The sequence below is a fragment of the Rhinolophus ferrumequinum genome, chromosome 8, assembly GCF_004115265.2.
Source record: "Rhinolophus ferrumequinum isolate MPI-CBG mRhiFer1 chromosome 8, mRhiFer1_v1.p, whole genome shotgun sequence".
NCBI classification, from domain to species: domain Eukaryota; kingdom Metazoa; phylum Chordata; class Mammalia; order Chiroptera; family Rhinolophidae; genus Rhinolophus; species Rhinolophus ferrumequinum.
Genome location: NC_046291.1, coordinates 40,716,647 through 40,860,825, shown reverse-complemented (window position 1 = coordinate 40,860,825; position 144,179 = coordinate 40,716,647). Strand labels below are relative to the sequence as shown.

General features: G+C 33.0%; 1 protein-coding gene across 2 annotated transcripts; it reads right to left on the bottom strand.

Annotated features, from left to right (window-relative positions):
• Nucleotides 1–48,284: 48,284 nt before the first annotated feature.
• On the bottom strand, nucleotides 48,285–139,608 carry CALCRL (calcitonin receptor like receptor). 2 transcript variants are annotated; one of them, XM_033112979.1, is made up of 16 exons: nucleotides 139,324–139,608; nucleotides 122,081–122,148; nucleotides 86,536–86,626; nucleotides 86,271–86,360; nucleotides 84,984–85,076; nucleotides 82,579–82,714; nucleotides 80,301–80,411; nucleotides 80,089–80,201; nucleotides 78,814–78,905; nucleotides 65,777–65,903; nucleotides 62,833–62,986; nucleotides 61,505–61,565; nucleotides 61,358–61,424; nucleotides 56,678–56,896; nucleotides 56,474–56,515; nucleotides 48,285–51,391 (listed from the first exon to the last, which is right to left on the bottom strand). In XM_033112979.1, exons 5-16 carry the CDS (start codon nucleotides 85,035–85,037, stop codon nucleotides 51,161–51,163), a joined length of 1,407 nt encoding a protein of 468 aa, XP_032968870.1. In that variant the 5' UTR covers nucleotides 85,038–85,076; nucleotides 86,271–86,360; nucleotides 86,536–86,626; nucleotides 122,081–122,148; nucleotides 139,324–139,608; the 3' UTR covers nucleotides 48,285–51,160. The 2 variants fall into 2 exon arrangements, with proteins under 2 accessions (XP_032968870.1, XP_032968871.1); XM_033112980.1 differs by lacking the exon at nucleotides 122,081–122,148.
• Between the last annotated feature and the right edge of the window lie 4,571 nt (nucleotides 139,609–144,179).

The window sequence follows — 144,179 nt, the reverse complement described above, 5'->3', positions numbered from 1 at the left end:
ATAATATGTTTAGTGCTTGGCAATACAAGAGAATAAGTACTGTGAAGACAGTGTATGAGTATGCTTGTGCTGTGGAAGCTCAGATATGGTAACATATCTCAGCCTGGTGAGAAAAGAGTTACTGAAGCGTTTCCATATGAAATGATTTTTTAAATCATTTATTGAGGTATAATTTGCATACAATAAAATGCATGCATTATTTAATATAACAAGTTGATGACTTCGGACTAGCGTATACCACTGTGTAACTTCCATCCCAATTAAGATCTAGAACTTTCAACATTCAGCCAAATTCTCTTGACCCTTTGTAATCTTTCCTTGTGGACCCCTCTCCATCAGCACTCCTAGAATGAGTAATTTTTTAAATGAGTTTTAACATATCTGTGAATAATTAACTCTGTAAGGAGGAGAAGGAAAGCCCCTGATTGAAAGTAGGGCTTCTATGAGACAGTATAGGAAGATAAGGGTAGAGAAGTTCGTACAATTATATTACAGTACAGAAAACCCTGGAAGCTATTTTAAGGTTTCTGATTTTAATCCTGATGGTAATGGATAGTCTTTAAACAGCGTAAAGCTTCAGTGAGTCGTAATAATAGCAACAAAGTTAATGATAATAATAACCATAATAATAATAATAACATTATTATTGCTTACAAGGGATGGATACTTACATGCATGAACAATCTGACTTTGTAAGGAGGATACGTTTCTTCACCATTAAAGATATGAGATGATAGAACCTCAGAAATAATTAATGAACTGTAGATTCACAATTAGTAAGAACTCCTGACAGAATTTTACACAAAAGCCCATGTCATTTCACCTTTGACATCAAGTTTTTTTAAAAAAATGTTAACGGTATATTGACAGGTAAATCGAAATCAGTTAGGCTGGTAGCAGAGGTATAATATGGATGAGAAATAATGAGGTGTATAAAATGGAGGAGAGTGAGTGTTCAGTTTGAGAGATAATTAGAAAATAGAATCTACAGGGCTTAAAAATAAACCGTTGGAGGAAGGGAAAAATAAAAATAAATCGTTGGAGGGTCATTCCCAACTTAGGTGATTAGATGATGTAATTACATAAAATAGTGAGCCTAGCAAGAGAAGTGTTCATTGAGATGACCAGTTCACTGTTGGCCAGGCTGAATTTAAGCACCAATGTGACTTTCAAGTCTTATTAAAGTCTACTGGGGAGTTGGAAACATGGGTCTGAATTTCTGAAAAGATTTATGAATAGTTGAGAAAGATAAAATTGTTAGTAGATAGGTCTTTGTTAAAGCCAGTGAAAAGTAAGTAGCAGAAGAGGGATAAAGGTAAAATAGGGAAAGGTGAGTCTTTAAGGAATGCTGGGGGAAAACAAAAGAGGTATACCTAGCAGCAAAACAGGAGAATGTGTAATAGAGAACAGTATCCTGGAAATCAGGGGCTGGTCGTTCCATAATGATGTTGTCAGTGGATAACATAGAAAAGTGAAAGGAGTGAAGGGATCCAAGGAGTGTGTTCATTGCATTTTGAATCCACGTGGTCACTGGCAATTTGAGAGACAGTAATTTATTTGATAGGGGAAGAAGTCAGACTTAAATGCAGACATGTGATTGGGGAAAAGGAAACACAGGCAATGTATATAGGAAATTCAAGAAGCTTGACTATGAGGGAAGAAAACTGATGGGACTATAGTTATAGAAAATCGTATAACCGAGGGAGCTTTTTAAAACTTGATGGGAAATAAGCAATGAGTTCCATGCAAAGGAAATATAGACAGTGAACAAAAATACAAAAGAAAGAATAGTGAAAAATAAGAGATACTTCTTTGAGGGAGGGAGAGAGCGAGAGGGGGGGGGGAGGAGGAGGAGGAGGAGGAGGAGGAGGAGGAGGAGGAGAGGAGGAGGAGGAGGAGGAGAGAGGAGGAGGAGGAGGAGGAGGAGGAGGAGGAGGAGGAGGAGGAGGAGGAGGAGGAGGAGGAGGAGGAGGAGGAGGAGGAGGAGGAGGAGGAGGAGGAGGAGGAGGAGGAGGAGGAGGAGGAGGAGGAGGAGGAGGAGGAGGAGGAGGAGGAGGAGGAGGAGGAGGAGGAGGAGAGGAGGAGGAGGAGGAGGAGGAGGAGGAGGAGGAGGAGGAGAGGAGGAGGAGGAGGAGGAGGAGGAGGAGGAGGAGGAGGGAGGAGGAGGAGGAGGAGGAGGAGGAGGAGGAGGAGGAGGAGGAGGAGGAGGAGGAGGAGGAGGAGGAGGAGGAGGAGGAGGAGGAGGAGGAGGAGGAGGAGGAGGAGGAGAGGAGGAGGAGGAGGAGGAGGAGGAACATTCTTAGGTGACCATGCCCCCACTCCCCTGCCATGAAGTGATGCCCCTCAGCTTTAGGCTACATAACCTCCCCCGCAAAAAGAGAACTCTTTCGCACTGTTCCAACAAAGTATTTCGTGTTGTGTGTCATTGACCTGAGGGTTACATGTCCATACTTGTGAAGTCAGTATAGTTCATGCTCCTAGCCACAGTGGTTTTACCCACTGCCCAGGGCGGGGCATTGGGGTGGTCCCAGCAGAGCTGCACAGAGTGCAGTAAGGGTGATTCCTTCAAGAGTCATCAATGCACTATCACTGGAAGAAAAGCAGATGGAATTCTGGATCAGCAATTAATAGATGCCAAGAAGAGAAACTTAATAGAGCAAGATCCCTGAGGACAAAGGAGGGGATGCTATTTCAGCACAGACGGAGGGATAAGACAATGAGGGCCATGCAGTCCAGACATTGGATCGACTGACTGAATGTAGGCTGAAGACCAGGCACTTGAAGTTGAAGCAGTTTTCCCAGCCCTGAGTTTATGCAATATCATTGTGACTAACCTTCTTTGTTAGCAGTGGGTGGGAAGATACAAGGAAAACTGCACTCTGGGGTTCACTTAAAGCAAGTGTTGTGGGCAGCACGTCCTAATGAGGTACATATTTAGATGCAATATTTATGATGGAATTAGCATTGTAGAAGGCATAGTAAAAATTTTTGAGAGAAATTTTAACAAATACTTCTGTTTTAAGTTTTATTCTATGAAGCATCATTTCCAAGTTCAGAAACCTAGGTGGCCTCTGTTATTAATTACCTCTCAAAAGCTGTGCCCGCTTCCTCCTATTAAGTGTATGTTTTTCTTCTGCTTTTCTGTTTCTTAGATGTTTTTCTGTGGTTTTCTATTGCTTTCTCATTGAATTTTATTATCTTTTTGCCATTTGTTTCCTTGTGATAGAGTAAGGCTCAGTCTTAGTTCTTTCAGTAGCTAGCTACATTATACTTCTTTTACTGAAAGCATTCTTTTACGTTTTTAGTTGGGTGGGTGGGACTAAGAAAAAGTATGAAATTCTTTTTAGAGAGAGGGGGAATAAGAGGGAATAGTGAGTGAAGGTTATATCACTAGACCTTTATCTTCTGTCACTTTCTTTCTTGTAATTTCAGTGATGACATTTCGCACAACATTGGCAAGAATTTAATAGACCTGTTTTTTCCTGATTTTTAATACATACTTCAGTAAATTACTGGTTCAAGTTATACTATAAGTTCAAGAAGTTAAAGAAGAGGACATAATTCCCTAGTAAAGCTTGAGAAAATCTGAGACTTTAATTTCAATGTCAGATAGAAATACTTTGTGTGAAACAGGCAAGAGTTATTCTGTGACATGGAGAATGAAATATATAAGCATGACAATAGGTTTTATAATAGCATAACAATAGATTTTATATAAGCATGACAATAGATTTTATAATAGCATAAACTTTATAAAATAAGAAATAGAGTACAGAAATATCCTGTGAGATAGGTCAATGCCAGTTGGAAATCATGAAGGAAGTTAACTTATCCATGTAGAAACTACTACTTTAGAAGATTCAGCTAAGTTATTTAATTTTAATTACAGTCTTCCCAGAGCAGAATGGGCGTTTTGCTTTTGAGCATAAGCAAGATTTTATTACAGTGTGTGTCACAGGATGTAGTACAAGCTTTTGTTTACTTTACAAAAATAGGCAATTTTTTAATAGTTTATATATTTGCATGAAAGTATCTGTAATTATAAGAGTGATTATATTCCATAGTCACATAATATGTCTATAGAAAACAATTGAGAAAGACAAAAAAATAATAATCTTCACCCTTCTTATTACTTCTACTGAAATCCCTCACAAGATTTTTGTTTTTTAAAAGAATAGTACTCTGATTTATTTATTTATCCTCAATAATCAGTGCAGTACCTATGAGGTAATAAATTTTCAACAAATGTTTGTTGAATAAATGAATGAAATTGAAACAAACTGTTCTAATTCAATTTGCCAGTTTCTAGATAGAATTTTTAGAGATGAATGAGACTTGAGTCTTGGAAAAAAACTAAACTAAACTAAAACACTCTCAGTTTACAAGTTTTATTTGAAAATACTAATTACATAAATAGTTTCTGATCAATGCAAAAAACTGCCAATTTTACTAAACAATGGTTCCTTATTTAAAGAGGTTACTATACTACTTCCTTTAGAGTGAAAATCTTCACTGAGCTGTTATAACTCTCTTCTTATGAACAATGCTATCACAGTTATTGTGTATATACATATATATGGATAGATACAGATGGTGCCAAAAAAATGTATACACATTTTAAGAAAGGAAAAAACTGTATTAAAATTACGCGGATGGTAACCACTTTGAGTACCTCTTTTAATTGCAAAAGTCAAATGTGACTTGTACTCATCGTTTGTTATTGGTATATATTGAGTATTACAATTTTAATATTTTTTTTTCCTTTCTTAAAACGTGTATACATTTTTTTGGCTCACTCTGTATTTTTTTGGCCCCCTCTGTTTCCTAAAGATACATTCCTAGAAAGAAACTTCCTAGGAAGAAGAGTGTCACAGATTAATGTTTTTGATGCACATGTGGTTTGCAAGTTCACTTTCTTTGCCTTTTCAGCCAGCAGGTGAGGGAGGAAAGAACCTAGAAAAAGTTTATTGCTGTCTTTAGGTTCTTAGCTACGAAGTGGCACCCATCAATTCTGTTCTGAGCTTCTGCTAAATTCTACGGTAAAAACTTGGTCATACGGATATATGACCATTTCTGTTTGCATGTTTCTCATAAACCTAATCTGTTCCCTTTTCTACGGTAACTAATGAAACAAAACAGGGATGCAATTAGGCAGTGGATTTGTTAATCCATCTCTACCATCCTCACTCATGTTGCATATCCAGAAAATATACTGTCCGTGCTGGCTGTATGAGAATCCGTTGCTGTTCAGTGAAAGTTTTATGAAACGGAGCACTATGTCACTTCGTCTTCCCAGGAAAAAATAGCAAATACAGTAAAAGTATCAACCCTCTATGAAAGAGAGGAAATTTCGATGATAAAAACAATCTTCTGTATTTGCATTTCCAAATTAGGTTTAGGGTAGCAATAGACATGGCATACCATAAAAAGTTTAGAAACTTTAGAAAAATACATTATTTGAAATGTTTAAGTCCCAAATTGTGGATTACATGAGCACCGAGAAAGAATAGATCTCTGATAGAGATGTTATCCATTAATCGATCCTAAAATTTATTTAGGGTTCACATGTTCCTTTAATTTATTTCTTAAATAGAAACTATCAGAGTGCATTTCACATGGAAAATCCAGAAATATTTTGTTTCAGACATATATCATGGGTCATAATGTAAAATATATTTCGATACTGAGTTTAAAAAATTAGAAAACAATTCACTTGAGAATTTGTTTGATTTTTTGCACATAACTATCTCAAATGTTAAAATAGCTAGTGTGTACCATTAATATCTTTTGTGAGGATCAAGCCACTGAATTATTAGGTATGCACAGAAAAGGTGGTGATTGGTTGTGGAAATCCATTTGTTTTGAATTCTAGTTTTATCCCTCAACATGGAATGTTATACTGAGAGGAAAGGAAAAAGAGATTTGAGACAATTACCTTCAGTATTATAGAAGATAAATTTCTCATTTTTCTTATAAGGTAATATTTTGGTCCCTGAAAATGTGTATTTACATAACGGTGAAAAGATAGTTTCGTATACAACAAAGAGTGACAAAAATGAAGTGTTTTTCAGAAACTGTTATCAGAGTTACTATTGATAACATAATGCACATACTTACAACTTCAGGTTATTAGGTGGGGCACAGAAAAAGGCCACAAAGAAAAACACATTTTAAAAAGACTTGGCTTTGGAGAAGATTACAGTACATTATTTTTTTATTATTTTTTAAATTATTATTCTAGAGAAAAGAAAGTACATTAAAATTTTAAAGATTTAATATATTGAGACTTAGTAATAAAAGAGTAAAGATGAAATGTAATATGAGGTCTGACAATTAGGTTTGCAAACTTGCCACCATGTGCTTACATTGACAGCACTGTACAAACAGCTCGGTTAGGTTTCATAACTTTGGTGTATGAGGGTCTCACCGCTGTGTTCGTGTCCACATGTGGTGGTGTCTTGCTGAGTGACATTCATTATTGTTGTGTTTTTGTGTGCCGTCGCGAGAATGTCTGAGGTTGAATTAGAACAACGAACAAACATTCAATTTCTGGTTAAACTTGGCAAGAGTGGAAGTGAAATCAGGGACATGTTAGTCCAAGTTTATGGGGATAATGCCATGAAGAAAACGGCAGTGTACAAATGGATTAAACGTTTTTCTGAGGGGGGAGAACACATCACTGCTGAAGAGAGGTCACTGCGTCCAGTAACAAGCAGAACTGACAAAAACATTGCAAAAATTAATCGAATTATACATCAAAATTGTTAGCTGACTGTGAGAAGCATAGCAAACCAAATAAACATTGACAGAGAAACAGGAAAATCTTAACTGAAAATCCTGTCATGAGAAAAGTGTGTGCAAAAATGGTCCCAAAGGAGTTCACCGATAAACAAAAGCAAAGGAGAGTCGAAGTTTGCCAAGATCTTTTGGAGAGGCAAGAGGATGCTTTGGGCCATGTTATCACTGGTGATGAAACATGAGTGTACCAATATGACCCTGAAACAAAGCATCAAAGTGCACAATGGAAGTCAGCCAACTCTCCATGACCAAAAATTTCCGTCAGTCCAAACCAAGAGTCAAAACGATGTTGCTAACCTTTTTTGAAATCAGAGGGAGTATTCCTTATGAATTTGTACCAACTGGTCAAACAATTAACCAAGTTTACTGTTTGGAAGTGCTGAAAAGATTGTGTGAATAAGTTAGATGAAAATGACCTGAACTTATAGCCAGCAATTCATGGCTCTTGCATCATGACAATGAACCAGCTCACATGGCACTGTCTTTGAGGGAGTTTTTAGCCAGTAAACAAATAACTATATTGGAACACCTGCCCTCCTCACATGATCTGGCCCCCAATGACTTCTTTCTTTACCTGAAGATAAAGGAAATACTGAAAGGAAGACCTTTTGATGACATTCAGGACATTAAGGGTAATATGATGAAAGCTCTGATAGCCATTCCAGAAAGAGTTCCAAAATTGTTTTGAAGGGTGGACTAGGCACTGGCGTTGGTGCATAGCTTCCCAAGGGAAGTACTTCAAAAGTGACTGTAGTGCTATTCAGCAGTGAGGTAGGTAGCTGAGTTTGAGGTGTCTAGGATGAGTTTGCGAACTTAATTGTCAGACCTTGTATTCTTGTGAAAAGGAAAATGTTTGGCAAACTCCCATTCCTTAGTTTCTATCATTTTCTCTTTATTAAACAGAGAAGCACACCTTACAGAAGGGGCTCACTCTTTTGAAACTGTTAACTTCCAGGCTCTTACATTTCTTTTTTTATAAAATACATTATTGTCACCTAAATTTGAAGCAATTAGAAAAAAAATTATACTGGCAATATTTTTAAAGATAAATTTGTAATATGAAAGCTATTTGAAACTGAGGTATATCTTGTGATTTTAGACTTTCAAGGACTCCACTTGAAATAGCTTTAATCCCAGAAAATAATGTCTTTCATACACAGGATATTAGTGACCTTACATTTACGATGTTAGTGGTAATGATAATATTGTTTTTCATATTTTTAGCTACAAAATGCAGTTCTTCAAAATGCTATATGACAGTAAATTTCTCCATCATCAGTTTCCAGTGAAGTAGATAATTTTAGCTAGAATACAAATAATATCAATTACTATTCTTGAGAAATGAAAAAAAAAAAGGAATAGAAATCCACTTTCTCAGTGAGTCATTAGCAGTGCTTGAAATTGTACCATATTGGTGATATTTCCTAATATTTTATGAGTAATTTCTATTGTCCTTTACACAGGCCCATGATAACAGAAATATTTATTTATTAATTCTGTACCCAAAATATAAGCAATAAACACCACTTAAAAATTAATATTAGGTACATGAATTTGTTTTCTTTCAAGATAAAATCATGATAATTATGTATGAAATTAACCAAAAAATAAAGAACAGCTTTGTATTTTCAAAAAAAAAGGTGTGTTAAGTTGCAAAGGTATAGCATTTTAATTTATAATTTAAAATCAAGTAAATAATGATAGCTAAAATTCAAAATGAGGTGAAACAGAACATTATCATATAAGATTTTAATCAAACCAGAAGACTAGTTGGACCCATCCCTCAAATCTTAGACAGTAGCTTCTGACTTCTCAAAGAGCAAACACAATTTTTAATGTTCTCAGTTGGAGGAAGAGGCATCCCTATTTAGTTTTATTATCACCATGGAAATTGCATTAGAGATTAAAATTGGCATAGCAAGCCAGCTATTTTTCTTTGTCATGTGTTACAAACAATTGGGTAGAATTAATACTGAACTTAGAATCACAAAAGTAAGTTCAGCTGTCCAATCATGCTTTATTACGTGCATGATCTTAACACAAGCCACTTTTAAGTTCCAGTTTCGTTAGCTACAAATTGATGATAATGGTGCCTACCTCACTGTAATGCAACTAAGATTTAATTGTGAGAAACTTTCAAAATGAATACTTGGCAGAAATAAATTTTATTCTATAAATCTCTGAGTTAATGTAAATGTATCTTCTGCATGAGACAAATTGGATCTTGTAAATCATAAAATCACATTGCTTACACATGATGTACGGAGAAAATAAATGTTGCACAAAGCTATTAAAGCATAGAAAATTTGAAAAATGGGACTATTAAGAATAATGCAATGTTATTTGTTTACAGTGTGAGAAGTTTAAGTCTGCTTTATTATCATCTTTAATCAATTTGCTTCTATTACAGCAAGGGACACTGGGATTTATTTAACCTGAAGAATAATGTGAAAACACTGGCTCAGAATATCTTTTCCCCTTCTTAACTTTTTAGGTGGTAGAAACAGTATCTAAGCAGAATTTGTATAATATGTATGAGTTAATGCTTTGCTTATTAGAACTTATTCGATCAATAGAGATGATCCAAACCTTTCTATTTCAATAATTCCTCTAATAAAGGCAAAATAAATATGACAGTATATATAAAAGACATTTGATTCATAATATTTGATCATATTAACACATCTATAAGTTAAAACTCTTTTTATTAAGCATGTAACTCCCTAAGGAAGGAGCTGTCTATTATTTCCTTAAATATTACCCTGTCTTTTTAATTCTTCTCTTAATCTGTCTTAAAGAAAAATTGCTAATCTAATCTTTTGATTTTGACTAATCTTTTGATTAATTTCTTTAATTCTACTTTCTTCTGAATTCATTAGATGAGTTATAAGTGTCTTCGACTTCTCATTCTCCAGCTCTGTCTTCTAAGACTAAAAATGTTTTTGAGGATTCTCATCCTATAAAAAACAGTTTTTGTTTTTCATAAAATTTTTTAAAATACCATTTTATGTAAACTTTTATTCTTAGCTAAGCCTCATAATAGTCTATAGTCACTTGTTTCTACTTCCTACTCATACATGTCTTGAATTTGGCTTTTACTACCACTTCTCTACTAAACCTAGTCCTGAAGGTTTAACATGCTTTACCTTCAATTTTCATCCCGTTTGAATTCTAACAACATCCATTGCTACTAGCTGTTTGATATAAGTGTGGTTTGATGGTACTCGATAGTATGTAACTAGATACCTGACATGCATGAATCCTGCTTTGCCAGTTGCTTCTCAGTATCATTTTCTAAATGAGTGAAGCCCAAGGAATAATAGTGAATGGAAACAAATTATTACTTTATTTTTAGCTAAACCAGGGCCAATAACTCCTATTTCTAAACACTTGTAGAAGTACATCATTATATATCCCAACTCAAAAGCCTATAATTACCTCTTCTTACCACTCCAAACTCACTGAAAAAAATGAAAAAATCTCAAATATCACACAGAAATATTAAAGTTCTCAAAATGAAACTTTTTTTCTTTGGATAAAGTAAAGTTCCAAAGTAACTGAAATGCATTGCTCTCCTCTCTCTTATTGTCTTATTTTGTTCATTTCGGAAAGATTTTCACTCAGATGTCTGGGTGGTCTGAATTCTTTCTGCAGCATTTGCAACATGGGCCACATTCACTGGAATGGGTGTAACCATTTCAGTGCATCCAAATTTGATCCATTCAATTCAATGTGTTCCACTTTTCCAAAATTTCAAGAATAACCAGGTTTATAAAAATATTCCCACACCCAATAAAATTAGAATGCACCAAAGATAATATAGCAATGTATTGTTTAAACACTAATTCCATTATATCAATAAAAATTAATGTATCCAGAGCTCAGTGACCATTGCATTTGGATTCCTTCTAGCTTTAGTTAGTTATCTGGAAAGAAGAAAGAACAGGACATGCAGACAACGTATAACACAAAAACAAACAGACAAACCAACACACACACACCAAAAATTCCCTAACGTTTTTTTGGCTTCTGCCTCTTTGGAATACTAGTCAGTCTGTGTCATAATTTGTGCACAAGCCATAATTTGTGGATTTGAATTACACTGGGTGAAGTCTCCTTTTATAAAGCTGATTATCTTATTATAAAAGTCATAGGCTCACTCAGCTTCATAGTGAATTCCATAGGGATATCGTAAACCTAGAGACTCAGAAGAAAGATCAATGAGAAATAACATTACAGCCTTTCAAATCTTTCTCTTTTTCAGAGTTTTAATTGCCTGGGTCCTGATTAATTTTCATTATGACCATCATTTTCCATCATCTATTTTTTTTTCTTCAGTAGCAGGGCCTCATTTTCTAAGAGAAAAATACCATTCCTTCAGTCATATACAAATACAGAAGGAAATAAAAAGCAAGAAATCATCTAAAGCAAGCCAATTTTGGAGCATCCAATATTGTGTCTCTTATCAGTTCACATTACTATAAATATACCTACCCACACCTCATGAACTAGACTTCTGCTAAAGATTACTTCTTTACTTTTTGTGGACAGCAGTGTTTTATATTGTTGAAAATACATTCATGTACTAAAGATAAGTATATTTTAAGGTGATCCTTCCTTTCCCTAGCAAGGTCTTTACTTCTCCACAAAGGGCTACAGAGTCCTGAAGCTTCCTTGAATCCTCAGGCAACTAGGCTTTATCAGTTCTCTTTAACTACAAATACTAGCTGTAAGGACCCTGATGATACTGGTTATAACCCAGAGCTACTGAACACCTTTGAGCTTTAACTATACCCATGTAGTACCAGTACCCAGATAGTAGTTTCTGAATTTGACATTAGTGAGACTATTTAGGTATATTACAAATAACGGTGAGATTTTGATGCAATTCAAGCTAAGGATCTAATAATTTACTCTGCATGCTTAAGAGTGCCTTTTGTCTCTGATGTACATCATTATCCATATATACTCTCTTCTTTATCACTGGGTCTAGAAGACTGAAAACAAATTCACCATTCCTTAGCTTTCTGTTATGTTACGCGGGTACTAGGTGGTATACTGATAGAAAATTGGCAGAAGGTAGGAAGAGCCATTTCCTTTCATTTGTTTATAAAATGGAAAGCTCTTATGTTCTTCTAAGAGATGAGAAAATAATAGTTCTCCAGCAACTCAGCCCCACACCTGATAACAGCTTCTTGAGCTCTGTGGGAAAGCCCTTTCTCCCTTTTGCTCTTCCAGTACCGTTTATACCATTTGGTCTTTCAGGACTACCAAAAGCTCTGTAACCAATTTCAGGACTTAAATCATCACTGTTTACTGAATTTCCAGAATTATTATTTTTCCCCATACTGAACGTGGAGTAATAGAGTTCTTGGTATCAGTAATGGGGTCAGAAAACATATTCACAAATATAGGTATCTAGGATTTGGGATTTGATCTAACTGGATTTAAATACAGAGATGACCTCATTGCTAGTGAAAAATTGGAGGCTGGTAGTTAAAATTATGCTGTGGAAAAATTGTCATTCAGATTACTTTCTGTAATTGTTTTATCTGAAGTGTATAATACAGACAGAATTTTGGGAAACCAATCAGAATGTCAGAATGATTTTTTAGACCTGGCTAATTGTTGAATTTCTAAAATTGAAAGATGGGCCACCTTCTAAAATATTATTGATGTATATTAATAAAACAACTCTAGACCACACTTACATCATCAAAAAAGACACTATTTAACTTTAAGAACCTAGCCATTTTCTGAGTACATACATTTCCAGAACATAGACCCTAAACCTCTTAATTGAAGGTGAGACCAGTCACCTTGAAAACGGACATGACACAGGTATGTACTGTAAATTTGCCTCTGTGTTTTTCCCAAAGGTGGCCAATGGCCATTTGTCAGAATTATCATGCATTGGAAAATACCCAAAACTTAAGGGGATTATTAGAACAATAGTTTTGAAATGGCTTTAATAACTGGAGATCTGAACCAACATTATGGTCCACTGATCAGAGAGGGGAGTTATTGATGAAAGGTAATAACCATTGATTAGAACTAAGTCTATCTCATAGTGGACCCAGTGGGTCTATGGATACAACCTGTGGTTATTTTTTCGGTCTGTAATTAGTTGTTGGAAGGCACATGTTTAGCAACTGGCACAACACTCATGTGATGTCCTGATCTGTGAAAAGTATTTAAAAAAAGAAAGATCATGTGAAAAACTTTGAAATGACTTTTCTTACCTAAACAGTAAACAAAAAAACAATAGTCTCTCCCTGGTGGAATTGCAGAAATCAATGCCATCACTGAAAACTTGAAAGATACATATATGATTGATTACATTCGCATTTCAATTTTGCTCAATTATTTAGCCTACAAAATAATTACCTACAAAATAAATACATGCAAAACGCAGGCAAGTCTTGAAAACTGACATCTAATTATCAAAAAATTAATCAAACTGAAGATTCTAAATATGATCTCTTTACTAGACATATCGACACTGTCTTGTTGCTATGCATTATTTTTCTTATTTACATGATTCTATCTTCTACATTTTTTAATAGAAGTATCAGAAGCTCATTTTGCTAAGATATGTCTCTGGATAGTCTAGCTGAAGCTATTTCTTTTATTTCTCTCTTTCTTTGAGCTTTATTACTATTTTATTGACTTCCTTGAATTTGTATAATACTTAAGAGTTTGCAAAGTGTTCTCTCATATAATTTGTCTTTAAAACACAAAAGGTATTTTCATTTTACCAATGAGGCAAATAATATTTTATATATATATATATATATATATATATATATATATATATATATATATATATATAAAATGTCCCTTATAGTGTTCCCATATTTAATAGTGTTCCCATATTTAATAACTTTCCCAAGGGCAAAAGGGTATCTAGCAAAGAAGAGGGACTTCAATCCAAATTTTCTTAAGTGAATCCCAGACTATGCGAGTTCACTGAGGAAAGATCAAAGGGCAGGTGAGGGGTTCACTGATGCCTGCTCCCTGCCTTCAATAGAAATATATCTTTCTATGGAATTATAAATTGTGAAGAAACAGGATGACTTCAGGATTCAACCCACTCATTTTAGAGACAAAGAAACTGTTATGAACAGTTTGAAAATCATTACAAATATACACAAAGGGGACAAAAACTTATTTTCCTAATTTAGTACATAAAACTCTCATAAGAGAAAACAAATTGTTCATTATTCAGTCATTCTGGTATATGTTTTTTCCATTTTACAACTATAGTATATTTCTAATAATATGTCATATCTGAAATGTTTCTTAAACTTTAGTTATTATTATAATGATTATTATTTTAGCTGATATTTCTAACCCTTTGGGAATAAAAGAATACAAGTGGCACTAAATAAATCAAAATAAAGCAAATGCAATTAATTATTGTAATTTAATATGTCAGCATGTCAGTGATGAATTCAAAACCCTTTCCTTCTTGCCTTGCAAGAAGCTAAAGCAAACAAATAGGAATTAAATGTCGTATGGAGTCAAGACAGCTGGTATTTGTTAACAGTATTCATGGGTCATATTAAAGTCAGTGGGAAGAAGTGATGGGTGGGGAAATTTCTTTTTTTCCAGATGACTTCTGTAGCTTAGCCTGTCAGAATTAAAGCCTGCTGATGAAATATGAGTGTGTATATTGAGGCCTAGCCTTACAAAAGCTTTGAGTGGACAGGAAGATATTTTTAATACCTTGGATGATTTTTTTTATATCATTTATCTAAGGAAGTATTATAACATTTTGGAATGAACACAGAAATTAGCATTAAAATACTTTAGTTCCACTCCTGTGTGTGTTTTAACTACTTTAGGCTAAGCATCTTAATCCATAAAATAAGGGGAAAATAAAACTAATAGAAACATTACATGCCCAAGATTAGACAGTGGTTATAAAATGTAAAAACTATTAATCATTCTCTGAATTTAAATTTAATAAATGCTACACCTACATGTATATGTGTGGGTGAAAACCAAGGATTAAGTTTTTTCTGATCATTTCAGATCTAGAATGGAAACTTCTGCTTCCAAAAATACTTGCATAGCTGGTTGAAGTGGTAGCCCACTTATATTGACTTAAAAGCTAAACTAAATATATAAATAACTTTACAGATTTTGAACAAAAATAAAATGCAAAATTATAAGACTTAAGATAAAGGAAGCGAATGAGATAAACTCCCAGTAGACAGTTTTTTTTCCTGAAGTCACTTTCTGGATGTCAGCACAGAGAGGGGTAGTCAAATAAGAGCGGGGCAATCATACTGAGCTGACAGAGGCTGGTCGTTTACAGCTACTGAAATGACTGCAATTGGTGGGATGCCAGAGGAAAGAAAAATCTGCAGAGAAATAACAGATGAACTGAGAGTAGGGAGTATTCGACCGTTGATTCGCTAACTTATTCCAAGTATTTAAATCAATAATGTACCATAGTGGGGAAAATCTGTTTGAATAATTTTCTATTTGGGCATCATTGAAGTATTTCAGAACACCTAATCTTCTGATTCCTTCTGGATTTGGAATATCTCAATCTCATTCTTTTCTCTCCTACATTGACCTGTGAGAAAATCTCAAACCACTGTTCTAAAAATAGATACACAGGGTGAAAAAAATACCCTAAGACTCTGGGTTAAAAGGATGGCTGAATCAATATATTGAAAGTCATAATTCAGACATTACTTTTCTTCATGTCTCTTAAAGATACACTTTTGTGAAACAGTACCTAAGTTATGTTATAAGAATGATGATTTATTATAAATGTCTCTTACTAATCTTCTGTATATCACAAATCATAACACATGTTGCTAGAGCTTCTATGTAAACATTAAAAAGCGGATTTTTTTTTGCTCAATTAACATTTATATTTTGATTTTCCTGTTTTTGTGTTTGTTAAAAAATGTGAACTACTTCAAGCACACAGAAAAGTGAAAGAAAGAACAAAATACAACATTATGTAATATGGTGATTAAGAACATGGCCTCAAGAGACAAAATGCATGGGTTCAAACCCAGTTCAACCTTTATTTGCTATGCAGTTTTGGTTACTTAACTTCCCTGCCTCAATTTTTATTCTATAAAATGGAAATAATATGATACTATTCTTATAGGTTATGATATAATAGATGTAAAGGACTTAATGGTATTCATTATAATTTAATAAATGTTTTATTATACATAATATTCACTTTTGTCAGATCTTTATATTTGGCCATATTGACTTTAGATCTCTGTCTCATTTTTTAAGAATTAAAATATGATATGTAGTTCACAGTCCCTCAAGTTTTTCCCTTTTTTCTTTCCCCAGAGGTGACAAATGAATTTGGCTTTTATCATTCCCATGCCTGTTATTATAATTTTTAATATATTTGTGAAACTATAATTCATACATATATTGTTTTATATGCTAAGTTAAATTTTCCACACAGTGCCAAGGTTTAATAAATAAGGATGCTAATTTCTTAAAATGTGTGTTGAATCACTTTTTAAAAAAGAATTGTATAGTTGTATCTTCTGTTGAACAAAAGATTATACTCTAAATACAAGGGTATTGCAAATAACACTTTAGTGACTTAAAACTGTAAGATGTTTGTGAATAATCTTGGACTAATACAGTCGATTACTATCAAGCTGAAAGATGGGCTTGGGTTTGGGGGTGTACATGAGGAACTGATGAGAAATCGGATATTGCTATCTGAAAAAAAGATAAGTAAAATACTACAGTACTCTTAAGGAATAGGTGAAAAGTGGTGGTGGAGGTGGGGAGAAAGGGAGAGGGAGAGGGAGAAGAGGGAGAAGAGAAGTAGCTTCAGCGAGACTACCCAGAGACATATCTTAGCAAAATGAGCTTCTGTTGCTAGTGCTGTTCAAGAATGCAAGAGAGAGGTATCATGGGAATAACAAAAACAGTGCCTGCATGGTGCATCAGTTTGATTTGATGGACCCCTAGGGCTTTCTGTTCTTGTATGAGAATGTTCTTCTGTGTTTATTCATCAAAGATAGCTATAGGATTTCATCAAAACAGAAACATCATATTTTCAAATCAGCTGTCATGAAATTGTTATAAGTTGTTTTTTCATAAGACACATATGGTTTCATGTTTCTGTTTCTGAGGTGTTTTTATGTAACTCACCTTGAATTTCATTTACTCTACATAGCCATAATCATATAATATATGGAATTTTAATGGCCAGAAAATTGTCTAGTGAAGTCCTATGCATCAAAAGCAGGAAACCTTACAGCCAACGAAGACATTTATTTTCTCAATTAATCTCATTATTAAAGTAATCCTTACAGCTAACAGATATTTATTTTTAATTAATACCAATATTAAGTGGTTGTTCAGAATTCTTTTAAAATTAAGACCTGTGCTAGGAAATGAAAAAAGTAAGTTATATGAACCATGTATTCAAGTACACTTTAATCTAAGGATAGCGGGTTTAGAGAAGCACAAGAAGAACTGTATATACAGCCTAAAGAGGATAAGAATCTTACCTGAGAATAAACAAACTAGTATGAGAGCACTGAGAAGGGATAGAGCATATGCAGCAATAACTGAAAGATTAATAAAGACGTAAAGTTAAAATAGTTTAGAAAAAATTGATAGAAATTCAATTAATGGAGAGGGAAGAGAAATAAAAACATGCATAGCGATTTCAGGGAGAAAATGAAATTCACTTTGGCTGACAAAATATGTGAGGAAAAGTAGTAAGAGAGTAAAATAAATGCAGATCAAGGGGTATCCTGAACACCCAAAGTCTGAATTTCAGTAGGGAATGGGGAATATATGAAGAATTTGAGTAGCTGACTGTCATGCTATTAGATGAGCTTTAGGAAAATCTTCTGATTTGAAAACATTTGAAGTTTTCTTTGTGTCTTTGAAATTTAGAAAATTACATAGATATCTGTTTCTTTAGAATGTTTTCATGAGGTCTGTGTCTTCTTTTCATTATTTTGTTATGAATTTTTAGTTTTATTGCATTGTGGTTGAAATATGCAATTCTGGTCTCTCACCTTGTTTTGGATTCTCCGTTGTCTCATTTAAGATTCGATTCAATATCTTTCTAAATAAGTCTCGATTGTTCTGCCTTTTGCACCACTATTCTAATTATCACTATTATATCATATCAATATCATATCTAATGACCACTTCAGTGGGTCAGCCAACCAGTTTGAGATTTAGTTCCAAAATGCTATTTTTGTCTACATTTCTCCTCCAACAATCGTCTAATGACTGCCCATCATCTAATGACTGTAAGCTTAGCTGCTTACAGTTTTAAATCAAGGTCTTTTTACCAAGAATTCAAGTACCTTAATAATCTGACTCATGCCTTTCTTTTGTCTTACTTCCCTGTCTCTCAGAAGTTTTTTCCTATGTAATAGTAACGAAGAACTAATTTCTTTCAATTGCATACCTTTATGTATTCAAATTTGGCTTTGTTTCTGCTCAAAATGTTTTTATCCTGTTTTTTTTTTTTTTTTTTTTTTTTATCTTCTGTTCTTTCTTGATAATGCACTACAGGTATCCAGGGAGGATTTTTTCTTTGACTTCTGTAGGTATAATTACTTAACCCTCCTCTATAATTTGTTTCATATAACTCTTATCATTTTCCTCTTTGAAATGCAACTACTTGAGGTCAGATGTATCTGTTTCACTAGACTATACATTGTTTGTCAGTGCCTTCCCTGCTATATGATAGTAACAGGCATATAGCAAACAAATTTCTGTTGATTGGATAAATGAATAAATTATCCTTTCTACAGAATGGTAGTGGGTACATAATAAAAAGGAGTATCTGTTGAGTGGATGAGTAGATAAATATTCATGGCATATTAGGATTTTTTTGAATACTCCAAAATAAGAAACTTACATGCGTTTATTATAATTATTACATGCTCATGTATGCTTTTTCCTTGAATTGTCATTTAGTTATAGATCATTTCTGAAATTTGGCACAGTTGAAATGATCATGGAAATTGTATAACTTTTATTTCTACCATTAATTTAAATGTAGGCAACAACAGTGCTTCATCCTATAATTGTATATATTCACCCTGCTTAATATAATAGAGATGGCAATTATTACTATAGGTAGGGATATAAAAGATGGCAACAGTAAAAATGAAGAGAGTTAATTCTGGAGAAACCCAAAAATGGATTGTTTTTGCCAGATCAAAACCATGATGACTGTAGGTCAGGAGAGGGCAGCAAAGTGCAGCCTGGGTCAGAAATCTGGACTTGACAAAATGGCTGGAGACTACCTGAAGAGTATGCCTGAAAGAACTTTGGAGGGTGGTGCAGCATTTAGCGATGGAGAAATGTACGTAGGAGACCAATGAAACTTATCAACCATTATTTGTACCCAGGGGCAGTAGCCAATATAATAGATAAAAATAAATATAAAACAATATTGTTTTTACCCTCATCACACACTTTACTCTTTGCAACAATTCTCTGTGGTGTGCATATCTAGATAATGCCTGCGGGAAATAACAACCACAGTGGGAACTACAACCGTGTTTCCTCAAAAATAAGAGCTAGCTGGACAATCAGCTCTAATGCGTCTTTTGGAGCAAAAATTAATATAAGACCCAGTATTACATTATATTATATTATATTATATTATATTATATTATATTATATTATATTATATTATATTATATTATATTATATTATAGTATATTATTTACCAGGTCTTATTTTACTATAAGTAAAATTTTACTTATAGTAAAATAAGACCCGGTCTTATATTAATTTTTGTTCCAAAAGACGCATTAGAGCTTGATTGTCTGGGTAGCTCTTATTTTTGGGGAAACACAGTAGGAAAGAATAGAGTCAGGACTTCACTCAAATAACCCAGCCAACATGAACATGAGAAACTCAGATTGACAAGAGGCAAAGCCAGTAACACTTCAACTTTAAAAAGCAAAGTCAGGACCCAAGAATCAGAAACAAAAGGAGAGTAGCAGAGGCCAGAATTAGGAGACAGATTGAGAGTCTCCATGCATGATAGCTTTTTAAAGAATTGGTGGGAATGGATTCTAAAGCCTTCAATAGCATTTCTCCTGGTTAAAGATGCTTTGTTATACCCAGAATTAGTGTGAGACTTACAGCGGTACCAGACCTGTTTAGTTGGAACTCAAATCTTTTGACATGTCTTCATTGTCCAAAGTTGTAGCATGGCATATAAAGTTGAGCATGATGTCTTCATAATTTAGTCATCCCTAGTTGCATTGCCTTCCTCCTACTTAGTGCACCTACAATATTTTATACAATTAAAAACATTGTATTAAATTTTTGCTGAACGTCTCGTTTCTTTTCTCCCTATCCCCTACCAAGTTTGAACTGTTTGAGGATAGAGAGAAGGTAGTATAACAGGCACTCAAGCAATTTTTGTTAAATGAATGTACTTTTAGTACTCATCGCAATACAGATGAAAATTTATAGCACTGTCATTAGCATAAATTTGTACAATTGAATTGTAGTTCACTCTCTACTAGTAACAGAGGTGACCATTACTGCCAAAATCAACCCAATTTTTTTCCTTTTGCAATGACAGAAGGGTTCTCTGAATTAGAGCTTTGTTTTAAAAGTAAGTGCCAGGAGGCCACATCTACCCTACAAGCTGGTCAGAGAACTGCCAATGCAGAGAATTTCAAAATTTTCTGCCATTATAGTCACATTTGCACAAGGGCACAATGAAAAGGCCACTCTTAAAAACACACATTTACCCATCTTCCTTCCCCCTCTCCCATTTCTCTCCTACTTTCTCTCTTTATTTTTTTGAGGCCCTATAGGCAGAAGAGAAAATTTCTTGTACCATATGAAGTTGTGGTCATTTCCTATTTACTCATAAGTGTTTTTTCCCTTGGCCTACATACAATATAAATATTTACTTATTATTTGAGTCACATTCCATGCTTTGTAATTATTATTATGTTTGCTTATATTTTTCCGTCTTAAATTTAATCAGTGTGTATTGTACCCAGTAAAGCAGCATGTCTGAATCTTTCTGATCAAAGATCAAAAATCAGGCTTGCTCAATTAGAATCACTAATTACTAAAGACAAGCTTTATCCAGTCCATTATTCATTTTAATTGACCTAACAGAAAGTTCATATATGAATATCATGGTTGAAAAGTGTTTCTGAAAGCTATTATTTTAACCACTTTAATACCAAAAACAAACCTTCTAAGGCCATTGTCTAATTTCATATCTATATTTTAAAAACATATCATAATACAGTATGGATTGACCAGTTCCTCTGATTTTGTTTTATTTTTAATTGCTGTAATGTAAGATTCTGAGATTACTAAAAAGTAATCATTATAGTATATAACAAAATTTCTTTCTACTAATTTAATTTTAACTAAGTCTGTATTTTTTTAGTGATTATCTAATGGCCATATAATTAAGATTTTCAAATGACAAAACCCAAATTTGCATGTTATTAATAAAAATATATTATAATGTATGTTTAAGCATGAAGTGTTCAAGCATTATATCTTTACAATTTAGTTGGCAAAATTAAGGATATACCCTGTTTCCCCAAAAATAAGACCTAGCCGGACAATCAGCTCTAATGTGTCTTTTGGAGCAAAAATTAATAGAAGATCTGGTATTATATTATATTATATTATATCCGGTTTTATAGTAAACAAAAATATATATATATATACACACACACACACATATATATTTATTTATATATATTTATTTATATACACGTGTGTGTGTATATATATATATATATATATATATACACACACACATACAGAGAGAGAGAGAGACAGAGAGACAGAGAGAGACAGAGAGAGATCTGGAAATACTTCTTATAATTTCCACTTCTAGTTATATAAACATTGACAAAAATGTTTCCAATTGGAATTAAAATATTTTATACTTGATTCCTAAGTTTTCTATAGAGCATCATATAGTAAAGTCATATTTTCTAGTTTTAGAAGTATATATTTAACTGGAAATTATATATTAATGGAAAAAATAAATTTAAATGACAGTTAAAAATTGACCTGAGGAAAAAAATATTCTCCTTAAGCTTTTTTTCATTCACATCTTTCATAATCATTTTTAATTTTTTCTGTTAGGAAAAAATGGATAAATATTACAGATGTCATGTTGATATTAGAAACAGATACCCATTCACTACAAATGTGTATTATTTTTTGAGCTTTGATTTGGCAGGACTTCTTTGTATTTTTTTAAAAGAAAAAATCATTTAGAATATGCATCTGGACAACAACAGCTCCATTTAGAGAAAACACAACAAGTGACCATCGAAGAGTGCTTTTCTGTGTGTACTAACTTTGCATGGCAAAAGTTCAAAAGCAGCAGGACTCTCCCATCTGTTTGCAAGCTGCCCTGGACCACTTGATTCATAGAATTCCATTTTCCTTTGGTAAAAGGCACACTTCTCTAAAATTTGAATTGAAGTTTCAGTGGTGCTCAGAAGGAGAAATAGGAACCTAGTAACGCTTTATTTAATAATAAAATAATATAATAATAATAATAATAATAATAATTTTATTTTGGAAACAAAATACAACCACTAATAACGTTGTTATTTATTGAAGAACTCAGAAGCAGCAAATAAAAATGAATACTATGGAATCATTTGGAAGCACGGTCCGTAGTTATATGATAAAATGGATTATAAAATATATAGAGGATTCAATCAACCATTGACAACCTTTTGAACACACACACACACACGCACACACACACACACTCACACACACACTTCCTTTTCACAGTGGAAATATTGCCCTTGTGTTTAGTACCCAGTTTTATCCTATTGTTTTTGAAGACCAGGATGTGATTCATTCTAAAAATAGTTTTCTCCTGTATAAAGTGTCTGAATAAAAATAGATTGTTGTTGTAGTATTCAGGAAAGTCTAAAGAACTTGTGTGTGTGTGTGTGTGTGTGTGTGTGTGTGTGTGTGTGTGTGTGTGTGTTAACATTAAGCAGCCTCATAATATTGCCAAAGAATCACCAGGTAGAGTAAAATACCTAGAGGAATCATTCATTGGCTTGAGATGTTAAGAACAAAAGTAATATATTGGTTCTTAGATATAATGGTTATCTAGTTTAAAATGTCTTTTCTATTAACAACTAAACATAGTTTGCTTAATTTTACGTCATACCTTTTAATAATAATAACCTGGTCAGATTTTAAATAAACTTTCAAAATTTCATATTTTACCGTTTAATGCATACTACATTTTGTATGTTTTAAGTGAACCAACATTCCACTAGGGAATGTTTATGTATTTAATGTTTCTTATTATTTTTTGTTGTCCAATTTTGTAATGATTCTTTACTTTCAGCCATTTTAAATATAAGAGGAAAAAAGACTAGCAATAAAAACAAGATAAAATGAGAAATTACTTATGTTTGTGAGCACTTGTTTTTGTGTTGTTTTACTTTCTTGTTTCATTTTAAATGAGGTTGTACTTAATTTTACATTGCAGCAATGGGGTTTTTTTTGAGCTTCTCTGAATTTAACAATACTGTTAACCCAAAGTCTAAACAATGTTAGATACAATATTCATGTAGTGGGATTTTTAATCAAGCTTCTCATCTCATAGCAGTAATTATAAGTTATCTGAAAAAGACTTTACTCCACAAAGAAAATAAAAATTGTAATGTCATTAAGCTCTGAAGGTGTGGAGAGTGAAGCCCATCTTATTTAGACTATACTATTCTAGCAGTTTTTTTTTTTTCTCTTGAGGTCCAGTATGACCCTTCCATTCATCTACTTCAGAATTCATTAAAGTGATTTCAAAATGAATACTTACTAATATAAATGCAGTAAATTGGATTAGTAAGTGACAACACAATTCCAGAGGAAACGGAATGTTATTGGACAGTAAAATTTTTTGGGATTAAACTTCTTCAATTCTATTTATAATTAAACCAGTTCATATCTTTCCAACCCTTTTTCTCCCCACCCCCCTTCATGGGGAGTTTTCTTTCATTAATTCCCTACTAGTGTAATTCAGTGTTCAAAAACAGGAAGCAATCATTAGGAGTGGGCCAAGCTCTGTTATATAGTAAAAGAACTGAGAGTTTTCCTTGTCATTCTATCTTTGCCATTGGTGATTAATATTCATTAAGCCTGGGGAAAGACTGGACGGCTGCAAGTCTTCGTGAGGTGCCCGTGTAGTTTAAGCCAAAAGGAGAACAAAAATTATAAAGCTTCTATTTATGTGTATCATAAAGGATAAAGAAAATAAGCTAGCAAGAGTATTCTGTGGGGGGGAGGGGAGATGTACTACCTCACACATTTTAGAGGAATATGTGCACTTCTTTTTTTCAAAACTGTGATTTGTAGAAAATTTTCAAGATCATCTTAAACTGACAAAATGGGAAGGATATCTCATAATTATACTAATCCTTAATTTTAGTTGCCTTCTGCTGTATATAGAGCTCTAGGTAAAGGCTAAGGCTTTTGTTTTTCTTTTTTCTTTTTAAACAAGATGTGAGACTATTTGAAGTAGCCAATACCTGATGTTATATTTAGTCAATATAGATGGGATCAGGGCGCTTCTGTCATAAGAATCATAACTTCCTTATAAAAATTTGTGTTAAAATTTTGGATATTAAAATATTTGAATTAATTCTGTGGGGCTTTTGTGTGTTGAAATGTTAACCTCATTTAAACTGAAAAAAAAACATGCTAACATGTTAGAAAAATGTTACCTGTATTTACTGAATCATAGTGTATTTTCAGATTTTATATTTCTTTAGATAAGAATGATCCCACATTTTAATGCATTAGCCTAAAATGCCAAATTTGAAAATTTTACCTTCACTTTTCTCCATACTTCAGAGTAAGAGTTAATAATATTTTAAAATCTATGTTAATTTATATTAAATGAGCATGTATTTGTTCACTTTAAGTCATAATTAGGAATAGTAAAACTGTTATTTTGTTCTCAAAATAGTTAATGTTTTTATTGAAAGTCTTTCTTTTTGGACAGGGAGCAAAAAAAACTTTCCCAAAAAGCCGGTATTAGCTTACTGATTGCTTGGAATCATTTGATTATGAAAAGAGAAGTAGATTCAAAGGGAAAGAAATGACCCTTTAAATTACCTCAGGCCATTGTCCTTTTTTGGCAATTTGGTTAAGGCACTTGCATAAAATGGGCAGTATCTATCTTCCTAAACCATTGCTGTCCAACTGGTTATTCTTAATAAACTGCTCCATCTTTTACAAAAATCATTGAGATATAATTGACATATATCATTTTAAGTTTAAGGTATACACAGATTGATTGAATACATTGATATACTGCAATATGATTTCCACCATAGTGTTAGCTATCAACTCTGTTGTCACATCACATAATTTTCATTTTCTTGTGTGTGTGTGTGTGTGTGTGTGTGTGTGTGCGGTGGGGACAGTTAATATCTAGTCTTTTACCAACTTTGTTTATAATATGATAGTGTTGTCTATACTCACAATGCTGTGCATTAGATCTCCAGGACTTACTTATATACTGGTTGCAAGTTTGTACCCATAGACAACATATCCCCAGTTCCCATCGCACAGCTGCTGGTAACCAGCATTGTACTCTTGGTTTTAATGAGTTTGGCTTTAATAAACTGCTCGGTATTAGTGAAGTTTCTCTGACTGCCTATAATTTTGTGGGAATTCCAGGTGTCAATAACCTCCTTTTGTAAGAATGAAAAATAGATTCATTTCTGAAAAGAGTGAAGACCTCCTGTCCATAAATGTATGCTGGATATTTTTAAATGATATCATTAGATGATCCTTTGGCTATAAAGTCATCCTAGTATGATTAGGTCAAAAGAGCTCTTAAGTCATTTTTATAAACATTGTTACTTTTATAAGATAATTGGACCATACCGCTGATAAATTGTTTTAGTTCTCTGAATATACTTGTGTCTATAAATAAATGTTTAAAGAAAACATCTTAATGCAGTATCTTATATGTAAAGTAGGTTTCGAATTTAACTAAGTTTCCAAATCTGGATCATTCTTCTTGGAACAATCAATCTACTGCCTCTCACCTGCTAGTTTAGCTGCTTTAGAGCTCACTCTAAATGTGACTTCCTTAGGGAGGCCTGGCTGATCTGCATTCTTCTTTTCCTGGGCTAGGTGAGATACTGCTTATATTTCTTTTTTTTATAACGCAATGTACAATATCACTTATTTTGTTGGTAGGTATATTCTACCCCTCCCACAGCAAAATTGTATGTTTCATTATGGTACACACTCTGTTTCTATCCATCTTATTCATACTGTATCCTCATTACCTAGCAAGCTGACTGACATGAAGTACTCAATAGAGATTTGTTAAGTCAATGAATAAATGCATTCGGCTTTTAATCTTACCATTGGAATAACTCAATATGTTATATTTTTAGTTTCATGCTTATACGAGTACACATGTTACCTAGCTGGTACATTTTTACAAGTTGCCTCCAATAATTGGTGAAACTGAAAATAATAATAATGGTTATGGCAAATTAGAATAGCTTCAGATACCTAAAATAAACAAATATTCCATATCATCATCACCAATCATTAGTATTTTCATTAATTCAGTTATTTGTTCAAACACTAGTTATTGAGCATCTATCTCTAGGCACTGGGAAGATAACAGTCAGCAAGACAGAAACCCCTGATCTTACGGATCCTACATTTTAACAGAAGCAAGTGACCATTAATATAGGTATAATCAAATAAATGAAAACATAAAAATAATAAAAGAAAATAGACCAAACTGGCTAATAGAATGAAGAGTAACTAGATGGGAAGAGAATGGGAGCGTACATTAGAGAGGGTATTGGAGACGGCTGCTCTGAGAAATTAACATTTGCCCTAATTCATGAGGATTCAGTCAATAAATTGTTATATTAGAAAAATCTTACTTTTTCTCTAAGATCGTTAATAGAATTATTAACTGCATAAAGCACACCTAAAGGACATACTTTGATCATTCATTTATTTAGGCCACAAATTATGGATTTCGAATAGGCACTTCAGAGTAATAAATTACAAGTTTAAAAGTAAAAATTAAAAGTAAAAATTAATTCATAAATTAGGTGAAAAATGATTTCTTTTTTTTTTTTTTTCGGAAACTTAGAATATGAGAGGTCTTCTTGGCATCAGTTTCAAAATTTGGTGCCGACACAGTGTAAGATCTGTAAAACCGTAGTAAATTTTAAGAGACAGAAATGGGTAGTTATATAGATAAATATTGATTCAAATTTCCTTTGACATAAAGCAAAGATACTATTATCAGCTATTTGACTGATTTTTTTTTTAGTATTTCTTTGACAGCCACATTATTATCATCCATAGGAAAATATTTTTCCTTACGTACAGATAGTTGAGAATAACAATGTTATCATATAGAAAATTTGCTTTGTATAGTGGTCATACGCAAAGGATAGGAGATGGAAGAATAATTTGGTTCAGTAGTAACTGCTAGAAGTAAGATAGCTTTAATATGGAATTAATGGTATCAAAAGAACTCCTCACAATGTCTAACTCAGAGAAGAATTGAATAGTAATGTGTACAATATTGTTTTGTCTGATATTTGTTTCGACCCTAAGTGTTAATTATAAATAAAAACCCAAATGTTAGCTAGCATGTTTCAATTGTTAGTCCATCTATAGCAGAAAATGTTTTTAAATATTTTTATCACTTTTTAATGTTCTTAGTTATACCTACATAAAATTGTGACATTTTTATAGCATTATTGCAATCCAAGTATAAAGCATCGGTTGATAAAGAAGTGTAAAGTTAAGCATAAAACCACATCCCTTTGCCTTCAGAATGTTAAAAAAAAAAAAATCCTGGAAAAGATTTTCTCTGGCTATTTATAGCTATTAATTTCGTTGATATTTGTAGTTTCAAGAACTACGCTTCTCCAGACTGCGTCAGGGAACAAAAGGACATCTCCCTCTTTTTCTGTTCCATTTGTCTAAATATTTAGGTATAGTCCTACCCGTTGAATGTCTAAAATTAGACATTCTCACTATCTTTCCTGGCATTTCAATATAAGACATGAAAATATCAACAGGAGTTATCTGTGTTCTTAATTTAACTGCTCTTTGTTTTGATACTTGCAAAATCTCTTCCCATATACATAAAAATTCATAAAATACAAGTATAAACATGAATATATGTAGGTTGTCTCTGTGTTATGTTATGTTGTGTTGTGTTGTGATGTGATGTTATGTTATGTTACATATGCTACATATAGTTATATATCCACATATGTCCCTATATGTGGATAGGGACTGGGTTGCAACCAGCAACGTGGTTCCTTATCCTTTTTCTATTTTGTTTCTTTAAAGAGCGAACATTTTCCTCTACTCCAGACCTCTGAAGCTTATAGAACCATGGTTGGGAGCACTAAGTGTCTTTTGTTAACTTGTCCAAAGTCAGTACAACGTATTAACAAATAGCACAGGCTCCAGATGTAGAGGACCTCTGTTCAAATCCTGGATCTATTGCCTCTTTATCTCTGGAAACTACTTAACTACTCTGTATCTTCATTCACTCATTAATAAAATGAGGATCATAATACTGTACTCACTTTGCAATGCCCTTGTGAGGACTGACTGAATTAATGTATGTAAAACACTCGGAATAGCCCTGGTATACAGATGCACTACACAAAATGTTGGCTGCTATTGTTATTCTCAGTTCCCTCCATCTGAGGGAAGGGAAATATGTAGACCATGTATCCTACTTCTGATGTTGAGTACTTGGGTAATGTGAGAATAAGTTAGGGAATGGAATTGTAATATCAAAAAATTGTGAAGATTATGTTGTAAAGTACTTAGAAGAGTACCTTGTATATAGAACACACTAAATGCATATATTCATCTAACTTTATCTTTTCCTTAGTTCATAGAATTTATAAATCATTTTTATTGAAGTATAATTGAAATATAACATATTAGCTTGTGGCATACAATGTAATGGTTTCTTGTTTGTATATATTGTGAAATGATCACCACAGTAAGTCTAGTTAATATCTGTTACCAAACGTAGTTATAATTTTTTTTATAACTACAACTATGTTTGTATTATTTTGATACGTTTACTTCTTAACTAGATGAGCACTTGCTGAGTGGTAAAATGAGTGGCCAAGAATTTGGTTTTTGTTACTATTTCAGAAAGTTCCCTCAGCTTTTATTGATCTAGGATTTAAAAAAAACGTGTTACATATTTCTAGCCAGTCATGTCTAGGATGAATACTAGCTCTGCTGTTTCCTAACTAGTGATCTTGGGTAAGATCTGTGAATCTCAGTTTCTTCATCTGCAAAATGGAGACGTAATAACTGTCTGAAAACTGTATTGTGAAGAATAAAAAAATAGGTTTAGAAAACTTAGCATCATGTCAAACACATAGGGTAGCACTAAACAAATGGTATCAGCTGTTTTCTAATTTTTTCCTAATAGTCCAAATTATAATGTACTGTTTGGTTGACCTCAGCTTTTCTTCTTGCTCTTACATGGTCATTCCTCTTCCCTATCAAGTCAAATGAGGTAACACGCACATGGAAATGTTGGTGACACAGAAGTCACTATACATGTTATAGTTTTAAAATTAGAATTAATAATTTCTCTACTATGACTATTATCATGCTTGACCTTAGACCATCTGTTTTCCTTTAAATGTTCTCTCACTATTCCTTCTCTTGTATGACTTCAACAATCATCTTTCCAGACCCTAGGGCATGAAATTTCAATCTTCCCCATCTCCTTCTCTCACTGTTTTCATAATTAAAATCTTGCAAAATATTCCTCCTCTTCTGAGAAAATTTTTATTTCATTTGTACCCTTTTATCTATTCTAGTAGGATAATCCCTGGTGAAAGTTTTAGTCACATCATGCATTTTTCTTTCAAATAAATACTCCTTTGTTTTTGGTAAAAATCCTCTACCTAACCTGTAGATTCTCTTATTCTTGAACTTTCAAGTTCTTTACTGAAGACCTCAGAGTCCTGAGATTCCTCCTTAGCTATATGACTTTTCTCTTTCTCTCTACTTTAGCACATACCACCCATTTTCCTTTAATTATTTTTAGCTGAATAATTTTAAGATTCATTGGGATAAATGACCATTTTGAACAGTAACAAATGGTATAAATATTTTGTTTTATTAAACTACTATTGTTTTGAAAATTGAGTAATATAAAGACCAAAAATTTTTTGTTCGTTCAAATCTAGTAAATTCTAATGAGACATAATCATTGTAACACCATTTTAAAATGTCGTAGAAACTGTTAAATAGTATAAATGTACATAGATATATTTATAATGATGTAATAGCCATAGTTTTAAGCAAAAGGATTATATTACTTTAATACACATAAAAAGCCACATATATAAAAGGAAAGATGTTTCCTGGCTACATATGTGTTTGTTTAACTCACTGGACAAACAGTGGCTGGGAAAGTACAATACAATCTGTGATTCCTTTAAAATTGGGAGTGATTCCAACTTGATGAAACAAGAAAAGGGAGTGGGGGGAAACAAAAGGTTTAAAAACATTATTCCAGTGACATTTGTCTTCTTTGCTAATCTTAATTTTTGTTATAACAAATCCATAAACTTATGACATGCTGAGTTGGATTGAATTCAGCTGTTTAGAGGAAAGTAATTATAATTATTGTCTTCAAGCCAAGATAACAACACACCAATTGTGACTAGCCAAGAAGCCTGGAATTCAGAAACCGCCTTATATTTATTTATTTCTTCATGTTGGCTGTTTATCAGGAAGTGACTTCAGTAAAGAAGAGTTGTAACTTATTTATTAAGTAAACTCTCAAATCTCTGAAAAAGATGGCGCATATGCTATATTCAAAAATACTTTTTCAAAATATGTATATGTAGACGTTCACTGCATTTAATCTAACTAACACTTTTTTCATCATTTGGAAAAACAAGGTCAGGATAACATGGGGGAATTTGAATTTTAATCTCAGTTTTTGTTTCTGAAACATCTTATTGATCTCGCTATATAATACGTAAGAGCAAAGGATAACAGTAAATCTTATGATAATATAGAATGCAAATTACAATTTCAGGAATCTTTAAAAGCAGAATTCAATGTGAGGTTTATATGAATAAACTGAAGGCAAGTCTTGATTGAGATGATTTTGGTAATTGTAGATCTAAAAACACTTTCCCACAAGTTGTAGCCAATGTTAGGACATCGAAATGACAGAGAAAATTTCTCTGTTTTAATTGCTCCTTTATTCCAAATACTAAAGAAAATAGCAATATTTTTGAAAGCTAATTATTTTGTAAAAATCCATTTTATTTTAGAATCTATCAGCTTTTTAAAAAATCTGTGCTCCCCACCCCCACCCCTCAAAATCCCCTAATTATTACATTGGGGTTATTTCATTTCGATTGCATTCTCTCTGTCTCTGTCTGTTTCTCTCCCCCTCCCACACACTTTTTATTTTCTTAAATTTTGGGGTAATTCGAGAATATAATGAATGTTATTGACTCATTCTCCAAAAATATATATATATATATTTTTTTCCCTTCCATATCCTAAAGCTCATCATGGTGCCAACATTAAGAACCCTTGTTTCTTCATCTTACTCTTCTTTCTCATCTGTATACCTGAGTGCATATTAATATATAAAAGCCACACAGTGACGGGACATGACAAACATGTTCATTGGAATTGACTTGAAAACTATGATTTGCTTAAGGACTTCTGTTTTACAGTTTTGAGGTATGTTTTACATGTATATTCATACTGTCATTGAATACATCATTTGGGGAAAGGAATAAAAAGGAAAAAGTCCATTTCCTTTTCTTAATTGCTGATATATGTTTATTGTATTTGTGAAATTTGCGCTTTCTTCAAGATAGACAATGTGGTAGTATAATTGCATAAATAATGTTTTTCCCATCTCTTCCTGTACATCCTTTTAAACTTTCCCACTCCACTTATTTATTAGCTATTTTAGCTACTAAATTCCCTACCTTCTTTCTTTTTCATAGTATATAGTACACTGACTTCTCTTTTCATTCAAAATCTAATTTGTTATTGATAATTACAAGAATTTGTGTTGTGTTTTTTAGTAACTCAATGCTTTGCCAATAGTGACCTAATGGAAGACTGCAAAGGCCATGAGGGCAGGCACACAGTTTTTATTCACCACTGATTACATTTTTGCACAGTATAGGAACTGAATAAATATCTGTTGAATAAATGAGTAATTAAAAATAACACGATTACTAAGTAATCAGGCTGGATATCACAATTGCTATTGAGTAGAAGTCAACCGCAGCAGTCCCTAGTAAACTTCAGTGTTCCTGACTACAACCCTTTACACTTACCAGGAAGTAGAACAGATAATTAAGATACCCACAATATCTTTCCCAAAATTTTATCACAAAAGCCATAGATTTTATTCTCTAAGATAGGTCAGCAGAGTCTTCCTTAAGGGATATTTAGTTTTTATAACACAATGAAGACTTAGAGTCTTCAAGCCAAATCACATATAAACAATTATACATGAATAGACTATAATTTGTAGACTTAGCAATAGTAAGAGGAACCATACTTAGTAACCTATCATGAAGGGTTTCGGCACTAAGACTAAGAAGCAGATCTAGAGTAAGAAATGGCATTCATGTCGATGAATCGATGCATGCCTAGAAGGTGGCATGCAAGTTATATTAGTGATCATCATTTTTAAAATGACAAAATATTTAAATTATGTTAAACAAAGTTACATTAAGGTTTACCTAAATTTTGAACTAGTATAAATCATTATTACACTGACCACTGGCACATTAAGCTGAAAGGAGCATGAAATATTATTAAATGATATTTGAATAAAGTTTTGGCACATAAATATTCATTTATGCATGCATAAATGCAAATTATTGTACATTGATTATATTATGGATGGAGGGAGGCACAGATGAATAAAACAATATAGTGGAGAAGACATAATCCCCGTCTGTCTCCTAACCTCTTTTTAATGAATCAAAGACATGGACTAAATAGAGATTTCTATTAAAATGGTTACTAAATATTTAGTCACTTGAAATGACATTTCTGTGGAGAATTCTTCCACTCTTCCCTACCACACATTCATTGTCATCAGCCACACATCATTACCTAAAATACCTAGATAAAATGGGAGCTCTAAGTGAAGTTTTTTATTTATCAATTAGAAACACAAATGCTCCCTGCATATTTTAACTATTAATCTTTAAAAGCAAATTACACATTCAATTATAAACAGTATAAAAGTCTGGGCCCAGATGTTATCCCTCACTTTCTCACTTACGGCCACATGACTCTTAGACAAATGACTTCTCTTCAATTCCATAGTAGGTGAACTAGGAATTACAATACCTCCTTTGCAGAGTTATGAATTAAGAAGAAATGAATCAATATAAAAGAAATAGCTAAGAAAGAATCTGACACATGGAATTTTCATAAATAATAATTATTGGTATACCATAATATCATTGATACACCATAATTGATCATTATTGATATGTCTAGCAAAATACATAATACATAGTAGCTGTTAGCAAGCCTAATCCTAAAATTGTGTTCATTAAAATGAAATCCTCCATTTCTTAGTATCCCATGAGATATTATAATTATCTTAACTGATTTAATTCATACAAAGGCTTAGTTGTTGTTATTTTTGCCTCCTTGCTGAGGAGCAAAAGAAACAACACACAATAAGTTAGGTGACTTTGCTAAGGTAGGAAATGACAGAACTAGGATTTGCATACTGCCCTTTATAACTCAGAATCCTGTGCAACTAACATTCCATGACCCAGCCTGTTTTTTCTCCTCACCACTTCCTCCATTACCTGATTTAATTTCTTTTCTTACATTTTGTATTTCTCATAAATTGTAATCAGCCATCTGGAAAAGCAATTGATTTTCTGAAACTCCTTTACTATGTGCTTGTCCTCAAGATCGGTTACTTGGGAAGCCTCAGCTTACAGTTTCAAATAGGATAGTGTTTTATAAAGTCCCTCTAGGGGTATCAATAATTTTTATTAGATTTATTAAGATTTTATACATCTAAGAGTTACAAATATTTTCAATAAGAGTAAGATCTGCTCCCTTTTTGACAGACACACTGAGTTATCTCTTTATTTAATTGAAAACAATCTCTCGAACATGAAAATGGGAAAAACGTGAAATTATAATTAAAGCAGTAGTTAGTAAAGTAAGTTTCAGAGCTACATTATCTTTTTCTTACTTTTCACATGAAAGAACAATATCAAATTAATCAGTGATTAGCTATTATCATTTACTACTTAATAAGTGTTCACCCTCTCTTGAACACTTGAAAAGATTAGAGAGAATAATGGTTCTACTAATACTTTCCAAGCTGCTTACTCTCTGAACCAGAATAAATCTTGGAATGTCTTCGAGATCTTGAATGCTAATGAAAGCTTTCATTTATTTTGATAAGAAAAGAAACTAAAAAATCATTTTCTTTTATAGTTTGGCATCTGTATTTTAATCATTCGCCCTGCTGCTTTTCTTTGTCAGTAAAAAAATAATATGTAACAGAGAAATCTAAATGGCTTTTTCTTTGGGATTCTCAAATTTGAAGTGCTTGCAGTCAAATCTGGCAGAGATTATTTAAATTTACTAAACCTACTTGATTGCTGATTTCCCCACATATTTAGTGATATAGCTCCACTCTGTGTGCTGGCAGCTGCCCACCATCCTGGGAATGTTGCTTGAGTATACACATTTCTTTTTACCTAACACACATTAATGCTGGTCTGCATACTTTTCCTCGCTCTGACTCCCACTATGCTCAGTCAAATATTACCTATTCTGTTAACATACACGCTAAGCTTGAATGGAATGGTTGTATAGGCAAAGAACTTGCGTACACTGGGTCCAGGAGAGTGGAATGATGATAGAATTCAGAACTGGGCATCAGTTCTAGAACACAGTGTATAGAAAATACCATGTGTGTTGCTTCAGGGTCACCCCATCCGTTTTTCTTTCAACTCTGGTCTGTGGGTCTGTTCTTTCTGTCAGAAGCGTTGCTGAATATGTAATCTAATCTATTAACAATCACATATGTAACTCAGGAACTAATGTTAACATCCACTGTCACAAGGAGGAGAGGCTGTGAAACAAAAGAGTTTATATTACCGTACTTTTTTCTTTTTTTTTAACTTTTGCCTGAGAAGAAATAAACATTCTCAGGAGGAAATTAAAGACTGCAGAGGCAGCTAATCTAATTTGGAGCAAGACCAACTCTCAATTTCAAATACAAAATAAACCTTCAGTATTTAAATCAATTATAGATATAAAAATCCCTTCACTATTCATCATATCATATGAAGATCTACATAATTGGATTTTCAAAATTCCCGTGTTGGACAGGTTTCTGAAAAGGGACCTGGGTAGGAATAAGAGGAATAGACTCAGTTTTTTATCATCACAATGGATCATTCATCACTCAGATATGAGGCTTCACATGCATGGTACACTTAGGGACATTGAGTTTTGAGGGATGTATATTTGAAAATACCAAAACTAGACACATTTGCTCTGGTTTGCTTCTTGAATACAGCATCCGGACTACTTACAGATTTCTTTCCTTAATCAAGGTAAAAATGAGTTCGTCTTTGATAATGGTATTGCTGTTTTATTGGTTTGTATTGTTACCATTATGAGAGGAGACTAGTTGTTTAAGATATAAACCTTCATACAGTGAATTTGCTATGCTAGGCTATGTGTGTATATATATGTGTGTGTGTGTGTGTATATATATATATGCACATACATATGTGTATATATATATATATATATATATAGAGAGAGAGAGAGAGAGAGAGAGAGAGAGAGAGAGCATTTTTTTAATCTTCACGTTCTTCTGAACTCTTACTTGCTAACATCCATATATTTTAAAACAATTTTAGGCTTTGATTTTAAGAGCTGGCCCATTCTTTCTCCCAAGCAATGCTGTTGTAGTCATTTACAAAGTGTAGTCCCTGGACCAGTTGCATTAGAGTCATGTGGGAACGTTTATAAAATGCAAGTTCTCAGATCTCCCCAGACTGGCTGAATCAGGAACTCTGGGGATGGGGCACAGTAATCGGTGTTTTAACAAGCTCTCCAGGGGATTCTGATGCATACTCAATTTTGAGAACCACTGCTCTTCTAAACTATGGCTTTTCATCAGTTTGTGTATCTTTTACCCCTTTAGTGGTAGGGTCAAGTCTATAGATCTCTTGTCAGAATAATGTTTTTAAATATTCAAAATGAAATACATAGATTACCAAAGAAATAGGTGAAATTGAAATTCAGTTATTCAAATATTAAAAACAAATTTGTGAAACAGTAATACATGTGCTTCTTTATAACCCATTTAACTAACAAGATTCATGGGGGATTCTAATAACTATCATAGTTATAAAATATTGGTGATCAAAAAAGTTATTTCCAGATATCTGCGATAATCACAATGTTATATGAGTGTAACTGTGATTTATATTGGTGACAAAGTCACAGATATTACTAATGCTCTTATGGTTTACGCCTACATTCATAATTGAAGGAGATATTGAATTTCAGCCAGCAGTTAATTAAAATAAAATTATGAGCTTCCTTTGTTTCTGAATTCATGGATCCCCTGAATTCTATCCATAAACTCCTAGGGAAAAGATGGGTGATTTTCAGCTCATCTAAAAATTCCTTATTTTCTAATCTGATGCATTGTAAAGCAATGTAGGAGACGGGATCTGAACCAAATGTGTTCTGGGAGCCATAGACTAAATTGTTCTCCCCTGTGGTCTAACACCTGTGGTGGTTAAAGCATAGCTGATCTAATAGTTTACTGGGAATTACCAACAGTGTTACATCTTTTCCTGTTTAATCCTACAATAGCTTCATACTTGTGATATTTTAAAATTTATTTCTACATGCTTTGCAAATCTTTACTTATCACTTTCTACAGTAATTGACACCTCGCAATTCTTCAGATCCTCTTAGAAACAGCAAATTTTCAGTTCTTCATGTTGTCAGTGCTAGCCCCATTTGAGGAAATGGATATTCAAAGATCACATAAACAAGTCAAAGTCCTGAGCACAGGTCAGGGCTACGACCCCAGTCCGGTCTACATTTCTGGCTCTGTGTGTTGGCCTTGCTGGCCATGCTGCAGAGAGGCAGGGCGCCAATCAGACCGGGCTTGGCCATTATTTGAGATAGCAGAGTGGCGGTAACAGTTGAATTAAAAGAACAAAACAAAAAAGGAGTCTTTCTATTTCAGTCACTGATGACAAGCTACTCAAACAGGAAATAATCAGAGTGTAAAAGCATGAATCTACTTTCATCATGAGACAGAAGAGACAATAGACTGTCAGAAAAGAAACACATCCCTATTGTATAGATGGGACACTGTACAATAGGTAGTTTTGCCATTTCTTTGTTTTGGAAGCCATTATTTTAAAGATATGTCTTTGCCTTTTAGCTCTTTTTATTTGTCAGATTCTTCTCTCAAACTCTGACTATCAAAAGGCAGTAAAAGATCTTCGAAAGGGCTGCCTTATAAAATATTTTATGTTGTCTCTTGTTGATAGGAATGCTTTAATCCTGTTTCTACTGTCAAATACGGCCAAAATTTCTAGTCTTAACTTTATAATTTGGAAACTGTGACATTGACAAATTTTCAAAGGCTCAATTTTATTAACCAGTTGAGGATTGTGTTTGCCCAACTGATTCAAATACATTTTTTAATAGATGATGGAATAGGAATGAATATTTATTGAGTGCCTAATATGTGCCAAGCTCTCATAATATTGAGGAAGCAGTATAACACAGGAAAGAAGGTAACACATCCAGCTGAGCAGGCAGAGTAGAGGAAAAGAAAGTGAGTCTGTCTCTGCAGGTGTTACAGCTATTCAGGGAGCCAGGGGCTGGCGGTAACACAGAGACTGCTGTGCAGGAAGAACTGTTTGCATCTTAATGGAGTGTAAGTGTCTGCAAAAGATCAGTAGTAGCAGGAATCGACCAAAGTATTTGGTTATGCAGAGCACTGAGTTTTCTCCTTTAGCTCTTGCTAGGGCTGTATTAATGTCTGCAAGCAGCTGCAGATGGAAAATTCAAGAAAGATGAGAAAAGACAAATCTGTCTAATGTGAAACAGAACTGACTACATTTTTACAGGCGAAAGAGGAGGGGAAGTAGTGTTTTCTGTTAGTTTCTATTTATCGTACATATATCTACATTTGGAGAGTTGAACAAAAGCAGAGAGAGGAAAAACTTAGAGCTCTATGCAGGAGGGAGAGGTAGGATCCTTTGAGCCAAGGACTTCTTCATGAGGACCAGTGTCACAGAGAAGGAACAACCGCCCCACAAACTCTGATGCTTCATGCAGTGTTTAGGAATGCAAAGATATTGTTATCATGTTATGGTCAGGAAATAAAAAATTTTAAATGATCTTTAGAAGAACAGGGAAGCTGATTTTAAAAATGTGTCAGTGGAAGAAGCTTATGAGTTTTAGAGGAAACCTATTGCAATTCCACTTAGCAAGTAAAGATAAAGATTGTTAGTTACTTTCAGGAGTGGCTAATGCTTCACAGGATCATAGAAGTATAATATTTGATTGATAGAATTATTAGAATCACATTAGTGAAACTAGTGTTTTCATGGTTATTGCTAAGATTATTAAGATGTGACTGAAAGTAGAAGGTAAATATGGGGATTAGTATGCATAATAAAAGCATGAAATAGATCTATTGGGAAAAAAGAAAAGAAAGAATTAAAACCATTTAATATGTACTTTTTTATTGGGGTCAGGGATGTTTTAGAGTAGAAGTAAATAATGGAATATTATTTCATAATTCATTTCAATGTAATTCATCATTGAAACCAAGAAATAATTAGGAAAATTGTTCAGGCTCCCCTCTAAAATCTGGGGAGCACAAGGCAAGGGTACAAATTGAAACCCATACATTTTACATATTTCAAGTATATATAGGAAGCCACAAAACTATTAAGTAACTTTCTATTTTTGTTTTCACAAATAAGTAATTCAAAACACTCAAGAAGGGGGGCCGGCCCGGTGGCTCAGGCTCCATGCTCCTAACTCCGAAGGCTGCCGGTTTGATTCCCACATGGGCCGGTAGGCACTCAACCACTAGGTTGCCAGTTCAATTCCTTGATTCCCGCAAGGGATGGTGGGCTGTGCCCCCTGCAACTAGAAATGGCAGCTGGACCTGGAGCTGAGCTGCGCCCTCCACAACTAAGACTGAAAGGACAACAACTTGACTTGGAAAAAGGGCCTGGAAGTACACACTGTTCCCCAATAAAGTCCTGTTCCCTTCCCCCCCCCCCCCCCCGAAGAAAAAAACCTCAAGAAGACGAATTTCAGGGGCGGCTGGATGGCTCAGTTGGTTACAGCACGAACTCTGAACAACAGGGTTGCTGGTTCGATTCCCACATGGGTCAGTGAGCTGCGCCCTCCACAACTATATTAAAGACAGCAAGTTTCCCAAGGGGCAGCCGGATGGCTCAGTTGGTTAGAGTGCTAGCTCTCAACAACAAGGATGCCGGTTCAATTCCCATAAGGGATGGTGGGCTGCGCCCCCTGCAACTAAACATTGAAAACGGCAACTGGACTTGGAGCTGAGCTGTGCCCTCCACAACTAAATTGAAGGATAATGACTTGGAGGTGATGGGCCCTGGAAAAACTGTTCCCCAATATTCCCCAATAAAATTAAAAAAAAAAGATTAATTTCAAATTCAGATTTGTCAGAATTATCAGAATCCTTGGAGTTTTGTACAGGAACCTGCTAGTAATGGATGAGCTGACCCCCGGCCCCCAGAAGACCTTCTTTTTATGTCCATCTCCAACTCTTCCTTTCACTGTGAGGGCCTGTCATGTGGATATAAGTGCACGTTTCAGCTTATACATCTGAGTTCTGTCTACTTTTCAGTGTAAACAACCATCCTGGGGCCACTCCCTGAGACTAGGCGTGGGCATACAAGACTCATGGTCCATCATTAGAAAGGGTAATCTAGCCAAAAGTCTCATGCAGTTCCTGGATATGAGCATCAGTCATTTGAGCTGGAAGCTCTGGGGTCCCAACGTGCCCAGGATATGGTTAGAAGGGGAGGGTTTATATCTAGGCGGACCTCTTTCTTTGGCTTAGGTCACTACTCATCACATAGAAAGAGGTCCAGCTAGAGCACGGACAGAGTTGGAGTCTGAAATGCTAGGAAAGGAACTTTGCTCTTTTTTCATGGCTCTGAGGCCACTACTGCAAATGCTAAGCTGGAACTGATGCCAGGACAGCAAACAAATCTAGACTCTTGAGCAAACTGCAATGTACAGTTACCCTAAATTATGGAGTACACACACTGGAGTGTAAACTGCAATCTGGAAAAGTGTCCTGGGTGTGGAGACCTGAATCAAATAGGTTTTTTGTAAAAAGAGCTCCTGGTATATCCTTGGAGATGAAGAGCATTCTTTTACAAACTTTGTATGAGTAAGTAACAGTAAAAACAAGAGACAAATACAGCTGGGCAACCATTCTAGACACAGAATCAAAGGGGGGAAAATGACTATGGATGAATTTGCTATGTAAAAAAGAAGAAATAAAAGTGACCAAAATGAACTTTGAAGAGGGAGAATTTTGGAGCTTGCGAGGGAATTGGATGTCCTATGACAAAAGATCAAGAAGAAAGCCATCAGCAACTTCTGGAAATAGACATAAGCAATACGATATAATAATTTTTGCTAAACTTATTTCAGAAAAGGAAACACTATCTGCTTTATAAATTTTAGTTTTCTTGTTATGTTTTGTTTGCTTTGTTATGAGATAATGGGTAGTACACAGAGAACTTGTAATGAAATAATGAGTGTTGTAGATTGAATGTTTGTGTTCCCCCAAAAGTCATACGTTGAAGCCCTAAGTGTGATTATATTTGGAGTGTGGCCTCTAATGAAGAAATCAAGGTTAAATGAGATCACAAAAGTGGGGCCCTGATCTGATAAGATTAGTGTCTCTATCAGAAGAGATACCAGATGGCTCACTCACTCTCCACATACCCAATAAAGAAGGGTCATGTGAGCACACAGCAAGATGACACCTGTCTATGAACTAAAAGAGGCCTCAGAATGAAACCTTGATCTTGGCACCTTGCTGGACCTTGGACTTTCAAGCACCAGGAACTGTGAGAAATAAATTTCTGTGGATTAACTCACCCAGTCTATGTTATTTTTGTCATGGAGCCTGAGAAGACATGGTGTAAACATTAACAGATAGGGGGTTAAATATGTAAATGTGTTTCCAGAAAAATTAAAATAGTAATGGGATGGAATATAATACATAGCCTGAGGTAAGATAAAAAGAAAGAGGTCAAAGGAAACTTAAAAGGAAATTGTGAAGGACAAATCAAAATAGCAAAAATATTTAAGGCACACCTCAGAACAAAATTATAAGATGAAAACATCTGGGCTTTCAGTAGGACAGAAAAATGCCTTCTAGCTGGGGTCTGAGAAAAGAGAATGTAGGTAGAAATTTGAAACAACAGAATATCCATTAAGTTTGCTAAAAATGTAGAATACGGAGTTTTACTTGGGGTTTAAGTACTCGTACATCTTCCACAGGTATGGTTTGGCATCCATTAAATCACTGAAATTGTATGGAAAAATGTATATGCTTATAATTGTAACTTGAAAAAAAAAACAAGGGAGTAGCATCTCCACTCCTTTCCCAGGTAAAAATTAATGAGGAATACGGTTGTCTTCCATAGACTTCTGTACTTTACAGGTGATAGTGTCAATGCATTTGACCTTTTAAAGACGAGAGTAACCATTATGTTATGTGGCTTGTTAATAATCCCATTTCTTACACCTAGTATTCCAGAGGTGGCACTTTTTTTTTTTTAAAGGAAGGCACAGCTCACAGTGGTCTATGTGGGGATCGACCCAGCAACCTTGGTGTTAATTAGTACCATGCTCTACCAACTGAGCTAACTGGCCACCTCATATGGCAAATTTTTAAAGAAGAGAAAGTGAGAAAGGAAAAGAATGAATGATTCTCTGGATGATATGGGTGATAATGTCATTTCACTCCCTGTTCCTACCATTTCCACTTCATTTACAACAAAATACTTTTAAAAAGTGGTCTACATACACACTTCCTCTCCCCTTGTTCTCTGTGTCCTTCTAGTCATGTGCCATTATGGGGTTACATAATATCTGTCTGGGCTTGTCTCCCACGTTCCTTGTTTATAGACTTTATGACTATTTTTATTACTATGTATGAAATTTAGAATCAGCATGTCTGAGTTCAAAATAATTGCCTACTGTTATTTTTATTTGGAGCATATATACTTTATCATTTATTTAGGAGCAATTAACATCTTTATGGTGATCTTTGTATCTATGAACATGGTGTGTCTTTCCATGAATTTGTCCTCTGTTGTGACGGCTAGTGTTTACAATGTATTTAGTTCATTTCTCGTTTAATTTGTTCCTATATATTTTATCTACTTTTGAGGGTATTAAATTTGTTCCTTTTTCCCCACTGCATCTTATACCTGTTTGTTATATGTACATTGATTTGTGTACATTTACTTTGCATGATACTACATTTCTGAATTCTCCTATGCTTAGATTAGCACTCCAGGTATGCCCATTCAATTATCAGAAAATCTTGATAGTTTTCTCCTACTTTGCATCTTATATACTTCTATTTTGTTTAATTGGATATTGAATAACAGTAGTGATATATAAGCACTCACATCTTGGTCCTAACTCTAGGGACAAAATTCTAGTATTTTTCTACTGACATAATGTTGACTTTGGGACTGAGGTATGTTTTATCATGTCAATGGAGTGTCTGTAAATTTTTTACTTATTTTTATTTTTGAAAATTAAATATGTAACTTTGTCAAGTGTTTCTCCACTATCTTGGGAGGTAACTTGATTTTTTTTCAAATTAATGTGTAGTTGACATATATTAATTAGTTTCAGGTACACAACATAGTAGGACATTTTTATACCCTATGACGTGGTCACTATGACAAGTCTGATAATCTGTCACCCTATAAAGTTAAGATATTATTGACTATATTCCATATGTTGTACATTACATCACCATGGCTCATTTATTTTATAAGTGGAAGTTTGTGCCTCTTATTCACTTTCACCATTTTTACCCATTCCTTCCGCTCATCCCCTCTCTCCTTTGGCTACCATCAGTGTATTCTCTGTATTTATGACGTTCTTCTCCTTAATCCTATTAATGTGATATATTAAGTAATAGATTTTCTAAATATTGATTAATTCTTGCATTCCTGAAATATATTTTACTTGTTCATGAAATATCTTGTAATATGCATTGAATTCTATTTGCCAGTATTGTACTTTAGTTTTTTTATCTATATCTATTCATAAGATATTAATTTTACTCTTCTTGATGCAATGTTAGATTGTGAATTTGATGATATTCTTACTTCGTAAAAATAAGTTGGAAAGTTAGCTTTTCTAAATATGTTAATTATGTCTTTTGTTTCTTTTCTGACATTTTTATCCACTTTGTAATCGTTGAGAAAGATAGTCTCCTACTACTTTTGTGTTTTTGCCTAGTTATCCTTATGTCTCCTGTAATTTCTGCTATATATATTCATAACTGCACAGATATTCATAAGTGTTATGCTTTTTTGGGGACTTGCACCCTTTAGTATTACAAAGAGACCTTCTTTTTCTCACTTTGAATCAGGGCCCGGTTGAGACCCCCAGAAAAGAGGACTTGCAATGTCGCTGGCCTTGCCTCTCCCTGCCCTCAACCTTAACAATTGAAAAGCCCCTTCCTTGCGGTTTGAGCTTGAAATGTCCCCTGTCCAGTTCCTTGCTTTAGATAATTACCCTGAAACTTGTGCTTGCTTATGATCACAATAATCCTTGCTTATGATCACAATACCCCTTGCTTACTGATCATAATCTCTATGGCCTAGCATTCTTTTGAGTTTACTGTCATCAATGATCCTGGTTGATGACCACATTAGAGAGCCACGTCGCCTGAGGGAAGACTCCATGCGGACCCCTGGAACACCATGTGGCCTATGGAGGAATGCCCAGATTTTCCCTTGTATATCCCCGGCTGGTGTGAAAATGTTAAGGCAGTTTTTGGAGGTGTTAACCTGCTGCCTTCTCAGACCATAAACGCTGCTCTGATAATAAACGCTTACTCTATGACCCAATTCCTATGTTGGTCTATTGGCTGGAGCAGTGCAGGCAGCACGAGACCCGGACTCGTTTGGCCTCCGGTTTGAACTTGGTACCTTTTTAGAAAACCTAAATTCCGTCGTGCCTAATATTAAAATCGGAACCATTGTTTTTTCATTTGTTTGTTTGGATTTGCCTGGTATCCTAACCCTTGCTCATCTTTGTATTTTCAAAGTTGCTGAATCACATATTTAGGTTTGCCTTTTGTCTACCTCACAAAGATGGTTTTTCTTATGCTATACCCTACATCCCCATGACTTCTGTGTAACAACCAATTTGTACTTCTTAATCCCTGCCCTTTTTCACCCATCCTCCTCCCATCTGACCATCAAAATGTTCTCTGTATCTATGAGTTTGTTTCTGTTTCGTTTGTAACTATGCATAGTGCCAGGTGGTACTAGTCAGGGGGATCACTGCGTAAATTATATAAATGTCTAACCACTATGCTCTACATTTGAAGCTATAATAAAATAATATTGAATGTCAATTCTAATTGAAAACTTTAAAAAGTAGGGGAGGTCAATTATATTGTGATCGTGTGGTACAGTGTCAGATGGTTGCTGGACTTATCATGGTGATCACTTGTTTAGCATAGGGAATATAATCAATATGTGGTAATAACTATATGTAGTGCTAGGTGGGTACATTTGAATATCTATTATGTACACCAGAAATTAATATAATATTGTATGTTAGCTATATTTTAATGAAAATCTTTAAATAAAAAAAGGTGGTTTTTCTTGTGATCCAATTTGAAAATCTGTTAATAAGTTAAACCCTATGCTTATATATAATAGATGCCTTGGATTTAATTCTGCCATATTATTTTTACGTCATTTAAAAAAAAAATTATGGTTGTTCAAAAAAGTATTTTAAGATAATAAAATGGATTCCCTGGAACCCACTCTAAGGATGTGTCTCAATAACCCCACTGAAACTGGCTTTGTCAATGTCACTGATAATCCTCACGTTGCCAAAAACATGAATGACATTCTTAGCTTCATTTTGGGTGCAGCCCCAACAGCATGTGACAAGGCTAGCTACTCTGTCTTTTTTGGAAACAGTATTTTTTTTTCAATTAGCTTCTGAGATAACACACTCATCTGATGCTCTTCCTACCATACTGAATGCTCTGCCTTATTCTTCTTTACTGGCTCTCTGCCTCATTCTCCCTCCTTAACATTAGGGAAAAGGACCCTGGAACTCAGGCCCTGAATTTCCTTTCTCCTGTACTTACTTTTATTTCCTGAGCAAACTCATCCAGTTTTAGTATTTCCAGTGCCTTTGACAGGTTGACAACTCCCAGGTTAATACATCAAACCCACACCTTTCTCCTGGTCTGCAGCCCCATGGACTGAGCAGCCTATTCTGTGTCTCTACTTGGATGCCTAATAGAATCCCAATCTTATCATGGCTGACACTGACCTCTTGATTTCTCCAACCAACGGACCCTCTCTTATTCCTTCCTCTTTGAGTAAACAGGGAGTGTGACTCCATTCTCCTCAATGCTGGAGGTAACAAAACAACAACAAATAATAATAAAACACAATAAAGCCATCTTTGACTCTTAAATTTATACCCAATCCAAAAGCATGTTTCCTTAGCTCCAGTTCTGTGTATATCCGGAATCCTTTGACTTCCCAGGACCTCTGCTGACATGCTATTTTAAGCTGCCAGCGTCATCTCTTGCCTGGACAGCTGCAATGGTCTCCTAAGTCTCCCTGATTCTACCCTGTTTCCACACTGCTTTCGCCCTTGCTACTGTACAGTTTATTCTCCGTTCATCAGTCCCAGTGAACTTTTAAAAATGTATGTCAGATTATTTCACTATTCTTTTTCTCAAACCCTCCTGCCCTTCTAGAGAATAAAATTAAAAATCCACACCTTGGTTTTCAAGGCTGTACATGATATGGTTAATACGGACTCGCTGGTCTTGTCTCTTTTCATTTCCAGTGTGCCTCCACTCACATCTTGGTGAAGTTTCTCAAACTCTTAAGCACAATCCTGTCATAGAACCTGTGTACTTCTTGTCACCATGCCAGTAATGCCTCCCATCCCCCCAAACCGCATAGCTCTCTCATGTCTCGGCTCCTGATCTAAAATAATACTTCACCTATATAATAAATATAATAAATAAATATAAATACATAAATAGAATGGGTTCCTAGGTTGAGCTGGGGTTCAGGCAAAGTTTTTATCTATTTTTCCATGATACTTTTAAAAACAAGAATAAACATGAAAGAAAAAACATAAAGACTATTTCCCGGTGTTTAAGTTGAAATAAGTTGCTTGTTTGCTGGGTGTATCCCGCTTTTGTGTAAAGTGGATAGGCAGCCAGAAACGCAGTTTGTGAAACCCTGCAAAGTCGACAGAGATATAGTTCCGCTGTTAATTCTGTAGAGTTCTGGCCACACACAGGCATGGGGATGAGATGAGGTAGAGGTGTCTTTCTGTCATTCTATCTATCCTATTGGCACATCCTTTGGGCCTTGCACGCTGTAAGCTGTGGTAAATGTTTCACACTATTTAGCATAATGCTTTCCGTATTTTTGGAATAAAGCATGGGGAATTTTGATCCAAGAGAGGAGTTGTCTCTGGGTCAAAGCCTGGGAATTTTTGATATAGCCTCCAATTGAAATTTACAAAAAAATATTTTGCACTTGGGAGCAATAATACCAGATTTAATTCAACGCTTTTTAATTCTTCATTTGCTCCTGTGAACTATGTTGTAAAATTATTTGAGTGGCCTGAATTGTAGCTTTCATAGATTCAAAACAAAGATTATGCACAGCAAAGTAGTACAGAACTGTCTCTTTGAAAGTAACGTGAAACACATTAGATTGTAAAATATCATTTAAATTGTAAAATCTCTATGGAGGAACTCCATTTTATACTGCAATGTTCGTAGTATTGTACTTTGTAAATAGTAGATGCTCAATACACTTTGTTCAGTTAAATTTGCTTAATAATATTATCTCTGTTTTAAGATAATACTAGCCCAATATTGTGAATTCAATGGCATTTATTAATGTATATCCCACTTGCTGATTTTTCACCAAATGACATACCTTCAGAGCTGATAGTTAGTGAATACACAGAATGGGTAGCATCTGTTCTGGTACCTCAAACTTATAAATGTAAACTAGATCTCACAGGAATATGATTTTCTTATCTGAAGGTGGTATGTTAGATTTATTTAAACCCTAAGATTTAAAAGCATTTCTGTATATATATCACCAATAATTACATGAAAGTCGATGGGTAAACCAGGGAGAATAGAACTAAAATTCCAACTGAGGAAGGTATATTGCATGTTGCAAACAAACCCCATCATAATGCAAATGTCTGGAGAAAAAGAGAATATTAATTGTTTGGAGTTTTTAAAATATAGTTGTTTAACAAATTTTCTCCCTTACTATATACATTTGGCCTTCATATCCCCACACGGTTCCTCTTTCACTCCACTTATATTTCTGTGAGTAAAAATTGAAAGACTTTAAAATGGTTAAAAATTTTGGAAAGATTATAACACTTCTAGTGCCACCTTCCAGGTTACCTTTGTTTTATTTTTTAACTATTCTATAACTATGTAAGTTGTAAAAACAGATAATGTAAATAACTCCTTCCATAGAAATATAAATCCCTTATATCCGTTGAAATGAAATTGATTATTGCCCTTGGAAAGAGCTGTTTTTCAGCTCCTGTGAATTCGTTTCTGCATTTCTTATTTGTATATATGTGATATTTCTCACTGGTTCCCTCATCAGTGAATGAATTGAACAAAATCTTTGATATTTCTTCATTTCATATTTGTGTGAGTCACAAATGTGCCCTCTTTTAAAAATTATCTTTCAATGTTTTTTCTTCTTCTTGTTTCCCCCTGCTATTCAATAAAAAAATTACACAATGGAATATAATGGAGAAAGGAGAAAAATCCCTGTACATTTTCCTCTTTCTCGAAGGAATTTGCATACATTGTAGTTTATGTGAAATTTTCTAGCTTAATAAGCAAATCCCTAACATTTTAAAATATGGTTTAGGAAATGGTTTATGGGTATATTGACTCAAATGGGATAATAGAGATATAACCATTGGTTTTAAGAAGAATGCCACTGATTGCTACAAAGAGTTATGTTGGATTATTCAGCACTCCAGGAAATATAACTGAAAATCACCTTTAACTCATAACTTTAATATTTTCATACAATCAAAAAACAGAGATATACATTATATAGGCATAAAATGAGTTATTATAACTGATCAGGATATCTTTGGTATGTTTTACAGATAAAAGAAATGGTGGTTTCTATTAGCAGATTAAAACCAAGAGAAAATTAAAATAAGTTCACATTTTTGAAAAAATTATTAAGCAATAAATACGGCACTACAGCTACCACTAATTCTATGTACATTGGATTACATTTGAACAAACACTTAAATTCCAGAATGGATATTTTATGAATAAATGCATTGGAAAATAACTATAAAATTAAAAAATGACAGATTAGAATTTTTAAAAAAATAAAATGTGACTTGCACAAGTGCTTGAAGAAAAATAGCAGAGCTACATTTTAAAAAGTTAAAAATTCCCAAAATCAGTTTTTAGATACCAAAGAAGTTTACTTTTAAAATATTGATATTACTTTTTCTTCATGAGTAAGATACAAAAGAGATTTTAATTAGGACTTCAGCTTTAGAGAAGTCTAAAATTTAAAAATATTACACCTAAAAAAATATGGGTACAAAACAAACAGAGATTAATCACTGCCTAAAGCTGAAGACTGTACAATAGATAAATCCTGGCCATAAAGGAATTCTGATCTAAAGTTAATATGATAAAAACACAATAAAAAATCTTGAAAATTGCAGTATAATTTTAATAGAGTGCTAGCTGTTAATTTGGCATTTTCTACTGTCATTTATGGTTGAGACTTACCAGTTTGTCTGGAAGAATGGTGAAATATGTAAACAGTAACAGCAAAGGATTTGAATCTATGTCTTTGAATAATAAATAGGTAAAAATTGAATTTATTTAAAGGATTCCTTTGTATAATTTAGGCAGTAGAACGTCCAGAACAGCATATACCCCTTTTTCTGCGACCTTTCTATGAAATCCACAAATTTGACAAAACCTTTACATGTATATAGATAAATATAAATGTATTGGCTAGGCCATTTAATATGTTAATTCTTACTAAGTCAGATGATTTTCCTGGACAATTTCAACTGACTTCTGAACTCATCATCTATTGATGACTTAAGAAGCAACCTTTAATAACTAAGTGAATCATTTAATCCATTTGATGCAGGTTGATACACTGTAAAAACATATACCTATAATGACTTCTCCTCCCAAAATTGACTTTTACTCATCGATCGCATTTTTGTTTTTCAGATATTTCAGTGGAAAATAATTTTAGATGGCTTTCTTCCATCTTAATTTAAATGTTCCATAAACATGCTGACAAAAATTCTTCCTCACTGCTATATTCAAATCTTTCACTGATTTGTATTATAATATATAGTAGCTCTATTAAAATATTAAAACACTGTATATGACATATAGTGTATTTTTATAGTTTTTTTTTTTAAATAACCTGGAACATTTCTAAAGCCGTATATCTTTAGATAGTAAAAGTCAGAAAATTAATATTTTAAAGGGGTAAAAACCATAACAGTAGTGGATTAGCATTTATTACAGTAGGAGTCACTTAAATTTTCTGGATTAGACTGCAAGTTCATCGTCAAAATAAAAAGACAAATATGTCAAACATACCTATTATTAAGGTATGAAACACCAAAGCTAAGTTCAATAAAAAACGGCTTTGAGTTTGTTTTCAATAAATATTTTATATGTTATCATAGCTATTTTGTTAATTCTAAACTTCTGATACTGACATCTGGTTGTCTTTAAAATATTTACCAAATATAGAATTCCAGACTCTATTTTATTATAAAATCAGCCCAGACACAGTATCAGATATCAACATTCATATATTGTCACATTATGTATTTGTTTTTAAAAATGTTACCTAGATTGTATGTATTTGAGTTGAGGCTATAAAATAGAATAACTGAGTATTTACAAGCTCACTTTTCACAATTTTTTTTTTTTTTTTTTTTTTTTTTTTTTTTACAAACTGCCAAGGAAATAAGAAACTCTTCATTGATTTTCTTCATGTGAAGTATTTGCTAAGTTGTCTACACAGTAGAAATGGAAGGGGCAAAGTTTCTGTTTAAAGATACAGGGACACTGATTCCCTCTTATCTTATGTAATAAGATGGGAAAGTAGCTGAGAAGGTGTTTTGTAGTATTCAACCGAGCTGCTGTCTCCCTAATGATATCAAAGTAGGATTGCACATCATACATACTATTCATCAAGTCTCAAAAACAAATATGACACAGAGTGTAACTGTGATGCATCAGCAAATCAGTAGCCGGTAGCAACTCAGCTCAGTTACTTTTCTTGGGAAGAAGGTAAGCTTTACAGGAGCAATTATCTGTTCTGTTTGAAAGGGTAAATACAAAAAGGGCTAAAATACTCTGGGGGGGGGGGGATAAAAAGTCAACTGCACCAATGAATATGGGATAAAGATTTTAAAAATAAGTGAAAAGCTAATTTTCTCTCCAAGTCTATAGACCTTAGCTAGGTCTCTTTAGGCAACAAGAGTAGATTCATGCCCAAGGTGTATATGAACTTTTAGAGCCGCATTCGTTTGTGATTTCATGCCGTAGTGTGCTAGAACTGGCCAGCCACAAGAGTTGATTTTAGTCATCTTTTCCTAATTCCACATTCAGTGTTGTCAAGTTTGTAGATTGGAAATCAGCAATGGTAGGACCACCATAAAAACTGGCAAACATTACAAGTCAGGTCTTTCTTTCCCTTCCACAGAGCTAGCTGTTAAATATTTATCAACACCCTACTGAATTCACGTGAGGGCTATCTTTGTGGCAATCAAGAAATTCATTTAACATTGAAGTCTTCCGATTATAAAGTCATGGATCCAAATCCTTAAGTTAGGAGTGGCATAACATAGCTAAGTAATACTGCCTCTATTATATAATATAATCGTTCAACTTTTCTGTTTTTAAGACAATATTTTCAATATCATGGTAGTTTTTGCCATTTAAGTGTTCACTTGGACAGTCATGACTATAACCTGTGCCATCACTGGTTATACTGGTTGACACAGTGTAAGATGCACTACGAAGAGCATCTGAGTGGGAAAAGCCATTTCCAAATTGTATTTTATATTGGTTCCAGTTTCTTCTCAGAATTGCTTGAACCTATCAATCAAAAAGAAACAGAAAAGACAAGAGCAATCCATTATTTGAAATGAAGATATTGTATTTATGAGTACAATAAAATAAGTTATGTAGAAAAGCTTTTTTTTTTAAAAAAAAAAGCATTAATGTTAATTAATGAACAATATTTCTCTTTTTTACTTTATTTAAAAAACTAAATTGAGTGAACCATCTTTACATTAGGAAATTTACTGCAATTACTCTGTACGTTTATATTCCATTAATATTTTCCTTTCCATGCCTTATCTTTGAGCTTTAATAATGCATATGAATGTATTGTTATAAAACAGTTAATCCATATCTGCCACTTACAAATTTGCATGTATAGCACTGAGTTTTATATCAATATCTTTATTAATAGAATGAGAAGATGAGTGAGAATATTCAAGAAGAGGGTAAGAGATTAAAGAAAAAGAAGCAGGGGTACAGGAAATATAAATCATCATCATCACCATCAACAATAGCAGCAGCAACAACCTTTTATTGCCTGATTATCATATGCCAGGTATTGTGCTGCATTCTTGGCAGTGGGGAGGAAATCAGTGTTTTATGTCCTCATGGAGCTTACTACCCAGAGAGACGAAAGTGTTGAACAGATAATTACAATGAGATGAGTATTGTGAAAAACTAGATAGGTCATATATAGTGACTTTGGTTGTAACTGAACATAAGGCACTAGGGTAATTTTCTTCATATTGAGTCTGTGAGGGCAAATAAGAATATTCAAATACATCTGTAACTCAATAAGCTGGACATTTCCAGGTGTCTGATGAGTGAAAAGACTGGCTTGGGGGCCCTCTGTTTCTAGGTTACAAATGTATTGGCCACATTCCTGTGACCTGATCTGTCTTTCCAATGCATATGCAGCCAAGCTTTCTACTCAAGCTTTCTACTGCTCTTTGACACTTTGATTGCTTCCTCAAAGGGAATCAGAGCATCTAAACAGCAAATTTCCAGAAATTCATGTACTACAAACATACTCAAGCAATAATTGTTTAACTTCGTACTAATTATATATAATTCCTCAAATTTTTACTCATTATATTCATGTGTACAGTCAATATTAAACTTTAAAATGGGGCTAGCTTATTTGAGTCTTTTCATTTTCTTGTCTAAGAGATCAAGAAAACAATTCTAGTTACAAACACTCTCTAGGCAATAAGTGTTCCCAGGGTATCTGCAGCTCCTTGGGAATCTTCAAAGTCCTCTTAGTCTCTTATATTCTATCACTTGAAATCTCATTTTATGTTTTAGCATGTAGAAAAATGCAAGAAACAAAAAGTTAATGAGTTTCATAAGAAATATGGTACTACCAGTTTCTATTAGAATTACAGATAGCTTTTTTTTTACTGTATAATTCAAAAATTATGTAATGAGAAATGCAATAAATTGGTTTTGAAATTTATATTATTATGAAATTTGGAACTTCAGGACTTTCAAGCTTATTTCTTTATGTATGCTAACTATATCTGAAGGAGTGATTTATAGTCACATAAATAGGGAAATAAAAGCATTTATAGGACAACAAATATATTTTGAAAAAAGTTATACTTTGTTTCCCTGATGGATTAGTAATGTATTTCTAAATTCTCCAAATAACATATTTATATTAAGGTAACTTAAAAATAATATCTGTATATGTAATATCGTCAAGAATATAAGTGACAAGTGAATTGACTTTAGAGTGTGACTTTTAAATAAATATTCAGAGATTTAAAACAAAAGTGACTCTTGGCCAATTATCCAGATATTACTGACAGGAACTGTTTTTGATCCTGATTTTTATGCTTAATTCATTTCCCCTCACTTTGTGACTAAATGCTGGACTGATTGAATACATACACTATATATAGTCTCTGGTTGAAAGGAAGTAGAATGTAGCTTTGTACAAAATATTCTACATAAATGTTGTGGAGAAGCTGAGAGGAAGTAATATCTTAGAAGTGAATGTAGGACTTATAGTCTTAAAAAGGAAAGCTTAAATTAATTCTAAAAGTCAAAATGGTTTTTGAAATATCTGACTCTTTGTTCTTGAAATATCTGCTTTGATTGAGATTATCACCTTATTTCTTCCTTGCAGCTAAATCAGAAAACCATGGAAAGCAATTTCCTTAACAATGGGGACTTATTTAGGGAACTTAAAAATGAGCCTAATTAAAGACCCATAGACTTTACAGACATCTGTTTCTCTCTATGAGGATTTTTATATTACTCTCTACAGGGATTTTTTTTTTCTTCATCTGCTTCTTCTAATCTAATATCACACCTGTTCAACAGAACATTAAAATGGCCACTTTTAATAACATTTTAATGAGAAAAATTTAATAGGGAACGATTACAAGGAAAATTGCCATTGGAAAGGAAAATAATCTGACATTGTTAAAGATATGAAAATGTTTTTTATTGTTTTACATGAGTTTTATATAAATAGTGAGGCCAACTGTTTGAAACATAACATTACAACTTTATATGTCTCTTAGCACATGATAAGGAACCAATTCTATACTCCTTAACTTAAATCAATTAAAATATATTTAACAGAGCTACATATAAAAATTCTACCTAGTTCTCCTTACAGAATGTGGGTTTGGTTATTCTCAACAAATTTTTTTGTTCACTTTATAAAAATATCTACTCTCAAGTGTTGTTAAATACATTCATTAGACTGGGGAGGGCACTTCTGATGACAAGAGTCCCTATTTATGCAAGCAGTGCACATTTTTCTCTCAGTTGACTAGAGATGAGACGAATGTGGCCTCCGTACTTACCAAGCCACAGTTATTTAACTAGTGAGAAATGCAAATAGAAGTATTTTGCCAAAAATACAAAAAAAAAATAAATGTGAGAGTACAACAAAAAGAGAGACGTTAAACTAAAGCAAGCTATGTGACTGAATGTGAACAGCAAGAAGGAAGCCTGAGCAAATGATTTTAAGAAACAAAAACAAAAACTAAGAGGCAGAGACAATAAAGGAGGGATTATAGTATTTCTTAAAATGAGAAATGAATCATACACAAACAGGGATTATATCTTGAAAGGTGAAGAAAAGGGGACAGATATTGGAGATGTTGTAAAGAACTAAAAGATTTGGCAGCAACTTGCTCAAAGATTTTGTATTATTGTAATTTTCTACGGCCAAAATTTTCTCCATTTTAGGGCATGGCAGAAGATTAAGGTCCGTATCTCTTTTGCTTACACAGATAGAGTGCAACATGAGTGTTAGGTATTAGTTTAGATACTTGCTGGGCACTTCTTCTAAATTAAAGGGCCAATTTGGTATTTGATTCCAATATGATTAATATTCCCTTTTATACGTGTATTTTTGAAAAGTGATTTGACAAATCTAATAAGGAACCTATAATGTACTGAGTATCTATTCAGGGTGGAACATTATGCTAAAAACTTTACATTCCTAGTTTACATTAATCCTTGTGTAATTATGTAAGGGACTTGTGTAAGAAATGTACTTTTATCTCTCTTTAATAAAAGTAGACCCTGAGACTCCAGGAGGTTCAGAGTTTTGCCCAAGACACCACAGCCAGGAACAAAGTGGAATCTTTAGGGTTTAAATGCATTGCCACATTAGTGCCCTTCGTATATACTGCTTTCCATCACAAAATATTTTACTAGTGATTATGTTTTGTACACTTACAATTTACCCTTTATAAAAATCAAATCTGTTTCTGCCAGTGCAAAGGTATATCTTTCATGTTTCACACATGTTCTTTGGCATGTTGTCCATTTCTCTCATCTATATTTAACTGTAAATTCCCATATAAGCAGTACATAGAATTATCTAATTCAGTTTACACAGTAATAGTTTATAGGGGTATGTAACAATTGCTATTTGGGTTTTATTATCAAAACAAATGACTTATTTATTCTTCCTAATTGCATTCTTTGTCTCCCCTTCTCACTGACTTCAGAAAAATAGGCATTCTTGTCCTCTGCGTAGTAAAAGAATCATAGCAGCACCATTTAAATATGTTAAACCGTCCAGTATGTTTTTCAGTTCTATACCCCATTGTAAATAAATATATGAAATACATACCTATAATTAAATATTAAAATATATTTTAATTTTAATGAAAAATTAAACATGAAATTTTGCTATATGCTATGAGAGAGAAGTAAAATATTACTTAAGTAAAGGTTTACTTTAGTAGTTTTTTTATAGATACATGATTTCCAATGTTGATTTGTTTTATAGGAGTTGTCCTTATAAAGTTATGCCAGCTAATTCCATGTGTTTTCCATCTGAAGCTTCGTGATAAGCTTCAGTTACCAAGTGTCTCAGTTGCTGTCTGAATTTCTAAACTCTGTTGAATTTTGCCAAACTTCTCCAACAGATTAAAATTTGTCAAGTAGATTAAAGACATGTAGTGATAAGTCAAATAGCTCTAACTAAGCTATAACACCACATGGGAAATATGGTACTACCAGTTTCTAAAATGCCTGAAACTTTTCAATTAGGAAAGCCTTGGATAAAAATATTGAAATATCCAAGACTACATTGACATGTTGTTGCAAATTAGAGCATTCACTTCTCGTAAATTTCCTAAACCACTGTGTCTCCTCCATATATAACTGAGAGTTTAAGTTCTTTAAATCCTTTTCTACCTACTATAAAACTGTTGCCAAAGACCATATTGTGGGTTAGGCAAAGAAACAAAGAATGGGGGAAAATGAACAGGAGCCAATTCTTTTTCCTATCAGAGTATATGTACATTCTATGAGGTTAACTATTGCCTAGCACCATACATAGGTCAAAGTCCAGGCTTAATAGGATTGGTTCAAAAGGTAGGTCAAAAGACTAAATGAATAAAAGTCACTGATGGGAGTATTTTAAAGTGTGGCTGTATTTGCCTAGTTTTGAACGCCAATATGACCTGAGCTTTTGGGAGGGAGAGTTGCGTCTATGAAAAGAGGTTCTGTGGTTCTCTTTCCTAATAGAAACAAAATCTGAAATAGTTGTTCCTAAGGAATTCATAATTATGTCTCATTTATTAAGAAAAAATATATTGCTAATATAAAATAATTGAAGAACAAAATCAATCACCGTACCTCTCCATTAAAGAAGCAGAAAATTGTAGAGACCAAAAGACCCTGTAAAAGAAAAATTGAATAATCTGATTTCAAATGAAAAAGATACAGAGTACACTATTTGTAACCAATTTACTGCATATGTAGTCAAAAATAAAACCAAAGCTATATATATATTTAATACCCAATTTCTCAAGCCTCCTTCGGGATGTAGGAACAGCATACCTGATAGTGCATAAGAATGTGCATGATGTAGTCGTATACCTCCTCTGCAATCCTTCCTTCAGGTCGCCATGGAATCAGCACAAATTCAATCCCAAGTAATGGCACCAGGATCAGTGTAGCTCTCACGGCTTTCATGTAGAGATTGGATTCTGCTTGGTGAGTAACTTTTAACTTGGTGATGAGAACGCGTACAATATTTAACAGGAAAAAAAGATTCACCTAAAAGAAAAGAAAATGGCAAATGAAATTAATTTCATATTTAATATTAAGAAGCATTACTGAAGAATCTTTGATTTTATAAATCTTAGAATTTTAAATGTACAAGAATATGTTCTAAAGAGCATATTTGCCTATGATACAATTTGCATTTCTGGAATTGTGAGTTGTTAATTTAACAAGTACATTGATGTTAATGGAACTAGGTTTTAGATAAATAAAATTATGGTGGAACTATTGTGGAACATATTTAGTTAAGAAATATCTGAGTGTCTTTCTCAGCTTATTTTTCTTATTCAGTGTTTTTTTTTTTTTAATTTTTCGATGGTTCAAAATCTAAAGTTTTTAAATACTTTGACCTTAAACAAAGGAAAGAGTTGTTTACAACAAATTCTAATTTTTAAATGTCTCCTCTGTGTCGGTATCTATATTAGGTACTTTCCAAATACATATTGTACCGTAACAACTTTTTTCATCTTTTTAGTTTTTCCTTTCCCTGTTTCTTTTCATAACAATAATCCTCATAACTCCCCCAAAATAGTGCTATAATCCTCTCTATCCTTATGAGTAAGCTGGGTCACACACTTGAACTAGTTTATATTCACTCTACCTTATTCTATAGATAAAAAAATTTTGGCACCCCACAGGGCCTTCTGTTTTGTTAATTACCTTCTGTAATTTCATATTTACTATGTGTTAATAACTTTCCCCAAGAGAAAATATTCTCTTTGAAAGGGAGACATAACATTTCAAAAATATAGTGTGGATAACTAAGTTACTCAGAAAAAGGACAGAGTTGTGCTTACTCCCTCTCTCTATCTCTATCTCTATCTCTGTTTCTGTCTCTGTCTCTGTCTCTACCTCTACCTCTACCTCTGTCTCTCTCCTATCTTGATCCAAGTCAGTATCTTTTACTTTTGTCTGTGTCCTCTATGCCCATTCTTATGCCTTCCGTAGGCTTATGGACATTAATTCCAGAAGTTTCTTAGGGTGCTTATGCTATTATCCTCTTCTCTTTCTCTTTTTCTGACCCTGACTTGTAGCATCTGTGCTTTTTTAATAATCCCAACATTTCAAATTACATACCAAAGTGTAATTTATATCTGTATACTTTAACAAATTGGAAAAATAATGGTAGCATCTCATTTAATTAGAAAACAATGAACAAAAAAACAGACATTTGCTGATTTAAGCCATATGTTATGAAAATAACTGGGCATACAAATATTCCACTATTATTCTTAGATAATTCAATGGAGCATATGCTTCAAAAAATAGAGCTCACTAAAAGCCTGATGGAAACACATCTATGAAAAGTAACATGGCTACAGACACAGGAATGTGTCTACTAAAGACAGAAGCAGAATAACTCATTTCAACAGCTGTAAGAATGACGCGGCAGATAACACATCAGCTGTTACTCCACCCATCCTACTATAGTCCCTTGCTAAGCATTCATTTGCTATTTTAAAGTTTTCACTAAATGGGCATTACTACCATCCCATAGAAGAAAAGATAATAATGCTCATTTTTCTGCTTATAAATTTAGAATATAGAATATTATACACCTTCATCTGCAAAAATCATAAATTATAAAAATTAGTAGAAATGTTGCAATGTAGATGCCCATCATCTGAAAATTTTTAAAGGCAAAGTACCTCTCCAACATGGCGATTCTGGTTTAAAATGTGAAACTAGAAACTAGAAAGCAGAAAAAATATTTTCTGCAAATATTTCCATTTATTTTAAATAAAAATAGAATAAGAATTTTACATTTCAGATGAACTGTATCTGAATCTCATCTATCTTAGAGCAACACTAGTTTAGGAAAGGAGAAGAAACCTGGTTTACTCCAATCCCATAAAGTTCACATAGCTAAGAGTCACCATAGGGCATTTTCATATCACGATATCACCCTAGGGTCCTGACAGGAAGCAGGGTGACTCAGTACAGTGGCGGCAGGAGGATTCCTGGAAGATATTCCTGTAGAACAGCGAGCAATCACTGAACAATGCACTGAAGAGACCTAAATCTCTCTCACTAAACCCAAAGTACATGTATGCCCTCAAATTTCCCCTGAGCAGGATCTCAAAAATACTGTAGCCACTCCAATACCACCCTGCTCAAGAGGAAACGGGCTAGAGGAAGTCTGAGTGGAAAAAAATGATTGTGGTTGAAATATCTTATTTATAAAAATTGTACAAAAACATGTGACCATATAAACAATTGCTAAAGCCCCTCCCTCTACCTTGAAATTAGCCAGGAACAGTGAGAGGTACCCAAAGCTTAAACAAGAACAGGACAATTTATCCTGGTAGAAAAATAGGCTCCTAATCTTTCTTTAGGCAAAGAAGATGCAAGTTTTACACAAATTATGCAGATTTTTCATTTCCTTTTCACGCTGCAACTCAGGTATGTATGATATTTTACCCTCATGGCACCGTCTACTCTTCCCTCACAAAGTTGACGTAGACAAGCTTTCCCAAGGACTGTATTAGTTGCTGTTACATTTTTCGTTTGCTAGGTGCTTTTACTTCTTCCTGGATCTCTCTGATTTAGGCTTTGAAACACATTCCACTCTGCAAACTCAGTACTCTTACAAGAAAATTTTGCCCTGTGTTTTCTTTGTTTGTTTGTTTGGTTGGTTTTTTTTTTTGGTAGACTCCTGGGTGGCCCAAACAATGTATCTTTGTGCTCTCCTCAGAACAGAATCATGGCATCATATAGAAATTACAAATCAAGAAACTTTTTAAAGCATTTTGAGAGTTTATTATAGTCTAGTCACAGTGTTCATTGCTGAATAGGATATATCCCATTTAATCATTGCAACATCCCATGAGGTATTTATTCTTATTATTTCATAATCGCAGATGAGAAAACAAAGTCACAGAGAGGTTAAAATCAAAACAAAACAGAACTTGCCCTGAGATCTACAGCCAGCAGTGGTAAAACGAGGTTTCAGTGATGGCCCTTTGAGTACAAAGAATACAAAGCGAGGCTGTCTCAAGGTACCCCTTAAACACAGTGTGTCACACAGGCCTCTAGTATATGCAGGGAGCAAGAAAAGAAATGCTCCTGCCTCTAAAATTTTCACTAGTCTACATGAAGATATAATTCCCATGAGATATAATAAATTCCACGTATTGATTTTTGAACTGGCTGTCTGTGTGGCTAGACACAAACGAGAAATTTGACAATTGCTATGTGCTTTATACATGCCAGGCTAAGCACTTTTTATGTGTTAACTCATTTAATTCCTTGTTAAAAAATTAAAAGTCAGTATTATTACATTCTCTCTTTTACAAAAGAGGTACTTGAGGCACACAGTGATTCAATTGCCTAAGATCACAAAAATAAGAGGTAGGAGAAGAATTTAAACCCAGGTAATCAGCCTTCAGAATTTAATTAACCCTCTTAGTTATGACATGCTTTTTGAGAATGGCTTAACAATGACACTTTTGACAATGGCTTGAACTGTGTTCAAACATAACCATATACTAAATTGCAGCTAGCAAATATAGTAAAATAATAGAAGAATATTTGTCTTAAAAAAAAAGAATTTGAAAAGAGTTAGGTCACTTTGAATTTTGGCTGAGGAACAACCATCTTTGTCTTTTTATATATAACCAAATGTCAGATGTAATTACAGTCTCTAAGACTATAATTACATTCTGTTCTTTAATACGCTATGAGAGAAAGTGTGTTAATTTGGATTAATTCATTTCCCCATTGAAATAATGTAATGAAAACATTAGATGTGACTTCTGTTTCCTTGCAACCACACTTAATGTGCTGTATACTTGTATTAAGTGATGATCATTATAATAATTAAATTACAGTTTAAACAATACCCTCTTTTCCCTAATTAAAGTCTTTTCTTTATTAGAATATTACTCTTATTATTGACATAGCTGTGTAGGTCTTTCTTGTTTGCCATCCCCACTTACTGGATCCATCTTCTGTTCTTCTGTGTTCTGCTCTGTAGCCCAGGAGGCTCTGAGAACTGTGTCATGGCCCAGGCTTTCTTGCCCTCAAACATTTGCTGCTTTTGGCCAATGGGAGGAACCCAGAGAACAGAGCACGGGAAGAGAGAGAAGTTTGAGTATTTCTTCCTCCTTCTTTTCCCCTCCTACGCTGTGGTTTTGGCAGTGGCTGTGTTCCTCTACCCAAGGCCAGGGCTTCTCACTCAGTAGCAGTAACTCTATTCTGTCTCCTCTTTGGGTCTAGCCGTGGTCACAACTTCCCACTGTTTGTCTCTGGTACCTCACCATCCCTCACGAATTAGTTCTTTTACTCTTCCTGCCAACACTTCAAATGTGACACCTTCCTCAAACCCTTTTCAATGAAGTACTGTGAGCACATCATCTGTGTCCACTGGGATCCTAAAGAATAGCATAGGCCAGATGTTTCAGGAAACGAAGTTGAAATATGAACAATAACGGAAAAAGAACTTTAATTACATACCAGTAAAGCAGCACAAATTGGGCCATGGATAATGTAGAGGAGATGGGTATCAGAACTGATCCAGCAGCTGGTGGGAAAAACAGAAAAGGTGTTGAAGATTTTTGTTTTACTTAGTCTAATAGAAATGAGAACGAGACATTATCTTACTTATCATTGTAGTATAAACTTCTGGCTATGGCATGTATACAAGCAGGAATCAATGGAAATCCTGTAAATATCAAGGAAAAAGAAGATAAATAGGCAACTTTCTCTATAAATGGAAGTCCTAAAGTACGTCATGACATGTGAAACTCAGAGATACTCTAGGAGCAAAAATAACTGTCATTATAAGTTTATTGAGTAAATATTATCTGCATAGTCAAACATTACATATGGTAAAGCATTAGCAATTTATATTTTCAGATGTGTGTGTGTGTGTGTGTGTGTGTGTGTGTGTGTACGTTTTCTTCTAATAGAAGTCATTTTGAATCGGAGGACTGGAGAGCCTAAGTCCATAAATGTGCTCCTAAGCCCCAAGGCTTAGAAGAAATCCAGCGTTCATATATTTTCTGTAAGATGGAGTTGGCCAATATTTGCTAGATGATCACATGTGGAAAAAGTTGAGACTGACTATGTAAAGAAAAAGAGAAAGAAGAGAGAAGTATTTTATGTATCAGAAATTTTCATGTTTTGAGCATTCTAAAGCAGGTCTTCCAAACACGAAATAAAGAAATGTTTTACAAAAGTAACCTGAATGCACTAAAGATTGTGTTGTATACATAAATGGATATATATGTATTATTTGACTGGATAAATAAATGATAGATAGATAGATAGATAGATAGATAGATAGATAGATGATAAATAGATCGAGTATAATTTCAGTTATGTTTCTGGAAACTAATCCTATTGAATTTATTTTCAGCATTTTATGTTTTGCATTATTCCTGTTACTTTTTAAAACATGCTAGATGTGTATCATTGTTTGCTTTGTTAGAATAATACCATGTCAGGAGATTGTGTGGAAAATAGTTCTTTTGCATGCCCTTATTCAACAACTTATCTGTCTACTCTTAGATAAAATGACAATGTTTTCTTTTTTAAACAAACATTTTTAAAATAGAACTTCAAAGCTGATTAAGCCCAATGCCCTCATTTTGCACATGAGGAAAAAGGAGATTCAGAGCAGTACAGAGACAAGATCCTTAATTCACGATTCTAATTCTGTTGTTTTAGTCACTGCATATTTAGCCAAGGTACACATTAGATTATTAAATAGAAAAAAAGCATTGTATTAATAACTGACCGATGAGTACTGACAAGGAATCAATGGTATTTTATTGAAATATTTCCATTTACAGCAGTAAGGAAAGGTTAATCACCTGAATTGTTTTAAAATGATTAATAATAAGTATGTTTTTATTACAAAGGAACTCTGCATCCTCTAAAAGCTTTCTTAATAAGGTGAATCAGCAGATATATGCAATGGCACTTACCCCAGCCAAGAAAATAATACCACATTAAGCGTTGCTTCTCTGCAAACACGGCCACCACAATGAGTGTGTGTAGGTAAACGCCTTCACAAAGCATCCAAAAGTAGTTACAGCCCATCAGGTAAAGATGAATGAACTGGAACACTTTACAACTGACCTGTGAGTAAAAAAGGAAAGCAATCAATATTTAATTGCTTATGAATTCACATGTAAGTCAATAGTCTAGTTTAGCTGTTAATAGAAACATGGAATTTTCCCTCCTCTGTACAAACTCTTACACACTAATGATTCAGACTTGTAAAATGCAGTCTTCATCCTCGTCTAATGGTGCCTCTGAAGTTTTCAGCCATTGACTTCAAAGATTTATAATAGTACACTTCCAAGGAAATGTGTGCATTCCAAATTTACATTTAATGGATGTGTGCTTTAGTTATTATGTAATTTTAAGTGCAAAAGTTTCACACATGAATGACTTTACACCTGTCTACATTTACTTTAATTATGTCATCATGAACCCCTTGATTGTTGCATTCTGTTAGAAAAGTCTTCATCATTATCTTAATAATTATAAGAGCAGTTCATGAAGAGTGCCAAATGCTTCGAAAATCTTGCATATTACATGCTAACAGTGCAAATACTTATTAAATAATAATCTAATGAGTCCATACTTTATCTTATCCAAATATAGGGTTTGAGGGTTTCATGTAGGTAAAAAGAAGAAAAAGTTATGTTTTTCCTTCCTTTTGTCCTGAGGTCTCCACTTTATCTTCTCCACTTTTAAAAGAAACAGGAAGAGGGAGGTTCAAATACAGGGTAAAGAAAACATGTAGAAGTAAGAGATATAGTTTACTCTGTTAACAAGGGAAATAAATTAAAAGCTCTCCGAGAACTGCATGGCTAATTATTCCCTTCAGCTCCAATTTCCAATCTGGAACTCAATAAATAGTGGCAATTATAGTCATTTTTGAAATAATTTTTTTTTCACTGAAAAGAAAATTAGAAATGAAATGCACTGGAAAATAAACATTGGGTTATAAAATAGTAATAATAAACTTGCATATGAGTTAGCTTAAAACATTGCAATATAATTGTTTTATTTAATCCTTAAAATAATTCTGAGGTATGAATGATTATTAGTCACATATTTTATAGCTAAAACTGCACTAAAGAAGTTAAATGATTTGCTAATATTGATACATCAATAAAAGCTACATTTTGAACACAAGTCCTTTAATTCCAGTTTTGTTTTCATGACTATGCACAATGCCTTATGCCTGAAGGACATTTATAAAACCTATTCTTTCATTAAATATATATTCAGATTGCATGACATTAAAATTTAAATAATATACCTTGATGTCAAATGTAACATTTTATTAGCTAACTCCTCTTGAAGGTAAAAATGAGTTATTCCACTATATTATATAGAAATTATGGACTTCAGCATCAAATTTTAATCTATATAGATTTTAGATGTAACTATCTAATGGAGCTTCTAATTCTTTATTAATTGAGCTTTTAATTTCTTTACTAATTGAGCTTTTAATTTCATTCTTTATTAATTGAGCTTATAAGCTCTTTATTAATTGAGCTTTTAATTTCATTAAAAAATTTATAAACATGATAAAAATAGCTTAAAGCATGCTTCAGAAAAATATATTTATGCTGGGCAATAATGATAAAAGCAGACAATAAATTTTCCAATAATATATTAAAGTTAATTATATACGGTTTGCAATTTGTGTGTTAAACACAATGTACTTATATAGAAATATAAGATTTTAAATCTCTTGCTCTGCAACTTCATGACAGAATACTGAATCTCCTTGCTCTAGAGAAATTCACTCTAAAATGGCTGGACCTTGGTCAGTTTTTTATATTGCTAATTATACCCCAGTGTGTTTCGTCACCCAGTGACTTTAGAGTGGAACATATACAAAATTAAGCAATCCAGATGCACATGTGCAAACAATACAGGGAATTTTAGAACTTTGGAAATTACCCTAAAAACACACATAAAGCACATACAAGTGTATTGTTTATTGACCCATTGAGTGAAAATCCCTTCCCTCCTCTGATTTCAGTAACTACATAACTTAATCTCTAACAAAACACTTTATATATACATATATACACACCCCTCCACAAATCTATATCCAAAACCGTAGTATAGATATTACAAAAATTATGAAAGCAGATGATTTAAAAAACGTGAATACATTTGTTGTTTATACAAATATTTTAATTTAAATGTAGCTTACATATACTTACAGATTACATAAAATATGTAAATTTGTATAAGTAAGTTTTAGCTTATGTTTTAGCTTTATGTTATGACAGTCTCTGTGCTTATTTTGTGTATCTTTTGGTACTCATCCTAAACATTGTGATTCCAAAAGGATTGTAAGGAAACATTTTATAAACATTTACTGAGACAGGAGGACTTGGTATAGCCGTTTAAAAATTTTATGTTAATAAAGTTGAATATTATATAGGGTGTGTATAATTCATTTTTCTCTGGTTTTATTAAATTTTTAAAGTCAACCTGATACCAAAAATATAGTTTCCATTTTCCAGTACTGTTTTTTCTAACTACACAGTTATTTTGATTTTTCATTTCGATTGAGTAAATTTTATGTAGTCATAAACACTTATGTCCTACCAGCAGCAGGACTCCAGACATAAAATGAGGTGAAGATAAATGTAACATATATAAATAATTGAAGCAAACTAAGTATTCCTCCTTTTAATATTCAATCATTATAACTTGAGGAATATTGAGATATATTTACTTTTCTAAATTGGAATACTCTCTATATGTCAGACCTTAAAAAACACACATATGAGTACTTAATTATACACCTAATACATATATCAGGATCTCTCACCACTCCCATATCTTCCCTGCTAACCCTTTGAACTTAAGGACACGTCTAGTTTTACTTACAGGATTTGTGGCCACTAAGGCCTGGTTATTGGCCACTGCAGTGAGATGAATGATTGTTACAACAGAGTTACAAATAAAGGAGAAGAACAGATTTTTGTGCAACGTAATCCTTTGGCAGCTTAGGCTCCTAAAAAGCAAGAGAAAAAGTGTGATGACATCTTAAAATGTTTCCATCTTTTTAATCATTAAAATAAGATACATTCACAATTCATAGCATCTACATCAAATTTGGAAGAGTTACTTTTTCTCCCCAAGATTTACTCAAAATAAAATATCAATTAGGGAAAATTTATAATTCCTTAAAACACAGAGACAAATGAGTTACTTCAGTACAGTCACACACAAAAAATGTGTCCTAATTCTCTTACTATGTGATTAAAGGATATACTGCATTTCCCTCTTTTAAGTAAAAACAATGCCATATTGTGGGCAAAATTTTGAAATGATGGAATAAAATCCTATCATAAATGAAATATTTAATATCAAAACCAAATACCTAAGAGCTCGTATGAAATCATTTCAATACAGAGATACAAAGCTTATTATGATTATTTTGCAAAATTATCCAAATGATATAGTCAACATAAATAATTCACTCTATATAACTTAAACCAAATACTTCTGTTTTGGAAACCTTGATATCCAGTTTAGTTGTCCATAATGTTGTAATAAACTGGACCATTGTCAAATCATTTTACTTTTTGCTGTGTAAATATATCCTATTATCTACAAAATTAGCCTACTGCTATTCCTTTAGTTTCTTCCATTTTTCCCCCCCAGTGTTGTGTAACTTAAATTTAGACAGGTAGTCTCTGACATATGCTTTCCATCAATGTCTAGTGGTAAAAATGGCTCAGATTTTTCAGTGATGCACATTGTTTTCTTCTAAATATATTCGTTAACACATATAACTACATTAGTACAAATAAAATCAACTTGTAAATGAAAACTAAAACATGTACTTGAAAAACACACTGAAATGAAACTAAAAATGTTCAAGTATGTTTTTCAAATGTTAACCTACAACTAATTTCACCTACTCTAAATTTTTAAATGGGCTTATTTTACTCAAAATATTTAAAAAAGTATTCATAAGCTTTTACAAAAACAAAACAAAAAAAACCCCTCTCTACATTCTTTAAATGTGACAACGTCTCTTTCTAACCTAGCATGACTACAGAATAGAAAATGTGGTTTGTGGGTCTGAATTGTTTCCATTTTGTATTCTGTACGCATAATTATTTTAGAACATTATTTCCATATGTAATTTTAACAATCAGAGTTATAGAGGTAGTCGATGTGTCAACAAAACCATTACACTTCATGTGTAATGTAACTATGTCTTTCAATTCTATTTTGGAACAATTAGGAGCAGGTAGTATCATTTAGTACATGTAGCTCAGAGTGGGTTTTGAAACCTGACATGAGAGTGAATCTGGACTGTGCCACCTATGGACAGTATGACTTTGGGCAAGATATTTAAAATCTCTAATCCTCAGTTTTCTCATCTGTAATATAGGGAGAACAATAGTACTTCATAGGATTGGCTGGGAGAGTAAATGAAAAAAACCATGTCTAGTGTATAGATATATTAGTGTATAGTATAGTGTATAGTATAGTGTCTAACACATCGGTGGACACTCAGCTATTATTTTTAACACAGTTATTACATGGCTGATTTTAATTAAGTTCTCCAATTTTTTTCTCACAAATAATAAAATATCATCAAACTTCACCTCAGTAATGTAAAACTGTCCATGCTTTAAGCAATACAATGAAACAGTGAATTGTCATTATTGTTATGAAACACAAGAATTTAACATTAGAAAGACAGTTTCCATATGATGAAGGGTAATAGCAACCTAAATTATCTTGCCAAGGAATTTCATTTTCCCCAGAGTTGTCTTCAAATCACCACTTCCATTATCACGCTGACCTCAAGTATTATTCTGCTCTATATTCAAAGTTCTGTCACAGTATGGATAAAATACTTGGCCTTTGTTTCCCATTTGGCTTGACATGAGTTAGAAATTTCCAACCTACTTTCCTCAAAATTACTCCAGAGGAAAACTAGCTGAAGGAGGAAATACAAGCAGTATAAAAATAGTCCAGTTTGCGAAGTACTGCTTTCTTATGCTAATTTACCTAATTTAATTTCCAAATGCTCAGATCATTTCCCAAGAGAACATTATCCATGTATCCGAGAGGAAAGCTCATGTCAATCTGAACACTGCCAAAAACAATAGGCAGAAAGCTATAAATGTATTAAAAGAAACAAGTACTATGGCTATCTTTTGTTTACTGAATGGCACCTTGAGTTGATGGCACCACCTGGTTATGTATGATACAAAGTAGACATAACCTACATCAGTAATTCCCTGGTGAAGGCTGTGGGTGATCCATCTGGCCAGATTAGAAAGAGTACAACAGTGTTTCTACCAAGATGCTCAATGGAGGTGCCTCTGAGAGGAGGAAGTGGTTGCTCTTGTTCTGTCTTGTTCCTTCCTCCCCTGCCCCTGCCCTTCAGGGACGCTCATTTAATATAACAGAAGAGGATGGGCTGCATAAGGAACAGACATCTCCTTTTGTGTGGCCAATTGGTCTGCTGTCTTGTGTGAACTCCTCCCGTGCAAATCACTTTCTCATCTCCCAATGGGCAGGAAACCAAGAGAAGATACAGTCAGGCTTTCTGAATGTTGGTGATTTTTACACTCCAAAAAAATGCCCTTTTAAGATAAAATTCATTATAAAAGTAAAATTTACCATTTATTGTGTCCTTAGAATATCTCAGGCACAGAGATAAAATTTTATATTCATTATCTCATTTAATAACCCCTTTGAAGTATCATTATCCTTTAATAAAACTGAGTTCAGCTGTTCAAAGTCACAATCTTATGAAGTGATCTGCTGAATTTGAATGTTGAAGTTTTTAAGACAGTAATAAGGCTTCTGTATCTTGTAACATTCATTTAGTCACTTGCAACTCTTTATTGATGAATAAGTAATACATTATACTCTGTTTCTAGATCCTGGGGAAATAGTTGTAAGTAATACAGAGCAAGACCCTGATTTCATGTTACTCGTGTGACAGTGCAGGGTAAATAGACATATCAATTACATAATGTAATTCCAGATAGTGTTATATGCTTTTTAGAAATTAAAATAGGATTGAGAAACAGATAAAGGCTGTGCCAGAATGAGAGGAAGACTCAAGATAGAACTGAAACAGAGAAGATAGAGGAGAAAAAGCATTCCAAGCAGATAAGGTACCCCGAGTCAGTTTTATTTTTTAAGTTAAAGTGAAAGCTTCAAGTTTTTAGGGGCAAGAAAAGACAATTTGAATAGAGCATAAAGGAAAACTCCACATTGTTTTTTCCATTCTAAGATGAAAAAAATTAAATTTGAAGAGCATAGTTTACAGAATGACTTCTTGATTCTGAAGCTCATAATCTTTTGTGTTGCATTGCAGTGTTCCATCAGCAAATGTTAGCAGCATACTATCCAGTCATTCTTGGTTTTTGTTTTTCCTAATTACTAAAAAGATGCTATAGTTTGCAGGGCTTACTTTGACTTTCTCCTCTTGGATAAGGTCTAGAAAAATAAACTGTGTCTACGAGAGTGGAAAACCAGATTGCAATATATATTATGACTTTGGGAAGAAAAAAAAATGTTGCATTATTTATGTTCTCTATTTCACAAAATTCTAATCCATTCAAATGACTATAGTTTTTATACCAAGCAACAGATAATTAGCTGTCTTAAAATTGTTTGTTGTTTTAGTCCCATGAAAATTTAGTTATGCTTAAATAGCACTTTTCAACTTGCTTAAGCAAAACAGATAAAATACACTTATAAAGAAGTTTCATATTTTTCAAAAATATCAACAGACATATGTGATCTCTAACATTGTTAAGCTTTTAATAATAAATGTACTGTTTAAAATAAGGCCACATTCATTAATTCAGTTATTTATATTTCCATACTTGGGATTCTTCTCCAGAAACCAGTAATTGGAATTACATTATAGCAGAACTGGTTTATGTTCAACTAAATCCATTACTTCTTGCACCACTCTCATTATTTACATCTGATACTCTAATGTGGAAATGCAGTGTTTTCATTATATAATTGTAGTGGACATATATATAAAGCTTTCCATTCAAGCCTCGCATTACTGAATAGGAATGTTTTCAGTTTTCACCGTGTTCGGTTTGAAGCAAATGGATTTTTCAGCATATTGATTAAAATTCATTAATTTGGAAATTGACCCAGTGAGTATAGTCAAATAAAACATTGTATGAAAAACTATAGGTAATTAAACAATATCCACTGTTAAGATGGAGGAAGCCTGGTATGCACACAACAGAATAGGCTATATCTCAGAATCATAGTGTCTAACAAACTTACGATGAATGAATTTATCACAAGACTTGAGAAAGCAAGAATGATCCTGGCTAGACACTGAGAGGTATGTTATTCAGGGACTACTAGATGACTGTTTCTGAACTCAGCCATTATTACACCTGACAGAGCAGATTTGCCAGATTAAAAAAAAAAAAAGAAACTTAAGTTAAAGTTCTGATTTGCCAAAACAGGTTCATCAGGGTATGACTTACAGAGTAAAACTCTTTGTTCTCTATGTTTTAATGTAGAATTTCTTTAAATAGTTAGCTTTGTTTAAAATGGACTTAAAGATTCAATCATGAACAGTTTTTAGGAGAAAAATTATCGCTTAGAGAAGAAAACTATAATTGTTCTAATTCAAGAGATATGTGAAGAAACTGGAAATAATGAGATAAAAATTCATGATATTGATTGAATATAATTCAGATATTACCTAAGAAAAAAAGTGAAAATTTGGGTCACTTGTCCTGAAATGCAAAAATATAAGCATTACAGATTATTTGATTAAGTTGAGAAAGCTTTAGCCTATCAACGGGATAGATTTTTTTTTTTTAATTAGGACCTTATCCCAACTACCTAGAAATGATATCATTGTCTATAGAGTTGTAAATATGCAACTTTCCTTTAAAATTGTTTGGAATCAGTCTCTGAAATGTCAGCAAAATTAAGATATTAAAAAAAAAGAACCACTTTTTCCTCATACAAGTCAGATGTTATATGTGCTCTTTTATGTGCAAGAAGACGGAGCCCTTTGTCTGGGTTGAAAGTAAGAACAACATTTGCTGTGCTCTCAGATTTTATCCAGTGATTAAAATATAATTTATAACTAATTCCAGTAAAGTTTATTTTTTTTTTTTATCTAAAGGGTTCTGCTTTGTTTTTCCAAGGATAATTATGAGCAAGTCATTGCCTCTCAGGACTTGGCAAATCCCAAATTTCTGTCTCTTTCTCTTCCCCTCCCTTTCTGTTCCCTTTCTTTTTATCTCCCACCCTGACTCTTCCCTTTAATTGGGTCTAATAGAAAACTGAAGTATATCTGGTAAATAGTGTTTCATGTTCTCTGTTTCTAATTTAAAGCATGGAGAAGTAGTAGACATTTTTCTCTCTCTAAACAAAAAATAACCAACTGTATCCTAAATCAACTTTTTGTACGGTTCTTGGTTTTTATTAGGATGAATCAGTAAGCCTCAACAAATGGGGAAAAAAGTTACCTCTACCAAAGACTAAACAAGAATGACTGCAGTATGAGGAACTGGGTTCAGAAGCAGAAAGGAGGTGTTGACAGATTTTTTTTAATATATACACACAATGATTTTATGTGAAACATCAGCACCTCTAGGAATTAGTTGGTAGAAAGCTAAAGTTTCTATTGCTCTTGACTATATGAACATGCTTCATTAACATTTCAATTCAGCATTATCTGATGTGGCCTAGGTCTTCCTTCAGTTGAGCTGGAGAGTCTCTGGTATTGTTTTACACAGATGCTTCAAGATGCTTCAAGATGGTATTGTTTTGCACAGATGCTTCAAGATGTTTTCACAGATGCACAGATTAGAATTTTAGGAGTCTCAGTCTGATGATGGAGACAACAAATGCCAGACAAACACAAGGGACTTGCCCAAGGTCATGATAAGTCATGGGAAACTCAAAGTCAGTCTTAGAAATAAGCTTCTAAGTCAGTTTATGTCTTCATTCCTTAAGAATTTATTAAATGCCCACTATGTACAAAGTCTTCAGCTAAGTCCTGGGAGGTGTAAAGAAACAAAGTGGAAATAATTCTTGCTCTCATGAAGCTAACTTTGGGACATCCTTTACATCCTGTTTTAGTGGATAGTTGTTTTTAATAGGTAGCAGCTTTTGCTATTTCAATAAATGATTCTGCTGAGTATATATTAGAAGAGTCTTAAAAGCAAAGACTACAAATTCTTTAATATAATTCAAGCAATGAGTAAGCTACATGGTATCTCATGGGCATAAAAATAGTTTTATTATTTTTGACTAACTTACTTAGCCAGAAGGTTTTCTGATACAATTATACTACTAAATTGGTTTATACATTTTTCATTCATTGTTTACTTGTTTTTCCATATGAACAGTATAACACTTTCTTTATAAATGTTGTGCATATAAAACTAGAAATTGTGTTCTTTAATTTTGTTTTGAAAGAGTCTACTGGTATAATATGCCTATCAGGGCTAAATATTTATATAATAATATTTAATGGACTAATAAGAAAGAGTGGTAACTATGCCAATAATAGACAATGTTTTCCAAACTAGACACTCATCTTAACATTGTACATATATTATCTCAGCCCTCATATCAAAGTTATGGTACAGATACTAATAGTATCATTTTTTTAAAGATGAGAACTTGAGGATTAAGAAATGAAAGAATTTGTTCCATGCATTGCAGCAAGTGACAAAGATAGGATCTGAGAGCAGATATGTCTACGAACAGAGCATATTCTTAACCACTCTCGGGTAATGAAGGATGTCTAGACATATAAAAGAAGTACGTAATGCTATACCTGAGTCTGACTTGTAGAGTGTTTTTCATGTTTTACCTAAAGCCCAAGAATGTATAATAAGAAAGAAAAATTAATTTGTAGCTTTGCTTCTTTCTGTTCAAATTCTCCATTTTTAAAAGACAAACACCAATAAAATTACTAAGTCAAACAGAGAGGACACAGATCAGGAGAAACACTGGACAATTTAGTTAACTAGTTAGAACATACATAAAATTAAGGTGTTGGGCTAGATAATCTCTTCATTTCTTATAGTTTACAATATCTACCTGTTGATGTTCTATCCATAGTTTAACACTTATTTCAAAGAGATTGTCACCTCAGGAATCTTCTGGTTCTATTACCTCTGTCTTTCCATAGCTTTGTAGGTCTATGATAACTTGTTTTGTTTTGTTTTGTTTTATTTACTTTGCATTATGATTACACTGGGGTAGTGTTAGATGGCTACATAAGGGTAGACTGTGTACCTAATTGGTTTGTATAGTCTGATGACAAACTCATAACTCTTACCATTTATTGAGATATTCCTACGTGACTGGTACTATGCAAGTCTATTTTACCCAGTATTTTAAAACAACATCATTACCCATTATAAAAAAACTGAAGTTTACGGAAAAGCAGAATCAGGCTAAGTCCATTCTATTAGTAAGTGACAATGGCAAGATTTGAATATATCCCGTGCTTTTAATCACTGAATTATACTATCCATTAAAATTAACTTGTGCCTGAAATCACGTACACACTGGTCATGCTAACTCACCATTAAAGATTCTTTTTGATTCACTAGAGAATGAATAGTTAATTGTAGATTCAGTGTAAACTTTAAGTATAAGCCATGTAATTCATTGAAAATTTTATTTATTTATTTTTTTGTGTAGAGGCCAAAAACCAAATTCCTTATATTGGCAAGATACTCATTTGCTTTAACAGGTTTTGCCTATGTAGAGTGCTACACATCTCTTTTTAAAGCATGGGATTTAGCAAACAGATACATGCATTTATTGTATACAATGCTCTTAATTTTTTTAAAAAAATTGCTATTTTTCTGAAAAAACAGGCCTATTTCTATGTGAAGCATGGAGACAATACTTGGAGAAACATAAAATTTTTAGTCTCTCTTTTAAAATGAGATGAGTCTGCAGATTGTATCTTTAAAGCTAAAGTACTAAGCATATATATGTATATATAATGTCAATTTTTTTTAAAGTATTTTTCCATAGAGAAAATAAATTAATTCTGAAGTTTTAAATTTTAAGGCTTCAATTAAAAATTGTACTTTCTTGTGAGTATTGGTTAAGTAGTTTTAAATATTTGTAAATATAGATGTAAAATTATTGAACCAGATTATCTTTCAAACCCTAATCAATAATAAATGTAGTTTATCTGTAGAGACTGCTATTAGCTTGCAAGATACTTTCAGAAATGCTAACTTCCCTGATATTGAAATTGTGTATTTTGGCTTTAAAAAATTAACTCTTCCACTCTATATGGGTGCCCAAAAAATGCATACACATTTTAAGAAAGGAAAACCCTATTAAAAATATAATAATATATACTGATAACAAAAGATGAATACAAGTCACATTTGACTTCTGGAATAACATGAGGTATTCAAAGTGATTACCATCAGCATCCAGACACATCTGACTGCAGTGAACTACTACTTGGGCAACGTTGACCAAAGTGCCCACTTGCATACGTTTTTTTGGGGCACCCCCGGTATTTGTCTTTATTAAATTACTGGTCATTCATAGACTTGGACTTAGAAATAGTATTATAGATCATTAGGTCCATCTGTGGACCTAGTATAAGGATCACCCATTACAAATTCGTGATTGAATGACATCTAATTTCTGTCTGAAAATCTTAAGTGATAGGAAGGTCAATTAGGTCAATTGGTGGTTCATTCTATTTTCTTTAACTATTAAGAGTTCTTTTATTTTTTAAATTAAGCCAAATATTTTTTTTTCTTTTTATGTTATTATACAAAATCTATTCCCAATATAGTCATTTAAATTCTTGAAGTCATCTGTTGTGCCCCCTATAGTTCATGGTTTGTTTGTTTGTTTTTTGGCTTAACATTCTTAGTATCTTAACTCCCTGTTCAGCGAACATTATTTTCTTTAATTTCTTCTCTGTCCTGATAAGCCAATTTTTATGATATCCTCTTTTCCTCTTACAAAGTCAGTCCATAGTGAACACGGTGAATGCCTGGTCTGATTAGAAATTTGGAATTGGATACTTTATATTTATTGGTATAATATGGTTTGTAGCATTGTTTTCGTTCGGCAGTCCCGCTATTGCCTCAGTTCACAGCAAGTATTTGTTCAATGAAACCATAGACTCTTTCATGAGGAAGCTTTGCTAATTTTGCATTTGACATTATGGAATTAGTTCAGGACTGTATTTATATCCTTGCTAAATTCAAACTTGTTTGGTGCCATAGGGCTTGGAATTCTAGGAGACTGTTTGTTCTCTCTTTGACTACTGATATTGGCATGTGATAAAATTTCTATACTTCATGTTCTTCAGAAATTAATTGTGCTTGAATATAATTATTACATACAAAATAACTGATTGTTTTCTCTGAAGGGTCTCAGCTGCATTGGTTTTAAATTTGCAGAGATGGTGGTCTAACTCCATGTCCCCTGTAACTAATAGTTGCAATTTCAGAAATACTGCAATAAGGAATTCAGGAAGAATTCACTGAGAAAACGATGCTAAAGTTTAGATCTGAGGTGGATGCATTTAACTAGCTTGAGAAGTGGGAGAGAATAGGCAGAATATTCACTTATAGGTTATGCTGATGGTTTTGATTTTAAATAAATTACAATAGGAAGTCTAAAATTTTTAAAGCAAAGAATGACAAAATCAGATCCATATTTGATCTAAATCTTTGAAAATATTTTGGCTGCATTGTTTAGAGTAGAATGAAGGTGATAAAAGTAGACTTGTTGAGGCTACATAAGGTAAGGGTGGTGGTGGTAGCAGTAGAGGTGAAGAAAATTGGATAGATTGGAGAAATGTTAGAAGGTTAAATCCACAGGCTATGAGGAAACAATAACAGGGAGGAAAAATGAGAAGTTGTCACCGATTAGTCCTAAATTTTGAGCTAATGCAATTAGATTGCTGGTGGTATTATTTGTAAGATGGGTCTCTCTGGAAGAAAATCTGGTTTGGGTTAGGAAGAGGTGGATGTTATGAATTTGTTATGAACATATTGATTTTGAAATACTTTTGAGATGATGCATGAGTATTTCAAGAGCTATAAAAAGATATATACACTTTGACCAAGATGTCCCATGTCTCTGGGAATGTAGCCTAAAAAAATAGCGCAAAATATGGGAAAGGTTATTTCTGAGAATGTCCATTTCAGTTTTATATTAATAGGAAACATTGGGAGTGATGTTGGGGCTCAAAAATAGAGGAATGATTTAATAACCTGTCAACTTACAAAATGCAATATCATTTAGTCAATTAAGTAGCTGTTTTAAAAACTCTTTAGTGACATGGAAAGTATTAATTACATAATGCTAACTTATAGAAATAGTTACAATATTAGGTATATTACAGTTAAAACTGTGTAAAAACAGATACATATGAAATAGAACTGGAAAAATAGAAGTAATTGTTCAATAGGATATTAGAATTACAGGTATATGTATTTATTTTCCTTACTTAAAAGTTAGTATAATAACATACTAAAAGTGTTTTAAATTTTTTTAAATATATATTTTAAATTTAAGTGCAAGTCTTGTTTCTCAAAATTATAGTTTGTTTTTAATTAAGGGTTGCATTTTTTTTCTGAATTTAGAAATATTTAAAACTTTTTGTTTTTCCTAAGAAATTTATAAAACAGTCTTAAATAACTCTTAGGATTTGTTTTTTATGCCTTTAGGTTTGGGGCTTATCTACTTTAAATATGAACAGTCATAGTTATAAGAGTCTTCATGGTGAAAAAAGAAAAAAAATCTTAGCTAATATTAGTTACATTTAAATTAATTTTCTCTGTGTTTATTTTTATGTGTGTTCCATACGTAATTTTCATGAACTAAAAATCTGAGTTCCAGAGTTCTAGAGCACTGCCTAGGTTTTAGGGCAATTAGTTGCATCATTTAGTTCCAAGAGCCAAGAGAGTCATATTTTCAAATTTAGATCCTTTACATTTTTAAATGGTAAAGGTTTTATTTTCAGGAATAAAGAAAAAAATGAACTATATTTGATTTTGTGTCTTTAAATTTACTAAATTAAATATTAACCCAGTTTTATTTTCTTATTTTACCAGTAAGTGTTTTAGCATCAGCAATTTCACTTTGTCAATTAGTATAAATAATATATCACTGTGGACCTGAGGACTTCATTAAAAAATTGTCACTTTGGAAAATGTTTTCTTTCCCATTTTTTTACAACAGATATTTTTAATCTATTAGACAATCATAATAAAGTATTCCCTACTCCAAAGATAGTATTCACTTCAAAAATCTTGTATAAGCCAAGAGTATATTCAGAAGTAAAGACATGACATTTTAATAAAATGTATAGGAACAACTGATATGACATAACTATAATTATAAAGACTGAGAACTGGCAGTTTGTTTTGAACAAGAACCTTTTGGTAACTTGTAAAATATAGTATAGAAAATTTAGCTTTAAGAAATGTTTTCCATATTTTAGGATAAAGGTTTTGAACTTATTTTGCTACCTTTGACACAATTGACTTAACAAAAATATGTTGCATTTAAAAATGTACATTAATATTTAATTAGCTTTATTCAGAATGGAGTTTTTTTAGTAAATTTCTAATGGTGCCTAGATAATGTCATGCATCAAAAGTGCCATTAAAACGTTTCCATGTAGAGTCCCCAAAGTAACTAATGTTGAAGATTCTTAAGAAGGTGAAGGTTTCCAAAAGTGGCAATTCTAATGTAATCTCTAAATTGCATTCTAATGTAATCTCTAAATGATTTTGAACCTATGAGAGTTGATGTTTGGTTAGTTCATGTATTATTTGATGAACTCTGAATATTTGATGGACTGTGGGCTAAAAGCTGGTGCTTGAGTTACATATGTACCTAACACCCAACTGCCTGAAAATTTCTGGATTGGGATTTATTTTGATGTGTTACTACTCTATTTGGTTCTGAAGCAGTTAATGTTCAAAGAGAATTGTTAATAGGGAGAAGAAGGAGGAGAAGGAGAAGAAGACAATATAGCTAATCATTCTTCACATTTCATTCTTTACCTACACCCAACTGCCTGAAAATTTCTGGATTGGGATTTATTTTGATGTGTTACTACTCTATTTGGTTCTGAAGCAGTTAATGTTCAAAGAGAATTGTTAATAGGGAGAAGAAGGAGGAGAAGGAGAAGAAGACAATATAGCTAATCATTCTTCACATTTCATTCTTTAATTATTGGTGGTGATCAAAATTATGCAAACCACATTAATGCATAAAATAATATATGTATGCTTTGGAATTTACTTTCCTATCAATTTAAAAAATCATTTGTTGAGTCAAGAAATTGGAGCTGATTCTGTCCCTCTTCCCCCAAAAAGGAATTGTAATTTCAAGTAAAATTCAAGGTATAATTTAATCATTTTAATGATGAACCCCCCAAAACCAGCAAAAATAACCTAAACATAATATATTGAGATTATTGTTTCCATAATATATGTTAAATGTCATTGCTATCAGTAGCACAAAATACCAATTACTGTAATGTACTATGTATACTGATACTAAAAATTGACCAAGAAGTTGAAAGTTCAATTCAGAAGGACTATAATATTTGATTGTTTGCAAAGCAAATACACAGGTTGACATATTGATTTTGGCTCCCTCCTTACTATATACCTTCATTCTTGTATGTCTACTAATTTTGTAAAGTTGGGCTTAAGATATTTCATCAGTCTTCTCTCTATTTTACAAAGTCAAGATAAGGTTAATATATTTCAAATTATTCTGAACATTCAATTTATTTTAAACATTATAAACCATCAATGTTTCATATATTTTATCAGCACATAACATAAACATGCACATGACACTGCATTCACCAAAGACAACTGGTAAATTAAAAAAAAACATATTTTCTATGTACTTACTTGAAATAAAAGAATATGCCAAGTGAGATAAGCAGTGATGCAATAGATAATCCATGTCCAATTATAGTCAGGTAAAACAAATTCAGTGCCGTCTATAATGAATATAAAAAAAAAAAAAACGGTTCATATCAATACTATAATACTGTGTGTGTAGAAGATCCAATTCAATAGAATAAATTGTATATTTAAAAACATGTGATAGGCCTTATCATTAAGCTTGCCAACCAATAAATGCCTGACTACATCTGGAATGAAGAATACCTATGCAAATTTATCCAGTGACATCAAAATTTATAAATTGTATGCCCTTTTTATTTAAGAAATTAGAAGTCATATATTAAATATATAAAGAAATAATTTTATTGACCTAGGTTGTGTAATATATAAAACTAGCATTTTGTATTTTGGAGGACATTCACAGTTTTCACCCTATCACTTTGTGCACCTTAAATCAAATGCTATTTGATGATTTTCTTTTTGTTGTTTCCTTAATGCCAGATAAGGCTTTCTTTCCCAACTGAGTTTCTCCTTTTCCTTTGACCAATTTGAGGCCCTGAGACAAATCTCAATACAGTAACTTTTAGGAGCCTATGGTCTATAAGAATTCTCCTGGTTTTGAGTTCTTTGACTTTTTCTTTATGATTTTTTTTCAGTATTCTGTTTATTTGGAATTTACCATTTCATTGCTTATTTTTTATAATTCTTTTCAAACCCTTCTCTAAATAAGCAAAGAATACAACATTTATAATGATGATAGCTGACAGTTATCAAGTACTTTCTATATGCTTGTTAGCTTTTTAAATATTTTCCTTGTATTAAGCCCATGCTTATGAAAATCTTGAGGGTGGGTTTATTGTTATCCCTATTTTATACCTGAGGGGTCTTTATACCTGCTGGTCTTAGCTTGTATACTTGAGCATATTTCCTGAACATAATGCTAGAAATTCCACCACAAATAAAAATGTTCCCTTTGCTTTTACTTTTAAAGTGTGTTCCCAGTCCTGCCCCCACACCTTTGGAAAATGTGAAACTCCAATACTGAGACATTGACTTGTACATACAGTATTACCTAGTAGAATTACTTCTTCAGTGTAATGACAGAATCAATATTAATAATTTCTATGAAGATCGTTTTCTTATTGTTTTTCTCAAAGTATATTATGGAAAGGCTTTACAATGGAATGGAATACTAGCTAAATTTTCTCCACACTGTATTGGTAACTAACTTTTTAAATAGATAGTGTAAATTAAATTTCAATTTTAATTATTACGTACCTTCACCTTCTCATGTGTGTTAACATTACACTGGGTGTAATTTGTCCATGTTCTGTTGCTTGCCGGATGTCTAAACCAGTTTCCATCTTGGTCACAGATCTTTGTAACTTTTTCTTTAAAATTAAAAAAAATAATAATAAACCAGTAATTTAATTAACCTAAGGTTTATTAAATAGATGTCAAAGACATTGCATATAAATTTCTGCTATTACCTGAAGGATCAAAGTCCTGAAAGTAATCAGGGCAATGCTGCATTGATTCTGTTCCTGCTGCCACATCATTCCAGCACAGCCATCCATCCCAGGTTCTATTGCAGTACATGCCTTAGGGGAGAGTAAAATTAGAGATTACTAACTCCCTCTAGGTATACATGAAGATGTAAATTCTTAATGGTGGCTTCACACTAACATGGAATAAAGGCTATCTACTGAAAATGACGACATTATGTAAATCTAGACACACACCGCTTAATGACGGTGATATGTTCTGAGAGAGGCCTTGCTATGTGATTTTGTCATTGTGCAAACATCATAAAGTGCACTTACACAAACCTAGATGGTATAGCCTACGAACACCTAGGCTATGTGGTATACCACCTTCTTATATGCAGATCATCGTTGATTGCAACATTGTTATGTGGTACATGACTATACAGCAATTACTTGGATTTTTTACCAAGTAATTATTAGAATAATTAATTTCAAAATTAAATGTAGAAATATATGAAAAAAAGCTTAGCTCATGAATGTTGCATGGGATGTTTATTATTTTTAACAGATTTTGCACAACAATCTCAGAATTAATCTCATGTAAGTAGAAAAAAAATCTACTGCCCTGAATATCTAAATAATTCTTTTTTTATATATAAAAAGAATTGCACGTTACTAAATAAAGTGCATTTTGTGGTTTGTCAGAGAAAAATTTTCTGGTATTATTTTAGAAAGCATCTCAAACAAGTCCATTTCACTGCTTAAAAGATTCCATCTGATTAGCAAGAGCACTGGCAGCAAAATAAATTACAAGGTCCAGAATGTTTCAAACTGTGTTGTCTGACATTTGAGTGAGACATGAGTAGCTATTCTATAAAAAAGTTGCTGTGGTCCAATAGCTTTGGGAAATACAATATTAAAATAAAAACAGTTCTTTATTGTAAGACTTTCTGGAGTATTTAAAATTACAAAGTGTGTTATGAAGTTCCAATAAGAAGATGTATCATGCAGTGATTCTAAACTTATTAAATCAGAAAATTATTTTATTATGAAACCCCCATGAACCTATTTCTATGTTCAACAATTAGATTTGAAGCCTACTTTCACATATATCTAGATGATTTGGAAGGGGTTAATTCAGTAGTTTTAAGCTAATAATACAGATTTTAATGGAATAAAATGAAAAGCTGGATCAGTTAACACAAAAATTTGTATACAAATATTGTAATACTTGATCATTCAACCACTATTAACCTAGTATGAGATAAATTGTTATTGTCTGGCATAGTTTAAAGATATTTTTTAACTGGATAAATATAATAAAAATGAGCAGATATATGTAAATACATCTCTAACTATGAACAAATTGTATTGTTCACTTATATTAAGATTTTAAGTTTATCACTTTGGAAAAATCACTTTTTTCTTTCTCACAAGCAAGTGCATTTTGACAGTTACAGATATTAATAATAATCTACTTTTAACATTGTATTTATGTAAACCTTGTATATTATACTATCAAATATTTTTCCAAAAATTGTAAGATCATGGTTTCCACTGAGAGTTTTAAAATTTAGAAATATCTAAAGTCTTTACATTTGCTTTATTTTATTGTGAATTTTGCATTTTATACCTTGAAGATATCCCCGTGTTTAGGGTTTCCAGATAAAATACAGGGCTATTTTTGGTTTTGTTCTTTATTTTTGTTTTTGCTAAATCTGACAATTCTACTTGTGCTACTCAGGTTTTTATCTTCAAAATTGAGGCAAATATCTGGCATTTATTAGGCCCTCAATAAATGTTATAAAAATATCTAAAGAGTATCTTACTGGAAACAGAAACACTTAGAATTCACTAGCTTTGCTACCAAACATACTATTCAAAGTATAGATTGTGCAGAAGAAATTGTGTTTGTCATTTTATTATGCAAACTCCTATCAAGCAGCTTGTTAAAAAAAAGAAATAAAATTACATAAACTGAAGATCAACTGTCACTTATTTAATTCAAGATACATACTTATGTGATATTTTAAGTATCTTTATGCCATAAAAATGTTACCAAAAATATCCCTGTTGCACATATTTTTATTAGAATTTTGTAAAGGAAAGATAAATTATGTCGTAAAATATTCTTCATAAAAAAATAAAACTGCTCATATGCCAGAAAAATTAGCAACTACCCCATTTATAATCATGAACCTAAGAAACTCATGGTGATGTAGTGGGTTTGTTTTCTTTAAAGAAACTATATCAAATGCATTTAAATTAAAGTCATGTTTACCTTCTGTTCGTTGAATGGGGTCTTGCATAATTTTCTGGTAACATTCATATTGAGCTGTCATGATTTTATTTCTAGTAACACCCAACTGATTCAGGTCACCATGGCCCTCTTCTTCTGGTTCTGCTATGACAAGAATCTAAGGAATTAAAAAAAATAATAAAACTTCAGAATTGTGAAAATGCCTGTTGTAGGCAGTCTGTCACAGTGGAAAACAGTAAGTGGTGATATGCTGCCTGGTCAACTGGCTCTGGGGGGAAATCCCTGATTGCTAGTGTTTGCCAGTTTTCACAGTAAATATCCCGTCATGTCCAACCTCAAGTGACCAACAAGACGTGACCAGTGGCAGAGTAAGGAAGAATAGGTGATGCATGGCTCTAAAGCCTGGGGAGGCCCACTCCAGGGTATGTGTTGTGGAATGCAGGCAGAGTTGTATTCAAAAGCTACTACTACTTTTTCACCTGCTCTGTGTATGTAGGCAATGTAAGCCTCTGCTTTCTTTTAGTAAAATGGAATAAAATAGTATTAAAATAACAGAGGGGAGTATCTGGCACATGCTCATAATTGTTGCCATTTTAATATTTTGATAATCAAAACATTGACAAGTTCATCTATGATATTAGTACATAGAATTTTTATTGTGTGCACAACAATAAAGTTTTTGGAACATAGATAGATAGATAGATAGATAGATAGATAGATAGATAGATAGATAGATAGACAGGTAGATAATCTTTCCAATTTAGTATCACGATTTTAAGCTTCACTTACACTTTAATTTTTATATGACTTTTTCCCATTTTGTAATGTGAAGCATGTATAAACCTCTCTTCAACTTTATTCTTAATTTTTGCATCAATTCTATTCACTATTTTCCATAAGCAGTTTGTCTTTCTGCTCTTATTTTATCCCCTCATTCTTGATTTTCTATTGTCTGGCAGGAAGTTGAATTTCATAAAGTCTAAATAGTAATATTCCCTCAGTGTGTGGCACCACTCAAGTGTCAGCATCAACTGACCACCATTTAACATTAACTCCTTCTTTTTTTGGTTTTAATTTGCTAATAAATATTTATGCAGCAGTTATGCTGCATGAGTACTAAGTGCAAATTCACCTCAGGAAAATTAATATTTTTCTCTTGCTCTCAGTAAGTTTATAGAACTGCATAAACTCAATATAATCATTCTTACTTAAAATAAAAACTCAGCTTTGCACCCTGTCTGAGAAACGGTCACAGTTCCTTAAATCACAATAATCGGATTGGTAATCTGTTATAGAATTACCTGCTGGGAATCAATGTTGGCCTGTGCAGCTCCCTGGCATGCTCCATGGAGGGTGTGAGCTAAAGAAACAGGAGTCCTGTTTCTTGAATTCAAGTGTATTTATCCAAGATAACGTCTAAGAAGTGTAGAATTTGGACTGCTCCTAGACTTGAGAATGTTTTCAAATAGAAATGCTGACAGGAATGTAGCCTTGCTTTTTTCCAGTTCAGGTTTTCTATATTTTTCTTGAGTTTCTTTGTTTGAATCTCTGTGGGGTTTGCTTGGAAACGCCACAGGAAAATTATTTGCTGGCATAGAAGTAGGTGAGATTATGTCTCTCAGTTTCTCATATAATTAGATAAGAATACAGTTATGGTTTTAATGTGCAATGGAGAAAAATATGAAAAAATTATTTCTGCAACTAAAAATAAAATGAAAGGTATAAGATATATGTCTCCTCCCGTGTAGCAATTATTTTTTCATCATCTGTTGTCTGCTCTGCACCTCCAGCCCTACATCCCACTCACAGACATGCAGACACGTACATGAGGGCACACGTGCATGTATACACCTGCCCCAATCTTAGCATCAGTGCCGGCCAGAAAATGGACACTTAGTACTTCTTTGAATGAATGGATGAGGAAATTAATTTAAAATGTACTGCCTGGTTCTGAATTACTTGTTTGTCAATATAAGTCAATCAACTGGCAGAATGGGAGAAAAATGAACAGGTTAGGATCTGTTTTTAACAGTTCTAACTCAGAATCAACAGGTCTGGTTGAAAATATTTTATCTACTATGTATGACTATAAAAACATTCTATTTTTTTTTCAAACTCTGATAATTACTTTCCTCTGGTGTCTTGCATATTTGTATTCATTTACCTTCCTCACTTTGACATCCTCCTTACCCAGCCGTGCCATTATCCTGTGGTACCTGCTATGGGATGAAAAGCCTTCAAGTATACACTAAAAGGAAATCAATTATTGATGTGTAGTTGATTGGATATAAAAATGTACTCAATTTATACATCAAATAACTGCATGTCAGTTTGTTGTGATTCACCTTTGTCAACTATAGATATATTGGAAGTTAAAGCGGAAATACTCATCAATAGGCAGATACATTAAAAAAATTTATGCTTACCGTAAAAAAAGACAAGAGAAGCAGAAAATACAGCATACACTTTTTCTCCATCATTAATGCCAAAATGAAATACGCTATATAATATAAATCAAACTGCAATAGAAAATAAATTAATTCATCCATCAAATTTATGAAATATACATTGTTCTCAACAGAAAATTTCTTTAAAACTACACAATAATTTTGCTTTAAAGATTTGATTAATAGTCTTATGTATTACAAATTTAAGAGCATCATAGCTTCAAATGTTAAAGAGCTTAATTAAATGCATTTTAATTTAATTTAATTAGTATTACAACCAGAAAGCTTCTGCATATATATATATGTATTATATATAACATATAATACATATATATAATATAATATAATATATATTGTAACATAATTATATATAATATAAATATATATGTATTTTAGTAATAGAAAACATCTTGTTTACCAAAATTGGGATAAAATGATTAGACTATCAAAATAAAGAGTTTTGCAAGAACATAAATGCACACATTTTGATGGCATATTTACTATAAAGCTTACCTTTATTTCCTATAAATATTAATCTCATTTTTAATTTTCTGAATCTTCAATAATTTAAGAGAAGAAATTGCTCATGGGCCAATTTCTTGAGAATCAGTATCTATATTTCTTTAAAATGGCCTTATAATTTAATAGAAATTATTCTTCACTGGATGATTCAATTGTTTTTTAACCACAAAATTAAAAAAAAAATCCCCTAAATCATCTACATTATTAAAAATAGGTTACAGAAGATGGATAATAGTAAAAAAAAATTTCTGCTATATATTTCCAATGATTGATGTAATTGTGAGCTAATGAAATAATGGAAAATGGCCTCCAAAACACCGCCCTTTTAATAAAATTTGAAAATAAATCTCTTAATTTCTTAATTTTAAGAAACATTGCTGGGATAAAGTGTATAATACTTACTATAAGGTCCACGAGCAACCTACTCTGATAGTATTTTCGTGAGATGTGAATTATCCTGGTATAGTCATAAAATATATTATTTAACTGAATGTATGAAATACATTTTTCAAAGAAGATTAAAAAATCCAATCAATAGATATTTACCAGTGAACTATGAACTTAGATTTAATTTTGTTAGGAAACTTGTAATGATTTTCATTATAAGGCAAATGTTAGAGTAAGAATTAGAAAAAAACTTTTCCACATGTTTTGCTTATTGTTTTTATTATCACATGAAATGAGGACATACCATTAACTAGCACGTAGAATCTATGCCATTGCTTACCCTCACCAATGACTCACCTGGAAACAGCTTTTCTTTTTAAGTGTAGCACTCTTTCAGATAACGTATTCTCTTCTGTCTGCTACACCGGGTTTTTATTACTAGTTAATCTTAAAAATATAACCAAAAAATTAGAACAGTGTATTAATTTGAGATATTAATAAAACCATGCATGTTGTAACAAAAAAAAATGAATCAAAGTTTTTGCAATCCAGTAATTAGTGAGTTGGTATTTTAGTTTTTATTACATTTTACCATAAGAAAATCTAATTTTCCAATACTTACATGCACAATTGTCTCCAGACTTAAATCACATTTTCTCTTGGATCATATTCGACGTTGTCTTCAAGAACTTCTTAAATCCTGGGGTCATGACCTGAAATATTGATTGACATAATAATTAATATTATTTTAATGAGCCAAAATCATTTATATGATACATTGAAATTTTCAAAAAGAAACAACAAAAAAAAAACAAACCCACTATTAAAATGATATTTTAAAAAGCTATTCCAATTTTGTAAAGTCTCTTTTGCTTACAATATTTGAGTTTTGTCACACATATTTGATGTTTTCCATTAGATGGGAAAGTATCAATTTTCAGTTATCAAGGATACCTGGGATACTGAAAAATCTAACTGAATATTTTATCTAAGTAAATTTCAAAGAACTAGAATATTACAAAAAGATTGTAAAATTAAACTATACTTTAATCTTTCAATATCTTTAATCATTTATTGGAATGTGGTGCTATTAGTCTTAGATACATATATCTATCTCCCTTGCTGGTATGGTTTCTCAAAGCCAGAGTCTATATCTCGTTAATCATTGTCCCTTTGTGACTGGCAGTTGATTTGCATTTGCTGTATAAATGAATGAATAAATGAATGAAAAAAATGAACCAATAAAGTACTTCCCGGATTTTAAATCAAGAACACTAATCATAACTACTAATTAACTGTCATTTCTTCTATTATAAGGCTTTAGATAGTGTTTGATTCTGTACTGACAATGAAAATTGGGGACAGAAAGTTTTTATATCAACCTGTTTACTTTCCTACAAAATAAACTATTCCTGAAACTATTCAATTTTCAAGTTCTGTGGTTGTTTGGATATTGAACAAACTGTAGTGTACTGTACTGACTTTGGAAGTCATAAAGGTTAAGCCAAATTTAAAGCTTTAGATTTTTCTGTATTGAATATATATAATACAGAAACATACAAATAAGAATGTAAAGAAATAATATTCTATTTGGAAATCTGATAGGTTTTCATAAAACCATACTTGGATGATGTACACGAGTCAGTATTAAATTATCTTTCATGTGTACATGGATTCAAAAATCGAACGGGAAAGTACATCAAAAACATGTTTGGAGTTTTCTCAGACCCAACATATTGGAAAAATATTTCACCCAGCATTAGCAGTTATTTTTGTTGCTTATTGAGTAGGCTTCAAAACCAGAGTTCCCAAAAGTATATTAATGAAATATCTCTTAGTGTACACTAGATCATTCTGGCACCAATATTGTAAGAGGACTTTAACTCATAAAATATTTATCAATGCAAATAATTCCACGATTATAGCTTTCCTTCTTCACCCTATTCCCTAGTAATCTAGAAAATGGACTGCTAGGAAGAGGGTTTTATTTTGCACTGTGTAAACTTGTAGCACTCCTAATCCAGAGGTCAGGTCTATGTGCCTGGGTTAACTAAGGATGCAGCAGCAAGTTTGGGTGGCAGTGTTTCAAACACATGGCAGACACTTGTACTCTCTGTGAGATTTGGCAGTATCCATTGCATATGGTGATCCAATTCATTTAAGTCATCTACTCTAAAAAGGACTTTTCAAATTTCCCTGCCAGCAGACATATGTGGTGAGTGGTAGTTACAGAGGAATCACCTGTTTCACCAAGAGTTCTCTAAATCAACAATGGAGGAAACATGACCGGACATGCAGATAATACCATTGCAGATACATCAGTCAGTCAATATTTATTGAGTCCCGTATAGATGTTATTATTATCAGGAGATGTACGTTTAATTGTATTCCTTGTTTAGGCTCATTGTTTCTTTGCGTACTTTGTCTACTACGTTCATTCAGCAAGTGGTTCTTTCTTCTATATTTAGCTTAATCCAAATTTGTCTTTACTAAAATACATTTGATAATAACTAGCCAAAGTTGTTAAGCAAATCATTGTAAATCTCTTTCAGATCTTGTTAAATTCTTTATTGACAACTGAGTTGCATGTTGCTTTGTGAAATACGTAGTTCCTATTCAATTTTGAGGAGAGATCAAGTATATATGTAAAGGATGTCAAGGTAAATTACTAAATCTGCCAGTGGATTTTTTTCAAGTATACTTAGATTTGTTTAGTAAAAAAAAGACTTCTTCAAAACTGAGAGAGCTCTAATTTAAACTCTGAAGGGAACTTGGAATCACAGCAGTACTATTAGCAGTTACTGGCATTTTCTCTTCGTTAGCCAGCCTTACAGATCCTATAAATACTTTTTCATTTTCACTTCTAAAATTGAAACAAACTGGAAGATTTGGTTCTATTACTAGAAGCAAAATGCTTTTCTTTACTGTACACATGGAATAAAAAATAGCTTATTTCTAAATAGTCTCATGCTTCCTGCCCAAAGAATCAACAACACAGAATAAAAATGATTTATTTCATCACAGAAAGAACTTTGAGAGATAAAGAATGTCTTAAAACCTCAAATAACTTTTGAAATATAACTTCCTAGTCACTCAAGGTTTTATGCAACATCACTCTGGTTTCATTTTTAAAAATCACTATAGACCCTCTCCACAGGATAGTTTTTCATGGATCTGCATTTCCAAGTCCATAAATTTTAACCAATTTTAACCAATGTAAGCCAAGAAGTTGGCTTACATCAAAGTAAAAGCATTTTTTATTCTACATAAAAGTTGTAAATAAATGTGACTTACTAAATACTAATTTATCAGAACACAAAAACATAACAGTGCCAACTTTTATCTTCACTTCTCTATTTCCAAAATATCTTGGATTTTTTACAGGCCCTAAGCCATAGTATTTTCTCCATTTATTTATCCAGTCACTGTAAAGCTGGCTAACAGGAGCATTTCCCATATATATCTAATTTTCCATTGATTGTCCCGAACCTTTGTGTGAGCAAACCAAGGCCATTTCCTGTCTGGTACATGCCTTAGTTTACGGTATGTTAAACAAGCTATCTATATTTCTCCTGAATCTAAACAAGGACTAAGCACTCTCCTCCAATTCCAATATTCCACACCTGTATGGCAAATGCAAACTTCTTCCTGTCATTCTAACTATGTGGAACAGATTTGCCACTGTGGAAAATGTCAAAATGCATGATCCTGGTTACCTTTTATTTTCTCTTCACTGCATATAATTTTGTTTTCTCCAAAATCTAAGTCTTTATACTAGAATTATTCTTGCCAAGTCCTGCCTTTACTTCCAATAGCATCTTTGAGATAGAAATGCCAGGGTGAAGTTTCGATTCCCCACCCCTATCATGTCCTAGAATGCCCCTTATACTTTCAATACATGAAACCATACTGAAAACAAAATATAAAAAGGCTTCTCTTTCCTAAAGATCTGTTACTGACGTAAGAAACTCGAACCATACATCCATTTTATAGTATTGCTTGGGGTTTGCATTCTTTTTTTTTTAGGCTATTGAATGAACAGGTACCAAATCAGTGATGTAGCATGAACCAATGTTCCTCAAAGTGTGGGTTCATAGATCACCTCCATTAAAGTCACTCCCAGAATTTGCTGAACATGTTTGAAGTGTCCACGCCCCACTACAGACACTCTGACTCAATCTTTGGGAGAAGGACTTGGGAATCTGCATTTTTAGTGAACACCAGAGGAAGTTCTGGGCCTGTTAAATTTTGGGATGTACAATGTAAATACATCTTCTTCACTGGGTCATGCTGAAACCTGAACACACTTCTTTAGGTACTGGGCACACAATTTAAAAAGAACTATCAAGTATAAATCAAGCAGATTATTCTGCAATGTCCCAGGCACAATTAATGTCTCAGAACTCCTAGAGGGAGTTTTTCAAATACCTATTTTACAATGTATCATATAATGTAATTATTCCCTTGTGTGTCTGTTTGTGCTACTAGATTGGGAGCACAAGAATAGGACATGTATCATACCCATCTCGTGACTCCAAAACCTGGCAGAGTGGGAACAGAAAGAGACTGTACAGAAAGTGTGTTTTGAGTGAATTAATTATAAAATGAACTTAATCAAGTCTACAGAACCTAGTGTTTTGGGGTGTTATTCAGACTCACAAGCATATTATAATTTCCCAACACCTTTAAAAAAGAAGAAAAGATCATTGCCAAGATTCTACTCCAATAAATTCAGATTTAGCTCATCTTGATTGGGGCCTAGGAATAAGCCCTAGGAGATGAGGGTGGCCCTCAAGCTAACAGCCAGAAAGGAGATGGGGACTTTAGCTCTAAAACTTCAAAGAATTGAATTTTGCTAACAATCTGAATGAGTCTAGAAGTAGCTTCTTTCTCAGAATCTCCAGGATAGAACACAGCTCTGCCAACACCTTGATTTTGGCCTTGTGAGACTTGAAAACTAGCCACGCTCAGAGGACTTCTGACCTATAGAACAGTAAGATAGTAAATATGTGTTGTTTTAAGCTACTAAGTGTGTGGCAATTTGTTACAGCTATGCTAGAAAAGTAATACAAATCCTTACCTGGTCAAAAATTACATTTTCCTATCAAACCTAAGTGGTCACTCTCTGCTTCCCAAATGGCCAGTCATTCCTCTTAACCTTAGAATACATTTATTAGACAGCAAGGCAATCACATTAGCTAGCAGAATTTCTTTCCAGCTGCTCCTAAATTGCGGTGAGATTTTGAGAGAAGCAATACAACTCTTTTCTATTTGATTTACCCAACTTGAAAACCAGTACTGAATTTGATCTTCAACTTCCTGTTTTCTATTATATTATTAGAAGATGTATGTTGGAGTCACAGAAACATAGTTTCAAACTTTTGTTTTTGCAATACTTAAATTCACCACACCTATTTCCTGGCCTGAAAATGGGTGTACAAGTAATGACTCAATCGATATTGCCTAGAATTTTTATTGTAACTCGTCAGATTGTTTTAGGTGTTAAATTACATGATAGATATAAGGAACTTATAATAAACACCTAATAATCATTAGCTATTGCTATGATGTTTATTAATCTATGCTTCTATAATTAATGGCAATGATAATCTCAAATGAAGGAACCAGGAAAGTCCAGCATACATTTTAGTGACTTGGCCAAGGTCACATAGATGCTTAGGGCTGACCCCAAGCTATGAACTCAGATTCTCTGACCCTGAATCTGAGTCCCTTACCCTATACCATATTGACTCAGAGAATTGAGACATTTATTTAGATAATTAAGGTTTAAAAAATACAGAATACATTTCTATTTTGCTTATTTACTTGTTTTGCCTAACCATCCAATTTTCACATTTCATTTCACTTTTAATCATCAAACACATTTATGTTTTTTCTCACATATTTTTTTCTATTAATTCCTGCCTTCAGTAATTTGCTATTTGAGGATATATATAAATGTCAGTCAATCTCTCTCTCAGTCTCTCTCTTTTGCTCTGTGTGTGTGGGGGGGGAGGGGTAAATGGCTTGACAACTCAAACTTGCCATTCTGGTAACCAAAAAAAAGGTAACCAAATAAAAAACACATGTACTTCTCACTTTCAAGAACTTTAAAGTGGCTTTGAAATTAAGAAATATGTCTAGCAATTCAATTAGTCACCTTACGCTATTTATTGAGCATCTACTTTTATCTAGTTGTGGAGCAAGATAGAAGAGAATAGAAGTTAAAGTTTCAGTCCTCAATGAAATATTTATCAAGGTAGAGAGCAGAATGTTTGCTGAGTTTAGAGGCTGAGTTCATTAATTTAAACAGAGTCCATAGAACTTATTCATGAGGTTCTAAAGAGAGATGATTTCACCAACATTTAAGACAGGAAGTTAGTCCTGGACCTCAGTCAATACTCTTGTCATTCAATGAACGTGGACAAGTTACATACCTTTCCAGGTGTCTCATTCGTAAAACAAGGGAAGAGGGTAAGATAAATTTAAATGTTGAGTAGAGGTTCAAAATTTATATAAAAAAGAAAAAAGTGGTTAGTATATACGAACAATTTTGTTCAAAGTAACCCAAATCCAAAATATCCTTGAAACCAAATCATTCCTGACACTGTTTTTTCTGGCTCAGGAAGACTTTCTCTCCGTCTCCTACTACCAATTGCATTTGAATCTAAGACAGTGGAAAGTGGACCATTTGGCTTAGGGATTTTTCTTTTGTTACATGGGAATTCGGGGAAAGGGTATCCAGGCCAAAAATATCATATCTTGATTCCACCTCTTCATATACTGCCTCTTTTTAGAGCTCTTCTTACTTTTGAAAGGCCATTTGGGGAAAGTCTCGCTCTCTCCTGTCCACTACAAAAAACTGAAATTAGAAAAGCAAACATACTTCTTCTCCATAAGCCCCTATGCCAGACTTCTCAGAATGGAATCTGATCAGTTCTTCAAGGCCAACCTAAACATATTGCCATCATCACTGGAATAGCCCTAATGCTCCTGGGATTAGAAACCAACAATTACTGAATTTTGGCTACATTAGGTTTTTACCTCTTTTGCATTTAACAGAAAATGACCTATGTAAAATTTTTAAAAATTATAGAGTGCCAGAAATTACAGGAATGTTAAGAAATAATTCAATAATGCATAAACTCAACAAGGAAATCAATGACATAGTAAGAAAGATTATTACATTTAATTCATCAAAATCCTGTGAATAACCTACTACATAAAAGTACATCTAATAGCCAATTTTAAAAAGTCAATTAAAACTCTCATGAAAACCTCCAGAAAGTATTTTATTTCTGAAGAGATGCCCGAGTTTAATTATAACTATTAAATTCCACATGCTACAAAAACATATATTGTAAATATTGTCCTATTGATTAATGATACAGTTTTCCTTTTTCCAGAGAGATATTGAAATAAAGTAGCATCCAACTGATATTTAATAATTAGCACGATAGAGGTAAAATGTGTGTGTGATGGCAGTTACAAGTACAGGCAGTATTTGTACTGGTTACAAATATGTGTTAGACTCCCAGATTTTTAAAACCAACTCAGCCTCACACTTGCAAGTTAAACATCTTCTGTAAAACTAGTTTTCTCATTTGTAAAATAGTTCCTTAACCAGAATGCTATTGAGAAAATGAATGAAATAACGTACTTATATTTTTTATAACTCAGTAAATGTTAGCTATTATTATTTTATCACATTAATACTTTTAGAAATATAAGTAAGTTTATACATGTTTTAAGTTATTTGCTACAATTTCAATTATAAGTGAAATTAATTCTATATTTCAAGTGAGCATAAACATCTTGAGTTTTTTATTTTCCGCAGAAATAATATGGTTGTTTTTATTTTCATTTAAGTCAGTTATGAAAATATCAAGCAAAGTGAATGATAACAAGTACTTTTCCAAATATGATGTCAGCCAAGTTAGTATAACTGCATATTTCCTAATAGTGAGCTTATATAAGCTAACAATCTAGCAAGTTGTTTGTATGCATTATAATCAGTCATAAAATGCTAATCCAATTAAAATCAAGAGATAAAACCTTCCAAATTTGGCTTTAATTTTAGGTTGACTTTAATAGCCTTTACTAACACTGAATTGGAACCCCCCCCAAAAAATGTTTACTTGCTTATCAAATGAAAATTCCAGTTGTATAGTTGAATAGCTATTAAACAGAGATAATATTATGATTAAATTTGGGACTTGATTTTATACTCTAAAGTACTTACTCATGGAAATAATTTTCCCATTGTGGGCATAATTAGCCATTTTCCGGTAATTTTGGTCACCCTCTTTATATTTGAAAGAGGCAAGTGGCCAAATCAGCCCAATTAGTAAAAGGTGGGAGGGAGCCTGAAAAAAAAAATGCTTTGTAGTAGATGGAGCACTCTCCCACCAGCAGATCTAATATGGAAAGAATTGCTTGCTCAAAGAGCATAGAAACAAAACACATCTTTCCATCTTGTTGGACTAAGAGCTTTACACCTATTATTTCCTTTCCACAAAGTCAGGAGTCAAATTCTATGTGAAAATATGCTTTCTTCCAAGACAATAAAATCAGAAAATATGTAATTCTGCTGGAGTTTTAATTTAAGCAATGTAGTAGTCCATCATCAAAGCTATGGTATATTTGTTATTTAAAACTGTTCCTCTTTCTCCAAAAATTTTTTATGGAACACCTACTAGCAAATCTCAGCATTTAGGAAGCACAGGCAATCTGTTGATACTGTTGGTCTCGCACATCTCTCTTCACATCAAATGAACCTCTTTCCAACGGAGAATCCATTCCCTCTGGTTCAAGTGAGGGTGCCCTCCTGGTCACTGAGGAAGGAAATGACTAAAATCTGGTAGGACTAGCATAATCCTTTGATTAGGGTTGGTTTTGGCATGGATATGTGGTCCAAGCTACTCCATCAGAATTCTCCCTGGGACACTTCTATTAGTGTTATCAGGGAAGATTTTCTCCTTCAAAGCAAGTAGGGCATGATTATTGAGCCATCCCCATGCATCCTTCCTACCATACGGAAGAAACCTATTTTTAAAAAATGAGGTCAAGCAGAGGCAATCAGCTGAGTGTTGGGGATCGGGAAGAAGCATATGACATTATCAGAGCCCTTGAATCTGACCACATCTCAAATCAGCTACAATAATGGACTTCCTCATCAATGTAACCATTAAGTTATATTTTATGCCTAAACAGGATTGATTTGGAGTTTTGAGTCTTGCAACCAAAACATTTCTAACTAAAATCTTGAGAAATGCTAGTGTAATGTAAAGATTACTAAGGTTCCATATTTCATTCTGCATAACTTACAGAGCCTGCATATCTTAAATTAGTCACTTTGCCAGGCTTGTTTTCTGATCTGTGAAGTAAAACAACTTCAAGCTTCTTTCCATTTTTTATCTAAATATCTACAGTTTATTTTCTTTTTCACCAAAGTAGGGCAGTGTTATTCATTCCCAAAGCATATTCCAAGCCCAGCCAATAGGAGTTCAGAAACTAACCCCCCCCAAAAAAAAAAATCTACGAAGTGATTGTTTTTTCTAAATCTGAAATAAACTTAGCAGTATATGCTCTTGGAGAATCCACAACTGTTATATGCTTGTGGCAAGATATTTATTGGCAGATCAAAAAGTAAATGGAACCCTTAGATGAAAGCATATGAATAAATTTTTGTGACTTTGGTTGGGTAATGTTTTTGTACATATGATATCAAAGGCCAAGTGACATTAAAAAATAGATGAATTGGGACTACATCAGAATTAAAAACTTTTGTGCAACAAATGATACTGTGAAGGAAATGAAGAGGCAACTCACAGAATGGGAGAAAATATTTGCAAATCACTTGTTGGATAAAGGATTTGTATCTACAATATATAAAAACTTTTGCTACTATGCAATAAAAAGACAACCCAATTAAAACATAGGCAAATAATCTATATAGAAATTTCTCTAAAGAAGATACACAGATGACCAATAAGCACATGAAAAAAAAATCTTTAACATCATTAGTTATAAGGAAATGCAATTAAAAACTATGGTTAATAGCACTTCATACCCAGTAGGATAGTTATAATGAAAAGATAAACCATAATATGTATAGGAAAGGCTGTGGCAAAATTTTAACCTTTTTACATTATTGGTAAGGTTCTAAAATGTTGCAGCTGCTTGGAAAATAGATTAACAGTTCTTCAAAATGTTAAACATAGAGTTACAATGTGACAGAGCAGTTCCATTTCTAGGAATATACCAAAGAGAAATGAAAACATACTTTCAAACAAACACTTGCACATGACTGTTTATAGCAGCGTTATTTTTAATAGCCAAAAAGTGGGAACAGCTCAAATGCCCATCAACTGATAAATGGATAAACGAGATGCGGTATATCCACACAATGGAGTATTATTTGGCAATAAAAGTAAAGGAGTACTGATAGATGCTACAACATGGATAAAGCTTGTAAACATTATGCTACGTAAAAGAAGTCAGTCACAAAAGACACATATTGTATGATTCCATTATATGAAATGTCCAGAATCGACAAACCTTTTTAAGTGACTCATGTGGTTGCTTAGGGCTGCGGGAGTGATTGCTAATGAGTACAGGGATCATTTTAGGTGATGAAAATGTTCTAAAATTAGATTGTAGTGATGCTTGTACAACCCTGTGAATATACTAAAACCACTGAATTGTATACTTTTAAATTGGTATACTATATGGTATGTAATGTATATCGTGATAAAGCTCTTTAAAAAAAAAGTAAATGCAAAAAAAGCGGGAAAGGGGGCATGTGTATCTGAGGGAATATTTATGCTGGGCAGAACATCTAGTTTTCTCTTTCTCTGCTTTGTCACCAGACAAATAATGTTCACATTGTAAAACAAAACAGATTGACCGAAAATCTTGCCTGGCTTACAGTGCCTCCCATGGATGTGAATTCTGAATTATTCTCTCAGTTTGATGCATTATCTCATGTTCAATGACAACCAAGAAGGTAATTTTTTTATGTTTGGAACAGTTTTGATTTGCAAGGAAAGCTACATTTTCCTTGAAATTTACTTTCAGAACCTACTTTTCAATTTATACCGAAAAATATTGTATTTCCTTTGAGAAATAAATTTTAGTTTATAAAAAATATACAACAATTACATATAGTTGAGGTAAAAGATATGTATAGTTGTACACTTATAAATTTCCCTTGTTTTTAGATAGATCTCTTTTTTTCTGCCAATGATTTCTTTTTTTACATTTCTACAGTCTTTTATTTCATTTTCTTATAGAAGTGGAAAATTGACAATTTATATACAAAAAAGTAGATCTTTTTATTCCATTTATGCTATTACAAAAAATAACAACAAAGAAACAATATAGGAATATTAGCAAGAAAGAGAGGTAAATTATTGAACTTTAGTTTGTTCTTGGATATTAACCGAGTTTAAAAATCTTGTATCCAAACTATTTCCCTTTTATTGAATTATTACTAGGTAAAAGAAAAGTGAAAGAAGGATGGAGAGTAGAAAGAGATAAAGGCAAGCAGGCAGGAAGGATGAAAGAAGGAAGGAAGAGAAGGAAAAAAAAGGAGGGAAGAAGGAAGTAAAGATATCAACATGTGTGTCTCAGGTAAATGCACACTTTATATAAAATTAACTTTTATATAAAAGTTATTTTATTTTTTTATTATTTTTATTTATTTTTTTAATTAAAGTTTATTGGGGTGACAGTTGTTAGTAAAGTTACATAGATTTCAGGTGTACAATTTTGTATTACATCATCTTGTAAATCCCATTGTGTGTTCACCACCCAAAGTCAGTTCTCCTTCCATCACCATATATTTGATCCCCTTTACCCTCATCTACCACTCCCTTCCCCCTTTTTTTTATATAAACCAAAAACAACAAAAGAACAAGACAAACAAATGAGAAACAAAAACTCATAGACACAGACAATAGTTTAGTGGTTACCAGAGGGTGAGGGTAAAAGTTATTTTATATTTCCATTATTTTTGTAAAGAAGCAAACTGAATGTTGATAATACTAAAATTTATTTCTTTACATTTCTATTCCTTACAACTGTTGAACATAATTACATCTTAGTATTTTTAATATATTAATTTACGTATTTATTCATTTAAACATTTATTTAGAACCTACTGTATTCCAAAAGCTATGTTAAGTATTCTGGTTCCAAATTCTATTATTTCTACTTTCACAGATAATTAAAACATGGTAGAGAAAGACATGTACGAATATAGAGGTAGGTAGTCAGTAAATATATGTTCGTGTCTGATTGATCAGATAGAATGGTGCATTTACATAGCAGAAATGTGTGTGTGTGTGTGTGTGTGTGTGTGTGTGCCTGTGCAAATGTGCATGCATGCACATATACATGTGGAAAGAGAGAGAGTATGACATTCAAAGGGGGTATCAAAAAATCAGTAATGAAAGTGCCAGGTGATGAAAGATACAAGTACCTATGACATGGGCTTTCCAGGGAGATAAGGAAGCAAGTTAAGGATGGTATCTTCTGTCATATTAGGGAGGTGTTTTTTTGTTTGTTTTTTGCTTCAGTGTCTTTTTTTTTCCCAGTTACTCTTGATATTCAATATTATCTTATATTAGTTTCAAATGTACAACATAGTGATTAGACATTTACATAATTTATGAAATGATCCCCCATAAGTCCTAGTATCCTCCTGGCACCATACATATTAATAGGTATTGCAATTTTATTGACTATATTCCCTATGCTGTACTTTATATCCTGTGACCATTCTGTAACTAGCAATTTGTACTCCTTAATCCCTTCACCTTTTCCCTCTAGCCTCCCATCCACCCTCCCCTCTGGCAACCACCAGTTTGTTCCCTGTAACTATGAATCTGTTTCTATTTTGTTCATTTATTTTGTTCTTTAGATTCCACATATAATAGTGAGATCATATGGTATTTGCCTTTCTCAGTCTGACTTATTTCACTTAGCATAATACCCTCTATGTTCATCCATGCTGTCACAAGTGGTAATGTTTCATTCTTTTTTATAGCCAAGAGATATTCCATTGTGTATATGCACCACATCTTCTTATTCAATGTCTACAGAGGGACACTTAGTTTGCTTCTGTATCTTGGCTATTGTAAGTAATGCTGCAATGAACAGAGGGATGCATACATCTTTTTGAATTAGTGTTTGAGATTTCTTTGGATAAATGCTCAGAGGTGGAATTGCTGGGTCATAAGGTAGTTTCATTTTTAATTTTTTGAGGAACCTTCATATGTTTTCCATAGTGGCTGCACCAATTTGCAATCCCACTTACAAGGCACAAGTGTTCCCTTTTCTCCACATCATCCTCACCAACACTTGCTGTTTGCTGATTTATTGATGATGGCCACTATGACAGGTATGAGCTGCTATCTCATGAGGTTTTAATTTGTATTTCTCTGATGATTAGTGATGTTGAGCATCTTTTCATATGTCTATTGGCCATCTCTTTGTCTTCGCTGAAAAAAATGTCTATGCAGGTCCTCTGCCCATTTTTTAATTGGATTGCTTGGGGTTTTTTTGGTGTTAAGTTGTATGAGTTCTTTGTGCTCTTTATAAATTTTGGATATTAGCCCCTTATAAAATGTATAATTGGAAAATATCTTCTCCCAATTGATAGGCTGTCTTTTCATTTTGTTGATGGTTTCTTTTGCTATGCAAAAACTTTTAGCTTAATGTAGTCCCATTTGTTTACTTTTCCTTTTGTTTTTCTTGTTCGAAGAGATATATCAAAAATATATTACTAAGATTAATGTCAGAGAGTTTACTGCCTATGTTTCCTTTTTGGACTTTTATGGTTTCAGATCTTACATTTAAAACTTTAATCCATTATGGTGTGAGAAGGTGGCCTAGTTTCTTTGAAAAGATAAATAAAATTAATAAACCTTTAACCAGACGCATCAAGAAAAAAAAGAGGACCCAAATAAGTAAAATCTGAAATGAAAGAGAAGTGACAACTGACACTACAGAGATATAAAAGATAAGAAAATATTATGAACAATTATATGCCAACAAATAGGGTAATCTGGAAGAAATGGATAAGTTCCTAGAAACATACAATCTTCCAAGACTTAGTCAAGAAGAAAGAGAAAATCTGAATAAACCAATAACTACTAATGAAATTGAATCAGTAACCAAAAACTCCCAACAAACAAAAGTCCTGGACTAGATGGCTTCATAAGTGAATTTTACCAACTATTCAAAGAATTAATACTTATCCTTCTCAGACTATTCCAAAAAAAATGAAGAGAAGGAGAGCTTTCAAGCTCACTGAATGAGGCCAGCATTACTATGCTTCCAAAACCAGATAAAGACATTACAAAAAAGAAAATCATAGGCCAATATCCCTGATGAACATAGTTGCCAAAATCCTAAACAAAGTATGAACAAACTAAATTCAGTAATACATTAAAAAGATCATACACCATGATCAAGTGGAGTTTGTTATTGAGGTAAAAGTCTGGTTCAGTATCCACAAATCAATTAACATGATACACCGCAAAAAAAAAAAAAAAAATGAAGGTACAAGTCATACGAGCATATCAATAGATGCAGAAAGAGCATTTGACAAAATCCAGCATCCATTTGTGATGAAAACTCTCAGCAAAGTTTGAATAGAAAGAACACAGACCAACATAATAAAGGTCACATATGACAAACCCATACCTAACATATACTCAATGAGGAAAAGCTAAAAGGGTTTACCTAAGATCGGGATCAAGACAAGGATGTCTTCTTTCACCACTTTTATTCAACATAGTATTGGAAATCTTAGCCACAGCACTCAGACAAGAAAAATAAATAAAAGGCATCCAAATTGGAAAAGAAGTAAAACCGTCAGTATTTGCAGATGACATGATACTATATATAGAGAACCCTAAAGATCCCACCAAAATACTATTAGAACTAATAAATTAATTCAGTAAAATAGCAGGATATAAAGTTAATATTCAGAAATTAGTTGCATTTTTATAGGCCAATAACAAACTAACATAAACCGAAATTAAGAAAACAATCTCATTTACAATTGCATCAAAAAACAAACTAACAAACAAACAAAACCTAGGAATAAACTTAACCCAGGAGGTAAAAGGTCTGTACTTGGAAAACTATAAGACACTGAAGAAAGAAAATGAAGAAGATACAAATAAATGGAAGCATATACCGTGATCATGGATAGGAAGAATTAACATTGTTAAAATGTCCATACTGCCCAAGGCAATCTGTAGTTTCAGTGCAATCCTTATCAAAATACCAATGGCATTTTTCACAGAAGTAGAACAAATAATCTCAAAATTCATATGGAACCACTAAAGACCCGAAAGAGCCACAGCAGTTTTGAGAAAGAACAAAGTTAGAGGTATCATGCTACCTGATATTAAACTTACACAAGCCTATAGTAATCAAAATGGTGTGGTATTTGCATAAAAAACGAACACATAGATCAATGGAACAGAATAGAGAGCCCAGAAATAAACCCAGCCTATATAGTCCATTAATCTATTTATGACAAAGCAAGCAAGAATGTGCAGTGGGGTGAAAGACAATCTCTTCAATAAATGACGTTGGGAAAATTGGACAGATACATGCAACAAAATGAAACTTGACCATGTTGAGGAGTTTTGATTTAATGCTCTAGGCTGCAGATGTTCATATAGAATGCCCACTGCGATTTACTGGTGGCGGCAGGCAGGACTGCTGCACTGAGCAGAGTTGAAACTGAATGTAGACTCGGTGAGAGTAAACTGATGCGTCAGTAGTGTCTGCCAGGGGCACCATCCTGAGAAGGAATGACATGCATTCCAAAAATTTGCTAAGCTGGTTGCAAAAATATTACATAAAAATTGTAGGGGAATTAAGCAGTAGAATTCTATGAAAAGATTTTCATTTTAGAAATTAGGATGATAAAAGATGGCAACAAGTGTAGTTGTAGAGAGACAAATTAAAATACTACAGTGACTTCTCAGTGAGGCAAGAAAATCATGAAGGCTGGAACCTGGAACTAAGAATAAAAATAATGGGGATGGAGAGGAATATTTAATAGAGATACCAAAAAGGTTTAATCTATGAGGATAGGAAAACTTAGTGAGTGTCAGAAACCTAAGCAGATTCCCCAAATTTTAACATGACTATATGGGTAGGTTCCAATCACTAATATAGTAGATATAGCAGGAGAAAAGAAGTGGTGGGAAAATATCTTGAGTACAAATCAGACGTTTTGAAGAAGAAAGTGAGAGCGGTGATCTAAATAGTTATGGAAATCAGTAGGGGAATGCCTCGAAATACAAAATTCACATCCATCATCATATAATAGAATGGTAAAAAGTGACACTTTGTCCAGAAGTAGTGTCTAAAATGGGAAGGGAGCAGACAGTGTATTCTAAGAGATATGCACATGAATTGAATTAGAGTACAATTCAAAACATTAGTTTCCAAGGAATTCAAAGTAAGGAAGAATGTGTGTTGATAAAAAACAGAGGTAGAGCTTTCTAGTGACGAAGAACTAGAAACACAAGGCATGGGTACAAAAATGAACAAGGCTTGTGTGAGTAAAGGGAAAGGTACAGGCCTGGGAGGGACTTGCGATTCTTTGGGAAATTAATGAGTGGAAACCTGGATATGTGACTTGAAACATGTGTTAGGCACACAGTCCTATGATGCACTCTACAAACTGCTTTAATTTTCTACAATCCAAACTCAGCTTATTTTTAATTTTTCACTGCTGTGAGTAAGTCTGGATTGTAATTTAAAAATAGATTTTTCCAGTGCAAAAGAAGTTGCACAGGAAGATGCTCCTTGCTGAATTAAACTGTGCTTAAGTGAGAACTGCTGCTTAAGAACAACACGTTCCCTGTGAAAAAAAGATGGCAAATCCATCTCAGTGAGTCTAACCTTCACAGAGAGCTGTTATCAACTCAATTGTATGTTTTTTCCTGTTTCACAAACATGTTCCCAAAAGACTTTTAAAATAGCCTCTTTCCTGCTAAATTGTGGTGCCAAGCACTTTTTATGAATCTCAGCCTTAACTAGACCAGGATATGTTAAAGAAAAAAAAGCCCTGTCACACTTGACATGGTGTAATAGACTTTAACAACAGTAAAACATTTTCCTAACCTGACTGCCTCCTCTCTAATTGAATTTTAAGACAGTGAATTTTCATGAAAATGTAAAGTACCCTGAGGAAAGAAGAGATACTTTCCAAAAAAGTCACCATTTTAAATCTGAAAAATCTGTTCACTAAATAAGAATTTTTTCCCTAATTAAGAGGGTGAAAACAAATCACTACAGAAAATGTCTGTTTTTTTAAAGTTAAATAACTAAAAAAAATAAATTAATAATATGTAATAGTTCCTTGGTACCTAAAAAATTGATTTTTCTTTTCGTTTCTTTTCTTTTTCCTTTTTTTTTTTTTTTGAGAAAAAGAAAAGAGTCACAGCATCCCGAGGCCTGTGTTGGTCACTACAAAAGAATCCTATGCATTGTTGGGGCATGTTTCTCAGAATACAACTAGGTTGTAGTACTACGCATGTCTTTCTTTCCATTGGGAAGTGTTTCCTTACCAAAAGTCACCATGGGCTGCACCAACAATAGCAGTCTCCGGGGGGAAAAAAAAGGAAGAAGATGAAAGTAAATAAAAGATAAAAACAACCTGATGGACACTTTGGTAGAGTCTATGGCTGGAAAAGTAACGTGTGGCTTTCTGGGGCAGGAGTCCAATACATCTGTCTGAACAGTATGCTGCTTTTGGCAGCAGATGACAACCGTTTTATTTTATTTTATTTTATTTTTTAATAACAGTGGGGGACTTGTATTAGAAAAAAAGCGGGGAACAGGAAAGCAGTAGAAAACAAGTTGCAGGGCAGAGAACACAGGTTTTTGCATCGATGATTTTGGATACTCGCTACCATCTTACTAAGATAATACAGGCAGAAACCTAACCTGCAATGTTTACTTAGGTTTGTAGCTCTCAGATGGGCATATACATATATTTGAAATATATCGTGGAGCTTAAATATAATAACCTACACAATCACCTATCACAATCCAGAAAGCAAAAAGTACTCAAGAGAAGTGGTCTCTCTCCCTTGAAGCAGAAAGGGAATGCCTTGATTTGCATAAATTGGTCCCCATGACTAGACTGTAATTTTGAATAAAATTATATGTTAATATTTAACAATGCCAACTCTCTCAGTTTTCTGTAAAAGAGGACTTTATCAGCCACCAAAAGCATGGGATTTAATATATTCAAGTGGAAGGAACAATAGGCACTGTCTCCAAAATCACTTGTCTTCTTATCAAAACTTATCCTTCTCTCAGCTTTTCTCTAGATCCCCAGGACAATATTATTAAGGAGTCACACATACCCTGGAAGATTCTGCATTTGCATTATCAGCTGTTCGTTTTTATTTGCTTAATCAATTCCTGAAATAAGGAAACCAGTGAGACTGAAAGTATCGGATCCATTTTCTGAAAATAGCAGAGGGTTGTTAGTTGGAAATAAAATGGTGCAAGGACATAAAATGTAAATGGTTTAAGGAGAAAGAAAAGCCTGCAGCAGATATTAGTTAAGCTAATTTTATTGTACAAAATAATTAAAGCATAATACATACATACATAATAAAACATGACACAAAATAATTAAGTTAATAATGGTATTAATGTAATTAAAGTATTATTTATGTTTTAAAACATAATGTTGCCTTTCAATATAAAACAGTACCAATGGGGTGTAAAGCAGCTGGATTTTATCATGTCAAAACTTGATTCTGGACCACTCCACCATCATCCCAGGGGGGGAAAAAATAGTTTATATGCTAGTGCATGGCAAAAAAAATGCAAACAATAGTTTATTATCTAAAGTGATTTTTAAGCTCAAAACTAATTTCTTGTATTGTAAAATTGTATATATTTTCATTTAGCTCTTACTATTTGATAAAAATTATTTGTTAGAAAACATGTACTTTTAAAAATTGGAAATGAATTCTTTAGCGAAGATGTACATGATATTCAGTTCACAATTCAAACATAAATTTTCTTTTAAACATGTTCATCATGAAGAAAATCTTAAGATTCTGCCTCATAACGAAAGATACCAGTTGGTGAAAAAAAGGAGGAAGAAAAACAAGGAAGTATTGGGGAACCTAACATTATTTGTTTGTTTGGTTATACCTATGGTCTTTTTCACTAAACATTGCTTGTAACGTTGTGGTTGATACTTGAAATAAGTGACTAATAAGAGTTTGAAAAAAGATGTGATGTGGTCCCCTTCTGCAGAGTGTGTGTGTGTGTGTGTGTGTGTGTGTGTGGATGCGCGCGTGCAAGCATTTATGTGTGAGACAGAGATATAAATGGAAGACAGAAAGACAGGTTTGCCTACTTTATTTCCTATTCAGGGAAGGAGTGATAGAGTCAACATCATTAACCATCAGATGTAAGAAGAACAGAATTTTGGACAAAATAAACTACTTTATCCAATAATGCTAATGATACTTTATGAAGTATCTAATTCCTGTCTTTTCAGGACTTAACTTAGGCCCTACCATGGTTAAGGAGTCTTCTCTAAAATTCTTATTTCCTTAGTCCACCACCATGTTATTCCTACACCACAGGGAGGCTGAATGCTCTTTTCTACGCACCCTGGAACAGCACATTATCACGCCAGACTTAGGTCTGCTTTTTATCTTCTGCACTAAATGTGAGTGCTATTTGAGGGCATTTCAGGGTGTTGCCTTACTAATCTTTAGGTCCCCAGGGCATTGCCTGATGTGTCACTAGGTTTTTAAATGAATAAATAAATGATTATCCATTACAAAATATGTGTCCATAATTATATAATTAGCATTGTTTTAATGATTTACAAAGACTAATCACAGCAAAATTAATGTGTCTTTAGGAGTAAAAGACTAGTTCAGATGGTTTATCTTCCATTTAAAAAATAAAGAACTTAATCTAGTCGAAGAAAATGTTTTCTCATACTCCTGAAGAAAATTTTTAAAAACTGATAGGTGATAGCTAATATTGCAATAAAATGGAAAAGTTGTGAACATTTTCAAATGAAGTATATTTTTAAACTCTTAAATAGTGCGTATTCATATTCAAAAATTTACTACTATGTTTTTGGCTGTTAATCCTAGAAATCTGTGCTGACACTGACTTTTGTATTCTAAAAGAAAAGAAAAATCCATATATAAAAATACAAGAACAAGAAGTCTTTGGGCATAACGTGAGATACAGTGAGGTAAATATATCCTGCTTGGTATTAAAGCTTTCTTTAGCATTAAGCATATATTTAGGTAAACTGTTGCATTAAAAAATTCAAATAGTATTGGGTTGAAGATGAATAAACCCAGGGTTTTAATGTAACAAAACCTGGAGATCGCAGAGGAAACCTCCAGGCTAGATGTAGCAATAGATGTGAACTGAAGCTTCTAGGGCATAGTGCATTAAGGTTGGTAATATTCACACCTTTGTATGCTGTCTAGGTTCCCTCACTAAACCAGCTCTATGTAATACGAGCAAAAGCACTTATCTTCGGTGGTCTCAATTTCTTTTCCTTTTCTTTTTTTTTTTTTTTTAATTTGTAAAATAAGGAGATTGGACTAGATTCTTAAGGTCCTTTTCGTTTATTAATTCTGTTGTCCTAAGGGAAAAATATCATTATTATTATGTCTAAAATATATATATTAATGCAAATACATTAAGTATTGAAGGCCACATTTTTGAAAGTGAACTTTTTATTCTCTCATTTATTTGAAATATACATGCTACAAAATATTATAATTTGCAGTGTAATGCTGTTTTGACATTGATATATTCAGAAAACATTTTTTTAATCTTGTTGTTTAGCTACAATGAGTTTTTTTTTCTTTCTCCTCTCAATGCCTTACTTAATAATTGAGTAAGGCAATACTCTTAAGAAGCATGACAGTATGTTTTGAAGTTTATTTAAAACATTATTAATAAATAGAGACTCTAGGAATAAAATCCAAAGATGTCTAATATCATATTCATGAATTTATATTATTTACTATGTATTTTTCTTTTAAGTTAGGATGATGCAGATGTCCAAATGCCTACTGTAGAAATAAATCAGTGAATTCACTATATAAACTTGCGCTGGAGTCCTCTTTTTTGTACAACTGAAAATTTAAATCTCCCTTTTGCAGCTGGTTTTGTTTTTGCTCTTGTGATAATTCAGAATGGCTTTCGTATTTCTTTTTTTGTAATTCATACAAAAATCCTCTCATAAAAGCTACCAACAAAATTTTAGTAAAATAAATTAAGTAATTTAATCACTATACAATGGAGTGAAATTATTATACTTCAGTGATAGCTAAAGAATAGCTAGATGAAGACAAAAATAAGATTTACAAGTCCAGTTTTGACTTTAACATTTTTATTCTCTCTTCCTCCATGTTCTATGTATTTGTAATTAAGACAGTGTTTCATGGAAATATAGAATTTGCTTTTTCCTACAATTTAGCCATTACATTTTAAAGAGAGCACCAATAAATTAATTCAGAGCACATAAAATGTTTACAATTACTCTTGGTTAAATGTCTAAAGTGTTTCCTTCTCCCCTCTTTTTCTCCCTCCTCTCTGTTTCCCCCCGGGACTGCTGCAGTCACTGAGAGCTCTTTTGTAGAGGGATGTTTTACATGTGAATGTCTTTAATGAATTCTGTTTACCAAATAATGATGGATAGTAGCTCTAGAATCCCTGGGAAAGTATTTACAACGTTCAAGTCTTTTTCCCCCCTCCACTGAATCAGCTTTTTAAACTTATTTGTTTTGATTCCGGGAAAAACCTTAGTTGAGTGTCAGGATTTTCCTCTGCACCAATAAAGGAAGTAGTACTGTGATCTAAGCATCTGTCAGGGGGGTGGGGAGGAGAGTGGAGACAGGGAGGAAGGGAGGAGGGGTGAGAGAGACAGACAGAGACAGAGGGAGTTAGTGTGGGTGTTCCATCTAGAGGAAGTGACAGGAGCAAAAAGGTAACAAGATGGAAGAAAAGTATAAACATCAAATGGGCAAAGTCTTTACATCTCCGAATTTTAAAGTTATTCAAACATTCGTTCTTTTTCCTTGACATTATATATTAGTATATATGATTACTGTCAGCTGTTATATTTTAAAACTTATACGGTAATTGCTATCTCTTTCTGATGATGTCTCTACCTATAAAAATTAAACCATACTTTTTACCAATTAATTAAATTTTATCTGTCCCCTCTCCCCCATGTGGGGAAAGCAAGAGCATGTTCTAGGACAATAAAATGTTTAAGACATTGTTATTCACATGCCAAAAGGACAAAAGTAGGTTTAGGGCAGACTACCGTAAGAGTTCAGCAAATGAAGAAAATTATTCTTTCCTTCATCCGTTCTGATAGAAAACTCCCCAACGTAATTGTTGTTGGCATGATCTTGAAATACTCTTCTTTATTCAAGCTATAACTTGTGTGTAGACAGCACCAGGACTGACTCAAAAAACTGTGATTTATATCTCAATAGATACAAAATACCAAAGAGGGCACTTAGTGGGGCTTTGCTCACATTTACACCTTGGGAGAAGTGAGAAAGATTATTATTTTTTAGGGAGTTAGTCACAGACTCAGTCTGTATATCCTTGAGCTCTGAGTTAAATTGATACTATGTATCTATGTAATTTAAGCAAATTATTTTCTCCCTCTTATCTTGATATCCACATAAAATGGGGATATTAGACTATATCATATTTACAGTTTATGTATTACATGAAAAATTGGTATGTAGTGAGCGAAGAACATTTTCTGGCACAGTAGAAAGCACTGAATAAATGTCAGTTATTATGATGATGCAAATTTCATATTGAATATCATTAATTGTCACCCAATAGCACGAATGGAAAGTGCCATATCTAAGTTCAGACATCAGCACAGCAAATATTTTGTTTATGTAAAAGTTTTATTTATGAAAGGAGAGTTCTCTTTTCTATCATGTTTTATTAGGGTGTAAGTACAGGAAAGTTGTATAATTGTAGTTGCCCAAGAAAGTTAAATAGCATATTTTTATCCAAGGAGGTATTTTAATTCCTCAATATTAGTCAATAATAATTCATTATTAAACACATAATAAAAGTAACTTTAAATAATAAAGATCTAACTAGATAGATAACCACATTTTAAACCCATTGCTTACTGACAGGTGGCAGCACGTCATAATGGACACATTTAAAAGTTACTTTGCATTAAGAAAAGATCATAATTGTTATTGGCCAAATTGGCAAGAGGTGGAAAACACAATCTTTCTTTTATCATAATAGAATAAACAATGCCTAAATTCAAAGTACATATGTAAATCTTGGCTAAAATTGGCATCTGACTGGCAGCCTAGGCACTATCTGCTATCTGCTATCTTTATGTCAACTACACATTGAATGCACAGCAGTTGAAGAAAAATCTATGGGAGCGCTGATATTTAAGACAGATTTTCCCAAGACTGCAGACATTCCAATTAATGTAGAGCTGGACTCAGAAACAACCAGGGCCTACCCAACAGACAAAAAGTTAACACACACACCAGTCCAAATTCATGTTGTCTCTGAAGTTCAGAGGATTGAGAGCTGGGCTCACGAGGCAATTAATAAATGTAGATGTTTGTGTGTTTTTTTAAGGCAGCCAGAGAAACGTATTTATTCTTTTTGTACTGTATTCCCATTCATCTGGGAATTTCATTTCCCAGAAAGCAAGAAATACATTTTATTTGCTGATTTATTAATTGATGATTTGGTTAGAAGTAGACACTGGTGCTATCTCAGTAACCTCTGTGGTTGAGGGTTAATCCCATAAACCAAACCCTATGGGAAGGAATGAAGGAGCAAGAAAGAGCCCAAGTAGCAGCATGTAGAAGTTCCCAGAGAAGAGCTTTTCATGCATTCTGTTCATCAAAATGTGAGAGCTTTAGATGAGAGGGCAAGCGATATAAAACGTAAGACAAGTCCACACTAGAAAAATCTAGATAAATGCTTCCTAAATATTGGGATTTAATGCTTATATGCTTGCCTTTGAATTTTTGACATGAAAAGGGGTTTTGATGAAACCATAGAGAACAGTGAGCATAGCCGAGGCCAGTTCTCAAAATGTGTCTCTTAGGCCATGATCAGCAAACAAAATAAAATGAACACATTTTTAAAAAAGAAGTATGCTTGAAAAATATTGAAGCCCAAAGGAAAGAGAAACAAATCGTTTTGGAGAACCTGAGGAAGAATAGAGATCTGAAAAGTATACTTACTAATATAGAAAAATTTTTGTAAACTGCAGTGGCATCTAATAGTGTCTGTGACAGGACATTAGTGATTCTGACATCAGCCATGAAAGGGTTTTTAATTATGATTGATTTATGATTTATTTTAATTATGATTGATTTATAAAATATTTGGTTGAAAAATTCTCATTGAAGTGCTGGTATGTAAGAAGTCCTTGCATAATTTGAATTTGGGCGTTATTGGCATATATGAGATATGGATGATTATTTTTTTACTTAGGGAATCAAATTCAGTTATTACCTGTGAGAACTTTAAATTTTTCAAATAACTCTTACCTATTTCGACTTCATCTTCTTCTTTGAAATCATTGCTTAGAAATTGTTGGCATTGTGGATTAAATTTTTTTCCAAAAAAACGTATATGTTGATGTCCTAACACCCAATGTAACTGTATTTAGAGATAGGACCTTTAAGGAGACAGTTAAGGTTAAATGAGGTCCTGCCCCAATAGTACTGATGTCCTTATGAGAAGAGAGAGGTACCAGGGAAACTCACATACAGAGAAAAGGCCAAGTGAGGACACAGTGAGAGGGTGGACGTCTGTAAGCCAAACAGAGAGGCCTCAAGAGAAACCAAACTTGCCAACACCTTGATCATCGACTTCCAGCCACCAGAACTAGGAGAAATTTTAGTTGTGTTGTTTAAGCCACCCAGTCTGTGGTATTTTTTTTTATGGTAGCCCTAGCAGACTAATACAGTTAGGTTGAGTCAGTTCTCGAGTTTGACTCGAAAGTGACACCTGGAGAAAAATATCCCAAAATTTTATAAATGGCATTGTAAAAATTATCTCATTTTATATACTTTCTAGTTAATAAATAGGCCATTTCATTTCTTAAAAATTAGAAGAAAGAAATACATTTTAATTTGCAAAAGAGCAATTCATGTTAATTAAGGAATATATTTACTGTATGTGAGGTTAAATATAAATGCATTGTAAAGGCCTTCCTCAGATTGTTTTTAACTAGAGGTATAAATCTACCCCTAAAGGATCTATGATATCTGCCTGAAGGCATTATGAAAATGAATAGAATATTAAACCATTAAATATAGCAGTTTAAAAAATGCTATGATTAACTATTAGTTCTGGAGCCACATGGTAATCTTTTTGGAAGCATTGACTGGCTCATATACCAACTAACCTCTGTTTGCTCTACTAATCATTGAGCATTCAGTTGCTGCTGTCACACCGAACTGGGCATTCCTATTAGAAATTACTCCAAAATCTATAAAATGCAATAGCTGTTAACATTTGTAAGACAGCTTTCAGACTAAGAACATTAAAAATCATTTTCATGTAGTGGTTGAAGTTAATCAAATCCGTTGCTATTTCATGTTTTTAAAAGATCCTATATTTCCCAGATAGATAAGAGAGAAGTTTCTGCCTTTTGTATCAAGAATTGGTTTGATTAAAAGAATCATTTAGTGAATTAGTTCTGGAAGAGATCAGAATTCTTTCATGAGACTATGACCTAATATTCATAATGTATATCTTGGAAAAATCTCTTATTTATTGAATCACTGTTTTTCAAAGTGCAAAGATAACATTATAATAAAACTGGTTGAAAATACAGCTCAGAGACTAATGATCATACTCACATTTGCTCTTTGGAATTTTTTTTAAAAGAAAAGAAGGGAGAGGTGGTGAAGGTCACCACCCTGTGGTGAAGGTCATTGCAGAGTGTGATGCTTTGGCCAAGTTTCACCTATGTGCCTATGGCTACAATAAAGCTCAGGGCAGGCCAAAAGAGTAAAAATTAAAATCTATTAAAAGAATACATTGAAACTGACTATGAATTTTGTCAGCTACTCCCAGGAGGAAAATAAATCAGCCTCATACAACTTAAATGGGAGCCTAAACTCAACAGGAGATAATATGAATTTACATTTCGGGAGTATATACTTTTGAGTGGTACCTTGAGTGAAAAGAAAAAAAGAATTTTGAAATGTGCACGTCAGGGATATCAGAGAGCATCGGTGCAGGGTAAGGTTAGTGTTCAGAAAGAACAAGAAAGAAAATTTCTAATACCTAGACTTGGGTTATTTAAACATAAATTCAGTCACACTACATGTCTAAGAGTTTATTTTTAAGGAGACAATATATCAGAGTATTGAATGCTTTACAGAGTTTTGAGAAAAGATTGAGCTAAGGGCTTCAAAGCTGTTTGACAATATCCTCTAAACACATGAAAGGTTATCTGAGAATGCTGATTTACAAGAAATTACACGATGCTTTTCTTAGGTAGAACTATCTAAACCATTAGTAGATTAATCCTTAGAATTACATAAATCAGCAGCAAGACCTACCATATGGAAGTAGCTATATTCATTTTTTCCATCTGAAAATAACTTTATTAAGAAATATACACCTTCCTATTGCCCGGTGACTCATGTGGAAACAGAAGATACTTTAAATCAGTTAGGTAATCTCACAGTTTACTTTCTGTTTTCATAAATTCAAATATGGCAACCTAATCATGATTCCATACTATTTAAATATTTATCTTAATTTTGTCTAAATAAACTCTTCCATAATTATTCCTGTGACTGAAATCTTGTTAGGCCCCAGAAGCGTCTGGATACCAAGTCGTGTTATCAATAATCCACAATTCCCGATTTTATCTGCACCTTAGTACACCTGCCTTCCAGCATCATTTAAAAGCCCAAGTTTCCCTTGAAATCCCCAAAGGAATGCTTCATAAGCCAGTCTCTGTAGCAGGACCGACACACATCATCCTTTCTCTAGCACTTTGACCTCTTTTGTCTATGCCCTCTGCCCTGAGAATCACTGGAAGTGACTTACTCTTGTCATTTCTTACTACTTCATCCTAAAATTTACATCACAAGGACACTATCTCCTGCTTCTCACAAAATCTTCCACCCTTGCAGCGCCAGGGCCCTGCTGTATTCTGTGCAGAACTGGTGGAAAGTGCCTTTAACTTTACCTTCTGCTTTGTTGCCAGCGGGGCCTTACGACAGCACAATTTGTGTTCCGAGTTTACTAATTATTTCACAAAAATGTCCTCCATCTTCACCTCCCTAGGAACTAGTTCAAATGCCCCGTAAAATATAAGCACTGTGTCACCCTCTGAGTCCTAATGTCCTCATAGATTAAGTCCCACAAAACAAAACAAAACAAAACAACCTGCTATTTCCTTCTTCAGGGACAAAGTTCGTTTGCATATTATTTCAAGCATATAGATGCTGCTGTGCGGGTGGCAGGACATAGGGAGAAGGAGGGGTATTTGGACCAAGCATCCTGTCCTGTTTCCACTAACAAATAAAAGGAGAGCAGAAATTGTCAGAGATTCTTGAGAACACATTCAGAAATCTATTACCAAAATATCAAAAATAGATAGTATAAATAATTATAAACCAAGGTTTAATTGGACATTTTTATAACAATTGAAATCACATTTAAAGAATCGTTTAAGTAGTAATAGCTACCACTTATTGAGTGTTTGCAGTGTGGTAAGCACTGTCCTAGGCAGCAGAAGCATGCATGCTATCACACTCAGTTCTAAGAGTAATGGATTATTACGCTGACCCTCTTATTTTTCCAGATAAGGAAACTAAAGCTCAAAGTCATCTCACTAACAAAGCTGAGCAAGCTAGGACACTCTGATTCCGAAACATATACTCTTTTTTTTTTTTTTTTTTTTTTGAGGAGGGCGCAGCTCACAGTGGCTCGTGTGGGGAATCGAACAGGGCAACCTTCGTACTATCAGGACCATGCTGATAGTCTGACCAACTGAGCTAACCGCCACCCGACTAAACATATACTCTTATCCATAACTACCTCTGGACCCTGATGTAGTTCACTTCCCCAAATAGTCACTGGCTATTTATTTATATAGATTTTATTTATATAGATTTTATTTATTTTTATTTATTTATATAGATTTTTATCAGTAGTATTTTGTAGTTTAAATGAAGCACATGTCCCCAGACATCAGAACCATCACTAAGAGGCCAATGTTTGTAGAGCATTTGCTTACTGTGAGCCCACCACCATGCTAAATTCTAGAGAGAAGATATTAAAGTAATAATCCTCACTGTTCTTTTACATTCAATTTGGTTTCTTTGTTCATATTAAGAGCATTTAAAGTATACTTCTGACCAAAAAAAAAAAAGGGCCATATTAAATAGTACTATGCAACTTCTACCTTGAAATTCCTCATTGTATGAATACTCACATAAGCCTTGAGATCTTTCTGATTCCAAAAGTATCTCTTTGTTAGAATTAGCAAAACAGTATGCAACATGATTTTTGGAAGATTGTGTAGTGATGAATCTCTTGGGTAAGTCATGCATTTGTGACCAGTTGACAATTGAGGAGAATTGATCACAGAAAACACTTTTAACTCAGTGTTTTATCTTGAAATTAATTAAACACACAATAAGTACCCATATTTTTGCATACAATTCTGGTAGACCATTTGAAATGAACGTCAGGACCCAAGGCTTAAGTCAATGCCATCTATAGCAACTCAAATGAGAAGAACCTAATGGTTCATTAATAATAGTAATAATAACTTTTACTTGATGAAAAGCAGTTAGATGCATTTGGTGTTTATTATTTTAAGTATCACTTGTTTGCAGTATAAATAAGATCATCTTGGTAGAAAACCTTTACTTTACATATAAGGACCTTCAGGACGAGAGAAGTGAAATGTTTTGACCACATTCATGCAACTGATCAGAGGCAGAGGAGAGACTGGTCACACATCCCCTAATTCCCATTCCTTGGGCTATCCGATACTGTGTCTCCGGGAACTTATCTGAGACATGTAAAATCCTGTGAAATGAGCCAACAGCATCCTTAAGATGAAGGACCAACACACAGTTATACCCACAATTGGTTGGGTGTTCTTTATTACAGAGATTTCAATTGAAAATTAGTATTTTTAGAAAATATGTATTTACATATGGGTTCAGGCAGATTTAAGAATCAGTGGCTAAAAAGAGTTACATTCAATGAGCAGTGTGCTTTGTATTTTTGTCTACTTCACCAGTGTTTAAGTAGCTTGATGCTAATAAGACTAGCTTATTCTGGGGTAAAGGATTTTCTCAATCCTTTTTCAACATAAAAACTTATCGGATAGTCATTTTCTTAAGGCCCTCATGCTAAATAGGTCCAACTTGCTACATAAAGAAAGAAAAATACAATAAAATGTCAATTGAGAAACCTGAAAAAGACAGTGACCACAAAATCTCCAGCACGTGTGTGTGTTCTCTGTTAATTGAATAGCCCCCTCATCATGTCAACATATGGACAGCAATTTCAGCAAGTTATTTGATAAGCCAAGTTTTTCAATAGAATTATTACTCACACTGCTTAGTTGAACAGGGGTTGCACTAAAACTGCACGAGAGAGCTTGTCGTAAGAACTACCCTGGAATTTAAGATAACATCAGCATATTATGTGCTCTCAGTTAGAAAATAACTTGACCAATTCAGTGGACACTGGATTGGACATAGATCCAAATGGGATAGTTTCTTGAAGTTTAGATGCAATAGTATGTGAGTAATTTCTCATGAGTATTATGAAAGAGGTTTACGAAATCTGTTTAATAATAGTAGGATATTAGAGTAAATATCAGAGAATGTTTTCTTAAGTTCCAAGTTCAACATATAAGAAAATTTACAGAAGATCGTAGAGAAAAATTAAATTTATGGGAAGAATGGAGTGTTGCTTATACATAGTGTCTAAAAGGCATAATTAGGTGGTTTTTGGGCCATTTTATACAATGATCAATAGGTACTAATTCTGGTTCTGACAGCTGTTTACTATTTTGTTTCCTTTAACTGGTCTTTTTATTTACCTGCTTCTGCATCTTTATTTTTAAAATGTGGGGATTGTATTAAAAAATACTGTAAGGATCTTTCTAGTCCTACAAAGGTATAAAACTAATACATTAGAAGATAGACTACAGGGCTTTTTAAAGCTTTGTGCCCAGAAATGGCACCAAAGACTTCCAAGTTACAGAGTTGTAATAGAGAATAGAAATTATAATTCACATTACAATATTTAGAAAGGAGTTATAAGAGAAAAAAAATGACTCTTCTCTGTTCACTACTAAAATGTTTCAAAGATGAATTTGACCTTCAAGACTGTTCAAGACAATAATAGACAATAGTAATAGAATGTAAAAAAAATTGTTCTGGCTACAAATATATATATATATATATATATATATATATATATATATATATATATATAGTCCTTTCCAAACCAGGTACTACAATATGTGAAACAAAAAATATAGTCTTATTCTTTTTAATTTAATACATCTATGTGAATAAATATACTGCTTTCTCTTCATTTTTTATTGCATGGATGTTTTTCTCAGAATGCATTTTAAGTTCAGCAAATGTGCTTCAAAATACATGTATGTATTCATACATAATGTTCCAACAAATATGTTATCAAATGTCATATAGAATCTGATATGTTATGAAACCATTCAATATTATTTTTCCCTTGTAAAGAAAGCATAAAACCTATCTTAATATGATATCATTAAGTAATATTTTTATGATCTGGTTGTAAGAACAAATACTAAGGACTGCTTATAATTAAGGAAACTTAACTCTTATGATGGAAAAATTCATTCTGAAGTATTTTGTGATTTAATTTATGTGTCATGTTTCCACTGAGATGGCAGCTTATGTGTCATGACACTGTTTTTTCTAATCCATTATTGAATGTCCAAAGGCTTTGGGAAACAAATGAGAGTAAATAGGGAATAATAAAGTTTTTCAGGAAATAAGTAACTAAGTTTATGGCATGCTCTATAAAATGGAATCCCAAGTGATTTGAAAATAAGTTTGTTACTAACTATATCGTAAATGTAAAAAGCAAGTTTTTATGTGAGATAATAAAAAAATAATAAATTCAGCATGGCCATAATTTTTTCTTCATAGGTAGGTGTTCTGCTTAAAGCCTAACTAACAATGGACAAATTTAATTTTAAAAAATGTGAATATGCCCAATGAGGTAACTCTTTACAATGAAAATTGATATTGGTTACTCAAATTTCTCTTACTTAAGGTGATCTTTGGTGTCATGTAGACAAAACATTTGACAGAAATGTTGAATTTTTCATCTGGAGCTTTTAGTGTACATATAAAACTGCCTGCAACAATAAGAGTTGGTCGAAAGGCTTGCTTGAGTTATAATTGTTGCCGAGTCTATTTGCCAGGCTTATTGAACCATACTTTAGTTTCCTTTAAGTCGAGGGTCTGTTTCTCATCTGCAGGAATGCTTTAGATTCAACATATTAAAAGTTACAAGTATTGGTGTGTTTTCCTTTGTCTTACGTCTCCAGCAGTCTGGGTGGGCAAAGAACTTTTAGCCACAGCAGGAACTTCGTAAAATACAGTAAATGACTATTTTCTTCCTAGATCCTAGTCGATTCTCCACTACTTTTGATAGACGTTTGTTCACTTCAACAGGAATCAATGTAAAAGTTTTTTCATTTGTTTTTAATAGGGAGTAGACATATAAATTATGTATCATTAAATATATTAAGGCTCTATATACTACGGATACAAACCACAAGGAGGAAAGGCTTGCCCATCTAGCTATTTATATTATGACCAGTGGAGTAACATAGACAGGAAATTAGATACTCTCACAAAGGTATACGAGGTCTGACAATTAAGTTCACGAACTTGTTGCAATGATGTTGCTAACCTTTTTTTGATATCAGAGGAATTATTCATTGAATTTGTACCAACTGGACAAACAGTTAATCAAGTTTACTATTTGGAAGTGCTGAAAAGGCTGCGTGAAAAAGTTAGATGACCTGAATTTTTCGCTAGCAATTTATGGCTCTTGCATCACAACAATGCACCAGCTCACACAGCACTGTCTGTGAGGGAGTTTTTAGGCAGTAAACAAATAACTATATTGGAACACCCTCCCTTCTCACCTGATCTGGCCCCCGATGACTTTGTTCTTTATCCGAAGATAAAGGAAATATTGAAAGGAAGACATTTTGATGATATTTAGGACATCAAGGGGAATACGACAACAGCTCTGGTGGCCATTCCAAAAAAAGAGTTCCAAAATTGCTTTGAAGGGTGGACTAGGCACTGGAGTCAGTGCATAGCTTCCCAAGGGGTATACTTCACAGGTGACCATAGTGATATTCAGCAGTGAGGTATGTAGCACTTTTTCTAAGGTGAGTTCGCAAACTTAATTGTCAGAACTTCATATACATGGGCAATTTAGGAAGCGCTGGCTGGAATTAAGAATTAGCAGATTTACAACCCTTGTAGGTATAAATGAATTGTGGCATAACCTAACTGATAATTTCAATTTGTCACATTCATGTTAGGGTCGACATATTTTAGGGAAAGGGAAGATTTTGTCAAAATTGATGTATTCCATAAAAAGAGAACTAACTTGCTTTGAAAGCACACTTCAGGAAGGAGTGGCAAATAGGATGGAAGACAAATAAACAATAATAAAATAGCTAAGTAAAACAAAGTTTTTTTTGAATCAGTGCCTTTTTTTTTAATGTGGGGTTTTTCTACATAGGAGAAATCTACACCCCAGCGACATTTAGAATTCATCTGAATTACAAAATTATACACCTGAAACCTAAGTAACTTTACTAACAATTGTCACCCCAATAAACTTTAATTGAAAAAAAAAAAGAATTCATCTGAAGTGTAGTGGACTCTGGCTGAGATTTGGTGTGAGGGGTCTGATTCTTAATCATAAGTATGGGTCTGTTCCACTGAACAAGCTTTTCAAATATGATTTTTTTTAAAAAAAACCTTTCAAGATAAATATTCTGTGTTCAATTTATTGCTTATTTTATGAGTCAGTCAGTGTATCTTTGAAAAAGACTGTAGTTTTCCCACACCTAATAACAACCTTTTCTGTTTTTGTGATTGTATAATGTTCTTCATTAGCAAAAATAAAACTTCATTATCAAAAAGGAAATGCAAGTTACTTGTTAGTAGTCACAGTTACATATAAATCATTACACATACTCCCCAGTTGCAAGTAATCTTTAACATTCTTATAATTTATTATCCTTAATAACAACCTTCTGGCATCTTCCAACCCATTGCTTGCAAAACCTTATATTTATTTGCCTACAAGTAGCACCAACAGCTCATTTCCATGTGATACATGTAGTATCTAGTCACATTACCCGTATCCAATAGATATTTATAGACCTGACATAATTTTAATAAAGACATATTTGTATTAACAGATGCAAAACTAAATAAAGATGCTTAATTGTCCCCCAAATAATTTATAAATTTAATGCAATCAAGGTAATGAATAATTCCAAAGTTCAACTGAAAAAACAAACAATAAAACAAATGGACCCTGAAATGAAAAATAATTTTTTAATATAATTTAGTAAACATAACAATTTAGCTAAGTTTCATATCAATGAACTATTTAATGAAAAGTATTGATACAATTGTCCATCAATTTTGGGGAAAAAATTATATCTGAGATTCAATTTTAGTTGGATTAAGATTTAAATGTGAAAATAGGCCTATTAAATTATTTGAAATTTACAAGTTAATATTTTTACTGTCTTGAGTCAGAAAGAATTTTCAGTAAGATTATTGAACTTTAGTGATAACTAGAAACAGATATTTCTATTGTGAAAATTCAATCTGGCCGGAGATATTCTCATTTATTTTTCTTTCCCACCTCTTATCCATATGTCAAGTTCCAGAGTCTACTGAATGATTATGTAAATAAGCAAAGCAAAAATATTTTAAGTTAGAGGAATTGAGCTATTACAATTCACATTTTTTTGTTACAAAGAACTTCAGATGATATTTTATTTCTATGACCTATCTTTATTTCAAAGTAGTTACAGTCAAAGATTCAGAATCTCAGAGCTGGAATGGACCTGAGAAGTCTTATATTGTAACGCTTAGTTTACAGATTTAGGAAGTAGGAGTTCAGTAGAGTTCAGTGATTTGCTTCATATCCCACAGTAGTGAGAGATGACTTACGACCAGGAGTTCCCTCTCTTAAGTCTCAGTTCTGTTTTTTTTTTTTCATTAAGTTAAAATTAAGCCATATGTGAGTCAAACTGATATGATAGCAAACTGCAGTTGTGGTTTTCAATTTTATTTTTTAATCTCCTCAGAGATAATTTTTCAATCTGGAATTTAAATACATATCCACCTTAAACTTTACTTTTTAGAAATAAAATTTAAGAAATTACAAAATGGGCAATTAAAATCTCAGACACACACACAAAAGAATCTTACCAATACTCTGCAAATCAGAGATCAAATGAAGAGAAAGCAGTTTATTTGGATCTTTCATTTTCAAGGCACTTCCAATGCACTCCTTCAAACTATCCGAAATAGATTAGAATTTATAAGGTGAAAACATACTTAGAAAAATTATTGTGTAATTCTCTTAATTTCCACATGGAGATGACTGGTATACACAGATAGTGGAGGGCCTAGTAAGTGAATTTTCTGCCATTTTATGTTCTTTCTTTATGTCTTTATTAAGCAATTGAGGCCTTATAAAAATTGATCTGGCACAACTTCACATAAAAAAGTTCAGGAAGAAAAACCCAGTTGTCTGATATAAGTAGGCATGTAGAGCATTCAAACCTTGCTCTAAGGGACAGTGAGTCATATGAAATGCAATGTGCAAAGGAAGCTGACACATAAAAGGATAGAACAACAATGATGAGTTCCCAAAGACATGCTGAGGGACAAAGAATAATGAGAGAGGGTCTATTTTTGGGTCCAACACAATGATTTGGGAATTTCAAAATCAGAAGAAGGAATTATGTCACTAAGTTTTGAATTTAAAGATAAAATAATTTGGTAGCCTTTATTTTTCATTAATGCTATTATAGTTCATTAAGATGATACACCATTGGATTGTTAAATACTTAGGGGTCTGAAAACAAGTTAGGACAGGAAAAGTACTTTAAGTTTGTAGGAAAGGGGGCTGTAAGGTGTAATAATAATTGCATAATTAATATCTGACATTGAAATATAATGTCAAATATAAATAAGAAAACACCTCCAGCTGCAACAGTCATCTTTTTGGAAGCACTGATGCCCCTGAAGCTTCTAATTAATGCCAGGATTTAAATTGAAACTGCTTTGCCAAGGAGTTCTAAAAATAGTGTCTTGAGCAATTTAAATCTTTAAAAGAGCTCATCTCCCATTTTCCTGTTCCCATATTTATAAATGATATCCTCTAATGTTCCAATTATAGGAAAGGTTCATTACCATTTATAGAAATATAACAGTGACAATGTGTATCAGAAAACAAAGAATCTACAGAGGAAAAGAATTTAGTTCCAATGAGCAATCCAGCCCTATTATTTTATAACATTAAACATAATTTATTTTCTACATGTGTACAGAATCATATATATAGTGATAGTTATAATAAGATTAGCCACAGACATTATCTCTGTGTGTGTGTGGTGTGTGTGATGTCTGTGGCTAATATTACTAAAGTACTAATATTACTAAATCTGATAGGACCTGTTTAAATTACTTCAACATTCCTAGTTCTCTGGCCAATGGAACAAGAACATGGGGGCTAAATGAATACCCTAAATTCCCAAGAAAATTTAGTATGTTTGACTTTGTATGTTTGACAGATATCCATAAGTCCATCTTCACAGTATTTTGTTAGATTGCCTTTCAAAGTTCTCTATGCAGTATCTATTCTGTATCATTTGAAATCTTTCTCACTATTGTTAACATATTCATATTATCCTTGACTTCATTGGAAACCCAACATGTTACTTTCATTAGGTCATCAATGTTCTTTTGTAATATATGCAATACCTGAAAGTAGAGCCATCCAAAGTTTTGACAGGTGGCAGCACAAGTGGTTGGTGTATCATCGTAGTACCCTGGATGACAAGAGAACATTCCTGTGAATTTGGTTCAAATGTTATTAGTGAATAGTGGGATTTTACAGAACTTAAGGTGATATACTGGACTGGTGTGAGTTTTTTGTTGTTGTTAAAATCATCAACATATATGTTTTTTTAAATGTTGCCTTTTATTGGGGAGTTGGGAGGAGATATAGCAGGCACATTTAAGTTGCCACCATGCTAACCTGGAAGTAAACAAGAACTTTGTTCTTAGAACCTCATTTCTTAAGAATGAGGGTCGTAAGGGGCACAAACATGAAGGATGGTCCCTGTTGTTCAAGATCTTCACTCCAGAAAGAGGTAGATACCCTGGAATGTTTAAGAGAAGGATTGTTCCTGGAGGGATATCTTGGTCAAATGATTCTGAGGGAATGAGGTGGATGGCTCAAAGTACGGAAAGAAGCTCAATGTGATCCATGTGGAGTGAATGAGGGTGAAAGAGTGAAAAAGACCTTATCAGAGTGGGAACCAGGCTAGACCATGTCAGTAATGAGATTTAACTCTCCTTAAATAGAGGGAATTACTAACAAGTGAGATTCGTCCTCATGTACACGTATATAAACGTGTTTTACATGCATTTTTTAGTTTCAAATTAATGTTGAAAGGAAGATACAGGTATAATCTAGTTTACCTTGCTTTGTATTTACATAGTGTTTGGACTTGTACAACTTCAAAAATGTCTAATTTTCATTTGCAAATTATTTGTCTTCATTAGCTCATATTGGAGTTTGAGATGTTTTTATTGAACTTACCCTTATGAATTATCAATTTGCTACTACTTCTAACAATAATCTCTGAATTATTATCAAGGAGTTCTATGAAGTCAATGGGGATCTTTAAGTGAATACTCAAAAGCATTAAGAAAGCTATGTTGAAAGCAATCTCTGCAATCAAATATTTTTGTGAATCAAAAAACATTTTAATAACTTTGTAAAATTACTTTGTAAATTTTTACTTCACATATTTTAATAATTTATTATATAGTATTATAAATTGTCTAGTATATGTTACCATTAGGATCATGAGCTGATCGCATTAAAGAAATGTGTTTTTTTACATTAATAGACACTCTTGCAGAATATTTAGAATCTGGATTTTCTATAAGCTATTTTGGAAAAACTAAAAACTTTTTCAGTCACATTCTTTACTAGCATACATAAGGACCTCAGAAGGTCAAAGTCGAAGTCTATTTTGAGTATTTTCCCAACTTGCTAGAAAATGCCACTAGAAATAGAAATGACTTGATATATTATTATTATTATTATTATTATTATTATTATTATTATTATTTCTGCATAGTTTGATAGATTTCGTTGGTCATCACAGCTGAAGATATTTTGAGAAAATCTTCCCACCCTTTCAGTGAGCTGGAATCACTGGAAAACAAGTTATGTCAATGGTTACTTCTGACTATCAGAAAAATTGTTGATGAGTTAATTTGGGTTAGTAAATGTGTTGCACATATTAATAAAATGATGTGTTTGTATTTGTGGTCTTCCACTTTCCTCTGAAAAATATTAGTATCTATAGTACCAAAAATATATTGATATCCAAGAAGAGAGGATACAAAGAAAACATTGTAAAGCCTTAATGAAAATGATAGAGATACCTAGAAAATAAAAACTCAAAAGAAAGCTAATTTTGTTCAAGTAGCACCATTGGTTGAAGTGATCATACAATGAGATCAAAATCAACTAAACCTTAAAAACACAGAATAAAAATATAGCAAATAAGAATACACATAAACCTTCTTGATGTAATGCTGCCATGGGGAAGCATAAAAATTAAGTGAAAAGAAAGAAATGCAAACCTAAGTATATTTTTAAAGAGGAAATCAGAAACATATTGGTTAAATTCAGCTGATGGGTATGAGCAAACAAGTGGCTTCCAAAACGATGGATTATACGAAAGACAGATTCCTATGCCTTCTATAATGTTTTTATGTATAAGAAATAATTTTACCACAGTGGAAAGACACTGTCTCTTTCAAGGGATTTGTAAACTAGCTAAATTATTTTAAATATGCAAAAGATTATAAAAACACATACAACAGATGTCATTATACATTTGTCCAAACCCATAGAATGTACAACGCTAACGCAAACTGCAGGTTTTAGGGGATAATGATGTGTCAGTGTAGGTTTATCAATTGTAACAAACGCACCACTCTGACGTGGGTGTTGAGATTGAGGGAGGCTGTGCACAAGTGGGAACAGGGGAGCTATGGGAAAACTTTGGTCCTTATCTTCAGTTTTGCTGTGAATCTAAAACTGGTCTAAAAAAATAAAGTCTATTAAAAGAAAAAGTATACATGCACCCGAATGGAATTATTTGTTTCTTCCTCTTTTTTTAAAAAAAGATTTCAGTGTGTATTTGATGGGACTTTTTTAATAAAGGGAAATGGAAATTTAAGGATATGATTCTAAGCATTATTAATCGGTGTCCTTGTTCTTAATGAGACATGCTATTCAGACATTCCCAGTTCTAAAAGAGAATAAAATATATTCTCTCTTTTCCCTGGACCACCTAGCCAAAAAGAGATAGTCCTTCTCTTAAGTAATTATAAGCAGAAAGTGGCTTAACCATAATTCTACAAAATCAAGCCACTGCTAGCCAATTAGAAACAAATGTTTCAGAGGAAAATTTTATTTAATTTTGCATACAAATTTGCTGTGATTCATAATCAGGGCAATGCAAATTGAAACCACACTGAGATAACACATACGCCTATCAGACACTTTCATAACAGTAAAAATAAAAACAGCAAAACTAATATATTGCTTGGAAACACATATATGTATGGTAAAGCCATAAAGCAATGCAATAGAATGATTAGTACAAGTTTAGGACAATGGTTTACCTCTGGGGACATGTGTTGACTTAATCAGGGAAGAACATGATGGAGAAGCTGAGTTTTAGGTATACAGTCATTTCTTTAAATAGTATATTTATGCTATACGTTATCTATATGTATGAGACTTAAAAAATTGTCAAAAGTTTTTTTCCGAACAGTATGAAGAGTATGGTTCCTTACTATGGAATCATATATTTGTTGGGGATTTGTGGATCAAAAAATAAAAAAAAAATGCAGTGTGTTGGGGCTAGGTCAGGGCAGTTGGGTGGGAGAGGGAGCTGCCTGACACAGTACCGATCTACTTTGAAAGTTTACTTCCTTTTGTCAGAATATGGTTAAGATTAGACCTCTTTTAGGATTTCACAATTAAATCATAGTCATATGCACAATATAAACTTTAAAATTTTACAAATCTGATGTACGTGTCTGAATTCTATTTGACTTTAGGTTACTTTCCTGGTTTTATGGAGGAAATTGTGGAACACCAATGATGAACGACCTGTGAATGAATGTGAGTGTGTGTGTGTGTGTGTGTGCGCGCGCGCGCGCAAGTTCAATGAAAGAGGAGTCAGTAAAATTTTATTTTATGAAGTTCCTAAGACCTAAATTAGGATGATTCAGACAGGGGAAATGTGCTCCCAAATCATAAAACAGATAATTCTCAAATCCAGAATTAGAGTAGAATGCAAATGTATATGTCTTGTTATTTATGTGGAGTTCAGTGTGAATTTGTGCTTTATTATTTATTAGGAGAATCACTTGATTTAAACATGTGCCTTGTTCACTCTTTTATTTTGTTATTGTAAATTTGAATCTAATCATGTTATGTCTTATTTTCACAATATCCAGAGCTCAGTAAAGAGACAGCTGTTTTTTGAGGACACACTGGGATCATTTAAGCAGCACCTCCCTCTGCATGCTGAGCTTGCTCTGACTGATTTGGTAGGTGTGAATGAGCGAAGGAATTTGCATTTTACCAAACAGCTCTGCTGCTTTAAATGTGGTATGATTACTGTAGCCCAATTTCTTGTCTACCTTTTGAGAAACTGTCCTAGGCAAAAACTTGCCAGTAGATCAGAATCTAGGAGCTCCACTTAAATGGAAAGTCTTTATCTTGACCAATTGGTTCCAAGCCTTCTAACATGATGACCACTCAGGAGGTCATGTTTGCTTCTCACAACTTCACAAACACTCCTCACCTCTTATCAGAATGAATTACCCCTAGGGATAGCACTCAACCCATTTCCCAAACAAAACACCAGATAAAGTTTTCCTATCCTAATGTTAGGCCAAGCAGCTGGAAGGCATTTGCATACTAACTATTGTCCAGGGCCAATAAGCCAAAGTATCTCCACATCTTAATTAATACAGTTCGTGCTGGGTTTTTATTTCCTAAACTTTCTGGCAAATAAAATATGTCTTACTGGACCAATTTATCTTCCTTTACAGCCTCTCCTTTTATCTTTCCTCTCTTTTTCTCATTTAATCTGTTCACTCCACCGCCCTCTTTCCCCTCCCCCGCCACACACCTTTTTTGGTTTTTTATACTTTCAAATCCATCCCTCATTCTGGTTTTATATCAGTCTTTTCACTCAGTAAGCAATAATTACTAAACAAATTACATTCCTACAGTTATATGTACTATTTTTTCTCTAGATGAGAATTTTTCCGAATCTTCTCTGTTTTCAACTTCCTAATCTTGTTCCTTTTATTTCTAGTTTCTTCAACTTCTGGGTGAATCTCTAAACCCTTCACCTTGTCATTTACAAAGACACTGTCACAGGCCCTGTAATAGAAGGAGGTGTTCTGGTTTTACTCTAAGAGAGCAAAGTTGAGGGTGCGTAAAAATTTTAAATTGTATGTTGAAAAACATGCAATTAAAAGATAGGATACATGTAAACATGGGGCACACATCTGCTCCTTTAGAAACAAATAATGTGAGGACCTAGGTAGTGAAAGGAATTAGTTAAAATAGGACTAATCAGAGAATTGTTAATAACATTTATTTGTGGGCAACATCATGAATTACAAAGTGGATTTATGGTCATATTTCATGCAGTAGGCTAACTAGTTATGTCTCTGATGTTACTGATGATCAAACTCTTGGAATAGAGAGAGTTAACATAGTTAAGGTGATACAGAATATATAAGAGCTGAAGAACTACTAAAACAGATATGAATTTTATCCTATACCCTTAAATCCACTATGTAATGGAAAGTCAATTGTAACAATAACCAAGAAACGTTTTAAGTAGTCAGGATTTTTTTTTAAATTTAATTTAGTCTCAGGCAATTATTCAGACTTCAAAACAGCCTTTTTCATCTTACAAGTAGCATTCTATTAGAAAAGGCTCACAAGAATAAGTGGTGCCTCTGCTGAATCTAGATGAGAGTGAACAAGTATATTTTGGCACTGCCTTTTTCTGAACAGGACTACTGGGAGTACCCATTTATCACTGTATGGTTTGATACTAGCTTCAGAAAGCATGAAGTGTCTTGCTCACTGTGAGAAATTGCTAATTTTTGCACTCCAATTTTAACTGCAAAGTACTTAAATTAAAAATTCTATTAAGGCTTTTAGTATATAAACTTTAAGTGCCTTTTCCACCATTTCATTAAGCCCACCTAGATTAGTTATTGTCACTCTTTTGTCTTTTAAAAATTATTATTAGTTTCAGTTTTATTATTTTTGTCTATTTTAAGCCACTTGGGACAGAGAAAATGTGTTGTGGCAACCCAATGGTTGCCATGATATATATAAACATACAAAAAATAAATTGAATGTAGACTACTTCTTGAAACAAAATACAGTTTTTGTTAGGGCGTTATTATCACTTATGTTTTGTAATAGTAACTTGATTATAAGTATACTATTTGATAATGACCACATCAAATAAAGTCAGAAAGTTCAAGAAGCTATTTTATTATTTACTTTTAGGTTTCGAGCAATACTTTATTTAGGACGGAGAGTTATTTAATCCAACCTAGTTTGTTGCTTATGATTTAAAACCCAGTCAGTGTGTTATTACGTAATATGTTGAAGGGCAGTAAAATTATACCCATGACACATTTTATATACATATTTTAGTGAATACAATGGACATATTTTGAGAATCAATCTTTTTCTCAAAGGAAAATTATTGTTTCCCTGAATGATATACATTTGGGCTCAGGAAAAAAAAATCAACTATAATATTTCTGTGAATGAAATGAATGAACGATTAGCACTGTTTTAAAAGAAAATAAAGTTAGCTATATGAGTCTCAAGCATATGGAGAATCTGAATTAGAAAAGAAAAATATGGTTAGAACTTGTGATTTGTATCAATTCAGAAGAAATATTTTGTGAAAATCTTTCATGAAGCTCTCAAACAAATCATGATATTATTTAATGAGGAATATGTATTTTGATTTATAAAATAGTCCTTTGGTTTTAAGTATGGAAAATTTCTCAAGCTATACGATGATGAAAGGCCATTCACAGTTGGCATTCTTTCTAGAATTATCTTTAAATATTTATAAATCAACACTTTAAAAAGCTTCATAAATTATAGATTAACAAACATGTAACGTCACTTATCAAACAGATATATACTTTTTTTGGCAATTAAATAGAATCTGTATTTTACCATATTGTTTTTTTATAAGATCTATTTAGTTTCTTTCAATTTCACAGAGTTTTCTTTTTTTTCTCCTTCTATAGACTTTGTAGTGCTATTATCCAGAAAAGCAGTAAGTAATGGAGTAAGCTTTTGTTGGGAGGCCACAGCTGGCAAGTCTGCCAGTTTCAACAAAAAATTCTGCCAGTTTCAGCCATCGTTTGGACATTCAGGGAAATGCTTCAACATTTTGTGTTAAAATACTGAGCAACCTTCTCATTTACCCTAGTTTGAAAGGTCACCCGTTGGAATCCAGTGAAACCTGAACACTAAATACATTACAGAAGGCATCTTTACTAATTTATTTTCCTTTACAAAAAAACAGTGAAGGGATAAATATTAGGTTGACCTAAGAATAATAAAATGGTAATTAGTTTCTGAATATTTTCTCTTTGCCAATGTGTAGTGATTCTAACACCTTCAGAATTTCAGCTCTGGCATCTATTGTATCCTGCATAGAAAGTCACTATCCAGTTTATTGGGAAATAGAGATGAATATAAAGAAACATATTTCTTCATTTAATTATTTATTAAGCAAGTTTTAAGCACTTACCAGATGCAGGCCTTTATCTAGGTGCTTAGGACATATTAGTAAAAAGATAGGCAGCAATGCCTGTACTTGTAGAGATTGCATGTTAGTGGTGTGGACAGAAAAGAAACAATAACATAGAAAATATGTCAATTATAGTAGATAGTTTGTTGCAAGGTGATTGGTATTATAGGAAAAAGCTAGGACAAACTAAAAGAGATGAGGTTGGGGAAGAGGATTGTGGTGGTATAGGTGTAGGTTTTTAAATAGTGGTCAGGATAAGCACCATGGAAAACTTAGTATCTGAGTCAAGACTACAGGGAGGTCAGAAACTTAGGCATATGGATATCTGGGAGAAGAGCATTCCGTGCTCATGAAAAGAAACCCACAGAATTTTTAATCCTCTTTTGGATAATGTGTTTAAGTTCCTTTATATTTATACAACTGATAATCAGAAGTACTAGCAAAAAATAAACTTGTCGGGAGGTGAAGGACTCAACAAAAGAAAGAAGAGACCCTGGTATCCAGGAACTGTAGGCCCACAAATAAGAAACATTATCACTTTTTAAAAAATATTCAGGTGCTGTAATGATTGATATGTGATAAAGATTAGCGAAAAAAAGACATGATAAACTTACAAAGTTACTCAGTTCATTCATTCAAATAAGTAGCCCCTTAATAATTTCTATTATATTAATCAATAAAGTAATGATACACAATGATTTGTTGTTTATTACAATTTAATTTAATTCCAAAGAGTTATTCAAATCGGAACTGATATGCTATGATATCCTTCTGGACAGAAAAGCTCATACATGGTATTAACAAACTGTTTTCCTTCCATGATTATAGCATTATGCAGTTATATCTGGGAGAAAAACATAGACCAGGATATAGGACAATCCTTGAAGTCTAAACAGTTTTCAATAATTAGGAGCAAAGTGTTGTCTATGTGTAACAACCTAACTTTGTTTATTTTAAGCACATGGTGTTTCAAGACCTATATCATAGACTGGAAATCCACTGTGGAGACAGTGAACTGGAGTCTCCTCTCTCTAAGTTAGGAATGCACTATATATATTTAGGTTATTCAGGCTTTCAGCTTCAGAAACTACAGGTAATGTTAAAAAGTTTTGAACATGTAATCTTTTATGGTGCATATGGTAGTAGAACTGATGTAGCTGAGAACTTAAAACTTTGAAGATGCAGATTTTTATGGTACTGGAGGTTGTGATAGTTGAGAACTTGGTGAATAAACTTAGCTTGCAGGGTTAATCTGAAAAATTACATAATTAATGGATTTTTAAAGGATGATTGAGTTATACAGAAACTCAAATATAAACTCTGTTAATTTTGATAAATTTATTTTTAAGGAAGTAAGCTGGAATCTGGTTCATTAAGTATGGGCATATATTAATTTTATAATCAAAAAGACTTTGTCTTTTCTAATAACTTTTGAGCTGATAACATGGAACACAGAACAGGAAATCCTTTTGGAAAATGCATAATTAAGGAAGTTAACTATTGTGAGGAATTCAATTAATTAAAATGTTAAATAATATTTAGGAAAATCATTTCATGATTTCAACCATCAGTTTGTTTTAGAACTTAGTATTTGCTCACATCTTATTTGAAGTCTTTTCTGTTCAAATTAATGAAACCAAGCATTCTTCATGACTTTATTCCTAAGAATATCACTTTCTTTAACCACACTTTTCTTTTTGTCTTAAAATTGAACAATTTCTGATACCCAGGCATGACATTTGCAGTGGATTCAGATGCAAGGAAATCTATCTGTTACATTATGAAAGGTCAAAGTTATATTAGAAGTTGAAAAGAAGATATTTCAGAATATTTTAACCAAAGCACATAAAATTGTGACCTAACTGAATCTGTTAGATTGTTTTTTTTTTTTATTATTATTTCAGGGTTGTTTATGTATCTATTTATTTTTGATGTTTTATCTATAATTCAAGGTTTCCAGATCTAAGAAATTATATAGAGAAAATACCTGACTTATTGGGTTTTGTCATTTTAGGAAACACCTTAATGAAGGCATTCAGTCTTGATCTTGTAACTGATGGAAAATAGAGTGGCAGCCCGCAGTATACATTAAGAACGTATACTTTGATGGGCACTGCCTGGCATGGCACTGAGGTGAAGCTGATGTTGTCCAGAGCAGGGCCTGTCTTGCTTACCTATAACACCTACCTGGGGCCTGGTGCATGGGGAGGACTTGCTACACTGAAGGTCCTATTCTAACCCTAGCACCTCCCAATAGCATAGTTAAATGAGTTCAAATACAAACTGTTCTCCGACAGGTGTACATTCTGGTGTGAACAGAAATTTCCCCCAATAAAATATATTGCACTAAGAACAGATTTTAGTTTGGTAAATGAAAGAGCAATTCTGGAAGGTCTTATAGATGACGTGGAGGAAAACATGCTACTTTTGACCACCTGAGGCCAGAAGGTACTCCTGTGCATGTTGTTTGGAGGAAGGTGAAGTTTAGGCAGGGTGGGTGAGGGGTTTTAGTGGGAGGAAAGGGGTGTAGAAAGGGAGGTGGGAAGCAAATTCTATCTACTGTATACTTTTTCCCTGGAGCTTTGCAGTGTCGCCCTCTGGTTGATAAGAATAATTTTATAGGCCATTTGTTTCTGATATCCATGTCCATTTTTGAGGCCTCAGATACCAGATACTTACAAAAGTATCTGAGGTGGCTGGAAAATATGTACATATTGTTTACCTCGTTCTAAAAGAATAACAGTCGTGCAAATTAATTAGTACAGGTTCATTATATTCCGTGTGGGCCATCATTTATACAAGACTCAAAAACAAGATTTTAGAATCAACTTATCTTAAACTCAACCTAAATGGGTGCTGACCATCCTGTTGCACAGGTACTCTTTCATCATATTTTTGAAATATAATACATAAGAAAAAATATAAGTGTCTACCATTAGGCCGTAGTAAGAAGTCCTTGTAATGAAGACACTTTTGCAAAAACAAAATAGCCACCAAAATTTTGGAGCACTACAAATTGAGTTTAATTTGAGCATTCTTAATGCTCTTCTAATTTTGACTTCTGCAGCTGTTACAGTAGTTAAAATTAAAAATTTCTGGATATCTAAATTTATCTTTAATGTACTATATTCCACAAAATCCACATAAATGACATAAATAAACTTACTTTTATTATCTTTTGTTAACAGAGATTAGTTTAAATTTGGTGGAACATTATTGTCATTTGACTTTGTGCAACATCAGTAATAAGTAGTTAGGACTTAGGGTTACAGTGGACATAAATTAAAATCAGAGCTTTGTCAATAATAATTGTTTGACTTTGGGAACTTCATGTACTTCACTGAGCTTCATGTGTAAAAGAATGAAAACAACAACACAACAATTTCTGTTTAAAATACCTTTTTAAGTTGTTACTACGAAGTGCTCAAGTTCTATAGAAATGGTGAGTAACAATATCAGTTTTATTGGGTTCTGGCATATATTACTTGATGGCAAAAGTATGATCACTCTGAAAACTTTAGTTACAAATTACTCTTATTCACTCTCCTTGTCTTATGAAGAGGTTGTATTCTAATTGTCTGTATGTATGTTGACTGTGGAATGGGCTTTTGCATAGAAACAAATTAAGTTCTCAGTCCTGTTCACAAGAGACTTATTATGAGCACTAAGAGTTGTTGAACACCTACTAAATACTAAGTATTGTCCTAAACCTTCCCATGTATTGTTTCATGGATTCCTCACAAAACCTTACAAAGCACTCTCATTATCACTACCATTTTATTATAGATGAGAAAGGAGAATTAATAAATGGTGAATTTGGGGTTCATATGTGGATGATCTATATCCAAAGTCCACTAAGATGCACTTCTGTAATATAGCTTATATTTTAACTGTTTCTTTTTTCTTTTCACTTTTTGCAATCGATAAGAAAGAACTGGGAAACAAAAACATAAACAAAAAATTCTTGCTGAGCACATACACTCATAGACTAACCTGGGAACCTAAGAATATTTACTTGATCATTGTTTCAATACAATGCCACCTTCTATACTTTAACCTAGAGTTCTGGGAACAGCATCCATTCATTCATACTAGGCATGACTAGATAGATACCAGCCACCAATTGGAAAGGGAAGCAGAGTGGTTAGGAGCAGGAGCTCTGGAGCCAGATGGCCAGGAGTCAAGTCCTGGCTCTGCCACTTGGTAGCTATGTAACCTTGGGCACATTACTTAAGATCTCTGTGCCTCTATTTTGGAGTTTCTTATCTGCAAACAAAGATAATAATATCCCCTACGGCTTTTGGGAAACTTAAGTAAGTTTACACATGAGTAATGAATAATGTACATGGCACATGGCAAACCCTCAAAGAAATTAGTTAAATAATCTCAGCAGCAGCAAGCCACCTTTTAAAAAGGGGCTGTCTTGTATGAGTACAGTGTGGAAAGTTTCACCCACTTCTGACTTCAGGAGAGTGCTACAGCAGGGAAGGCAGACTCTCCTGTTTAAGGCAAAAAAAAAAAAAAAAGAAAGAAAGAAAAGTTATTTGTTCCTCAGATATATTAAGATACATGCATCAATTAATGCATCCTTCATCTAATAATGTCAAGGACAAGGGGTAAAGCTGAAGATAAATATATATATATATATATATTTTTTCTTGTTTTTTGCAGGGGGTAAATATATATATGTATATATATAAATATATGTATGAATAAATCTGACAAGTTTCAAGATATTCTAGTTTGTTAACTGAGAGTGTGAGGAAATTGTGTTTAATGCATTTAAAATGTAGCAATGTCCTTGCTACATACGACATGAATGCTGTCTAAAGTGTTATTCATTGCAGGCAGTTGCTTCAAACAATTATACCTAAATTTCTGTAACACAAATGCATACGTAACATTTTTTGCTTCAGCTAATAAAGTATATTGGCATATTTGTAAAGAAGACTTAAAGCCAAAATTTTCATTGAAAGTAAATTTTTGAAGAAGACATATGTACGTTGATATATGATATATGATAAAACAATTAAACCTGTTACTCTGATACTAGGTTTCCATTATCTAAGTAAAAACAAGTCTCTTACTTATCCTTATGTTTGAAAATAGCTACACAATTAAACTAACAATAAAAAATCACAGTGTTTTACTGATGGCATTCTTTTCCGATAGTTTTAGTCCTTATTTTCTGTCATGTTATTTATTTTTCTCTAGTAGCCACCAAAATTCCAATTTTCCCTTCAAATTATCCTTGGAAGGGAGACAAAATTAAGGTTTATGCACAAAATATCTGCAAAATGATTGATCTTGGGTTAATTAATGGACAAGGGTTGAAATTAATACTCATATGTAAAATTTATAAAATCAGTATGTGGATATAAGATAAATGTATCTTAGTTTTGATTGATAAAACTAAACCTGTATGCTCATGAATATGTTAATGATCCTCTATGGGACTAACCTGTAAGGAGAAGGACACTCTTATAAGCCATACAATTGCTATTTAACTATATCATTGCTATTTAACACACCAAATGATATGCTCAGAAATCACTATGGTTTCATGAGAAACACAATTTAGCTCAGATTAACCTACACCTAAAAGATAAATAACTACAGATTTATACAAAAGTTTACGCTATATTAATATTTTTAAATTAAAAAACATGTCCCATGTTAAGGGGAATGAATTTCTCTGATAATTTGGCTCCATTCAACAATCTCAGTATAGAGCCATAGCCTCAATATCATTGGGGTTATTAATCTATTTATTTAGATTGATGTTGGGTTGAGTTGAGATTTTTGTCCTTTTGACTGTAGTAAGACAAAAAACTTACACATTTATTTAAAACAATGAAGGAATAAGAAGATAAACTGTTTTACATTTTTAAAATAAATACACTATTATGACTACTTTTGAAAGAAATAATATATTGGTGAGTTATTTTTATGTAATTTTATCTCGTTCAAATAGACAAAATAATTTGAGGAAAAAAAGAAAAAAACATGCTCTAGGAAAATATTTGCAACTTGTCGTCTGATAATAATACTAATAACCTAATAGAACATACACTTTAACTCAGTTCACAACCAGTGACTCTATTTTATTTTTTAATAATAGAAAGTAAGGCTTTTATTGTGTTTTTTAAAATTAAATTCTTTTTTCATATATAGCTTATTCAATTAAAAAAGATTAATTTGATTTTGAGATTTCTCAAATATGGGAGAATGCAAGAATTATTTTATCTAATTTAATGAAGAATGTTATAATCTTCATTAGACAAAAATAATCTGAATTTATTGATGACTTTTCTGTTTAAACAGAATTGCAATAGAATGTATAAAAATGAATTTTCTATTATTTTAATGCATTTTGGTGATTTAATCGTCACATATCTAATTCATAGGTTCTTTTTTCCTAAATCACACTAGCTCAATAACCATATTCCAAATTTTACAACTAAATGTATTCTACTTATTATTTCTTCAATGTTATACTTTAAACTAAGGCTATATATCTTCAAAATTATAAACCAACTTATAAGTAGGTAAACTAAAATTAAGGTGTGAAAACTATCCATATACTTTGAGTTGCATAACCACTACTGACAAAAGAATTTGGGCAGCAGTGTTTGTCCATGTGAGTTAATGATTGAGATATCTGGTTAGTATAAGATCTGATCTTGTGTTTTTGGTAAATTTTTATTTTCCACTTAATTGCATCAGAACATTTTCTGACATTAAATAAGAGGATTTTTTGACATCATTTAATGGTGCAGCATTCAGTTGAAAAGAGAGCTTTCCTGAGAGGTTATAAACATTTTATAGTTCACGCAGAGACTTCAAAACCAGTCACAGACAACTGTTTTAAATAGCTGTGTACTGAGTTTCCATTTTTAAGTGTATTCTCTGACAGTCTGATTGAGTCAAGAATTAAGAGGTGCTACAAACTTACTCTTCTGAGTGTCTTCTTTTTAACACCATTGCAATGCTACAGTTTATGGGTTTAAAGCTGCTCTGAATTCTAAGCAAAGATAAGGAATAAAGCCAAAGTCTTTAAACAATATTCTTTGAATATACTTGTTTTCTGAAAAGTTGGCACCATAATCATTATATCTGTAAAAACAGAATTATTTTTTCAAGCTGTAGTCAGTCATACAGAGCATGAAATAAGTTTTGCTTAGTGAATCCATATTTTGATCCTTTAAAAATTACTTTGCTAATTTTTCTATGAAGTTCTAAGACAGTTAAAAATTAAGTTACTATCAAATTTTAACCAGGTAAATAAGAATTGAAAGCCAAATATTGTTAAAGTGATTCCAAATGATCTAAGTTAGAAATTAACAAATATATAATGATATAACGATTAAAGTCTCATGAGTTCTTGTGTTTATCAAAGAAGTTTTTCACATTAACATAAAGTGTATAAGGTAATCTTTTTTTGTTTTACTATTATTCTGAATTTTTTAGTGAAATTCAAACTTCTGTTACGCCTGAAAAATAATGGTATAATACATGGGAATGTAAAGGTTCTCACAGATAGGCTAGGATGTTGACTGCATTTCAATCTCATTATATCCTAGGCATCAGCAGTGAGTGAAGGACATACATACACCTTGGTCATTCTTTACCATAATTTTTAAAATTACAGACCCAGTTTTAATTTCTTTTTATTTTCCTGTTTTCTATTTTTTCAAAGTGAATGGTTTTAATATATTCTAAAATTTAACATATTTCAACTAATAAAGTAACATTTGGTATGTGCTAGATATATACATATTTTAAAAAGACCTTGTAGCAATAACCAAAGCATATTTCTTAAAGATATTGAATATCATAGGTAAAACATATTTTAGTTCACTTTACTCATGTCATTTCTCAAATCTATGTTTCATTTTAAAAATTTAGAACATGATTTGTACTCTGTGCGTTGATTTTATGATGCTACAGGGAAATATCATCTAGAAAAATAAATTAATTCTTTATAGCAAAAAGCATGCATGGAGGGCCGGCCCGGTGGCTCAGGTGGTTGGAGCTCCGCACTCCTAACTCCGAAGGCTGCCGGTTCGATTCTCACATGGGCCAGTGGGCTCTCAACCACAAGGCTGCCGGTTCGACTCCGGCAAGGGATGGTGGGCTGTGCCCCCTGCAACTAGCAATGGCAACTGGACCTGGAGCTGAGCTGCGCCCTCCACAACTAAGACTGAAAGGACAACAACTTGACTTGGAAAAAAGTCCTGGAAGTACACACTGTTCCCCAATAAAGTCCAATAAAATCTTAAAAAAAAAAAAAAAAAAAAGCATGCATGGATGCTGACATTTTTTTATCATTAAAAAGAGCAAACGCCACAATATAATAATATGAATTTTTATTTCAAACTTTCAAACATTTGAAATGTTTATTCAGACATTATTTTCTCAAATAATAAGTATTTGCCTAATGACCCTCAATATTCATTGCTTAGTATTTTTTTAAATAAAGACAATAATCCATACTATTAATACAGGCACAAAAATTTAATTAAATTATGCAATGAAATTATGGGGTTTTGGTTAGCAATCAGATAAAAATTAAAGAACTTTGGTGTGGTCCTTATTATAAAACATGTTATTAATATAATACCTTCTAAAATAATAATCTAAATAAAAAAGAATGCTCTTTTAAATTTTGTTACTAACCCATGGCATTGGGTTAGGCATTTACTGTGTTCTTTCCATTTCCTTCTCTAATTATCTAATGGCAATTTACAAGGTCACATTCTGAAAACACTTTTTCCATTTCTACCCATGTGTCAGGGAACTCAATACAATTAATAATAGAAAGGATATAGGGAATCAGCCACAATATTTTTTAAGAATCACAAAAGTAAGACTTAATTGAAGTTTACATTATTTGGAGAAATTTGTGGAGAAAAATGAGTTGAAAATTAACAACGAGTTACTCAGAATGTGTGACTAAGTATAGGATTTCTCAATTGAAGAACATTTTGCAGAGTATAATTTCATTTAGGTAAGAAAAAACATATAAATTATGTCAACCAATATAATTGAACTCATATCTGATGTCTATTTTTTTCTTAGCAATAAATGTGTGATAGCTCTATACCAACAACTTATTACGTAGACACTAGTTTCTTAGTGTCCAGGACAGTCTGTATTAGGGAAAGAAGCATTAACAGATGTTTCATCGCCACATTTCAGTAAGTTTTATCCTGAAAATTCTTGCTTTAAAATACACATTTTAATTTCTCTGTTTAATACTCATTTGAGAAACCTTTGTTACTTTAATCACAATTATCTCAATTATCACTCTGTTCTCTAAAAAGATTACAGAGGGATACCAGAAAAATCCAAGTAACACATTCTGCTAGCTAAAGAGATTTGAAATTAGAGTTAATATAGAAATCTCAACATTTTCTCAACCCTGGCTGGTGTTTTTCCTTTTGTAGTCCACCCCGTTATCCAATGGAGCGGAAACAGTTCAGGGCTAGCAAAAGAGAGGTTTAAAGACATCTGGCAACAACGAACAATGAAAATTCCATTAGTTCAACAGTTAGAGATAGAGGTGAAAGACAAATAGAAGGCAAATATAATAAATCCAAAGTGATTACTTTTGTTTAAATACTCCATTGCATTCAGCTACAGAGTGAGACTCTGAGACCCCATAAGCAATTATTCTTTCACCCCTTTCTCAGAATACTGATTATGCGGAAAGTTTAAAGACCCTTCCTGGGGGGGAACAATGTTTTCCAGCTGTCAAAACTCAAGTTTAGTTAATAGTAGAGCTAATTTTAAAAGGCATTTTCCCTAATTAAGATACTTGTTCAGCAGTACGTCTTTTCATCCATTTATATTTTTATTACTTGCCAAATTTATTTTCCAGTACATCACGGTACATAATATTGTCTACTAGTAAAGATTTTGTACACATTTTGGGGTAATAAACTGTAGTTTCTCTAACGTGAAGTAAATGAGGATATGTTTCAACATGATTCCAGTGTCACTAGATTCTGTAGTAGAAACATGGTCAAACTGCATGAGAATACTACCCAGAATAAATACAGTTATTTTGAAAAATGCACTTACCCAGCACAGCTCCTAAGGAAATTCTTGGTGAAATATTCTTAGGATGGAATTTGATTTTCTAAGATTCCGCAGAAGAGATTTAGCCCCAGGCAAGGTGGAGAAGAGTGAAAGCCTTGCAATGTGATCCTGCAGGCAGGGTGAGGTCCAGTCAGCAGAGCTTGATGATCCTAAAGCAGGAGGTGACACTCTGCTGGAGGGAGGGTTGTTCTGAGTAGATTGGAAGTGTTGTCACATTGTATGTGCTCAGCAGCAGAAGGGAAACATCAGAGCTTCCTGTTACATCACTCTGACCCCGCCTGCAGTTAGTGTAAGGTTACTTTCTTTCTCAAATAGCATACCCCAGGAAAGCAGCACTCCTTTCTTATTCTCAGACAAGAGCAAGAAGCAGCCTGAACAGACAGAGATCATAAGCTCTATGAATACATTGTTAGCAGCAAAAACTGGCTGGATTTCACCTTGACTGAGTTGTTAGAACTTGTCAAACAGAGCTGCCTGTGATTTGAAGGAAATTTGAATATCACGCTCTGTTCAAAGAATTAAAGGAGTTAGGGGAGTGAGTGTGTGTGTGTGTGTGTGTGTGTGTGTGTGTGTGTGTGTATGTGTGTGTGTGTTGAATTATACTTTACAAAATATCCAAGGGATCTTTTTTTATTTAACATGCTTTTCTTCATAAATGAACAAGAAAAATAATAAATGTATCATTATAATTAATTCTGTGATCCAACTCTTTATTAATTTGGAACTCTAATAATCACAGCTATTCCCAGGTCAGTTTTCCACAAAGAAATGAACTTTTTTTTTCACTTTGTTCATGACAGTATGTATGTATTTCTCATAAACAAAACCATTGTGTGTATACATATACATATATAGAATTATTTTTCACTGTATATGCGTATATGTATTAGAGTAAAAACCCTTTGCAAACATATTCATAAATTTAAAATAATTGTACATATTTTTAAATATTTAACGTAATTGTTATCATCTATAAACTAAAAAAAGTAATTTATACTACATTTGTACCTCAAAATGGCCGCAAAAAATGCATACAATTTGTAATTATAATATTATAAAACAATTTAAAATATGTAACACGCATTAATTTTTTAAGAAACGTTTGCCTCAAAACAATTTTATTCTAAATGTGTTTAATAAATCATTAGAAAGATCAGGGAAGAAAGTTTTAAATTTGAAATGCACTTGTCTTTTGATAATATGGTAAATGTGTGAAGATACAATAATTGTAATTCCTGAAACCTAAACAGCGTTATGTCACTTAATTTATCTGAGCATCAGTGTTCTCATCTGTAAACTAGAAGAGATGAATCAAATAATATCTGAAGTCCCTTATATTTCTAAGACTTTGAATCAACAAATTATATAACTTTTAAAAATATGTAAGATATTGTGATGATTATTCCATTCTTAGTAAATTTGAGATCAGAGGGACTGTGGAATGCGTAAATTACTGCAATTCTGAAACAAAACAAGATGCTCACACTGGTTGTTGTAGACTAACAAAGGAGGATAAGGCAACATAAAATAAAGGGATATCATATTTCTCAAGCACTCTGCTCCTGTTCACATTTTATTACCTGGATACATGGAAGAATTTTATTACACAATCTTTGATGTTAAGATGAACAGGATCAAGGTCAAGAAAAATAGATACATATAAAAAAATAGGATACATACTATTCTCTATCAACTATAGTTAAGACGTGTAAGACCCTGAGTTATACTACCTACTTGGTTACTGGGAGATAGAAAAATTACCAAGGAATTAAATTGCCAGGTTGTGGAATATTGTATTCCCACTTAGAACTTGGTTTGCTTTGCCTTGGGAGGCTGCTGAGATATACATTGTGAGCTATGTTCTTCAACCCATGAGAAGAAAAGTCAATGATGCAGATTCTGAGTGGCTCCACAAACGATGGCTCTTTAATCAGAATGCCCATGTAGGGGGTACCAAGTGAAAGCTTTGCTAAATTCTGCTGTGGAGGGAATACTGCTCAGGGAACAACTAAGACAGAAGTAGAAAGCACTGGGATTGGACAACGATACATGAAATTCCAGTCCTTGTTCTGATACTTTCTTGTGTGTCCTTTGACAAAACATTTTAGGTCTTGGTGTTTCCATCTTAAAATTCAGAGCAGAATCAAACACTAGAGTTTAATACCTGAATCATCACTGTCCATGTGTGTTCTCATCTCCAGTGCCTGGTACAATATCTGAAAGAGATATCTGATCCCCTAGAAAAAGATCAATATACAGCTTTTGAATTTAAATCATGAAAAACGAAAACTTTTTCCAGTAAGTTTGCAAAAGCATTACTATATTTTCCCAAAGATTTACTAATTTCATTTGCCTAACACTAGTAAAGTCTAGTGAATGAAAAAAAAAAAAATCTATGCTTTGCACTTATGTCATAAGACTCTTAGATCTTAAATGAATGATCTTTCTTCTCTTCTATACATCATCTGCTAACTGGAAAAGCTAATAGAAGTTACAGTATTTGTATTAAAATTATTCATCAGGCACATGGTCATAATCAATGAACTCCTAGATAATTTTTATCAGTATCCGCTATAAGCCTTATTTAGAAATAACAGGCAAATGATATTTCATTAATCAGATCCTTAAGAGTTGTCATTTTATAAACTCTAGATGAAATAAATGGCATGAGGACTTCCAGGAGCTGCTCTGGGTATGGAGGGATGAGTGAAAAGATGGATAATGCAAACTTCTCAAGTATACACCAAAACATGACAACAAATATTTGGGAAAATGCAGTAGAACAAAATAAAAATATTTCATTAATCAGAGAAGTGATTCTTAGCCAATGTGGCATTAATCAGAATATTAGATCAGATATATAATCTTTTATATCTATACATCTATATTAATCTTTTTCCAGAACAAATTGAAGACACTTGCGATCATTTAATGAGTGGTGATCAAGCCTATATTTTAAGCTGGGTACTGTAATAGTTGTTGGGAGTTAAAGAAAAATACAATGTGTCCTACTCTCTAGTTGAGAGTGAATATTCTGTTTTCTATTATTAAAACCAAAGGGCTGATTTTTCACTCTAATTGTGCACATAATTTATCATCTTGAGGGAAATTATAATGTTGTTTTAAAATATTTACCATGAATATCCATTTGAAAAGAGCAGAAAACCTTGAATTTGAAATTAGTAACATTTTATCAGGTCCATATGTAGATAAATAAAACTATCTTACCAGTCTATTTATAGTATTTGGTTTAGGATTTTATAACGAAGTATTTGGTTTAGGATTTTATAACGTGTTTCCCCAACAGAGTCAAACAACATATCAAAAACAATTGGCTAAAAGTCTGCCTATTTTGTTCCTTGATTCTTATTAAGTTCTGATGGATTTGAATCTTCCAAGGAACTCATTATTTTCTTATAGATATTCATGAGTGTTTGAGCCTCTCCTCCCCCCAAAACGGGTACCTGTTACAAGAATTAAAGAGCTAGCACTGGCAAATGAGATGTGTCATGGACTAATTAAAAATTAATTTTTGAAAACAACAAAATTATAAATGCTCACTTAAATGAGGGTAGAAAATAAACTTTCTCAGGTTAAACACCCTTAATTAGGGTGATCATATGCCCTAATATTTGTTAGGGCAATCCCAGTTTATATTTCCACACTCAAAAGTGCCCTGGCTTTGATGAAATATTACACATGGTCACCCTAGCCAGAGTTATCCATCCTGTACTCGTAAATACTGAAAAAGAGTGAGTAATTCTTTTGGGAAACTCAAATCCCTTTTCCCAGGAAAGTTTAAAATTGTTCTTCCTATTTCTAGGCTAGTTTTAGTTGGCATTGAAAAAGATTCCGTTTTCATCTCAGGATATGTATTTATTGTGAATTTATTCTGAAATACTTCTTATTTGCTGAATATCAATCTTGATTGTGAAATAAATGATTTATTTAACTTTGAGTTTATGCCTGTCAACCTAAGTAGCATTTGATTAAATGACTGTCTCATATTTTGCTTGAAAATGTAATCATTAAAGTCTAAAGAGGCCAAATAGTATGAATGCTTTCCCAGTACAGGCTAGTTTATTCAGCTATTGTATTTATATAACTTGTAAAATTATCAGCAATTTCTATTTTTCTCTTCAATAATTCATTCAGGTTTAACATCACTCTATTATATACAGTGAAAGAGTTTGAATACAAAATAATGTGGAAATATATATATATATATATATATACACACACACATATGTGTGTGTGTGTATACATATATTACATATATTGAAGTATAACACAATGTATTTGCCTAAGAATTCTTAATACCTTCGAGAAAGTATGAGATCCTTTTTATATTTAGCTTTGAGAAGTTGGGTGTCTGTAGTCTCATCCTGCCATCTAGTGTTAAACATTCTCAAATTACAAAAAGTTGCTCTCTTAACTGATATAATAAAATTCTCTTTTTCTGTAATGCAAAAAAAAATCCCAACATAGGGAAGATTCCTAAGAAGTTATTTCGAAGCACATGATAACTAGAGTTATATGTGCAAATACTTATTGTAGACTATACCATTAAAGTATCAATTTACATGTAGTGAAAAAATATGTACTTCCTAAATATTTAGATGCAAAGGCAAACAATCATTAAATAAAATTAAAACATAAGTTAAAATTGCAAATTAAAATGACTTTCCATCTTATTCTTTCAATATATACTGACGTACTTGAAATGATCCAAATCTAGACAACTCTGAAGCCTTTGGCTGGGCTACAGTAGACTAATTTCTATATATCTGGTCAGAAATACAAATCAGATCTTCAAAAGCTCACAATAGCCTGAAAAG

Coding starts and splice junctions, on each gene's coding strand:
- CALCRL (XM_033112979.1), bottom strand. CDS start 85,037: ATGATGGAGAAAAAGTGTATGCTGTATTTTCTGCTTCTCTTGTCTTTT. Junction 80,202..80,300: donor TCAGGACTTTGATCCTTCAG/GTAATAGCAGAA, acceptor TTAATTTTAAAG/AAAAAGTTACAAAGATCTGT. Junction 51,392..56,473: donor TCTGCTTCTTTAATGGAGAG/GTACGGTGATTG, acceptor TTTGATTGATAG/GTTCAAGCAATTCTGAGAAG.